The sequence below is a fragment of the Budorcas taxicolor genome, chromosome 11 (assembly GCF_023091745.1).
Source record: "Budorcas taxicolor isolate Tak-1 chromosome 11, Takin1.1, whole genome shotgun sequence".
Taxonomy (NCBI): Eukaryota; Metazoa; Chordata; class Mammalia; order Artiodactyla; family Bovidae; genus Budorcas; species Budorcas taxicolor.
Window position 1 is genome coordinate 79,058,992 of NC_068920.1, and position 121,896 is coordinate 79,180,887.

The window sequence follows — 121,896 nt, forward strand, 5'->3', positions numbered from 1 at the left end:
CAATACTTGGAAAGACTGAGGGCAAAAAGAGAAAAGGGGGACAAAAAGAGAAAATGAGATGGTTGGATGGCATCACTGACTCAATAGACATGAGCCTGAGCAAATTCCAGGAGATGGCGGAGGACAGGGAAACCTGGCATGCTACAGTCCATGCGGTCGCAGAGTTGGGCACGACTTAGCATCTGAACAACTGCCTTGATTCCCTGCTATAAGGTAAGAGTAGGTGGATGTCAGTATACAGTAACGTTTCTAACACGTTATATAAACCACAAGCTGCTTATTTTCTTAACACATGCTTATGCCTAACATTGAATTTTGCTTTCCATGAACGCATTTTTTTAAAATCAAAGTTCTTCAGTTTGGGAATTCTCATTTGTGAATGATGGGCTTCCCTACCATTACCCTTAATCTGATGGTGCTATTATATGAGGTAATTAAAAAATATCTTTGGTCTGAGATTATAAATTGGAAACCCGATACACCCCCTGGATCTTATGAGGGCATGAAAAACTTTGGCACATGAATTAACAATACTAACTCTAGTACTCTAAGTGCTATTTAACAGATATTTTGCTGACTGTGTGTGTGTGAGAGAGCTGCTCAGTCATGTCTGATTCTTTGCGACCCCATGGACTATAGCCCATCAGATTCCTCTGTCCATGGAATTCTGGAGTGGGTTGCCATTCCCTTCTCCAGGGCATCTTCCCTCCCTGGGGATCAAACCTAGATTGCCAGCATTGCAGGCAGATTCTTCACCGTCTGAGCCACCAGGCTAGCCCACTGGATTAATTACCTCTTTAAAGAGGCACAAGGAAAAGTCTACATTAAGTAAGCATCTAGACCAGTCTTCCTGTAAGGTGACTGGCTAAAATACCAGGGACAAGAGAATTTTCTATGAAATATACCCTTCTGATGGGAAAGATATTGCAGATTTTATTCCTCCAAGTCTGACCAAAACCACCATTACCTTTAATATAGTATCAACTAAGGAATAAGAAAAGGCTTAGGGTTCTGTAAGATCTTAGTGAAACTTAAAGTAAGTAATTTTCTATTAGGCAGGTTTTGGATTATGTTTTGTTTTGAAAAGTACACAAAATAAACTGAAGTTTGTGTTTCAGAAAATATGGAATCTAATTTTAAGAGTTGCATGCCAGTGCTTCTCCATAGAACTAAAGCGTCCCCATCATCATAAGCAATAGTTGTAACTGAGAAGTAACAAGTGAAGTGATGCACTGTGGTTATAGTGTTTGAGGTAAAGCTACTACCAGACTTACAGGTGTTCCTGGGGGAATACTCTGGTGCCAGGACAACCTAGGATCCCTTAAAATCTTAGTGGTGCCTTTGGAAAACCCAACGGAGGTTAAAATACCACTGTGAACCTGGGCTGACCCCAGTGGGTCCATCAATCCATGAAACACTTCTGGCGCCATCTTGACCTTCTGAGCTAGATTACAATAACTCCAGCAAATCATGGCTCAATTCTCATTACAAGGGATAAAAGAGACATTTCTGATAATACTGAAGCATGTGTACATACCAAAGCATAGAACACTACAGCAGCATACGAAACATCACAGAAGAGTGGATAGTTTCAAGGACACCAGAAGAGGTACTTTTTAGATTCTGTATAGTATTGTGACTCCAGATTGGAACAAAGAGACTGTCAAGCTCTCAGCAGGGGAAGCCCTTGAAAAATACTGTTGATTTGAAGGAGCAAGGGGCAGAAGGCTTATGCTTGTTAAGTAACCAAACAAAAAAATAAGTAAAAGCACATTAGATTTATATGTGTATGTGTGTATAGGGTTTTTAAAGTTATGTAACTGAATACTTTAGGAAAAATATATGCGTCCCTAAAAATATCATGATCCAATCGTATGGGGCATTTTAATTTTACTGGCTTTCCAAAAGTCCAAAGTTTCTATAACAATAAATTTCTCCACCTTCCTTACAATCAATAATTAAGATTGGTTTATCTCTGTGGATTCACATCTACTTTACCTAATATACTTTTATTTTGCTGCACCCTTTTACTACCTCCCCGCCAAACAAAATCAAGTTGTATTGAAGTATTTTAACTGCAAATCCACTAGATTCCATTCTGACAAATATTTCAATTCATGAGACACCTTATCTATATTTGTACACTTTATTTAAAAACAAATAATACACTTAGAGTCACCAAAAAAGGATATCTTAATTAGCTTATCCATATCCTGAATTTACAAGAGAAACTTCTTGCACCACAAAAATTAGCATTTGGATTAATTTACATTAATTGATATACTTAAAATTTAAAATACCTGAAGATCAAACCATCTGGCTCAGGGCTCACCAGTTAGAGGGGTGAAGGGGTGTGGAGAAAAGGAGCTCTTTAGGAATCTGAACTGATGCCCTGAGGTCAGCTCTAGTAAACTGAACTTGAGAAGCATAAAACAAGCAGTGGATTACAGGATTACAAAGAAGTGGTTCTTCCTAAAAACAAAAAACAGCTATTAGATTATATAGTTGGGATAGGTATAAAGGATATCTCTTAATCTGGATTGGAAAAAAGTTATGAGAAGGGGGTTGCATTTATTTCTCACAAGAGGTAAATTTCAGCCAAACAATGAGAAGAAAGTAGGGAGGGTGGAATGTGGTAGACTGAAGGCTTTCTGATTGCTGATAATACCAAATCTAGCAGCTTTCTACAAGCCAACTAAAATACCATCCTCTGAGAAATTTTCAGAGAGGAGCTAACACACAACCAGGGGAAAATCATTCTACATTAACAAGGCACTCACTGGTTCACGGCCTGCTAAAAACCCAGGCAGACATTAGAGTTAATCTGAAATAAAATGAACTTTCTAATTTGCATCAGAGGGATGACAGGCATGTGGTCCCAGTTAAATCAAATCTAAATCTTGACTAGCAAAGATCCAGAAAATTCTGACGCTTAAGCACCACTTCAGGAATACTGCTAGAATAAGTAAATGGGATCTAGAGATCTCTGTTTGGCTTTGTATTTTTTTTTTTTTTTGGATTAAAAAAAAAAAGATGCAGTCTGTTTGTGAACAGACTTTGTGAACCTGGTGTCCCTAGGAATGACACTAAGATCCAGCTGGATGATGGATATATGGCCAATTAAAAACTTTCAGGAACAAAAGTCAAATGATTCAAATCATCTACAAAGGACCTGACCTTTGTTTTTAAACACAGATATGTTAGTTTTCTGGACCTTCCTCTAAAATGAATTTAAGGAATTGAGATATTTCAGAAAAATATACATACAATTTCTGTCAGCTACTATTTTTGTACAACCTGAATCCCAGTGTTAAAACAAAATACTGCAATTATATAAATGACTAAACAAGGAACACAGTAACAGAGACAACTTCTGAGCAAATAAATGAATGATTATGTACTGAATAGCCTTGAAACAGCTTTCAAAGGATAAAGTAAGCTTAAGGAAATCAGAGCTCCTTTCCCATGTAAATCAGTAACAACTCGGCTCTTGGTTGAAAACATTACATAGACATATACTAACCAGAGATTATCTCCAGCTCACTATCAACATGGATGACAAATTTTAAGCAGTTCTTGCAAAAGAAAATCAAAATTAATTCAAAGCCTTTCGATCTAATTTGTGAACACCTTTGTTCAATATAACTTAAATGACATAGCCTGAGAAAAGCACCAACACAGATTTTTTAAACTGCATCCAACCACTATTTTCGATGTCATAAAGATTTGCTTGAGTCAAAAATGGCAGCAATGACAAAGAGGTAGATATGAAAGATGCCATTTAAATACTCTTCTTAGGTGGAATTTTAACTAGTTCAGGTGTTTAATTTAAAAACAATTTTTACTAGTTAAATCTTCATCATATAAGAATTGCATGACATGCTCTTGTGTAAAGGGGAACTACATGAAGTACTAAAAAAAAAATGAGCCTTTAAAAATTACATTTACTTAGCTAACATTAATGAGATCCTGTAATTTTGATGAATCAGTAATTTTTCCTTTTACCTGAACTTGATTTATAATGAAATAATAGTTATTTTCTTCTCTACTGAAATTTCTAGGAATTCACATTCAGAATTCTTGGAAAGTATTTATGATGCTCAGAAGAGCACGAAGACAGCGCATGAAATGTCCCCTGAAGTCCTAGAAGTTTTACAGACACATTAAAAAGACACTGATGGTCACAAATCAGGACCTTCACAGATGGGCAAACACTCAAACACCACCACACACACACACACACACACACACACACACACATACACACACACACACTCTCACTCACTCACACACTCTCTCACACCTCTTCCCCACAAAACAACTCAATTCTCATCCTCACTGTAAGGCTGAATTTGTATTTTTTTTTTTTAAAGGCACCTCTCTTTCTCTAGCTATTGCCTTCTTGATGATATCAGTTTTGTCAAAAATCCTGAATGCTCAATGGAAATAGTTCAGTACTGAGAATGGAACATTTTTCAATTCACATTTGAATAGCCAGGTTTTCTTACATTCAGATTTTAATAAACTAGAATGACAGTCTTTAAAACAAGCATGCTAGCCTATAATGAATATCATATATACAGTAAACATTTAGAACTATATATTATACTGCAAAAGCAAACAGCACAACACTCATCATACTCGTCATTACCTGCTGTGGACACTATCTCCAAAAATGAAAATACAAAACAGTAAAATGCACCTATGGTTTTATATATATATATATATATATAATATATATAGTCTATATATATTATATATATCAATATAATATATATAATATATATTTATAAAATATACATACATTTTAGACATTTTCAAATAAATCTTCATTATCTCCAAAAGAAACTTATAGCAAGAACACTGAAGGAATGAAACTCAGATAAACAATTTCTCACAAAGTTCATTATCAGTGATACAGCTCAATTTCCCCCTTTAGTCATAACTAAAATGATTATAAAAGCTAAATACTTTGCATAACTAATTAATCTGTTTAATGGCAAAAATTGCTAAACGTGTTCAATAGAAAAATACTGAAGGTCATTATATTACTTATGTTAAACATCTGTCTATGGTTTGAGTAGCAAATGAGCTCCATATGACAGCTGAGTTTCGAGAAGGGTGCTGCAAGCTCCCAGGGATGTACCCATAGCATATGAAAATAAGGCAGGGACCCACCTCATCTGCTGATTTTCATACTCTTCCAATACATTTCATTCAAAATATTTACAAATAAAGCACTATGAAAACATTTCAATCATTGTTCAAATCTGGGATTTGTTCATTTTGTCAATTTTCATTTAAGTTTTGATAGGCTGAGGGAAAAGTCAGACAAACACACACACATATACATGCTTCTATCTGGTTGGAAGACAGCTTTGGCTCATTTCTAGGCTGAGATCGTTAACAGTGCTAGTGGAGAAGAAATCCCTGTTTCTGGGTACAACCTCCAAGAGCACAGCATTGGCTTTCTAAGGAACTTTCAACAGTTCCATCATTTGCACTACAGTCTACATATCTCATGGTTATTTTCCACTTACTAACAGAAAAATTTCAACCATGAGACCTAAAACGCAGGTAAAGAGAGTGTCTTAGTTTTGAGAATTCCAGTTGACAGAAGTAAAGCAGGCACTGAACACCCTGGAAGGTAATTAAAGCAATAATTGGTAGAACAATAGCTTGTAGTCATCCATCACAAATATGCCAATTAAGAGCACCTTACTGAAATTTTCCAGTATCCTTCTACAAATGTTAGGTCAGTCACATCATTTATTTACTTTGTGAAGAAGCCAAAAAGGAATTCACCAAACACAACGTGGAATTCTATACCCGCACAGGAATATAAACATTTACCTGGTAGCTCATGTCCAGGTCAATTCATTTGAATATACAAAGCAGTCCCTTGAGCCCATTGTTAAGCACATAAAAAATGACAAGGTAGCCGTGTCAAAATAAAGCGTATCTGTGTATCAACCAGGAAATTTTAACAAAGATCCTTAAAGAAAACCTGCCTGTATACTGCAGAATTCTCGAGGCAGATAAGCAGACATTTTAAAGAAAAACTGTCAATTAATATCCACACTATCATGTTAATACTTCTTCAGGGAGTAGATGTACGTATTAGAAGTGCCATTGCTATGATAATGGAATATGTGGGCATAGGAATGTAGAAATTACATCTGAGAGCCTATTAATTTGGGAATTAGTAACATTTCTGATTTCCAGATTGGTCTCTGCCATATTGGGCAAATAAGAAAGTGCATGAGGAAGAGGGGAGACAGCTGCAGGGATAAGGTCTACATAGCATGTCCAGACAGTGGGGTCACGTAAATCCCAAGAGCTAACCATATGTGTGGGTCATTGGTAAGTTGAGCTTGGAGAACCACGGGCCTTCAAGACATGGTTTTCCGCAGAAACAATATTGACCACTGCCCACTAAAACATGCTATGTATTCCAATGAAACACTGGAGGTGGGGTAGGGCAAGGGAAAGAAAGAGATAACCCTCTAGCCAATATTATACACCAAACTATTCCATCCAGATTTCCAAGAGGTTTTACTTCTTGGAGATATTAATAACAGAACTTCTGGGGCACAAACATTTGCTTTATTTAGTAATTCTGCAAAGGCAGCTGCCTGAGGTTAACCATACCCTTTGGACTATTAAAACATAATAATTATGAACTATTTTTGGTAGGTGTCAGATAATTTTAATATCAGAGACAAAGAAGACAGAGATCATGTGAAGCATGGTTATGTGGGTTCTGGTGAGTACTTGCAAGGAACTTCCAGCTTTTCAATCACTAAAAGGTATGATTTCATCAATATGAAATAATCACTCTGATACTATAAATATCACACGAATAAAGTGAAATTTAAAGTTAACAGAAATCATTATAAAGATATGCCCTGCTTGCCATTAAAAATAAACAGAATCTTAAACCTGAATAAGTTAAATTCTTTAGTAAAAGCAGACTCATATCAACTATTCTTCATAATGGTGAGTATTTTTGATAGCTAAACTTTAGAATGGTACCAAATCTATTTTCAAAAATGTTAATACAATATAGAAATCTGCTTACAAACTAAATATTTGTTTAGCATTTCTGAATAATAATATATTTAACATATTATTGCATTTTCTTCCCTCTAATAAGTAAAATGTTTTGCCAGGTGCTTTATGAGAACAGTTGAAAGGAGTGCTAAATTAAAAACTCATTTTAACACTGTTTGGTCATTGTGCACATAGGGGTTGGTACAGTAGATGTGATAAAGATTACTGTTTTAACTATCTAATATGTTTAACAAGATTTCTCAGGGGAGAACTAGGTCTAAATTGCCATTCTTCCTTTATTCATTCCCAGTAATCAAGCTTTTTAATTATTCCTTACAATATGCCCTATTTACTCAATAGGGACAAGCTAAACCCATGTTTGTTCTTCGCTCAGGCCTGCCTAGCGAATTAGAACAACCTCAGAAATAAAAGCTCCTGTTTGGGGAAAAATTTTAAAGTTTTCAGGCTCACAGATTCAGCTGAGCTTGCAGCAACCTGAACAAACCTTAGTTTTAGAAAACAGTGTACGAATTGCAAAACTATACTTTAACAAATGTTCTCTGTGCTCCTTCAGCAGAACAAAAGGGCTGGATGGGTTGACTCCTGCCCTGGTCTTCTGTACCTCCTTTGTGCAGTTGATTACTTATAAAGAGCTAGAAGGTGAAGATGATGCATTGTGTCATACAAAGACTTTAGCCAGTGCATCCGCCCCAGCACTGGCTATATAGCATTTGGATGGGTGGAAAGCTACATCATGAATTGATTCTTCAAACTTTTTCCGATGAGCTGTGAACTCCTGGATACACGTCTTACTTTCTAGGTTCCATAAACGTATTGAACAGTCATGACCTATATTAAAAGAAAAGAAATTAAGAGAAAAATTACATTAAATGTGAAAACTGTAAGAATAAATAAATAATTCAAAGCTGTACTTACTGCCAGACATTAAGTACAGGCCATTTGGATCAACTGCTAAACTTGTAACGGCTTCTAGGTGGGCTACCATCGAGTGGATCAGTTTGCCTTTGGAAAAAGAGATTGTTACTCTTTAGTAATAGTTTTTCTCATCCTGAATACCAGCCAGCTATCACACTGTACTGGCTCTACCAGCTACCCCTCTCTGTGTAGTCTCTGCATCAAAGACTTTCCCAACTGCTAAAACAATGCATGTCTCCCTCCTTGCTCTAGCCATGGTGATGATGAGAAACAGAACGTCAACTTTCAGATTATATTTTTGGCTTTCACAATATGGAAGTCAGTAATTTGTACACAAATATTCCTTGAGGCCACGTTCATTAACTAAAACTCAGACACTATTAATCACTAACTTTGCATCCTTTAGCTACAAGCAAATTATAGGTGTGGAAAGAGAAGCAGAGACTGCGACAGCGACAAAGGGACAGAAAATCTGGCCACAATTTTGGTGGGAAGAGTATATGGAAAGATATTAAAACCAGTAACTTATTCATCAGTCACAGCTAAACAAAGTGAACAACAGTCGACAGCAGATTCTCAAGTAAATATGGCTACTACACAGTGCGTTCTTCTCCCAGTCAGCTCTTCGTGTTTCCTTTAGACTAGTGAAAAATAACCTAATAAAAACTGGGAAAGCTTCCATACCCTCATGCAAATCCATCAGGACCAAATAATCAGTATTATAAAATTAAAAAAAAAATTGGTCCATGGAGAAACAAATCAAATGACTCAGGGGTTTTCCATCTGTAACACTAAGAATCTTAAAAAATTAAACAATTTTAAACAAAACATAATGATCATATATATGCCCGTACTTCCAACATGCTTCTACTTTTCCACAATATGTTAACATTTTATTGGTATCCGAATGAATTTTTCATTATGTTCTGAGTAATAACCTTGGTCTAGGGCCAAAATATAGCACCTATTTACTATTAAATAAACCAAGATGATCCCATATGCTATCATGAACACTGATTCTTTGCAGAGTTAGATGAAGTAAAAACAAATGATCTGGGAGAGAATCTGTGTTTCAGTGCCTACTCCCGAACCATAAAGCCACCAACAGACACCAAAATCACAGTTGTGATTTTTTTTTTCAATAATAATCAATTTAAATACATTCTTACCTGTATTGTTATCATAGAATTTGATGTGCCTGTCTTCATGGGCAGTGATGCTGATGGGAAGAGTGGGGTGACTGATGACTCTATTTATTTGGCAGGAAGAGTTGGCTGTTAAAAAGAAAACATTAAAGAGGAACACAAATTTGTCAAAGCTACCACTTCTTCACACAAAAGAGAACTGAACATTCACATAAGAGCCTGGAAAAGTAGACGATGGACTTTTAATTTGACTTTAGTTCATTCATTCTGCAACTGTGTTCGTAACTGATGTTAGGAAATGAGACTCGTCTGAGAAACACTCTACTGACAAATCTAGAAATACTTGGGAATTAGAATTTCCTTTCCACCACCTGGTCTGTAGGGATGCCACGGAGAAATGAGCCCAGAGCCATGGGCATCTCTCATTTGACAGTGGTCTATGATACTTTTGCCACTTTCAGAAAATTCCATCATTATTTCATACAGATCATTTCCAAATTTAAATCTCAGCTTTGTCTAAACACAGAGCTCTTTATCATATGGTCATTATCTAAAGATAAACATGACAAAGGGAGCTTCTTAACGTTTTAGTCTTCTCCTTCTCATCAAAATAGAAATGGTCATCAATAGATAATCTACCACGTATGGAATCTGAAAACAGCATCCTAACAGTACTTTTTTGTACACTATTTAATAATTTTCAAAGAGATCTTAATTATACATGCACACTGAGACGGGCGGGCCAATCGTCATTAGGTCCTTAACCTAGTGAATGAACTGAGGTCCAGAAAACAGCTGTTATAGCCCCCAAAATCATGGTAACAAGGCAATATCTATTCCAGTGCCTACTCTACCCAAACTAGATGCCTCATGCAAATCAGGCAACTGTCAAAACAGGTACCTAAACTATCACAAGTTCCTCCTGAAAGTCTTTATTCAAATGGAAATCAATTATGAAGAACTTATGTTTAGTGATTTTTGTTATCATACTTTTGATAAGGAATAATCTACATAAAGATAACACTAATTTAAGATATATCAAAGTTAAAATAATTATTATATTAATATCAGGGTCTTGGAAGAAGAAGGGATGTTTACAGAGTATAATTGGGGCAACCAGTAAATTTGAGTGTAAACAATAACTTATACAATAACATTGTGTCATTGTAAATTCCTTGATTTTGATAATGTAATATGCTGTCAGAGAATGCCCTTGTTCTTAGGAATTAGATACTAAAGGACCTAGGGGTATAGGGATATAGTGTCTCTTAAGTGGCTCAGAATTTTAAAGTACACACACATACAGATAATGACAAAGTAAATGTAACTAATATGGCAAAAGGTTAAAAACTAGTGAATTTGGGTGAAATGTAGCCAGAAGTTCTTATACTATTTTTGAAACTTTTCTTTAAACTTAAAACTTCAAAAATAAAGTGTTCTTAAAATTTTTTAAATCTCAGAATAAGTATCATGAAGTTATACTCACAACAGAAAATACAACTATGTTCAGTTAAAAATAGCTCCAATATTAGTCTACTCTACTGGATTTTCATATGGTACCTAGAAACATGACCTCTTAAAAGCTGAAAACAGTCTTTTTTCCAATGCTGACAGCAGGTGGCCACCCAGTCTGTTATCTATGTGCACAATAAAAGTCACCTGACCATGTGGAATGAACTCTGGGTTGGTTACACTCATTTTAAATGGTCCTAGACAAAGAATTTAGATTTAAAATTCATTCTATGGATGCTTTTTCCACCAGAAATAACAAATCATTGAGCAATATCCTCTGTAAGGTCTATCAGAATAACAACAACAACAACAAAAGTACTTTAAGTAAAACATTCCATATATTTTGAGAGAGAGGTTTCTGAGAAGACCTTCAATTACTTTGAGATCTAGAAAATGAGTATGATAGAAATCAGGCAAAGAAAGTTCTTATTTAGTAATACTTTTTAAGGAAGTTTCTCCACTTGATGGTAAGTCAGATAAGTAAAAGTCAGCAAATACAAAGAACACTAGAAATAAAGACCTACCAGCCATTATTCTAACAATGAACCTAAAACAATCCTCCAAATATTTATTTATATTCAGCTTGTGACTGAGAAATGGATTCACAAATACTCAGTTACCTCTTTCAACTACCTTCTACTTAATTAAGCCCAATCACCACTGGCAAGAAGGCAGGTAATTTATTCCGATTCTAAGAACAAACATCTTTCATCCTTCTAAATTATACAAAATTCACTTTTAGCTTACAACATGTTTGGTCTGAACTTTAATTTAAAAAACACCTACTAAATTCCGTAATACAATAATACAGTCAAACATAAACAGCTAAGGGACTACAGTAGTCACAGTAGACAGCAATAAGTTTGTTTCGTATAACTCTAAAGTAATCAAATTGTTAATTTAGGAAATGTCAGGACGTATCATCATAATCTAAAAGAGTTATCACTTATTCCATTAATGCTGCCTTTTTTCAAAACATTCTTGGGAGTCTTCTTCTGAAAATGCTTCTAGTTTCATTCCAATTCCAAAGAACTGCTAACTGCTAAGTCGCTTCAGTCGTGTCCGACTCTATGCGACTCCATGGACGGCAGCCCACCAGGCTCCCCCATCCCTGGGATTCTCCAGGCAAGAACACTGGAGTGGGCTGCCATTTCCTTCTCCAAGGCAATGCCAAAGAATGTTCAAACTATCACATAATTGCACTCATCTTACATGCTAGCAAAGTAATGCTCAAAATTCTCCAATCTAGGCTTCAAATGTACATGAACCAAGAACTTCCAGATGTTCAAGCTGGATTTAGAAAAGCCAGAGGAACCAGAGATCAAACTGACAATATCTGCTGGATCATAGAAAAAGCAAGAGAATTCCAGAAAAACATCTGCTTTATTAACTACACTAAAGGCTTTGACTGTGTGAATCACAACAAAGTGTAGAAAATTTTTAAAGAGATGGGAATACCAGTCCACCACCTTGATGGACATACAGGAAAGAAATCTGTATGCAGGTCAAGAAGCAACAGTTAGAACTGGACATGGAACAATGAACTGGTTGGAAATTGGGAAAGGAGTATGTCAAGGCTGTATATTATCACCCTGCTTATTTAACTTATATGCAGAGTACGTCATGCCAAATGCTGGGCTGGATGAAGCACAAGCTGGAATCAAGACTGCCGGGAGAAATATCAATAACCCCAGATATGCAGATGACACCACCCTTATGGCAGGAAGTGAAGAGGAAGTAAATAGCCCCTCAATGAAAGTGAAAGAGGAGAGTGAAAAAGCTGGCTTAAAACTCAACATTTAGAAAACTAAGATCATGGCATCCAATCCCATCACTTCACGGCAAATAGATGGGAAAACAATGCAAACAGTAAGCAACTTTATTTTCTTGGGCTCCAAAATCACTGGAGATGGTGACTGCAGCCATGAAATTAAAAGACGCTTGCTCCTTGGAAGCAAAGCTATGACGAACCTAGGCAGCATATTAAAAAGCAGAGACATTACTTTGCCAACAAAGGTCCATCTTGTCAAAGCTATGGTTTTTCCAGTAATCATGCATGGGTGTGAGAGTTGGACCATAAAGAAAGCTGCGTGCTGAAGAACTGAAGCTTTTGAATTGTGGTGTTGGAGAAGGCTCCTGTGAGTCCCTTGGACTGCAAGGAGATCAAACCAGTCAATCCTAAAGGAAATCAGTCCTGAATCTTCACTGGAAGGACTGATACTGAAGCTGAAGCTCCAATACTTTGGCCACCTGATGGGAAGAACTGATTCACTGGAGAAGACCCTGATGCTGGGAAAGACTGAGGGAGGAGGAGAAGGGGACAACAGAGGATGAGATGGTTGGATGGCATCATTGACTTGATGGACATTAATTTGAGCAAGTAGTGATGGACAGGGAGGCCTGGCGTGCTGCAGTCCATGGGCTTTAATTTCATACTGGTTTTTCATCTTACTATAGGAGCTCTAGGTCATATATCTAAGCACTATTTTAAATTTACTGAAAGTCTAAAATGTATTTATTGGAAAAAGAAAAAATTCATTTTCCTATTCCATAATCTAAATTTTTACTTTTTTGTCTCTTTTACATCCAAATAGTTCAAAGGTCCATTCAAACCTACCTCCCTAAATAATTCTTACAGGATAGCAAGAGAAAAAAGGAACAACAGATTGGAAAGAGAAAATGAAGAAAGCCAAAATGGAACGAAGGAATTTTTTGAGAGAAAAAGATAAAAGGGACAGGAGACAAAGTCACACATATTCACACACATGAGCACTCACCATGGTAATCATTTTTAAAGCTAGTTCTCAGATTAAAACACTGTACATGTATGTAGCTTTCTTTATCAACTGCAGCCTAAACTTACTGTTTGTTTGAAGCCTAAAGGCAGAAAGTAATGGTTATAAAAGGCAAAACTCCAAAGGATTCTGTATTATCTTCTTCACAATCTGAGTCATTATTTCCTGGTTTCCTGTATCCAATAAGAAGATTCAGATTTGGGATTCTGAGAAGCACAACTTGATCTATTTTCTAATCAGTACTGAACTGCGTCATTTATGAAAAGAAGCTCATTTTAAAGATAAAATTATGAGGGGGAAGGGCAATATAGGGGTAGGGAAGTACAAGGTACAAACTATTAGGTATAAAATAAGCTACAAGGATATACTATACAGCACAAGGAATACAACCAATATTTTAGAATAATTATAAATGGAGAATTACTTTTCAAAATTGTGAATCACTATATTGTATACCTGTAACATATAATATTGTATAGAAACTATAATTTAAAAATATAACATTATGAAAAATAGATTTATTTTTTACAGGCACTGTATAAAATATTTTGTTGTGCTTTGCAAATATCATGTTTTTTTTTACAAATTGAAAGTCTGAGGCAACTCTGTACTTAGCAAGTCTATTGGTTCCATTTTTTCAATAGAAATTTGTTCACTTTGTGTCTATGTCACATTTTGGTAATTCTTGCAATATTTCAAACTTTTATATCTATTATTATTAACAAATTTTTATTATTTGTTATAGTGATCTGTGGTTTCTAATCCTTGATGTTACTAATATAATTGTTTTGGGGTGCTATGAACTGCACCCATATAAGATGGTAAACTTGATAAACACTGGTCGGTTGCTCCACTGACCAGCTGTAAAACCCCATCTCTCTCCCTCTCAGGGGAGCCTTCCTAAGTCTCTGAAGCACGAAAATATTGAAATTAGACCAATCAATAACCCTACAATGACCAAGTGTTCAAATGAAGGAAGACTTATACACACTTCTCACTTTAAATCAAAAGCCAGAAATGGTTAAGCTTAGTGAGGAAGACATGTCAAAAAGGCTGAAAGCTAGGTCTCTTGCTCCAAACAGTTAACCAGGTTTTGACTGCAAAGGAAAAAGTTCTTGAAGAAAACTGAAAATGATACTCCAGTAAAAATATAGATGATAAGAATGCAAAACAATGTGGAGAAAGTTTTAGTGGTCTGGATAAAAGATCAAACCAGCCACAACATTCCCTTAAGCCAAAACCTAATCTAGAGCAAGGTCCTAACTCTCTTTAATTCTACAAAGGCTGAAAGAGGTGAGAAAGCTGCAGAAGAAAAGTTTGAAGCTAGCAGAAGTGGGTTCATGAAGTTTAAGGAAAGAAGCTGTCTCTATCACATAAAAGTGCAAAGTGAAGTAGCAAGTGCTGATGTGGAAGCTGCAGCAATTTATCCAGATCTAGCTGAGATAATGAATAAAGGAGGCTACACTAAATAACATCAATGTAAACAAAACAGCCTTCTATTGGAAGAAATTGCTACCTAGGACTTTCATAGCTAGAGGGAAGTCAATACCTGGCTTCAAAGCCTCAACAGGCTAACTCTCTTATTAGGGGTTAATGTAGCTGGTGACTTAATGGTGAAGACAATGCTCATTTAACATTCTGAAAATTCTATGATCCTTAAGAATTATAATAATCTCTAGTCAAGGCTATGGTTTTTCCAGTGGTCATGTATGGATGTGAGAGTTGGACTGTGAAGAAAGCTGAGAGCCAAAGAATTGATGCTTTTGAACTGTGCTGTTGGAGAAGACTCTTGAGAGTCCCTTGGACTGCAAGGAGATCCAACCAGTCCATTCTAAAGAAGATCAGCCCTGGGATTTCTTTGGAAGGAATGATGCTAAAGCTGAAACTCCAGTACTTTGGCCACCTCATGAGAAGATGCTGGGAGGGATTGTGGGCAGGAGAAGGGGACGACAGAGGATGAGATGGCTGGATGGCATCACTGACTCAATGGACATGAGTCTGAGTGAACTCTGGGAGTTGGTGATGGACAGGGAGGCCTGGAGTGCTACGATTCATGGGGTTGCAAAGAGTTGGACACGACTGAGCGACTGAACTGAACTGAACTCTGCCTTTGCTTTATAAAGGGAATAACAAAGCCTGGATGACAGCATATATGCTTACAACAGGGTTTACTGAATATTTTAAGCCTACTCTTGAGAACTACTGCTCAGAAAAGAAGAATCCTTTCAAACTATTATTGTTCATGGACAATGTCACCCAAGGGCTCTGATAGAGACATACAAGATTCATGCTTTTTCATGCCTCCTAACAAAACCTTCATTCTACAGCCCATGGATCAAGGAGTGATTTGACCTTCAAGTCTTATTATTTAAGGAATACATTTCTTGAGGATACAGCTGCCATAGATAGTGATTTCTCTGATGGATCCAAGCAAAGTCAATTGAAAACCTTCTGGATAGGATTTACCATTCTAGATGCCATTAAAAGTATTTGTGATTCATGAGAAGCAGTCAAAATGTCAAGACGAACAGGAGTCTGAAAAATGTTAATTCCAACCCTCATGGATGACTATGAAGGGTTAAGACTTCAGTGAAGGAAGTTTTGGGTATGGTGGAAACAGCAAGAGAACTAGAATTAGAAGTGAAGCCTGATGATGTGACTGAATTGCTGCAATCTCATGAGAATACCCATGACGGATGAGGAAATGCTTCTTATGGATGATCAAAGAAAGTGGTTTCTTTGGAAGGAATGTATTCTTGGGAGGATGCGGTGAAGATTGTTGAATGACAACAAAGGTTACACAATTATATAAATCTTTTTGATCAAGCAGTGGCAGGGTTTGAAAAGACTTACTCCCATTTTGAAAGGAGTTCTACTATGAGTAGAATGCTATCAAACATCCTTGTATGCTATAGAGAAGTTGTTCATGAAAGCAAGAGTCAACTGATGCAGCAAACTTCACTGCTGTCTTATTTAAGAAACTGCCACAGTGACACCAACCTTCAGCAACCACCACTCTGATCAGTCAGCCATGAGCATTGTGGTGAGAGCCCCCCCAGGCAAAAAGATTGTGACTCACTGAAGGCTCAGATGATAGCATTTTTCAGCAACAAAATGTTTCTAAATTAAGGTATGTGCACACTTTGTCTCTAGTACAGTGTAAACATAAACTTTAATATGCACTGGAAAAACAAAAGCTTCGTGTGACTAACTCTATTGTGATATGTATGTACTTTATTTCACAGGTCTGAAACTGAACCTGCAATAACTCCAAGATATGCCTGTATTTAGAATAAATGTTATTTTCTTTAAATTGAATTGAAAAGTAAACATTTGGTATAAAATTAAACTTGACTTCAAATGCTACTTCAACAAGTAAAGTTATAAATGTGAGTAAACTTAACCTAAAGACTTAAAATCAACTGTAAATCATTATACCCTTCACATGTAACTGTGTTATATGATCTTGAGGCAGAACACTTTATAATGACACTGTTATAGAATGTATAGAACACTGTATAGAGTCACTGTTGACTCTAGTAATTCTAATTTTGTTAACAGTAAAAAATTGATCCAAACACATACTACTTAAAATTGGTATACATACTTGAATCTAGATTGGATTCTAGAGTGAGAATGCGTTGTTGTGTTTCCATGTTAAAGATGCTTGTGTATCCTTTGCTGAATGATGCAACCATATGGCTTGGGTCACTGCTCACCAGATCCACAGAGGCAGGGACTCCCAATTCTATGAGTCAAAACATATTAGAAGAGAATGTCAGTTAGGGTATACTTTACAATATGTTTCAAATACAGCAAAACAAGCAGCAGTGTAAGAAGAAAACAAAGCTCAATGTTAGAGTAAGAATCAGCTCTTTTAGTCCTAGTTTGTTTTACTGTCCTTACCTGTTTACCACATCTTCCACCAGTCACTCAGCTACTGTATTTACTGAATCCAAGCCTTTAGGAATAAATGGAAAACATATGGACTACAAGTTTACCTCCATCTCAAATCAACCTGAGGTTTAGAGTGGCATCACGGGAATTCATTTTAAAGCCCATCTAACTTTAGTGAGTTACTAGGAATTCGAATTCACTAAAAATATGAAATTCAAGCAGTAAAATTTCAAATTGCTATTTATTGGTAGAGTCATACAAATATCAAATTGCAGGCAACTCATCAAAACCTAGGCACAAGTTATGGCAGCTCATGAATAAAGAAGACAATTTTATTTATCATTTAGAATAGGGTAAAACTTGGTTAAAATCTGGAACTTATTTATAAATATTAAAAGTGAAATTCTATGTATATGTGATCATAATCTGATTTTTAAAATCTGGTTCAAAATCTAAGTTAAATAAACTAACAGTTCAAAAATGTGTATCTTCCAGAAGAAGATACATTAATGGACAATGAGTATACCAAAAAAGTGCTCAAAATAGCCACCAAAGAAATACAACTTAAAAAGACAATGAAATACTATTGCACACACCCATCAAAATGGCTAAAATTAATTACACTATCAACAACAAATGTTTGTAATTAAGGATGTAGGGCGCCTGGAATTCTCACACATTGCAATCAGTGGTACAACATGGCACAACCGCTTTCAAAGAAAGTTTGGCAATGTCACATAATGTTAAATAGTTAAATACATAAATCTACTTCTAAAGCCCCAAAATTCTATTTACAGATCTTTACCTGCCTGTGATTAAAAAAAAATACAAATGTTCATAGGAGTTTTGTTCATAATAGGAAAAATCTAGAAACAAGCCAAATGTTCATCAAGAGGTAAATTATAAACACAGCAGTTTAAAGAACTACTACAAACAATAAGATTAAATTATTAACATTTATTACCACATGGATAAGCAACAAGAACACTACAGTAAGAGTAGATGTCAGATATCAAAAGAGTATATATTGTACAATTTCATTTATATGAAGTTTTAGAATAGACAAAACTAATTTATAACAAAAGAAACCACAACAGTGGGTACCTCTGGTTGGGAATGAGGGGAAGAGATGACTGTGAATAACACAGAGCCACTTTTGGGCACTGAAGGAAATGTTCTCTATCTTGATAGAAGAAAAAGTTTCATGCATTTGTCAAACTCATGAAAATGTATCCTTTAATACCTGTTTCTGACTATATATAAATTATTTCAATTTTTAAAAATTCAACACAAATACCTGCTACTTCACCAAATAATATGCTTTTTAAAATTATACATACTAAGTTGGAAATTCAAACAAATATATTTTCATCGCTTAAAAAAAAACCCTTCAAATTAAATTTAGAAAAGTAGGAGTCTGTAGAATCATCTATTTGTTTCTTTTAGAATAAGACACTTTACAAAAGACTCTGTAAGAAAAAGGAGAAAAAGGTATGTACCTTGATTATCATTAAACACACTCAGGGCTGGAGCAACCTCAGTTGTATTCCACAACCGGAGAGTGCCATCTGCTGAACAGGACAACAAACGCTGGTGTGCTGCACTGTAGGCCAAGCCCCAGACTGCATCCGTGTGGCCCAAGAGAGGGCCTCTTAAGACAGAAGGATCTGCGACAACAGCAAGAATGCAGGGGAAAAGCACAAATCATAAAGGTACTGAGAGTGTCTAATGGAAAGTAGAAGATACAAACAGAAAGTATAAAATATACTTCCTGGTTTCTATCATTCTTTTGAAATGTACCAAGAACAGGCCTGGAAACAATGCAAATACAGGGTTTAAAATGTCTAAATTAAAATTTTAAAGTACATATTTTTCTCCTTAGAAAATCAGCCATTTCTCTCTTCCTCCCTTTTTTTCTTCCCATTTGTCTTTTTTTTTTTTTTAAAGCATGTTAACACAAACCATTAGGATTTAATCTGCTTGCAAAGAAACCAAAACTCACATTCCCTGAGGAAGTGATGTCCTTCAGCACCAGGCACACACCCTTCAGGACACTTGTGCTATGATGGTATGACTACCTTCATAGCTCTTGGGAGCAACAGGCCTCTGACGTTCTTAATGGACATAAACTGAGACCTACAGAAATCTCCAAATTCTCAAACGAGACATATGGATGATATGCATGTGGCGAGGGAGAGGGGGAGGAGCCAGGAAGGAGCGTTTCATGATAAAAGCCAAATTGGAATTTTACTTATTAACCCTCCCAATGACTCTAGAAGGTGTACTTTCAAGATAGTTCAGAGATGTTAAGTTTAAAATGTCACTGGTGTTATTCGTTCTATATCCTCTTTAGTTACACCATAAAATATTTATTGAAGATACACTGTGTATTTGGCACTATGCTAGATGCAGGGGTCATGCAGATGATTAGACACAATACCAGCCCGGTCTTCAAAAAGTAATGTGGTTTAAGTACAATAACAATGGCAAGTACCAGTTACGAAAGAGAGTGACTGGATGTTTCTTGGAAAGAATGACACCTACAGTGTATAGATGTTGGCCTTTCAAGGGCAGAGGGAAGGCATTCCTGGCAAAGGAGGCAGCTCCTACAAACTAACAGAAGGAAAAATACAATGCTATGTCAGGACATTTATAAGAAATTCAGTATTACTGGACTGTGAAATTTGAGGCAAGAAGTGGATGAGATGAGAGCGGTCAGTTTATGGTGGGATGCCTATGACATCAGTTAGGTTCAGTCGCTCAGTCGTGTCTAACTCTTTGCAACCCCATGAATCGCAGCACGCCAGGGCTCCCTGTTCATTACCATCTCCCAGAGTTCAGTCAGACTCACGTCCAACGAGTCCTTGATGCCATCCAGCCATCTCATTCTCTGTCGTCCCTTTCTCCTCCTGCCCCCAATCCCTCTCAGCATCAGAGTCTTTTCCAATGAGTCAACTCTTTGCATGAGGTGGCCAAAGTACTGGAGTTTCAGCTTTAGCATCAGTCCTTCCAAAGAAATCCCAGGGCTGATCTCCTTTAGAATGGACTGGTTGGATCTCCTTGCAGTCCAAGGGACTCTCAAGAGTCTGCTCCAAAAGCATCAATTCTTCGGCACTCAGCCTTCTTCACAGTCCAACTCTCACATCTAAACATGACTACTGGAAAAACCACAGCCTGGACTAGACGGACCTTAGTCAGCAAAGTAATGTCTCTGCTTTTGAATATGCTATCTAGGTTGCTCATAACTTTTCTTCCAAGGAGTAAGCTTCTTTTAATTTCATGGCTGCAGTCACCATCTGCAGTGATTCTGGAGCCCAAAAAAATAAAGTCTGACATTGTTTCCACTGTTTCCCCATCTATTTCCCATGAAGTGATCGGACCGGATGCCATGATCTTCATTTTCTGAATGTTGAGCTTTAGGCCAACGTTTTTGCTCTCCTCGTTCACTTTCATCAAGAGGCTTTTTAGCTCCTCTTCACTTTCTGCCATAAGGGTGGTGTCATCTGCATATCTGAGGTTATTGATATTTCTCCCGGCAATCTTGATTCCAGCCTGTGTTTCTTCCAATCCAGCATTTCTCATGATGTACTCTGCATAGAAATTAAATAAGCAGGGTGACAATATACAGCCTTGACGGACTCCTTTTCCTGTTTGGAACCAGTCTGTTGTTCCATGTCCAGTTCTAACTGTTGCTTCCTGACCTGCATACAGATTTCTCAAGAGGCAGGTTAGGTGGTCTGGTATTTCCATCTCTTTCAGAATTCTCCACAGTTCATTGTGATCCACACAGTCGAAGGCTTTGGCACAGTCAATAAACCAGAAATAGATGTTTTCCTGGAACTCTCTTGCTTTTTCAATGATCCAGCAGATGTTGGCAATTTGATCTCTGGTTCCTCTGCCTTTTCTAAAACCAGCTTGAACATCAGGGAGTTCACGGTTCACGTATTGCTGAAGCCTGGCTTGGAGAATTTGAGCATTACTTTACTAGCGTGTGAGATGAGTGCAATTGCGCAGTAGTTTGAGCATTCTTTGGCATTGCCTTTCTTTGGAATTGGAATGAAAACTGACTTTTTCCAGTCCTGTGGCCTCTGCTGAGTTTTCTAAATTTGCTGGCATATTGAGTGCAGCACTTTCACAGCATCATCTTTCAGGATTTGAAACAGCTTAATTGGAATTCCATCACCTCCACTAGCTTTGTTCGTAGTGATGCTTTCTAAGGCCCACTTGACTTCACATTCCAAGATGTCTGGCTCTAGATTAGTGCTCACATCATCATGACTATCTGGGTCGTGAAGAACTTTTTTGTACAGTTCTTCCGTGTATTCTTGCCACCTCTTCTTAATATCTTCTGCTTCTGTTAGGTCCAGACCATTTCTGTCCTTTATTGAGCCCAGCTTTGCATGAAATGTTCCCTTGGTGTCTCTAATTTTCTTGAAGAGATCTCTAGTCTTTCCCAATCTGTTGTTTTCCTCTATTTCTTTGCATTGATCGCTAAAGAAGGCTTTCTTATCTCTTCTTGCTATTCTTTGGAACTCTGCATTTAGATGCCTATATCTTTCCTTTTCTCCTTTGCTTTTCGCCTCTCTTCTTTTCACAGCTATTTGTAAGGCTTCCTTAGACAGCCATTTTGCTTTCTTGCATTTCTTTTCCATGGGGATGGTCTTGATCCCTGTCTCCTGTACAATGTCACGAACCTCATTCCATAGTTCATCAGGCACTCTATCTATCAGATCTAGGCCCTTAAATCTATTTCTCACTTCCACTGTATAATCATAAGGGATTTGATTTAGGTCATACCTGAATGGTCTAGTGGTTTTCCCTACTTTCTTCAATTTAAGTCTGAATTTGGTAATAAGGAGTTCATGATCTGAGCCACAGTCAGCTCCTAGTCTTGTTTTTGTTGACTGTATAGAGCTTCTCCATCTTTGGCTGCATAGAATATAATCAGTCTGATTTCGGTGTTGACCCTCTGGTGATGTCCATGTGTGGAGTCTTCTCTTGCGTTGTTGGATGAGGGTGTTTGCTATGACCAGTGCATTTTCTTGGCAAAACTCTTGTTAGTCTTTGCCTTGCTTCACTCCGCATTCCAAGGCCAAATTTGCCTGTTACTCCAGGTGTTTCTTGACTTCCTACTTTTGCATTCTAGCCCCCTATAATGCAAAGGATATCTTTTTTGGGTGTTAGTTCTAAAAGGTCTTGTAGGTCTTCATAAAACTGTTCAACTTCAGCTTCTTCAGCATTACTGGTTGGGGCATAGACTTAGATTACTGTGATATCGAATGGTTTGCCCTGGAGACGAACAGAGATCACTCAGTCATTTTTGAGATTGCATCCAAGTACTGCATTTCGGACTCTTTTGTTGACCATGATGGCTACTCCATTTCTTCTGAGGGATTCCTGCCCACCAAAAGAGAACTCCCCAGGTCATTAGGTGCCCAATATGCTACTGGAGATCAGTGGAGAAGTAACTCCAGAAAGAACGAAGGGATGGAGCCAAAGCAAAAACAATACCCAGCTGTGGATGTGACTGGTGATAGAAGCAAGATCCAATGCTGTAAAGAGCAATATTGCATAGGAACCTGGAATGTCAGGTCCATGAATCAAGGCAAACTGGAAGTGGTCAAACAAGAGATGGCAAGGGTGAACGTTGACATTCTAGGAATCAGTGAACTAAAATGGACTGGAATGGGTGAATTTAACTTAGATGGCCTATGACATACTCAGGAAATTACCCTAAAAGCAACAGAGAAACACTGAAAGGTTTCCCAGAAGCAGCAGTGTGAAGCAAGTATTTAATATGGTAACTCTGATTAGAGTTACCATTAGAGTGTAGAAGAGATTGGAAAGAAAGAAGACGAAGGCAAATGGACTGTTTCAGAAGACTGGGAGAGTGAAGATGAAAATCAAAGCAAGGACAGTGATAAAAGGGGCAGAAAAGGAGTGAATTCAAGAAATATTTAGGGGGTATTAACAAAAAGGTATAGTAATTAATTAATGATAGATAGTAAAATAGTATAAAGAATCAAGGATAACTCTCGGATTTTTAGTTTAGATAAGTCTGGTAGTGCTGCCACCTGATAAAGAATATACAAAGAATATTTGAAAACGGACTTCCCTAATGTCTAGTGGTTAGGACTTGGTGCTCTCACTGCTGGGGCATGGGTTCAATCCCTGGTTGGGGAACTAAGATTCCCCCAAGCTGCATGCTGTGACCAAAAAAAATTAACAATATATGGAAGAAGAAAAAGTGCTTGTAGGGATTTATGGACAATAAGACAGCCATTTTGAAATGCTGTGTAGGTAGCCTCAGGCTTAAAAAAGAGATTGATGAGTCAACAATATATAAAACCACAAAGTGGATTCAGTCTACCAAAGAATATGTGTACAATGCAAAAAATGAGTTAGCGTCTACTGCTCCTGCTAAGTCACTTCAGTCGTGTCCGACTCTGTGTGACCCCACAGACAGCAGCCCACCAGGCTCCCCCGTCCCTGGGATTCTCCAGGCAAGAACACTGGAGTGGGTTGCCATTTCCTTCTCCAATGCATGAAAGTGAAAAGTGAAGTGAAGTCGCTCAGTCGTGTCCGACTCTTCGCGACCCGATGGACCGCAGCCTACCAAGCTCCTCTGTCCATGGGATGTTCCAGGCAAGAGTACTGGAGTGGGGTGCCATCGCCTTCTCTGGAGTTAGGGTCTAGCCTCAAAAAATGTCAGTATTTTTAGGTGAGAAAATAAAAGGAGTTTATGATGGATAGGGAATAGAAACTGTCATAGAGTTGTGTCAAAAAAGCCTATAGTGAAAAGATTTCAGAAAGGATAGAGTGGTCCACAGTTTCAGATAGCCAGTATATCAAGTAAAATAAGAATTGTAAAATATCCCTTGGATCAGCCAGTTAGATAGCTATTGATACTTTTTTGTATTTAAGTGGCATAGCCACAAGACAGAATGAAGAGGAATGATGTACAGTGAAAGACATGGAATCAGTAACTAATAATTGTGTTTTCTAGAGCAAAGAGCGGAGAATGCAATGGCACCCCACTCCAGTACTCTTGCCTGGAACATCCCATGGATGGAGAAGCCTGGTAGGCTGCAGTCCATGGGGTCACTGAGAGTCAGACACGACTGAGCGACTTCACTTTCACTTTTCACTTTCATGCCTTGGAGAAGGAAATGGCACCCCACTCCAGTGTTCTTGCCTGGAGAATCCCAGGGACGGGGGAGCCTGGTGGGCTGCTGTCTATGGTGTCGCACAGAATCGGACACGACTGAAGCGACTTAGAAGCAGCAGCAGCAGACCAAAGAGACATGGGAAGGAAGAGAGGCTAGAAAGATGGTAATAATGACCCTATATGAGAGACAGCAAAAAAGACACAGATGTATAGAATAGACTTTTGGACTCTGTGGGAGAAGGCGAGGGTGGGATGATTTGAGAGAACAGCATTGAAACATGTATATTATCATATGTGAAACAGATCACCAGTCCAGGTTCGATGCATGACACAGGGTGCTCAGGGCTGGTGCACTGGGATGACCCTGAGGGGTGGGATGGGGAGGGAGGTGGGTTCAGGATGGGGGACACATGTACAACCATGGCTGATTCATATCAATGTATGGCAAAACCTACCACAGTATTATAAAGTAATTAGCCTCCAATTTAAATAAATTAAAAAAAAAAAAAAGAACCAGAGAGGGAAATGTAGTCACAAAAGGCTTCTTCTTGCCCAGGATGGGAGAAACTTGAATTTACTATATGCTCAGGGGATAGAAAGAGAGCAAAAAGGGTAAGGCTTCAGATGAGTGCAAAAGAGAGAGGCAGCAAAAAAGAAAGAGTGCAGTCTCAAAGGAAACAAGAGAAGGAGGTCAACAGCAAAAGGGAAAGAGTTGGCTTGGGACAGAATGAGGTCAACTAATCTCTGAAAGACGGATAAAGGGAGTGACAAAAAGTATGAAACAGAGAAATCCAGAAAAGAACTGCAGCAGGAGAGAGGGTGTTATCTTTCACAAAATATATGTTAAATGATTACTAAATAAATGTTGGGAGAATATTTTAGTTACTGAATTTCTTATCTTAGGTTTAGTGATGAAATTAATCTAAAATGGTAATAAAAATAAACTATGGTTTTATGACAAATATGACACTTCATACCATTCTAGAATTTATGGAGAATTTAAAGAGAAAATCAAAATAATTGAAAGAGAATTTATGATAATATCTAGTGATAGATCATACAGTTTTTTGATTCATGGTGCTGTTTCCAAATCTAAAGGGTACTTTTTAATTTTTAAAAGTCTTTTAAATATATTGGAGTTATACACTTTGAAAATCATTAGCCTCTACACTCTGTAATAATTGATCAAGACAATGATGCCAACATTCATTTTCCTTCAAAATTATTTGTCAAGAGTAGTGACAAAGTATGATTACAGATTAATAATAATGTGTCAAGTACCGTATACATGCCTACAAAGGAAGAAAACAACTGTCAATCAAGCCAAAATTTTCAATCAGTAAGACTTGGGGGTGGGAACTCTTTTTGCAGGAAAAATACATTATTTTCCCTCTTTTTTTTAAGCATTATATATATATATATATATATATATCAAATTGATTCTGAAATATAGAAACCCTTTTTAACAAAATAAATTTATTTTTAAAACTATCTCATTTTATCCATAGATAGGCAATATAAACTGCATAAAAAGAAACTATGTGATTCCTTCATATTTTGGGGGAGTCACATACCATAGGAGTCATAGGGATCGATGTTGGGGTTAGTGGTGTTCCAGCTCTGGATCAATCCATCAGTACCACCACTGTAGCACTGCTCACCATTGCTGCTCATCACCACACAAAGCACTGGACCTCTGGGAGAAAAAACCAATTTCCATCCTCAAAAAATCTATTTGGTATTAGAATGAGTTAGAAATAAGAATGCTTGGTTTTTCAAATGGCTTTCTCTTTTTCTATTTTGTACAACAAATAAAAAATTTACCAAAGCACTATTCATTTTTCTTCCTCTGCTAAACTAGTGGTTAGTGGTCTACGGCCTGTGGATCAAATCCAACCAGTGAACTGGTTTTGTACAATCCTAAAGCACTTACAGTTTTTACCTTTTTAAAATGTTATAATACAAAACTAAACTAAAAGCAAGAATATACAACATTAAATATGCAGCCTGAAAAGCATTTACTATCTAACCCTTTTTAAATATAAAACGTATGCCAACCTCTGTGCTAAACTGAGTGAACAGGTACATTTCTTAAACTTAAATGGAAACAGGAAAAGCATGAAATGCGGCCACAATTTTTTAAATGTCTCAGGTATTTTTACCAGGTTATCTTTAAGGAAAAAAAGATCAGGATTTCTAATAGTTAAACTTAACTGCGTCAACTTCATTTTAAGAGAGAGATATATACATCATCTAAACATCATGCAAATAATACCTAATTTCAGCAAGGATCCCTATTTGGTAGTGATATACTTGTCACTAACATTACATTATCTGCCACTTTCTTTCACATTTACAAAAAAAATGCTACCAAATACAATAAAAATACCACATATGACAAATACATACATGAAAGAAGATATACTAATCAGGCTGATTTACAATGATATTGATTTAACACAAAGAAAAAGCACACACTTACTTATGAGCTCTGAATGTATAGATAGGCTCCACATCAAGAGACGTGCTCCTAAATCAGAGAGAAAGGAGGATGTTTTTATCATTCTAAAAGTCAGTAGTAAACAGTATGACTGAATGTATGTCATAAAAACGCCCCTAGAAATATCAACACTATGGTAATATACAATTCTCAACCCCAGGACACAATAAAGCTTACTTAATATCAATCACATATTTCTGTGGCTTCAAGAAACAAAATTCTTTAGTAACTGTTACAGCACTTTTAGCACTGTCCTAATCTATTTGATTAAAGGGAGAAAGAGCCTCACTCGGAGAGAAAACACAAGGGTTTTGAAGAGATAAATTTCTGGATTTAATTTCCAGTTCTGTATCTAATTGGCTAACTTTAGGCAAATTATTTAATCTTTTGAAACTTTAGGTTCCTCTATGTTTAATATAAAATAGAAAAATAGGGATAACAGCAAATATTTACAAGATTAAATGAGATTCTTCAAGGTAAAACAGCATAGGACAGAATCATACAGAACAGAATTTCAATCAAAGGTACTTTAATTTCCTCGCGTTTCCATAAAGATTAACATGTCTGTCCTGACTACCTGCAGAAACTGTCCACATTAGATTTGAACATCAGAACAGATTATTCACTACTCAGAACACTGAGTGTATGAGTACTCTACATGGCTAATACTGGCCATACTGAGAACAGAAACTGGATTTAAAACTGGATTGTATTACAGATTTTTTTTTAATAGGCATATGATAGCTCTCCTCATTTCCAAAGTTTTAAGTTCAAAGGTAAACAAAGACTATTGTTACTTGCTTGTGAAGGTGTTATTACTAAGCAAGAAATTTCAATATATTTCAAAGTTATAGTCAAGAATATATGATGAGATACTCACATTCTCTCATCTAATATGATGCCCACTGTGAACTAAAGAACTTGAAGAACAAAAGGCACAGTTTGTAACCAGGAAATACCTTTTCTCTGTTAAAGACACCTGATCTACATGAAGATTCACTTGGTTTTAGCAAGATCCAGTTGAGCTGTCTGATGAACGTCTAGGTGTGACAGCTGGAATGTCACTGATTGTTTTCAAATTGGGCAGGAGATATTCTGTCAGTAGTAACACTTCTGTCCTCTCCTCCACTTGATGTTCATTTCCACTCTTTAATAAAAAGAGGTATCTATCACTGTAGAAGGGCCCTTGCTGGTAGATGCTGGGTTCTGGACCACGTAATCCAAGGAAGAAAGAGAAAAGTACCAAGTGGGATCAGGACTAGCTTGGTGGCTGATAAAAGGGGTTTATACCAACTCATGTCTGTCCGTGCTTACAGAGGAACCAAGGGGCCAAGGGAAGTTTAGCAGATAAGTGAGAGCAGCAACAGTGCCCCTTCAGTCTAGACATTTTGGTCAAGATCAAAAGAAAGGATCAAAGAGAGGTCTCTTGCCCCCACCGGCTCCAGCATAAGGCCAAACCTAGTAAACAATGGGGAAGGACTGGGGTTGGGGTTTGACGGTTTTAAACATGACTATGCCTGCTTACAACAACAGAAACCTCCAGCGCAGACAAAGGGCTCCCGAAATGTAAGTTATTTAAAACACCAAATAAAGATTATAATCAGCATTCACAAACCATTTCTCCCTAAGGGTCAGTTTTTCAACCTAAATTACCTTATGAGAATGAAGGCAAAAACACCCTAAATTACATGACATGGTAAGGAAAAAAATTAGAAGAGATATTTGAGGAATTTAACAGCAAATAATAAAGTAAGGCTTTCTCTGCTGAAAAAATATTAATTAAATTATTCAAATACAGTTAAAGTAGAATATTCTCACTTTTTGGCTGGGGCTGTTTTCTGCAAATTCCACATTTTTAACGTGTGATCCTCTGATGCTGTTATCAAAACAGGCTCAGTGGGGTGGAAAGCGAGGGCTCTAATGCCATCAAAGTGACTTCTTAATGTAAACTTGGGGTTCCATGTCTTCCTCAATGCATCTTTATTATTTGCTATCTATTAAAGAAAAAAAAGATACCAATATACTTAGTTCAGAATGGGGGAAAAACCTGTATTTCATCATTAATTCTTACTGTTTCATCATTAAACTACCATTATTGTGCAACTTTCAAAACAATATAATTTTTAAGCAGATAACCAAATCAATAGGCAAAATTAGCAATATGTCAACAATGGTTTTCTTTGAAGAAATATGAATGCTATAATAAGAAAATACATAATTCAGTATAGGAGGATCAAATAACTTAGTAACAAAAACCAAAATTTCACTAGGATGCTTTTTAAAAAGACAAGTGATTTAAACCTGAATTATAGAATATAAAGCAATTCTGGTTAAGAGTTGAAAAACTAAATTATCTTTAAGCACGTTAACATTACAGAATATGATGATACTTTCAAAATTTTCAATGGTTTCAGACAAAAGCTAAATTTTCTTCAAATTGGTAATGAAGTTTATATACTGACAACAAAATGTTAAAATTGGAAGAGACAATCAGATATTACGAACATAATTATATATTTATTATGTTCCTTTTCTCCACAGAGGGCTTCCCTGGTAGCTCAGATGGTACAGAATCTGCCTGCAACACGGGAGATCTGGGTTCGATCCCTGGGTTGGGAAGATTCCCTGGAGAAGGGAACAGCAACTTATTCCAGTATTCTTCCCTGGAAAATCCCCATGGACAGAGGAGCCTGGTAGATTACAGTCCATGGGGTCACAAAGAGTCGGACTCAACTGAGTGACTTTCACTTTCTCCACAGAATCTCAATCTCAATAACTGAAAAAATAATGCACTGTTTTTTCATTCCAACTAATAGAAAAGCTAAAGAGGATAGTGTTTGACTTTACACAAGCACCATGGATGAACTTCACACTCCAAGGCTAACAATCACGGTAGATTTAAGCAAGTATTTGTAATATATTACAGAAATGTTACCATACTCACAGTTACAAAAATTATCAATGATACAACAACTGATATTCTATGCAGCATTCATTATTTTCTACATTATTCCAAAGACTTAAAAAGCATTAACTCACTTAATCCTCACAACTCTATGACGTAGGAATTAACAGTATCCTCACTTTACAGACTAGCCACTTTAGGGAAAGAGAAGTTAAGTGACTTGCCATCTAGTAAATGGGGGAGTCAGGATTCAAAATCAAGAAATCTGGTTTCAGAGGCTATACTATTAAACTGTAATTTAGAACCCAGACATTTAAAAATCTGCAGAGAAATCTGGACAGGACATGTCACAACTGGGGCAATGCATGCGTGCTAAGTTGTTCCAGTTGTGTCTGACTATTTGCAACCCAATGAACCATAGCCCACTAGGTTCTCTGTCCATGGGGCTCTCCAGGCAAGAATATTTGAGTGGGTTGCCACGCCCTCCTCCAGGGGATCTTCCGGACCCAGGGATCAAACCCAGGTCTCTTTTGTCTCCTGCACTGGCAGGCAGGTTCTTTACCACTAGCGCCACCTGGGAAGCAATGAGTGAAAACAAAACACATTCTGCAAGGAACTACTCTTAAGAATGGGGCTGATTATTTTGAGGGCAGGCAGGGCTGGCAGGAAGGTTAGGACGACAAGGGCAACCGAGCTGACCTCTTTTATTCTTATAAAAGAGCTAAAAGGTTTTCATGTGGAAGAATACTTAAATTCCTTTGATTATCTTGATGTGGTAGGCAGCCACTAAGTTCCCAGTCAGCCCCACCTATTTTTACCTTTGGGTAGTCCCCCTCCCTGATGGCTCCGATGGTAAAGAACCTCCCTGGAATGTGGGAGACGCAGGTTCATTCCCTGGAGAAGGAAATGGCTACCCAATCCAGTATACTTGCCCAGAGCATCCCATGGACAGAGAAGCCTGGCAGGCTATAGTCCATGGAGTCATAAAGGGTTGGACACAACTGAGCAACTAACACTTTCACGCTTCCACATTATAGGGATGCTCTGTGATCAACAGCATACAGCAGAAGTTGGAATAAACTACTTCCAAAATTAGGTTATAAAACCTTTCATCTTGAGTGTTTCTGCTCCCTATCTTTTTAGGTGCACTCACATTGGGAAAAGCCAGCTGCTCTGCTGAGGAGCCCACAGAGAGGTCCATGTGGTGAGGAACTGGTTCCCAGACAACAGTCAGCAAGAAACCAAGGCCTTCAAACAACTACATGAGTGAGCCTGGAAGCAGATTTTCCCCAAGTCAAGTCTAGGTAAGACTGCAGCCCTTGTCAATGTCTTGATTACAACCATACAAACAGCCAGAGTCACATAATTAAGCTGTCCCCAGACTGCTGACCCATGGAAGCTGTGAGATATAAACGTTTGTTCTTCTAAGCTGTTAAATGTGGTACAAGTTGTTAGGCAGCAATAGATTGCTAATATGCTTAATAAAACTAGGAACTACTTTTAGAAACTGAGACAGACTAACACTAAGTTTTCTAACAATTAAGTTATGAAAAAAGAATGAGCTTTCTCCAGAGAGAGGATTGAATTCCTTTATGTATTAGACAAACTCTTTGCAGGAACAAAAGCATCTAATGGGAATTTCTGCTTCTGGTCATGATGGACCAGATCATTAGGACCAACTGTGTACTGAGGACAAGTTAGAATAGCAAACCTAAGAATAAAAAAATCTAGAACTAACAAAATCGTGGGAAGAAACCTAGGATCCAGGCGAAGACAGAGGCCTACGGAAGTAAGCCTGGTATCTGGAACTGTTTTCCCCAGTGAGTGTTTACTGACTGCAGAAGAGATGGCTGAGAGGTTGAGCTGTGTTTCTGATGACTTTGCAATACAGAGAGCTATAGATTGATGTCCAGGGCCTACCAAGAAAGTAGGGCTTAGTAGACTATCTGGCTTTAGGTTTTGATTTCAGAAAGCTGTATCCCACACATAAGAGTGAACTAAAAGAACAAAAGCCCTTAAAAGATTGTAGATCAGCTTTAGATCATCTCAAAAACTAAAAATGAAGCAGGTAATCCAGATTTCTAGTGGTTGCAGACATCTGAGAGAAGAAAATGAAAATATACTCTTTGTGGAAAGATATAAACTTAGGCCTGAAATTATTTCTAGAGACAATTTTTCAAATATAGCTATTTGGACATAGTACAAAATAACCATACCCATATGAAATACAACAGCATAAATGAAAACAAACAGAAATAACACATAATTAGTAACAGAACTGCTACTGTAACCAAAAACCTTTGGTTACGACTGTAACCAAAAACAGAAATGACCGCTGATTTTAAGAGAAAACAACAAAAAAATGAAATATATTTAAAGCACTAAAAAAAAGTATGACAGAAACCAATACAATTTTTGTAAATATCCTTCAATTAAAAATAAATAAAGGAAACAAAAAGCACTAAAAATTTTTTGCAAAGTGAAATTCAAAATCAGAGATAATAGCCTACTCAGGCCAAAAAAAAAAGACAAGTAAAGACAATTCAAGAAAATCAGAAACTAAGAAAGCTAGGCACCAATAGATCTTCATTAAACAGATATATTGTATTCTTAGAGTAAAAGAAAAATGAATCCCCAGATGGGCAGTCAGATATGCAGGGGAGAATGGAAAAAGACAAGACAGTTAATGTAAAACAGATAATTCTGACTACTGAGTGTACAAAACAGAAGCTAGTAGAAGATTAATGTACACAGAAATAAAATATATAACAAGAATGACATACACTGGGTGGGAGTTTTTTAAATAAAGTGTTCTAAAGATCCTTGTATATAAAATTTGATAAGAATGTTTTTCTGTTTTTGGTTTTCAGTAGTAGACAGTTTTTCCTGTGACTGATACTTCTCTATGCCTTGTCATAAAAGATTTAGTTTTTTTTTTTAATTTAACCTTCATGAATTAATCTGTAATTTAAAAAGTAATGAAAGAATGCATAAGCTTCAAATAATGGAGAGGGGTGAATGATAAAAAATAATCCCAATTTAGGCAAAAATAGAAAAACACAGAAAAGGCGGCACAAAAGATGACAGGATTAAGTACAAATTTATTAATTATTTTAAAAAGAAATGGACTAAAAGCTTTCCAATTTTAAAAGGCTGTCAAAGGTTAAAAAATAAAAATCAGCTAAATTGTGCTTTTAAAAGACATAAATTATAAAGATATAAAAACAATGAAAACAGAATTTTTTTTTTTCCCCAAAATCTGTATCACATATGTGGAGAATGAGATTAGGTTATTGTGGTAGATCCAGGTGAAGAAAAATGGACCAGGAGGGGAAGAAAAAAGATGTACTATATAGGTTTCAGTTGTTGGAGGTAGAACCCAAAAGACTTACTAAAGGGCTTAGCATAGAGGGAGAGAGTTTTTGATCTAAGGGAAGAGGAGTGAGTGGTGAGGTTCCTCTTCAAAATACTTCCAAGGTTCACTTAGGGATCCATCCTATATCCTCTATGTGGCTGCAGCTACACTGTATTCCCCTACGAAGACGATGAAGTATAAAACTGAAAGGATTTTAATGAAGAGATAAGATAGGCTGTAAATACTTCATGAAATAAGCAACTGTTTTTCTGATACTTGATGACAATGAACAATTATAAAAGAACTGTGTTTGAAATTAACTAAATGGATGTGTGCATAAAGGTATAAAGATGCCAGTTTTGGTCCAAATCACTGAGGTCAACCTTAGCATCTGGAAAGTATCTTGCACACACCTTGTCTAACAACAGCTAAAACTAGTTCTCAGCTGTTGTCTTATTGACAATGTATTAAATAAGCAAGACAAATGTTGCCATTAGGCAGGCATGAATTTCAACTAATCACTGGTACCTTAAAACATAAGACAAACCCAATCTTGGTGATAGAAAAAGGAATTCTTTCCCTTATCTAAAACCAATGAATAAGCTCTACTGACTTACAGATTTAGGTAAAACCTACAATTTTAATCTGTATGATGTAAAAAGTATTGTTTATTTTTATAATATGCTCATATTTTCAAAGTTTGCAATTAAAACTGAAACAAATTCCACACTTGTGAAGAAGTCTCACTATTGTCATCTTTTTCTATAAAATGAACTTTCTATTTTTAAAAAAATAAAACAACAAAAACAAAACTACCGCTCACATCATAAGTTAATGAATCTGCTTCATTGGCCACTGTAAGGCCTGCCAATTCTCCCAGTCCCAGTTCACTTTCGAGTGCTTCATCTGCTCCCATGATGAATGACTTCCCAGAAGAAGGAGGAAACGTCAGTGCTTCCACTGAAGGGAGAAGACAAAAGAAACATTAAAAAAAACACTTCTAAATAGTCAACAATTAACTTCATAAGGGCATATCTACATTTGATTATTTATAAATGCTTTCAAACACAGTAAAATTCACTATGCAGAAAATCCTGAAGTGCTTGCTCTTTTCCATATTTTAACCATTTAAAGGCATCATCTAATTAGAAAAGTACAACATGAAACAAACCCTTTCTTTTTCACTATAGAAAAAAAATTTATAAATATATAAAAGATTTTCCTCATTTGATATTTCATGCTAATTACCCAAGTGATTTCTATCAATTATTAAAATATGTATAGTAAGTGACTTAATTTTTTAATTAATTTATTTTAATTGGAGGATAATTACTTAACAATATTGTGATGATTTTTGCCATACATCGACATGAATCAGGCATGGGTAAACATGTGTTCCCCCATCCTGAACCCCCCTTCCAACTCCTTCCCCACCCTAGGTTGTCCCGGAGCACTGGTTTTGGGTGCTCTGCTTCATGCTTTGAACTTGCACTGGTCATCTATTTAACATGAGGTAATGTACATTAAAACATGTACAGTGATTTTGAACATTGCTGGCTGCATTCAAAATAAAATTGGTTAATTCCATAACCTAAATAATATGGAGAAATCTCAAATGAAAATAGGTCATAACTGTATTAGTAAAAAGCGCCTATATAAGGCAAAGCTAATTGTGTTGTCAGAACTCAAGACTACCTCTGGAGAAGAGGGAAGGGGCAGTGTTTGAAGGCAGCACCATCAGGACTTCTAGGCCCTGGTGACTTTTTCTGCTTCCTGACCTAGGCAGTGGTGACATGACTGGTTTTGCTTTGAGATAACTCACTGAGCTCATCCCTATGACTAAGTAGTTTACTGTAGGTATATTATATTTCATTTAAAAATACTCATTTCAAAGAAGTTTTTTATTAAAGTGTCTACTGGAACACTTTTTATAAATGCAAATCATTCTGACAAGCCATCAGAGATCATTCTTTAAGTAGTTTTCTCAAGGCAGTGACTTTATTGATGACAAACATTTATGAGTTGATTAGATGAATTTAGTAGTTTAACTTTGGCTGCTAAAGAAGTTAGTTAACTTTTTTTTTAAGAAACAAATCAACTGTACTAATCAATGTATGCAGAGAATAGATTTATGAGATGTTTTTCAGTTTCACATTCAATAATATAATTTTAGATTCAATCATAAATATTGAAGAAATGAAAAGAACAGCTATGAACTTTTAAAAATACTAGTGGCAGGAACTCTACTCAAAATCATTACAAGAACAAAATAGAGTATAAATTGATAATACATTTTCAAACCACCATACAATAAAGCTGCAATAATAAAAATGGGTTTTACACAAACATACCATATATCTTATAAGGGGTTTGAACAACTCTAAACATTTACTAATAAAGAACAGGAATTGTTTCATTTAGAACAGCAATTTTCATGCCAAAATTTCAACCAAATGATTCACATGAGACTAGGAGGTTAGAGCTTCAGCCAGGTGTTCTTTTGTTTGTTTTCACGTCTAATATTGCCAGAAAACTCAGTTCAGATATGAAGTAAAAATGGCTCTCCCCCATGCCCCCCCAAAAACTAAGATTTGTGATTTGGTCACTCACATTGCGGGGGCTAATTTAACTAACTGTTCTAGGAATGGCCAAGTAAAATCTGAAAACAAAGGAAGGCAACCAACCACTGCTTCCACACATACCAGTGGCTAAGCCAGCAGACCTAAGGGCCAAAGAGAGAGCTCCAATGGGCACACCAGTAACTGACTGCTCTCTAAGAGTCCTCAGAACTTTTGATTAGAGGCCACATTTCTATCAGTAACTAAATATTACAGGCTCTAATCAGCTTTTACAAAATAATTTAAATATGCCTCAAGTGCAGCACTCACTGCCTTCTGAATAATTATAATAAAAATATAGTAATGAACTTACACAGCACACACAAGCTATGGAAACTTCTTCTGAAACTGGACTGGAGACTGAAAAGCATCAGTCACAGGCAATTAAATCTACAACATATTTCTTAAGTGCCTTTTCTACTTGTGAAAATTCTGTGCTGTGGGAGCAGACGGAGGACCAATACTACAGATCAGAAGTTAGACATTCAACACTTCCGTTCTAAAGGTACTTAATATTTTTTTTAATTAGGGGCATTTTCTGTGGTTTATACATTCTTTTCTGCATATATGTCATTTAGAACATATTCTGCCTCTATTATTGTAATTGGGTTACATGGCAGAAACCAACATAACACTATAAACCAATTATCTTTCAATTAAGAAAAAAAATTCTATAAGATGAAATTTCTGATAAAAGTCTTTTGAGATTATTAGAATAACAGAAAAACTAACTTTCCTTCTTATCCAGACCTGATCTTAGAATAAAGGAAGTTGATTAAAATTCTCACATCTATAGTATTAGCTGAATGAATCTCCTAGTGAGTAACAAACATACCTGTTGAGGCCCCATGATTCACATCTTAATTTAAAAGATACATACCCACATCAAATAAATTGTTCATCTAGAATGTAAAGGTATTATTTAATATATGGAAAATGAATTACCAGTATACTATAATTAATACTAATAAATTATCCATGCAATGATCAAACAATTTATTGAAAAAGTATTCCAAACACAAAAATCTATCCATCAAGGGCTTGTCAATTTACGTTTCTCTAAAACACAACCAAATTTAAACCCAAGAAAGACTAATAATACATGTTTCCTCTGTGACTTTGGTGGTTTTATTCAATAAATAATAATTTGAAGAGACATATCCACCGTAAATAATTATAATATTTAAATTCAAGGTAATTTTTAAAAATTTCAAAATATATTCATTAATCATGAAGATTAATTTCATGTCACTCATGACTTTCAGCTAATATAAATATGTATTTTAAAATCAATTTCCACATATAAGCATTTTATACATTTATAAATAGGAATATCAGAACTTCTATCTAAGAGATGGAAAACTGCATTTATATAACACAAGATTATACTATAAAAAACTGGGAATAATCTAAATATCCAAAAGGGGAATGGTTAAGTATCAAGTCTAAAATAGAATATTTAATTTAAAATTTTAAATCTTAAAATTATGATCATGAATTTGTGATTTTATATATATAAATACAACTGAATTCTTCTACATGGTGACTATAACCTTGTAAAAAGTATATGCACATAGACAAGGACTGAAAGAGAACAAGGAAATATGACTAGACTTTCAGGTGCCTTTTTTTCTCTTTTTGTCAATGATAAATTGCTTAAACATATGAAAACATTTATGTGAGTCTCAAAGTAAACATTTACCAACTATGTATATACTCAGTTTTCCCATTGTTGGGATGGTATTAGAACTACGTGTACGCACATCAACTACATGGCTTCCGTGAAGCTGTTGGGGGATGTTCTAAACTACAATTTAGACTTGATTTTAAGTTTATGCATCCTTTTTCAAGTCTTAAAGACTATAGTTATAATCAAACCCCCTTGAACATAAGAAAGCCTGCAATGTGAGAACTACATATATAGTTTAAACGTCTGTAAAATAAAATTCTTCTCTTAGAGAGCCCTCTCTACTAACTGAATGTAGGTAAGTACATCCAAGTGGTTTTTGTGCTCTAGTGTGTCACAAGTACTTGCCTTCATCTGCCCTATTTATTTCATGTTCAGGAAGCCTGGAGCTGCTGGGTCTGGAGGGTGAACCCACAGATGGCTGCAAGGAGGGAAGTTCATCAACATCTCTCAAATTAGCAAGCATGTCTTGTAGTTTTGACCTATTGGGCCCTAGCCCCAAAAAGGGAGGGAGAGAACAAAAAAGAGAAAACAGAATTATCCAACTGCATCAAAATAGTGCCATAAACCTTATTCACATCTGCCAATATTCACCTTTAAAACTATACTATACCATACTATATTATATTAAAGAGTAATTTATTTTCTAAGTTCTCAAGACTTTTAAAAAGGTGTATTACTCTTGAAAAATTATATTTTACATATATTTTTTAAATTAAGCTAATGGAATAAAATGTCATTATTTGCATGAAAAAATGTTCTTGTGCAATTTGGATCATTAAAAATAGTATTATTCTAGAATCCTTGTATACAACTCTAAACACAGATACCACAGACTGTGAAGCTACTGTGTACTAAATTAAACAAGCACATTCTTTTCTGTTTGTTTAAATTAAGCTGCATTCACTGCTTTACATCCTGAAAATATGGTACCCAAGGTTAAGTCTCACACCCTACCAATTGCTTACCTGTACTTCGATGCTTCATTCTCCCATATCCCTGTTTTGACTGTTTTATATAGGATAGAGGCTGAAACAGATCTTCGGTTGTTTTTCCTGTTATAAGTTTAATTAAGAATGGGAAAATCTTACCCATAGTCCATTATGGCTTTTTCCTATTTTTAAGCAACTTTAACTACTGCCTAGAAATATATTCTAAGATAGTGTGATTAGAGAACACAATTTGACTGAAAATATCTCTACTAGCCCATATTATAAAGATACAACCTCTTCCAATGAAAAACAGCTAAATTTAAAAACATACCTATGATGCTTTATAAATTAATGCCTCATATGTCAATTCAAAGCTTTCCTTCAGTTCTATTTTCATTTTATGTCTTTCAGTTCTGTTTTTATCATGTCTTCTTTTGTTCCCAGATTATCATTTTATCAAGATAACCTAAACTGATGATGATAAAATGTGCTTAACCTCAGTCTTCAGTCCTTCTCTCTTCAGTGAAAAACATTAGCCTTTCTCCTCCTAAAGAATCATTTTTTCTCACCATACTAAAAAGCTATGTACCATATGCCTGAAACAGTGATCACAATCTTCAGGCTCAGGAAATCCACTAGCTTCTTTTAGCAGGAATACTATTTCAGTCAAATAGTGCAGCTTGAGACCTTAAATGCTAAACTCCAACTATAGCGAAGCCTTGATATTTGATAAGAACCAAATAATAAATAATAGATAAATTATACATAAGTCCTTGATACCTTTTCAATTAAAAGGTCTTTTACATTTTAAGACATTTATTATTGTAGCATAATGACAAATATATTAACTTTAAGTCAATCTGATAAACATTCTCCTTGTTTCTTGCATATGACAAATATTCCTTCAAATCTCAGCTTAAATGGTTTTATCATGGCTATGAAAAGTCATAACAAACCATGTCTCACTACTGCTTGTTAAAATTAAATTGCATCAGTATTTTTAATAAAAAGTAGAAAATGTTCTTATGTTTTAATATTAACCTTTCTCATTGTGATTAATAAATACTGAGAAGGAATTAAATGACGTTCTCTCTCTGTTACATAATAGTTGGTGCAATACTAATATCAATAAAGGCCACTGACTTTCTATCCATTAAAGTGAAATACTTGCAAGTTCTAAGCTATTTTAAACAAAGATTTAAATATTAATGAGTAACTACTAGGTTATAAATGAACAACTGATTTTTGATAATCCTTAGCATCACTACAAAAAAAGAGAAAAAGCATATCCCTCCAGTCTTTTGCAATTTTAAATACATGCCTCACTCAAGTTGGATTTTAATCCCACTGTATGCTAATATCCCAAAGGATGAAATTCCTATTGCCGTGAAAGGGAGACCCATGTCCATACTGTCAATGACAGTGGAGGCACAAGGAGATAATTTAACCTTGCTCTCCTAGAAAGGTGATTAAGATGGCTTCAGGGATGTGTGAAAGCTTTTGTATTTCTATTTTATATACCTAACTAGATCTATTGTTAAACCTTACTAATAACTTGAATAAGATAATATATATATATTGATGAACAGGGCTAGAAATTTCATTTTAGTTTCCATTTTTGATGTGGAACACATCTTGTTGGGAAAAGAAAAAACCTAATTGGTAATATTATAAAGGACATTGGCCAAAATTTTAAATTAGAAAAATAAGTACTTTAAAAAAGCTGTGTCTGACTCTGTGACCTGTATAACATATAGTGATGAGATCAAATGAACTGTGTGTTATGAACACATAGGATTTTCAGGGATAGAAATTAACCTTCTTTCTGTGACCAAGACCTAAAATTGTAAGCAATTATTTTGGTGGCTTGCCAGAGGGTCACACTAGATGAGATTTAAATTATCAATCGTAAAAAATCATTACTGTAATTAAGCACATATAATTTGAAAAATCAAATTATTGCTATGTTTGAAAACACAGTCCCATACAATCATCATGCTCTACATTTATTATTGGGATACATTATGGTTCCATAATTATATTCACAGGCTTTTTCTTTTTCAAAGTTCATAATCAAACATCTAACCATTTAATTTCCACCCCTGAAGAGCAAGTGAAAAGGAAAGAGGTCAGGAGAAGGCAAAAAAAAGAGTAAGTAAGTTTTAGGAAAACATTGGAAACAAAAATTGGGGGATATGAAAGAGGTAAGATTTATGATTTACAGATACAATGTTTTCCACTTACTCTTCACCCCCTTTTTCCCCTTTCTCTCCTTTTTGTATTGTTCCTTGAGTTTGGTAATTACTCCCTGGTCCACATTCCAAGCTTCAGGGATGAGACATTGGTCTTCCTTTTCTAAACAGAGTGAAACAAATGAAACAGCCTTTTTCAATAAGATACTGAACATTCAAAGTCAATTCACTGTTATGTCAATGAATGACATAACAACCATCTTCTTCATATTACTACCAATTCTAAAGTTATTATTTAGTCATCAGATACATGTCACAAGAAATATAATATCCAAGAAACAGTAGTCAATTCTATTTCTTTGGTAATAATATTAAATTTCCCTTGAAACAGACATAGAAAAAAATTGCAACATTTGAGTGACTTTTAGTAAATTAAGCCTCAAAAGTCTACATTCAAGAAACTCTCATTTTCAGACTGTGATTAGGACTAACTTACAAAAAAAATTTCTTACTAATTTATGTAATGAAAGAAGATTATTAAGCATTTGTACAAAATAGGCTTCAATGATCTTTTCATTTCAAAAATGCATTTCTGGCATGCGTTTATCAGCAAATGACCACTTTTATTTTACAGGCTTTAAAAATAGCACTTTGCAAACTTATTAATCAACCTGGCATTCAATACTTAAAATGATTTAAGTGACCTGTTAATTTATAAATATTTAAAGCTGGAAACTGAGCTTCTAGGAAAAAAGAAATGCCACCATTAATTTTCACCTTTCAGGAGTAGAAAATTTTAAAAGCAAATATGTTACGTGTTTTATACTTACTATAAAATAAATTACTATATACATATAACATTATGTAAGTGTTAGAACTCTCACCTGAACTCAAGACATACATCCACTTGCTTACTCTGTATTTCCATTAGGAACTCTAATCAAAACCAAACACACAAAACCAAACTCCCAATCTTTCCCATCCAATCTCTTCCATCTACAGGGTTCCCCATCTTATTGGAAAGCACTATCAATAACCTCAGGTATGCAGATGACACCACCCTTATGGCAGAAAGTGAAGAAGAACTAAAGAGCCTCTTGATGAAAGTGAAAGAGGAGAGTGAAAATGTTGGCTTAAAGCTCAACATTCAGAAAACTAAGATCATGACATCCGGTCCCATCACATCATGGCAAACAGATGTGGAAACAGCGACTGACTTTATTTCTGGGGGCTCCAAAATCACTGCAGATGGTGATTGCAGCCACGAAATTAAAAGACTCTTACTCCTTGGAAGGAAAGTTATGACCAACCTAGATAGCGTATTAAAAAGCAGAGACATTGCTTTGTCAACAAAGGTCCATCTAGTCATGGCTATGGTTTTTCCAGTGGTCATGTTTGGATATGAGAGTTGGACTATAAAGAAAGCTAAGCGCTAAAGAATTGACGCTTTTGAACTGCGGTGCTGGAGAAGACTCCTGAGAGTCCCTTGGACTGCAAGGAGATCCAACTAGTCCATCCTAAAGGAAATCAGTCCTGGGTGTTCTTTGGAAGGACTGATGTTGAAGCTGAAACTCCAATACTTGGCCACCTGATGCAAAGAGCTGACTCATTTGAAAAGACCCTAATGTTGGGAAAGATTGAAGGCAGGAGGAAAAGGGGATGACAGAGGATGAGATAGTTAGATGGCATCACCGACTCAATGGACATGAGTTTGGGTAAACTTCAGGAGTTGGTGATGGACAGGGAGGCCTGGCATGCTGCGGTTCATGGGGTCGCAATGAATCGGACACGACTGAGCAACTGAACCAAACTATACTTTCATTTGATCAGACCAAAAACCTCCTTTTTTTCCAAACCCCACAACAAGTATTTCAGGAAATATTGTTTCTCTGCCTTTAAAACACATCCAGAATCTGACCACTCCTCAGCATAGCCACTACTTCTCTGACCTGTTTCTTGCTAGAATTACAGCAAATGTTTTCCCTCTGTACTTCATGTCTACTGCCAACACTAATTGCCCTGGGTAGTCTATTCTCAACACAGCAGCCAAAGTGATGCTTTCAAACAAAAGTTGGATCATGTCACTCACCCTTCTGGCTCAACCATCCCATGGTTCTCCATCTCACCAGTGGTCTACACATCTCCACTTGATTCGGTCACTTCCTACTACATTCCCCTCATCATTCTGCTCCAGTCACCCTAGCTTCCTTGAATTTCTCAAACATACCTGGATTACAACTATCTTAGGGCATATATTCTAGTTTTCTTCTTCTTGAACACTCTTTCCCTGGATACCATGTGGCTAACTCTCTCATCCATGCTGTCTCTCATTCAAATGTTACCCTCTCAATGCACCTTCCATGATCAATCTATCTTATATTGTAACCTATCCACTCCACCCTACCCAGTCCCCAGCACTCTCCATCCTACTTACTCTGTTCTACTTTTTCTATTTGCCATTGCATTGATCACATTCTGACTTACATGATAAACATCACTTATCATGTTTATCTCTTACTGCCTACATCCTCTTAGAAGAATGTAGGCCCACAGGGGTAGGGATCTTCATCTAAAAGACTTGGCACAAAGAAGGCACATAATCAGTATTTGTTAAATGACTGAAATAAGCCAAAAAGAACCAGAATAATCAGAAATCTATTTTTAACAAGTTTCAGTCCACAGTTTAAAAAACAGATCACTGGGTCTCTGAACATAAAAACTCAACACTTTTATTCTACTATCAATAGTAGAAAGTCTCCTTTTTTCAGAAAAATCTAACAATCAAAAATGTAGATTTTCATCAATTACATCTTAATAATAAATTAAACTGAGTTAGATTTTAGATCCTAGAATGCCTTCAGCTTTTTAAAGTAAAAATTTAGCTATATCACACTCTTAACACCATACTGATAACAACAGTAACAGAAGATCACAGGAGAACTGTGGTAAACCAGAAGATGCCGGAGATGAGATTTCTAAGTCCTTTACAAGGACTTCCCTGGCAGGCCAGTGTTAAGACTTTGCACTTCTACTGCAAGGAACACAGGTTTGATACCTGGCCAGGGAACTAAGATCCCACATGCCATGCGGCACGGCTAAAAAAAACTAAGAAAGAAAAGAAAAAATAATGAGATCTTCTACTATGTTCTCATACTCAATTTCCACAAAATCTAGAGTTGCAAGTTCTACTGTTTAGGCAGAAACATTCTATAAATTCAAATTATTTTCATGCTATACCACTTATGTTAAAAAAAAAAAAGAAAGATGAGGAAGGTAAATAGCTGTACAACCTTCTTTAAACACATAAACACACATCCTGGAAAAAAGGTCATGATAGTAAAAAGTCCATAGAATGTCCAAGATTTCAATACTTCAAGTGTTCAAGATTTCAAGTGTTCTTCAAGATGCTGCTTTCCTAGTAAAATATTAGTTTTGTTCATTTACATAACATCTCTGGTTGGATACAGCATTTCTCCTTACCCCAGTCTGTCCCATCGCCTGCACTTCTGGAGTCATTGTCTCCTTCTTCTGATGTAACCAAGAAGTCAAACTCCTTTAGAGCTTCTTTTGTATCTCGATCTTCACTGCTATCGGGCAATACTTTCTTCCTAACAATCTAATGAGAAAAAGCATGCTCAATTAAAATATTGGAATATATTATGGAGTTAATTTAAATAAAGAAGACAATATCCCTTTACCCCTGAATGAGAAAACCCAATTATTATTTTCTTCAGAAAATACATCTTTGCTGTGTCAAATAACTGCGATACCTATAAATTCAGTAGAAAACAGACATCATTTTAAGATTTTTATATATTAAACATTTTAAAGCAGTAATTTAAACTTTGTTCAATGATGGCTTCTTTTAAATAAACAAATGGAATCACATATTGAAAACACTGGAATATAACACATGAATTTATATTGCAACAGATGAAAAATGTCCTTGACATACTGTATTATGAGAACCACAATCAAATCTTACATTTCTGGGATGCAATCTGTACAACGTGCAGATATTCTAATCAAAGAAAGAAACACTTCATAAAACACTGCAAGAATTTTTCAGAATACAACCATGATAAATTTTAAGTCTAGTACATCACTCCCTCACAAAATCTAAAATCAAAAAAACCACAAACTCAGAAATGCATGCCACAACATTGAGAAGGTATTCCATTGGAGGGAGTGGGGGAGGGAGAACTCTTCCCATTATTATTTCCACCACCCCAGGCTTCCATCAATTTCCTCTAATAACTGTCTATATATTCAATTTTTTCTTAAAATATTGATCTTTCAGAGATATACATAACTTAGATTTAATAACAAATCTAACAAGGACCATTATGTCTCATATTTATATATTTAGAAATATATCTGGAATCACAAGGTGAAAAAGTTAATCATGAGAAAAGAGAAGGAGATAGAAAGGAGGAAAATTATCCAGACTGTAATGCAAAGAACAATCAAACTTCAATATAGGACAAAGAGCCAGAAAGGAAAATGAACATATGTGTCTTTTCTAACAAAATGCACTATTAATAGCCTGAATACAACCTTCAGCTATTAAGAGCTTTGTGCTTCTGTTATTTTCTTAGTTGAATCTATTTAACTATTTTTAATTAAGGGAATAAAGTGACATTTAAAAAACCTGTTTGTTCTACTAAACATTTTAATAGGATACTTTTCAGCCATTCTCTCTCTATATATATAGCACTGCAATCAATCTTTTAAGTCCTGCTTACACATTGCTACATAGATTTTTTAAGTCTTTTGGCATAGAGTTATTAAACTGCAGCTGTGAAAATTAATGCATCGTAAAAATTAGCAAAACTAATACAAAACTATTATAAAGAAACCAATTATTTATTCAGAAAAATTTTTCTAAAAGAGAACTAGAAGAATCTTTGGGTCCAGCATTTAAATAGAATTAAATATGTTTACATTAGCTGTGCCTTCATGGCTTGGTCACACAATTGCCATAATCAGCACTAACTGGAAGTCAGGATATTTATGAAATTGATTATTTAAAAAGAAATCAGTTTACAGTGAGGAATTTCTATTAAGACCATACTTGATAGGAATAATAAACAGCTTATAGATTTTTTAATATTTAACACAATAACTAATAACAAAACTTAAAGCATTATGTTATTATTTAACCACTGAGCTACAAGTAAAGTACTTTGACAGAAAAATAATATCTCAGTGCAATCATCCCATAGAAATCACAACTCAGCATAAAATTTCCAAATGATTAGGACAGAGAAAAGTTATCATACAAGTTTTGGCATTTTATTTTACTACAGTCAGTTTAAACACATGTATTACTACTTGTTTGAATAATAAAAAGAGGGAGTAACTTCTTCAAGTTCAAATAACATCCATGGCAAGGCTGTATTAGCAAGCACAACACTACCAAATAGTGGCCCGGGGAAACATTAATCTGGAAATAGTAAGTTGAGAGTCTCTGATGGAAGCAGAGGACTTAAATAGAAAAGAGAAGTTACACTTAGAAAGAAAGCACTTTATAGTTAAACATATCATTTTCCAATGTAGTGTCTCATTTATTCCTCACAAAATTATCTGGGGATAAGATGGGTACTTGTTTTAAGCCCAATTTTACAAACTAAAAAACTAAGCCTGAAGGATTAAAAAGCACAGATAATTAGTGACAGAACTGAGCCTTTAGCTCCAGTCCTAGAGTCTAGGTCCAGTCTGCTTTATTTATCCTTCCTTCCTTTCCTCCTCCCTCTTCTTAAATAAACGTGAAGGAGGAAATGTGAACATTCTCCTAAAAGCAAAGCATGCCCTCGTCTCCTACTTTAAATAAAGCAGAAGGAGGAGGAGGAAGAAGAAAGAGAAGGAGGAGAGGGAAAGAGAGAGAAGAGAGGAGAGAGGTTAAAAGCGGGGAGAGAGACTGGCATGAAAACAGAAATATAGACCAATGGAAGAAGACAGAAAGCCCAGAAATAAACCCATGCACCTATGGGTACCTTATTTTTGACAAAGGAGGCAAGAATATACAATGGGATAAAGACAGCCTCTTCAATAAATGGTGCTGGGAAAACTGGACAGTTACATGTAAAAGAATGAAATTAGAACATTCCTAACACTGTACACAAAGATAGACTTGAAATGGATTAAAGACCTAAATGTGAGACCAGAAACTATAAAACTCTTAGAGGAAAACATAGGGAGAACACTCAATGACATAAATCAAAGCAAGATCCTGTATGACCCACCTCCTAGAGTAACGGAAATAAAAACAAAAGTAAACAAGTGGGACCTGATTAAACTTAAGAGCTTTCTCACAGCAAAGGAAACTATAAGCAAGGTGAAAAGACAACCCTCAGAATGGAAGAAAATAATAGCAAATGAAACAACTGACAAAGGATTAATTTCCAAAATATACAAGCAGCTTGTATAACTCAATGCCAGAAAAACAAATAACCCAATCAAAAAGTGGGAAAAAGATGTAAACAGACATTTCTCCAAAGAAGACATAGAGATGGCTAACAAACACATGAAAAGATGCTCAACATCGCTCATTATTAGAGAAATGCAAATCAAAACTACAATGAGATAACATCTCATTCCAGTCAGAATGGCCATCATCAAAAAGTCTACAAACAATAAATGCTGGAAAGGGTGTGGAGAAAAGGGAACACTCTTGCACTGTTGGTGGGAATGTAAATCAATACAGCCACTATGGAAAATGGTATGGAGATTCCTTAAAACACTAGAAATAAAACCACCATATGACCCCAGCAATCCCACTCCTAGGCATATACCCTGAGGAAACCAAAATTGAAAGAGACACATGTATCCCATTGTTAACTGCAGCACTACATACAACAGCTAGAACATGGAAGCAACCTAGATGTCCATCGACAGATGAATGGATAAAGAAGCTGTGGTACATATACACAATGGAATATCACTCATCCATAAAAAGGAACGCATTTAAGTCAGTTCTAATGAGGTGGATGAACCTAGAACCTATCATACAGAGTGAAGTGTGTCAGAAAGAGAAAGATGAATACCGTATTCTAATGCATATATATGGAATCTAAAAAAATGGTACTGAAGAATTTATTTACAGGTCAACAATGGAGAAACAGACAGAGAGACTAGACTCATGGACATGGGGAGAGGGGAGGAGAGGGTGAGATGTATGGAAAGAATAACATGGAAACTTACATTACCATATGTAAAACAGATAGCCAAAAGGAATTTGCTGTATGGCTCAGGAAACTCAAACAGGGGCTCTGTATCAACCTAGAGGGGTGGGATGGGGAAGGAGATTGGAGGGAGTTTCAAAAGGGAGGGGATATATGTATAACTATGGCTGATTCATGTTGAGGTTTGACAGAAAACAGCAAAATTCTGTAAAGCAATTATCCTTCAATAAAATAATTTTTTTTAAAAACGGGGGAGGAGAGATGTTAATAAGAAGGGGACAGAATAAAGAAGGGATGAAAAGGGAGAAGCAACAATTTATATGTACATCTTATTCCAGGACTCTACCATGGGAAAGTCAATAAACTTACAAAAATCTGAACAAAACCACAGAAGAACCATAAACATGTTTGGAGAAATCTAATGGGAGAGTTCTGAAAATGTGGAGTCCTTGCCTACCAAAGCAACCCTGACATGACCGTTTAGAGCTGCAAACAAAAACTGCACCGTTTAGAGCTGATGCCAGTCACCATCAGGCACCATAATGGGTCTGTCAGTTCTATTGTCTTATAGCACCAAGAACAATGCATTGTTATAACACACATTTACCATATTCACTCACCCTATAAAAATGTTGAAATCTTTAATGAATTAACAAAAAGCTAAAGAATGAAGGCCTTGAGGAGAAAACTGCTATACTAAAAATATTCTTAAAGTCAAAACAAAAACTTTCAGATTAAATTTCCCCAAATTTAAGGAAAAATAAAAGTTAAGGGTTTAAGTTGAAGGATATGGATTTTTAAAGTATGTATAACAGCCCCTAAAAATATTTATATCTGAGTTATTCAACTCACTGTTGAAGTATCAATGATGCTTTTCTCTCTTCCATCAATGTCATCATCTTCATCTTCATCACTGAAATCTGCAGCTGCACTTTCAAGGAATTTAAAATTATCCAGCACGGAGGCAGAATCTGTTAACTCGGATTTTCTGGTTTAAAACATATACATTTTGCTCAGTTAATTTTTTAAACTCAGCATAAGAATTAATCCATGATACACTGCACTGACTTCTGTTTATACTGAATTATAACCACCACCCCCCAATCACACTAGGATCTGCACTGATTCTTATCTATTACATTACCAGGGATTTTAACTGGAAAAGCAATATAGGAAGAAACTGGTTACTCTTTTAAAAGTGCTTTTCTATCATAACTACTACTAGAACTACTTAGATTAATGGCAATCTAATACAAAGAACTCCTCCTTCTGATTTAGTATTACTTTGATTCTTAAGCCAAACAATGCATTTCTTTTTGAAATATTTTTATTATCTCTGCCTCTGTTTTTCTCTATCGTTTTTTCTTTCTTCAACTCCTCCTGTTCCATAACTAAGAAAATAACTAGTAAATACAGAATTTTCTCTGATGCAATCTCATATTTCTAAACAGCTAAAAAGTTGAAAAAAGCAAATGTGTATATGAAGCTTACTAAAAACAGTATTTTAGTTAAACTAATATACTACTACAAAACGTTCCTATTGATGAATAAACCCTTAATCTTCGGAAATGATTAACTTTTCAAATATGTGAGATTTTAATTTAGCTCTCTCTAAAAAAATTCATCAATTTCCTAACGAGCAGAATAGAATGACTGCTCTCCAGTTCATTAGGAAATGTTTTAGATAACAAGACATTTTCCTGAAAAGCGTTTAGCCAGAACTATGAACAAAATTCTCAAAACAGATAAATCTTAAATTTCAAATCTGCTGAGAGCTATGTTCTTGTTCTTTTCTAACCTACTCTCCATCCCTACAGAAGTAAGATTCAGAATAATGCCTTTATCAGTTTCAAAAGACAGGTCAAGGCCAAAACACTAGAGTGGCCTTTCTTAAGCATCGTTATACTAATTTAAACTAATTTAATAGGTGAAAATATAACCAGGATTAATGCCCACACTATCTATGTCTACAAAGAGAAAGAATCTACATCTTACATTTATGAAAACAAGTTATGTAATCTTAACTATTAAAGAGCATATTTAAGAATGCTCCAATGACATTTGTTTACAAGACATATGTTTAAACCTTTACCTAAACCCCATAATTTTAGTTTATGCCCCAAATAACAGAAACTATGTTCTTACTAGAAAATGTACAGAGCTCAACTAAAACCATTCTTCCAGCCTAAACATGAGTTAAAATAAAGTACCATTTAAATTTCAAAGAATCTTTGACTTTTTAAGAATTATGCCAAATGTTTTTTCAATAAAGAAGAATCTCCTTATTAAACTGCTTGCCTTCATTTTAAGCAGAATTCAATATAATTGTACAGTATATGGGCTTCCCTGGTGTCTCAGACAGTAAAAAATCTGCCTGCAATGCAGAAGAGCCGGGTTTAATCCCTGGATTGAGAAGATCCTGATCCAAAAAGCAAAATGAAATGTTCCTGCTACTGAATTTTTCACTTATTCTATCAAGTAGAATATATATATATACTTGAAATAGATAATTTTCAAAATGAAGAGGAGTTACAGCATTATTAGATAAATGAAAATGGCTAAGAAAAGGTTTACATCAAAAGAATTAAGTATTTATATGATTTCTGGGTCACCAAGAATGCAAGTTCACTCTTACAGACTTGAAGTGAATTTCCAAATAAGATCTCTTATGAAGTTATAATAGTAAGAGGTGACTGAGCTTCAATGTATTAAAGTTTATATTGAATCCATAAATTTCAAGCAAATAAAAATACCTTAAATAAAAATATTCTTAAAAGTCATAAATGATAACTCTAATCCCTGTATCTTTTACCAAATAAAATTTTAACCTTTTTATTAAACTTTATCATTAAATTATTTTTGCAGCAGTACCTAGAAGTGCAAGTATCACACGTGTCACCCATAAGCCAAAAATATTAGTAAGAACTAAAACTACAGCCAAGCCACTTTCCAGACAAAATACTTACCCAATCATTGCTGTCTCTTTAACTTCGGCTTCTGTGCCATTTATAACTGAGTCCTGATTTTTGTCATCTTCCCTGTCAGTGACATCACTTGAAAAGCCCAACAAAGCTCGCACTCGTTTGGATTTCACATCTAGAATAGTATCTGTGTAACCCACCTCCTGTAGATACCTGCGTGTGAAGAGGATCTTTACAATTCAGACATACTGGAATCAGTACTCTACTACTGGATATCTAAATAAAAACATTTCTTTAAATTTACTGTCTGTATAAGACTGGACAGCACAGTACTATGCTAGTAAGACTCGCTAATAAATAATCTTCCAGCTGCAGATGGAGCTGTCTCTTGCAGTACCAGCCTCTATGGTCACTGAGAAAAACCAAAGAACTATACAATACACCATTCATTTATCTTAAGAAGAAGCTATTCCTTAATATATCTAATAGCACATTCTTTATTCTAGGCAGGGCTGGAGTAAGCTCACTCTCAGATGCTACTGAATTACTATTTTATAACAGTAATGAGAATAACCAGTAGTGTTTTTACACTTTTGATGTTACAGTATCACTGGATCAACTGAGACCTAAAGAGAATGTTTCTAGCATATATAGCTTCCTACATGACATACAAAACCACAGGATATTCCAAACAAGTCACTTCTACAGAAGGGAAGCTCTTATCCTGAGACAACTCTGCAATAAAAATAAACCACAGTTCAATTGTAGGATGTGGGATGAGTGGGTGTACAGAGGTGTGTGTGCTGCAGAAAGGAGCAGCACAGAAAAGAAAGAATAGGTTTTGTATGGAGAGTTAAACATGGGTTCAAAGCCCATTTCTTCCACTTTTTTCCTGTGTAGCATTAATTCTTCTCAACTTTAGCTTTCTCTTAAAAAAAAGAATGCAGTGCCTGGCATACAAAAGGTGCTCAGTATCCATTAACAACAAAAGATGACCAAAAACGATCAAAAGTAGCAGGGGTAGGAACATGAAAAAGGCAAATGTTAATAATAAAGTCATTAATAAATGTCAGAGACAATATCAGACATTAAATTATATGTAAATATCAAGTCTATGAAAGATAAAGATCAAAAAGATAAGCAGTCTAAGATCAGTTTAAGATCTGGTGTTAAGAGTTATTATTGCTCAAAGAGATATCTCACAAAAAGACATGTGACCAAAATGGAGTAAGTTATCCTATCAAGTCAGGGTATTCATTTTCAATCCTATCCAGTATCTATAGAAAGGCTTTGATTAAAATTAGTAATCAGTTGATTCTTACAAACAAATACAAAAGAATTATGCTTTCTATTTTTAACAAGTAATATTTGATATATAACTCACTTTAGGAACAAAATCACATCACAAATACTGTTTCAAAAACTCTCATTCCATAAATAAACTGGTTTTACTAAATAGCTACTTCCTTATTCATTAATGTTTCAGTTCAGTTCAGTTGCTCAGTCGTGTCCGACTCTTTGCAACCCCATGAATCGCAGCACGCCAGGCTTCCCTGTGCATCACCAACTCCTAGAGTTCACTAAAACACGTCCATCAAGTTGGTGATGCCATCCAGCCATCTCATCCTCTGTCGTCCCCTTCTCCTCCTGCCCCCAATCCCTCCCAGCATCACAGTCTTTTCCAGTGAGTCAACTCTTCACATGAGGTGGCCAAAGTACTGGAGTTTCAGCTTTAGCATCATTCCTTCCAAAGAACACCCAAGACTGATCTCCTTCAGAATGGACTCGTTGGATCTCCCTGCAGTCCAAGGGACTCTCAAGAGTCTTCTCCAACACACAGTTCAAAAGCATCAATTCTTCGGCACTCAGCTTTCTTCACAGTCCAACTCTCACATCCATACATGACTACTGGAAAAACCATAGCCTTGACTAGACAGACCTTTGTTGGCAAAGTAATGTCTCTGCTTTTTAATATGCTATCTAGGTTGCTCATAACTTTCCTTCCAAGGAGTAAGCGTCTTTTAATTTCATAGCTGCAGTCACTATCTGCAGTGATTCTGGAGCCCAAAAAAATAAGTTTGACACTGTTTCCACTGTTCGCCCATCTATTTCCCATGAAGTGATGGGACTGGATGCCATGATCTTCGTTTTCTGAATGTTGAGCTTTAAGCCAACTTTTTCACTCTTCGCTTTTACTTTCATCAAGAGGCTTTGAGTTCCTCTTCACTTTCTGCCATAAGGGTGGTGTCATCTGCATATCTGAGGTTATTGATATTTCTCCCGGCAATCTTGATTCCAGCTTGTGCTTCTTCCAGCCCAGCATTTCTCATGATGTACTCTGCATTTAAGTTAAATAAGCAGGATGACAATATACAGCCTTGATGAACTCCTTTTCCTATTTGGAACCAGTGTTGTTCCATGTCCAGTTCTAACTGTTGCTTCCTGACCTGCATATAGGTTTCTCAAGAGGCAGGTCAGGTGGTCTGGTATTCCCATCTCTTTCAGAATTTTCCACTAATATTTAGGTTGGTGCAAAAGTAATTGTGGTTTTGCATTGTTGAACTTTGCCATCTGATACAGGAATACATTCTTAAGTAAATGTGGCTATGTTATACATCGTTTTAATGTGCATTTCACACTTTATGTTTTTTTGCTTTAATGACTTGGTACTTGCTGCTTATTTTATATGTATTTTAGACTATGGAAATGATGTTAGACAAAAAGCAAATTCAACCGATTTTTTTAAGTTCAAAATGGGTTGTAAAGCAGCAGAGACAAATCACAACATCAACAATGCATTTGGCCCAGGAAACTGCTAACAAATGTACAGTGCAATGGTGGTTCAAGAAGTTTTGCAAAGGAGAGGAGAGCTTTGAAGATAAGGAGCATAGTGGCCGGCCATCAGAAGTTAACAACAACCAACTGAGACCAACCATCAAAGCTGATCCTCTTAGAACGACAGGAGAAGTTGCCAAAGAACTCAGCATCAACCATTCTATGGTCATTCGGCATTTGAAGCAAATTGGAAAGGTGAAAAAGCTTGATAAATGGGTGCCTCAGAACAAAAAAGAAAAAAAAAATTGTCATTTTGAAGTGTCATCATCTCTTATTCTATGAAACAACAACAAACCACTGCTTGATCGGATTGTGATATGCAAGGAAAAGTGGATTTTATAGGACAACTGGCCTCTCGCCAACCAACTACCACTTCTTCAAGCAACTCAACAACTTTTTGTAGGGGAAATGCTTCCTCAACCAGCGAGAGACAGAAAATGTTTTCCAAGAGTTCATCAAATCTCGAGGCATGGATTTTTATGCTACAAGAATAAACAATCTTGTTTTTCATTGGTAAAAATGTGTTGATTTTAATGGTTCCTATTTTTATTAATAAAGATACGTTTGAGTCTAGTTATAATGATTTAAAATTCATGATCTGAGACCACAATTAGGCCTGCATGAACCTAATAAAATGTCACCTCTGAGAGGCAGGTGAGTCTTCTAAAAATACTTCTTGGATTGCTATCATAACCATTGTCATTAAAAACAAAAGAAGAAGAACAAAATAAGCACTTTAAGAACACTTATTTATTTATAAAAGGAAAATGCACAAACCACTATTAAGACCAAAGTGAAAGCCTACTTATTAAATACTAATGAAGTCTCATTTTCTTCTAACTTTGAGGAGATAAAAAAATAGAGGTAAGGAGAAACTTTAATATCCTCTCACCATTATCAAAAGAAATGACTGGCATGCAATCCACTTTGGAAACAACAGGTTTAGACTATTCACAAGCAAACCCAAAAGAATAAACCAGGTAGCAAATCTCATTTTACTGAGACACAAATCAAAATATCAATTTCAAATATAACATTCAAGGGTTAGGCACTGAGCTGATGAGCAGGTCTAGCCCCACTGCTTGACATCTGAATTTCAACCCAGCTTTGGTCCCTCTTTATACTCTCAAATTCACATTTTATAGGAGAGACTATATATTAGCATAATATATACAAATTTGGGAAATCCAGTAAGTTCTTCCATCTACTTAAAATAAAGTTTAAAAACATAACAGAAAGATATCATGAGTAGACTCATATTAAAGCATATGTATATTCATGTATAAAAAGTGGAAAGAAAATAGTAACTTTAAGGGTACAGAATTCTTCAGACTATACATTTAAGCATATAATAAATTAGAAGCTCTTAACTGTACTTTTTGATAAAGCTAATCTATGGATAGATAAAGCTAATCTATGGATTATTTGCTATGGAAAGCAAATCTATTCTTGATAATCCTAGTTAACAATTATTAAAAATAAATTCCTCCATAGGGGAAAACGTGTTTGAATATGAAAAAGGAATAGTAATTCAATGAAGTTTTTTCATAGCAGATACTTTCACGAGATACTTACTGTCTGAGTAGTTGCCGACCTTGCTTCCACATTAACTGGCTGTTTTGTTGTGGCTGTACCTCTGTTTCATTACCTTCATCTGGAAAACATTAAAACATAAAAAAACTGATGTAATATACATTAGAGGACATCTTAATTCATTAGAAATATCCAATAAAAATTTATAAGATTAAGAACACTGCACTGTAAAGTATGTTTTGAGTGCATGCTGTGCTCAGTCATCCCAACTCTTTCCAATCCCATGAACCGTAGCCTGCCAGACTTCTCTGTCCATGCAATTTTCCAGGTACGTTTTAGGACAATTTAAGTTTTAAGTTTAATTTCTATGTGCATGTGTGCTAAGTTGCTTCAGTCATGTCTGACTCTACACCGCAGACTGCCAGGCTCCTCTGTCCATGAGATTCTCCAGGCAAGAATACTGGAGTGAATTGCCATGCCCTCCTCCAGGGATCTTCCCAACCCAGGGATTGAACCTGTGTCTCTTATGCCTCCTGCACTGGGAGGTGGGGTGTTTTTGTTTGTTTGTTTTTGTTTTTTACCACTGGTGCCACCTGGGAAACCCCTTAATTTCTATAAGGAAACTCTAAAATAAATTCACTATTGCTACTAGATTTCCCTGAGAGTTTCAGAACTAAAAATAAAGACCTTTTCCCCAATTTTTAGGTAACCTGAGGATTTTCCTCTAGGACAAATGAAGTCACACAAGAATTACATAAAAGTATTATGAAGCACCACATCAGAATGACAACTAAATGCCCTGGAATGACTGTTTAGAAGGAAGGGGGAAAAAAGCTTGTCTGGTGAAGAACAGATAGATAAAAAATATTCCCAAACCAAACCTATTTCCTTCACTAGTTATTAAATGAAAACCTCAAGCATTCTTTTCTTAAGACATTCTTTAGATGGAAACTTCCTAGGTCCCATAGAGCTTAAAATTCATCATATGGTAGAAGCCAAATCTTTCAAGTAGAAGACAAAATAAAAAGAGCCTTCTCCTTGATAAGTCTGGACTAAAGAATTTCCAAACTACAGGATAGCTCAACTTTAAAAACATAAAAAAAAGCTCACACTCTCCATTAGCCCGTGATCAAACTGTAAGAAACTGTGGTCTTCATAAGATTTTTATTCAAGTGGAGCTATGACAGAGATTGGGAAATTTTCTTTTATGATATTTGATATAAAACATTTAATGTGTTCCAGATGCTGTGCTAAAAACATATACACTATTCTTTTAATCTTTACAACCTCCAAAGACAGGTATTATTACCATCCCCATTTTAAAGATGAGAGAGATGTTTTGCAGATTAATTGTAAGGTTTCTAAGTTAGAAATACAGCTGTGAGTGTTGAAATCATGACTGTGTGACTCCAGAGCTCACATGTTTTTCTCCACATGCTATCATTACAATGGTAAGAAATCAGAGAAACATATAAATTAAAATAAGAATTAGATCTTGCATTTTCATTATTCTCTTAAAATAACCAGACCAAGTTCTGTGACATACGAGAGAGAGAGCAGAAAGGCGAGGGGAGAGGGGGTGTTGGGTGGAGATTAACTCACAAAGGAAGATTACTTTGGGATGACTTCAAAGAGCATTTACTTGAAAAAGAAAAAAGGAAAGAAAAACAATGTCTAAATAGTAAGGAAAAATAATACATCGTTTGCACTGACCCACACATTCAGAAACTGTGTATATAACATAATATGTTGTTCCACTTCTTAGGTCAAGTGAGTAGCCTGTACTTGCCAAGTAAGAATATCTATACTGGCATTTCAAAAGACCAAAAATTTCAGATGCGAAAGAACTTTGGAGATCATCTAATTTCCCATCAAAATATGCCTAAATCCTTTCTATACCATCTTCAGATACACTCAACTGCCTTTGTCTACTTTGGTAGCTGGAAAGGTGAATTTTACTGTAAATAAATTATACCTTAATAAAGCCAAATCAAATAAGAATGCATCCTTACCCTCTTTTAAAAACTGCATTCTTGTATTGCAATAAAATCTGATCTGAGTGGTCATTTTATAATATATTAAAATATCAAACCACTATGTTGTATACCTGAAACTAATATACTTTAAAGAAAAAAAGAAAGGACTATCTTGTTAACCCAGCTCTATGACAAAAACAGCAAGGTTATGAACTGCTCCTTATTATATCATTCCACACTGGATCATGACTAGGCTCCAGATGACTACAAGGGAATAAGTGAAACCTTATATATATAATCACCAGTATATAATATAACCAGTCACAACACTCAGTAGGAATGAAGAGTGTCAAAGACCTACAGAGCTTGAACAGTCCTTATCTCCTTGGCAATGGATTTGAGGAAACTGCTTACCTTAGTTCTTTTATTAGATTAATGTATGAATTAATGATCTAAGACCATGTCTGTGATCAAGACCTTAACCAAACAAACATAAGACAGGCTCTTTATTCAACAGTACCAAATCTATTTTCCACTGACGCAGAGAAATAATCAATGGTATAGCTGTCCATAGAGCAATAAGTTTCAATATAAAGACAGAAATATTGATTTTCAATAAATTTCTCAGAAGTGAATTTTCCTTTCTCTGTTTTAAAAAAAAACCTGACTGGGTCACATGTGGACTTGATTTTCCTGACACTTCCTTATCAAGGCTAAACATTTAGTTCTCTCAATGGTTAGTGAAGTACTCATCAACTATCAGATTCATTCTTACCTTATCAAGTTCAAAAAGTGACATTATATAAAAGTGAGGATTTTAAAGTGGGTAGGAATTCAATTTCTGGGTAATATTAAAAGTATCTGACTGACATTTCCAGTCAAGTTGGAGTAACAAGGACCCAAGTTACCCTCCTGCCTGAAGCAACTATAAAACAAAATAGAGCATACAGTGGTAAAGACACTGAACATCAGACAACAAAGGATAGCAATCCTGAGAAAAAGGAAGCAAACAGGTCAGCCCTATGATTGTTCCAGTTTATTGCCCTGACAGTTTTCTGATCGTAGCATAAGGGGGAGGAACCGAAAGAAAAATGAAGATATAATGGCTGAGAAGTTCCAAATCTCATGAAAACTATAAACCCATAGATCCAAGAAACCCAACAAATTCCAAGCACAAGAAACACTGGGGAGAGGAGAGAAGGTAACTATACCAAGGCACATCATGATAAAATCGCTTAAAACCAAGGAGAAAGAGACAAATCTTAAAAGCAGACAGAAAAAAAGGTCACATATACATAGGAGAGGGGGGCGGCAGAGAATGGATGGTTGGACGGCATCACCAACTCAACGGACATGGGTTTGAGCAAATTCTGGGTGACAGTGAAGGACAGGGAAGCCTGGCGTGCTGCAGTCCCTGGGGTCACAAAGAGTCAGACACAACTGAGGGACTGAACAACAATAAATACACAGAGAAATGTATGGATGACAGAAGATACCACATCAGAAACGATAAAAGCAACAACATAAAGACTTTCAGACGCACAAAAGCTGAAAGAAGGCATTATCAGCAGCACATGTGTCAAAAGTCCTCAAGACAGAAGGAAAACTGTACCGGAAGATATGGATGCACACGAAGGAAAGATGAGCACTGGATATCTAGGTTTTTTACGTTATTTAAATCTCTTTGAAAGAGAATTGCTGAAACAAAAATAATAATGTAGGGTCAACCTGGGTCAACCCAGGGATTGAACCCATATCTCCTGCATTGGCAAGTGGATTCTTTACACTGAGCCACCTGGGAAGCCAGTGAAAGGTCTGAACATCTCAGTTAGAAGGCAGAATTTGTTACTTTGGATAAAGACATTCTATTTTAAACAAGTGTCTGGCTTTTAATATTAAGCAGAAGAAACTGACATATGAAAAATAAACAGATTTTAACATAACGTAAGTTATGAAATAGAAACGTTAAGGGTTTGCAAGTGGAACAAAATAGAAAAAAGAGGAAACTAATTTTTTGTGAAGAATATTTCAGAAAACATCTGGATTATCAATTTTAGGAAAATACAATAAATGGATAAAATGATGAAGAAGGAAAAATCCCTGCTTCTTTTCTTTAATTTGGATACTCCACCTTCTATACCTTCTCCTAGTCACTGTTCTTATCACTTAATTTACAAACCCCTTGGTAATGCTTTAAGTCAGGTGCATTCCTCTGCAACTAAACTTTTACATCATCTTGACTGAAGTTAATATTCATGTGGGTGGTTCACTCCAGCTTCTGCACAACCACCACCCTCTCTTAGCTGTCATGCCTTAGACCTTGTCATTATGAAGAACTGTCACTGATGCAAACTCACTTTCTGAGCATATCCTTCAGGCTAAATACTTCCAATTCACTAGGCACTTGACTTGAGGTGGGACCTTAGATCAGGGGTCAGCAAACATTAGCCTGCAGATCAAACCCAGCCTGTTTGGGCTTCCCTGGTGGCTCAGACGGTAAAGCGTCTGTCTGCAGTGTGGGAGACCAGGGTTTGATCCCTGGGTTGGGAAGATCCCCTGGAGAAGGAAACGGCAACCCACTCCAATACTCTTGCCTGGAAAATCCCATGGACAGAGGAGCATGGTAAGTTACAGTCCATGGGGTCCCGAAGAGTTGGACACGACTGAGCTACTTCACTTTCACTTTTCAAACCCAGCCTGCCACACTTATTCATTTATGTGTTGTGGCTGCCTTCAAGTTACAACAGCCGCGTTGAGTAGTTGCAACAGGGAACAAATGGCCTACATATTACTATCTGGTCCTTTACAAAAGAGTTTGCTGATCTGCCCTAGATTGTAGCCTATCCACTTGCTTTGATCCATTAGCTTCCTTCTGTCTTCACTTTCTTTCCTCGCCAGTCTTAGCTCAGGGTCTATCAATTCAATCATTCGTTTGATAATGTCTCCAATTTTCTTGTCCCTTTATCCCTCCCTGAATCCAGCTGTTCACTATTTTCATTCTTATATTATCTTTTACCTAGGCTGCCAATTGTGCAGAGCAGCACTTCTATATAAACTCTGATGATACAACTCAATCGAATCCTTAGCTTTTCTCAATCCTACTATTTCTTAATAAGCTTGTCCTGTTGATTATTATTTTAAACCTTCTCCACTTTTCTTAAACCTCTGATGCATTTTTAGCAGGTAATCCTGTCTCATACATACAGCTATTATGTTAAATACCCACCACTAGACCAAAACCCAAACCTATGGACCCATCACCTGACTTCCTACATTCTCTCTTGGTAACAATAAAAGACATGCATGCTTCTCCTGCTATTCTCCAGCTATGATCAGAATTTCTATTATTTCTTCAGATACTTTCACATTTTAAGTATCACTATTCTCTCTCCCTTTTATTAGTTCCTCCTCTAAGCAACATATCACTCTCTCTCTCTCTCTCTCTCTCTCTCTCTCACACACACACACACACACACACACAGACACATAGATACAAACAAACACACACTCTGTCTCTTCATTGACCCCACTGGTCCCTTCGGCCATTTCTACTTATACCTCGCCTTCACCTCCACAACCTCAGCTTCCTAAAAGTTTAACACACTTAGTCTTTACTTTCCATATATGGTCTCCATTTCTGCTCTCAACTCTCTCCCAAGGCTGTTCACAATAAAGTTTCCAGTGATCTGTGTGTCACTAAATCCCAGAGACACTCTTCGGACCCCAAGGCATTAATCTGTAATACTGAAGGATCCCTCCTTCCGGAAATCCTCTCTTCTCTTGATTTCCGCTCTCCTGATTTTCCACATCCTAGTAAAATAATCCTCATCAGTTTCCTTTCCAAGTTTCTACTGTTCTACCAGTTTTCTAAATGCCACCATTCCTCAAGGCTCCATTTAGGTCCTCTTCTTACTCTGCATAAGATCCCTTCCATCCCACTGGTGTTGAGTGTCATCAGTACTGCTTATGCTCTGAAATCTACATATTAAACCCCTATATTTGGCTGGAGCTCCAGACTCACCTGCCCAACTGTATACCAGCTATTTTCATTTGATGGCCTAACAAATAAATCCAAAGGTGTACCCAGCATCTTCCAAACACAGTTTTGGTCTAGGTTTTTATACTAGAAGTGTGGGAGTCATCTTTGCATCTCCCTTTTTTAAAAAAACCCTCCATCTAAACAAGAACTAATATCCTGCAGATTTTACTTCCTAAGTATTTCCTGAACACACCCACTTCTCTTCAACTCCATTGTTGGTACGTTTGTCAAGGTAAACTTCCTCATTCGCCCAGGAGGTTGTAAAGTCCTCTAACCCATCTCCCCATCTCCATTTTTCTCCTCTCTACCCCATCTTTCCAGTAGTCATGTATGGATGTGAGAGTTGGACCATAAAGAAGGCTGAGCACTGAAGAATTGATGCCTTTGAACTGTTACTGGAGAAGACTCTTGAGAGTCCCTTAGACTGCAAGGAGATCCAACCAGTCCATCCTAAAGGAAATCAGTCCTGAATATTCACTGAAAGGACTGATGCTGAAGCTGAAACTCCAATACTTTGGCCACCTGATGCGAAGAACTGACTCACTGGAAAAGACCCTGATGCTGGGAAAGATTGAAGGCGGGAGAAGGGGACAACAGAGGATGAGATGGTTGGATGGCATCACCAACTCAATGGACATGAGTTTGAGTAAACTCTGGGAGTTGGTGATGGATAAGGAAGCCTGGGTCCATGGGATCGCAAAGAGTCGGACACGACTGAGCGGCTGAACTGAACGGAACCCATCTTTCCTTACTGCTGACAGCATGATCTGAGAGAAAATCTGATCACCCAAAAACAACAAAAAATGTCAGTGATCAATTGGTATTGCTCTAAATCTCAAGGATTCAATATTCAGCTGTGGGAACTTGTTAATAACATTACTACATTAAAGTGAACTACAAAATTGGCAGTGTATTAGGAATTATTCTGTTCTTTCAGACACTGTCAAACATAGAAATGGTGTGGTCAAATGGGGAGAATTTGAGTTTTGGTGTCAGAAGATTATATTCCCATTCAGATCTATATTCCCATTAATAGCCGTGTAACCCCTGGGGAAATTTCTCTACTTCTCTGAGTTTAAATTTCATACAAGTAAAATTAAAATAATATTACTTTTATTGAATAATTGCATTAAGTATTAAAGTTATTGTATAAAAAGCCCAGCATGTGATAGTTATATCAGACGTTTGATCCAGGAATTTAAGCTGACATCATGTCAAAAACATACTCATCTGAAACGTGGTGATGGCTTTTCAACAATTTTTCTAACTTTTCCCTAACACCTACTAATATATTAGTCAATTATATTCCTTAATATCTTTACAAGTACTACTGTTGTGTTGTTCGATGGGGTGATGAGGAAGACAGGAGAAAGAAAAAGGAAGAAATAACACAAAAAGATAATAAATGCTTCAGCTGTTAAAAACACTGTCCTGGTTACAGAACGTCCTGTGGATAAAAAAGTCCAAAACAATTTTGCACCTGAAACTGAGGGATTAGACTTAAAGGATGAGTAATTCTCTTGTACTGAAAGAAAAAATCTCTTACCTCCACGGCTTATACTCTTTCTCTCAGAATTTCAAGGGCATGATGTACTTTGTATTACACATCTCAAAGTTCCCATTAAAATTGTGGGGACCCAGCAAGACACAGTTATGTTGGTGCATGTTACCCCATGAATTCTGATCCTTCCAGTAAGTGCAGAACATAAGCAGAAAATGGGGGACTGCAAGAAAGGGGATGAGGGGAAAGGAAGGAAGGTGGTGGAAAATGATCTAAGTGACACTAAGAGATTAGTGCCCAAAGATAAGCAGGTCAGAAAAAATAACTAATATGCAAATAATTAGAAATTAACTTGCAGTTATAAATACTGTTGCTACAAAATACTGGATATTAATTTCTTTTTAATTACTTAAACTTCCTTTAAAATTAGCTTACCAGAATCATAGCTTGGAGGCTTCATATCTCCCTGATTCAATTCTGTCCCATATTTCAACTTGTGGTATTTGGCTCTAACAAAGAAATAAGAAAATACAAACCATCTTAAAACACAGTTAAATGAACCTTAAGATATGTAACAGGAGTAGTCATCAGTATGCAGCAGTCCTGACTAACTTTTAACTGTTCAAAGCCTTCCACAGTATCAAAGTCTTAATATAAAAGTGCTTCCCATTATCATTTTGCTGTTATACCATCAAGCTCCCTCTGTTAGAACAAAAAAGTAATAACACTGAGAATGATAGATCTTGTTTCTATAATTATGAATGAACCATGTAACATTCTAGTTTCTGCAGTATTCAGATTTTTCTTGAGGACCGCCAGAGTACAATTCTATCAAAAGCAATAGATAAGTCTGGATTGTGGAATAAACTTGAAAAAGACTAATCTTTCTCAAAATTGAGCTTTTGTTTCTTTAAGAAAAAAAGGTCACCCATAATAAGCTGCATTGTCAGGCAATTATGCTTTGCCAAGTACGCATTAGAGTGAATGATCCAAAAGAGGGAAGAGGAATCAGCTCGAATTATCAGTGTTGAATAAGACATTCTAGAAGAAATAAACATACTTTTTAACAGTAAAGGTATCTTTTGCCTTTTTCAGATGAAGTCAGGAAGAACTGTGAACAGGAATGTTTTCTTTTAAAAGTTAACTAGATGTTATCATCTCTGATTCATCTGATTTAACCATCTCAGATTGAACCATCTAAGATGAGAAAAATAATCCAAGTAAGGTACAAAATTAAAAGGTAAACTAAAAATGAACCATATTTAAGGTTGTATATTTTTACTTGCTTGCTTCCCCCAAATATTGAGGCTATTATAATATTCAATATAATAAGACTGGGATAAAAGCAACAATAATAATAATTTGAAAAACCAAATAATAAGGAAGGAATAAGGGCTTCCCATGTGTTGCCAATAGTAAAGAACATGACTGCCAGTGCAGGAGACATAACAGACTTGGGTTTGATCCCTGGGTCAAGAAGATCCCCTGAAGGAGGGCATGACAACCCACTTCTAGTATCCTTGCCTGGAGAGTCCTATGGACAGAGGAGACTGGTGGGCTACAGTCCATAAGGTCACAGACAGTTGGAAGAGACTTAAAACACACAATGGAACAGAGTTAGCATGCACTCATGCACGTAAGGGCAACTAAAGAGCCAAATTTGTAAGTTATTTTTTTCTTTATAAAAGACTAACTGAGCATTTACTTTAAAATTTTTATATTTCAAGAAAAAGATAAATAAAATTAAAATCATTTGCTCAAATGTGTAAAATATTGGAATTCTTCACCCTATTTTGAATTAATTATTTTTCAGTCATAGCAGAAAAAAAACTAAAATTTTATACAGAGGGGAATGTTAAGAAAATCTCTGAAAATTACAGATAACTGATGTTCTATTTCTTAAGGCAGGTGGTGGGTAATTAGTATATTTTATATTAATCTTTATATATTTTGCATACATATGAAAAGTTTTTTGATAATATACACCCACTAAAAAGAAAAAAGAACATCTTTGTGTTCAAGTATGGGATGGAGCTTTAGACTTAAGTTAAAAAAAAAAAGGCACAAAATACTGTGTGTGTCTATGTGCGTGCGTACATTTCTGTGTGTTTTATATGTGCGTGTTATGGTTTTTAAATGTAATGGTCAATCTTCAGATTTTTCAGAAATGTACTTCATCTACCATAAGATGAAGTAACAATAGCTCCTATAAGTCAACATAGCAATTAAAAGTAACTGGCCTGAAGACAGAATAAAAGCAGTAATGAAGTTTTATGGAGTTAACTTACATATTTTTGTTTTATATATGTATATACTTATATACACATAGATATATGAAAAAAAATTTCAAACCCCAAATGCTGCACTATAGTGCATCCTAGTGGTCTTGGGAAAAACTACAACAGAGCTTAAAGAAAAGGGAACAGAAAACATTCTATACAATGTATGTAACAAAACACTATGAATAACATTTCAAAAAAAATTAGATAAAGACAAAATAAAGAACTGCTGTGTTTGCTACAAGCCGTGTTCCCATTAATCAGGGTCTCCTTACTGAACTGTTAAATTCACTGAAAAACAATTTACTCACAGAACTTAACTTAGTAACATTTCTTTTGAAGTCAATATGCTAAAATACCTTTCCACTTATATTATTTCCCATTGTTTTCACCCTTCATCTCACTGTTAACAATTTTCTTGTTCTCTAATCTTTTTCTATCTATATCTGACTCCACGTTAAACAGTAAACCTCATGCCTATGAACTCTACATTTGATACACAGCTACACCTCCCAACTGCCTTTACTGGATAAAACTGCATGAAAATCATATAATTATAATATATTAAAGATATTAATGACATCCCATTACGGTTTTGTTTCAAAGTCAATTATTACATATGATATGCTTGGAATATAACACAGCATTCCAACCACACTTTAACGTTGACACTTAAAAATAATTTGATTAAATCCAACAAACTGTTATTAAATTATTATGACAGATACTGCACTTACTGGCTGCTGGGAATAATGTGCAGCTTATAGTTGCTTAAGGGAAGAGGTAAGGAGATGAAGAAGAGACAGAAATGTAAATAAATAACACTGTGGATAAGAACTATTAGTTATATCAAATGTTACACAAATTCAGATAAGGGATTATCTAATTCTGTCAAAGGTCCTGACAGTAGTCAAGGACAGCTACCAAAAAGAAACCTCAAAACCTGCAATCAGTTTTACAATCAGACAAATGGATTGATGAAGAATCTATTTTGGTCAGAAGAAACATCTTAAGAATAGGGGGTGGGGGTGTGGAAAACCACAGTGTGTGTGTGTGTGTGTGTGTGTGTGTGTGTGTGTACAGGACTAGAAAGAGGCCTGGATGTAAAAGGTTTTACTAAGAATTCTGAAATTACCTAGATATTTTTAAGCAAGGATATAACATTTGTGATTTAGAAAATGAATCCCATGGATGTGGAAAATAAAGATTAGAATGAGAAAATGTATTAGAAGCAAGGATGATAGCTGAGTATTTACACTGGAGCAGACACAAGAGATGCAAATGGAAGAAATGTTTCAGAATTATATTTTATATAGTGCTTGAGATTCTTCAGTATAGAACTTTCTGAAAAACCCTGAGGTTATACCTTATGTGTTCTTGGAAAATTATATGTAATTTTTTCATTTTGTAAATTTTATCACCCTTTAAGGAATGCTCTGTTAAACCCACACTAGGTGAGTAATCCTTCTGTAATGTTCAAGATTCAGTTTTACTTAACTGTGGACCTTTTTAAGTGGGACTAGTTAGAAAATCTATAACCAGCAACTCAAAACCACGGTCCTTAGTTGGGTTTTTACAGGTTAAATGACAAGATGCCTAGAATTTGCTCTAAAATAGATTGAGATAAGGCAAGACCGACAAAAATGTTAACTGTTGAGGCTTGGAGGTGTATATAAAAGATATTAGTCTCTGTATGTCTGTGTTTCAAATTTTCTGCAGTTAAAAAAAAAAAAAACTGGCTTAAGGCATTAGAAAAAATAATTTCAAAATGAAAAGAACTGAAATGCTTTATAGCTCCAATTTTTTAAAAAAATTACTAGGTAGTATAAAAATAATTTCACAGTGAAGAGAACTTAAATGTTTAAGAGCACTAATTCACAAAGAATTTTTTTAATTCCTTAATTTATTACACACTTCAGTGGTGCCATACATTAGGAGATTATTCCTGATGTAATGGCATGAAGTTCCATGAACTTCAAAAGATATGAAATCAGGGATACTTTTCCAGGAGAATCCCTTTAAAGTGAAAAACAAGGAACAATCTTCCCTAGACTCAGCCACCAGCTGTTTATCTTCTCTGTTCTCCAGAGTCAAACCACTTGAAAAAATAAACAGCTCTGTCTGTCTCCACACTATCCATCCTTCTCACCTCTCAATCCCCTGTGATCTGGTTTATGTTCCTGCTACCTCACTAAAGCTGTTCTGGCAAGGACACCAACAAGCACCTAACGGGCAAGTCCAGAACTATTTTCAGTATACAACTTGTGATTTGCTTGGCATCTGCAATTGCCAAACTCCCACCTTCTCTAGCTTGCTTCCCATTCACTGCTTTCTCCTTCCTTCCCCACTGCTCTTTGGTTAGTGCTTCTTTCTCTGTCTTTTCCTCAAACCACTCCTGCAACCGGCTCCTGCTACTTCCTGTTCCATGCTAGCTCTGTTCGTTTCAAAGTTCTTATAATTTTACCCACAATATTGATGATTCCCAAGTACACATCTCTATTCATGAATCCTCTTCTATATCTGCTTTACTGCCCTCTTTATTTCTAACTCACTTTATAATTTTCAAACTTCTCTCTCAAGCCAGAAACCTAGAAATCATTCTTGAATTATCTTTCTTCTTCATCCCCAATACCAAGTCACCTCCAAATTTTATGGATTTTTTCTAGTTAAAATGTTTCACAGGGAATTCCTTGGTGATTCAGTGGTTAGGCTTTGGGCTTTTACTGCCAGGGGCCCAGGTTCGACCCCTGATCAGGGAACTAAGATTCTGCAAACCACACAGTGCAGCCAAAAAATACAACATTAGAAGTAAAAAATAAAATGTTTCATAGTTGATGACTCCTCTATTCCAGCAGTTAATATACCATTTCTCATCCTAAACTATTACAATTTTCTGGCCTCTATTAACAGATCTTTTCAGTTCATCCCCCAAACTAAGGTCAGCGTGATTTTCTAAAATCTTTTTAACACTATTCTATGCTTAAACCTTTCAACTGTACAACAAATAAATGCAATATATATTCCTAGACTAGACCCTGGAGAAGGCAATGACACCCCACTCCAGTTAGGCTGCTGTCTATGGGGTCGCACAGAGTAGGACACGACTGAAGCGACTTAGCAGCAGCAGCAGCAGACTAGACCCTGGACCAGAAAAAAAAAATACTAGAAAGATTATTACCAGCACATTTGGTAGGAAAAAATGCTATAAAGATCATCACTGGATCGCTTCTGGGCCTTCTGACTAAGATCAAGTGCAGTAAGATCATCATTGGAACATATGAATACGGGCTATATTACATAACAGAACTATGTTAACATTAAATTTCCTTAATAATGAACTGTAGTTATTTAAGGGAAAGTCCTTGTTCTTAGAAGATACTCTCTTAAGTATTTAGTCTGCAAACAAGTAGCAAATAACTCTGCGGGAGGGGCGGGAGAGGGGGAAGACCATGAGTATACAGAGAGAACATGATCCAAGTAAATACAGCAAAATGTCAACTGGTGAAATCTGGGTAAAGAGTATATAGTTTGTTCAACTTCGATTAGTTTGAGATTATTTTAAAATGAAATGTTTTTTAAAAACTTCCAATGTAAGACAGGAGTTTGAACTCCTTAGTTAGGCTCTTCATGATCGGGCTTTTGCCCACCTCTACCATTACAGCCCCTACCTTCCATACACAGTAATCACAAATTTGTAAACATACCATACTGCTTTGTCCCATGTCAAACATACCATCTCCACGTCCTAAACCTCGGCAAACAGCTTATTTTTTATGATGCTGTTCCTGTCTCACCTCCTCTAATTACGCCCTCCTTTCTACTTCCACAGGCTGCAGATCCAAATAACCACTCCCTTCTTTGTACCCTGGGTACCACTGTACCCTGTGCTGACTTCTTCCCATAGCATCTCACTTACTACACTGCACTTTTGTGATTTATGACTCTGCTTCCTGCTACTCTAAGCCGTGAAGGACAAGAACTGTGACTTGCTTGTTTCCAATTCCAGCACAGTACTTAAATTGGATGGATAGATTAATGAATATGTTATTGAGAAGGGAAACACACACACACACGCACACATACACACCATAGCCATGTCCTTGGTTAGTTTAGTATTTGTATATTTTAATTTTTCTGACTTATAAGATCGTATAATGTACTGGCAGAGTACAGGCTTCAGAAGCAGACAAACCAGAGGGATCCAAATCATAGCTCTACTGTAACTCTGCAACTCTAAGTTATTTAGTTTTTTAGTCTCAAGGTCTAATACACAGTAGTTAATAAATAGTTATTATTACTGTTCTTATGCTCTCTTTGATTATGCCTATCATTTAGATTGCTTAAAATCTCAGATATTCCCAAATTACACACTTTTAAAAGTGTTCTCCCCCCCACCTTCCCAAAACAGCTTTCAATCAACCTCTCAAGGAATGAAAAGAACCACCAATTTTTCACTAAGAGGCAATCTGTTTTCAGTCTCTTGTGCCATTTAAAATCCCACATGAAGGTAAACACAACTAATAAAGCTTTATAGCTCTTGATATTCATAAATATCATCTGCTAAATGTTATTTTATGGTAGTTTTTCAAACAAGCCATTCATCAATTTCAAAAAAAATGAAAAGGCCATGTGATCACAAACAAAGCAAAATACAGAATTTTGATATCACCTTTCAAGTACTCAATAATCTAAAACAAAGAACTGTCTCATGTTGCTGACAAAAATTCTAAAGACCATCTGCTAAAGCAAATACTTAATTCATATGAAAACTTCCAAAATTCTCATCCATGACCTATTGTCCTTTACCTGCAAGCCAAGTTTAGTTCTTGAGTATTTTAGACACTTAGCAGAACAGAAAGGTAAGATTCACTTCTGGAGAGATATGAATAGGTGATAGCAAAGGCTAAAAATATCAAAAAGAAAGATTCTCAACATAGTCTGCCAGAGCAGGTCTTTTCCATGGAAAATACATCAAACTGAATAATACCAGATGATAGGAAAAGGGATTAAGTATTATAGAAATTTCCTTTACAATTCAAAAACTACTTTAATTCTATAAAGAATTGGATATTGACATTCAGGAAGTATACACATTTCTTCAGAAAGGACAGAGTAGGGAGAAAAGTTGTTAAAATTTTTAAAACCATATACATCAGTTTTTGGTCATTATTACTAAACATTCATTACCAAATTAACATATAGCAACCATTTTAAAATGTTTATTACAAATACTAGTTCCTAAATTCAAACAGAACACATTAAAATTTGAACCTGTTTTAGGAGTAACAGAAAAATTATTCCAGTAAGAGAACACTACCTTCCATTTTACTGAATTACCTTTCCTGTTTAAGAGCATATTCCAGCATTTTGATTCTTCTCACAAGATCCTTCTTTAAGTTTTCTTGACCTTTCCTTTCCCCCTGAAGAAAGGCAATCTGGGCCTGAGTAAGGAAAAGAAAGACAAAATGCAGTTTAGATGAAATAAACTTTTAAAAACTCAGTTGAAGAACCTTTGGAAGATAAAAATATTAAATATAAAAACATTTCTTTTTACATATCTGTCACAAAGTAAACAGAAAGGCACTGACTGCAAGGGGTGGAATGCTTAACTTTTTTTCTTTAAAGGACATCTATATGCATTTTACTTCAGACTACAGATGTTAAGACAACCAACACAAGTGCAGACATATGCAAAATACAGTACAGTCTGCTCAAGAGTTTGTCTTCTAAGGCACTGAGGGGAGTTCTCCTTTATAAAAAATGAAGACGGAGAACTACCACAACTTGTACTATTCTGCTTTTAGGTATCTATCCGAAGAAAATAAAAACACCAATTCAAAACACTAATAAGCATCCCCATGTTCACTGCAGCATTATTTATAACAAATAGCCAAGATATGGAAACTAAGTGTCCATTGACAGATGGCTACTGAAGATATGTATACGTACGTATATGTATGTATGTATAGGTATAACACACACAACTGAATACTACTCAGCCATAAAAAAATAAAATCCTGTCATATGCAATAATATAGATGAACCGCAAGGATATTATGCTAAGCAAAGTAAGTCAGGTAGAGAAAGACAAAAGCTGTATGATTTCACTCACATGTGGAATCTTACAAAAAATAAAGATGAACAAACAAAACAAAAGCAAATACATAAATACAAAGAAGAGATCTGTGGTTACCAGAAGCGAAAAGGGTTGGGGACAGGCAACATGAGTATAACAGGTCAACTGTATGGTGATGGATGGTAACTGGACTTGTGGCAGTGATCATTTTGCAGCATTTACAGATACTGAACTATAATGCTGTACACCTGAAACTTACACAATTTATTTTCAGAGTGAAGATGAGGCAAGTGGGTAAAGCAAAATCATGAGTTCTTATAATAAGCCTTGTAAAGTAAGAGTTCTCAGAGCTTCACCATCTACTTAAATTTTATGATGGATTCCTTGTCTCCAGAGACTTTATCCTGGACATCTACAAATAAGGAATAACTGCCTTTTCTCAATCCCCACCTTTAACCCCACCCCATTTAGATTCGATATGCGGGGGTAAAGAAACTGAAAGGTGGGAAAAGGAAAATCAGAGCCAGTGGCCCTCCCTAGTTTCCTGGCCCCTCCCAAGTATCACTAAAGAAAGAAAGAAAAACAAAAACAAAAACCCTACATTTTAACACAAATAAATTGTAATACCCTCATCTTCAGTCAGACAAAAGGGGATAGGAAAGAACAGTAGTTCAGAATAACTAAAAAATATATTTAGAACTGAAATAATACCTTCTACTTAAGGAATTAAAAACTGTGTTGCAAATACTAACCTGTTAAGGTAACTCATAACACCACTAGCAGTGTGGCAGGAGATCTATATACTTAAAGGCCCTCAAAGACAGCTATCAGTTTCACTATTCTCACATTCTTTCCCCTCTCATTTCTATTATATTAACTCAGATAATGTTATTTATATATCCACAGTGCTTTCCATTTAAGTAAGCAAGAAATTACATTTAATGATGGACCTTACAATATCCCTAAGAAATTGTGGATGATCCAACTAAAGGTTTGGTGAATGACCATCAAACTTCTTAGTTTAAACGACACCCATTTCTCTTTTTTCAGTACCATAATAAACATAAAATCCAACTCACTGAGTTTCTTATAACCTTGAGAATGTAGGTACTGTCATGTTTTTGTTGTCATTTGAACAAACTCTTAAAATTTACATTGCAGTTACTAGAAGGATTATTTTTATCCTATTGAAATATGTAAAAATAGGCTAAAGATGATTCAATTGTATACAAAGAGGAAAATGTATCAAATATCTGTAATATCTATACTAAACAATCATAAAACTTTTTGAAACTATTTGTTCTACAATGAGATTATTTTATATAAGCAGAGTAATAATACATGCATTAAAGTGGCAAAAATGAATGTCCTTCAAAAGGATATGACAGTCCAACTTATTTGGTCAAACAGTGCTTTGGCCTAGAAGACAGTCTTCAAAGTGGCTTTAATAAAAAAATAATAATAATTTAACCAGTATAATCTAATAACCAAAATAATTTTTTAAAATTACCAATTTCTTCCTTTCTATCCCATTTGACTAGTTCTGTATTTCTGGCACCATTCTGTATTTCTGTCCTGGGTGATTCTGACACTGCAGCCTCTAATACTCAAAATCTTTACTGTGACTCATTCCCCAGCCCACCAACTACTTCTTATATTTCCAGGACACTTGCTTCCCCATCCTCCTATCAATTCACATACTGGACTAATTAAATATTTAATACTAAAAGACTCAGAATTATTGAAAAGAAAGATTACAAAGAAGATGGAGGTGCCTGGAAAAGGCAAAACAAACAAGAATAATGGGAATACCTGTGATAGTTCCTAGTGATCAAAGAATATCTCTGTGACATTTCTGTCACAGATGCAAAACCTGAAATCAATCATATGGAAACATCAAGCAAACTCAAGTTGAGGGGCATTTTATGTTAACATTCTTATAATCTTCAAAAGCGTCAGGTCATAAAAGTCAAAGGAAAACTATTTCAGATTAAAGGAGATTAGAAAGACCTGAAAACCAAATGTAATACATGATTCTGTTCTAGATCTGGCTATAAAAGGACATTATTGGGAAAACTGTCAAAATATGAATGGGATCTGAGGATCAAATGGTAGTAATACATCAGTGTTAATTTCTACATTTTGATGGCTATGTGTGGTAGTTACACAGGATAGTACTTGTCTACAGAAAACAAACACTGAAGTATTTGGTGGATGGCAATAGGTCATCAGGTTGCCTGGCACCTTGCCCTCAAATGGTTCAGAAAAAAAACTTATTTGTACTGCCCTTCCAACTTTTCTGTCAACAGGAGATTTTTTGTTTTTGAAAGAAACACTATGCCAACTTCCTTAATATGATAAGACACAATTAAATTCAAAAGCCAGTACCAAGTGTAATAGAGAAACCTAAGAAGTAATGACCATCAGGAACAAAACAAGGATGTCCATTTCTTACCACAAATATTGAACATTGTTCTGGTGGTGGCCACTGTCATTAGTCCAGAAAGAAATAAGGTTTGGAAAAAAAGAAAATTAATTTAAAAAGATGCATGCACCCCAATGTTCATAACAACACTGCTCACAACAGTCAAGACACGGAAAGAATTCAGTGCCCATCAACAAATAAATGGATAAAGAAGATGTGGTGTGTATATATACATATATCTACAGACAGAGCAGTATTCCATATATGATACACTGGAATACTACCTTGCCATAGAATGACACTCTGCCATTTGCAGTAATAGGGATGAACCTGGAAAACACTATGCTTAGGAAAATAAGTCAGAGAATGACAAGTACTGTATGATATCACTTGTACGTGAAATTTAAAAAATAATACAAACGAATGTATATGCAAAACAGAAACAGACTCACAGATATAGAAAACAAACTTGTGGTTACCAAAGGGGAGAGAGAGGTAAGTGGGGAGGGACAAATTAGGAGAATGGGATTAACAAACTATGTATAAAATAGATAAATAAGACTATATTGTATAGTATAGGAATTACAGTCATTATCTTTTAATAACGTAAATGGAGTAAAATCTATAAAGATGCTGAACCACTATGTTGTACATCTAAATAGAATACTGTAAATCAATTATACTTCAATTAATAAAAAATAAGTTTACAAATTAAAAAAGGAAATAAAATCATATTATTTGCAAATGATCTGACTGGATATCTGGAAAATCCAAGAAAAAAATAGACTATATATTATTATAAAAATATGGGAATTTCAGTAATAACTACATATAAAAATAATAAATTGAAACCCATGGGCTTCTATAAAAACAACCAGTTAGATGATATAATGAATGTAAACAATTACATTTATAATAACAAAGTGATAAGATTAGAATAAACCTTACAAGAAAAAAAAAGAGGTATAGAAAGATTAAACGCTACTGAAGAGCGTAAAAAAATGACTTGAACAAATCAGAAGCAAAATGGTGTTCTTAAACAAGAAGCCTCTGTATTACAATTTTATTTTTCCCTAAATTAATTTTATAAAATTATGCAAGCCCAATCAAAATACAAATACAATGTTTTTAAAAACATCACACATGATGAGCCTAAAGTACATATGGAAAAATAAATAAGCAAGAATAAAAAAAATCCCAAAGCTCTGAAATATTTTAAAACATATCATCATTTACAGTCACTTATAAAGTGGTAATGATGCACAAAAACACATACCTATGGTACAAACAATCCAAAAACAAACCCAAATACATACAGGAATTTAATATAAATTAAAGGTAACACTGCACATCATTACGGAAAATGTAATTATTCAATAAATGTTGATGGCAGCCATCTGGAAATTATTTCTCGTATCAAAACAAATTGCCAAAAGGATCAAAAACTTAAAGGAACCCAAAAGTATTAAAAGAAAAGGCAGAGTTTGTTCTAATAATCTCATGGAATGTCTTTTTGAAAATAAGACAAAACCCAAACTCATAAGAAACTAATAAATTTCACCTCAAAGACAAAATTTATATATGGTAATTTAAAAGCTGCTAAAAAACTATAACAAATAAGACCATTTCTTTTTGACAAAATGTCAAAACAAAATCAGAGAAGTAGTAATGCCACATATCACAAGAGTTTGTTTTTCCTTATATATAAAGAGCACCTACAAATTAATAAGAAAAAGATCAAGAACAGGAAAAAACACAAAGAACATGTTGATAGAAAGGAAATACAAAAGCTCAAAAATATTAAAAAGATGTCCACTCTCACAAGAGAAATGCCAATTAAAATTATAATCACATTTCTCCTTTTCATCAGCTTAATAAAGCTCAATAATTAGGTAATATGTTGGGAAAAATGCAACTGTATGTTGACTGCGACAGTGTTAAATCAGTTTCACCACTACTGTGGACAATCTGAACAAGTAGATAAGGTATGAATATAGCTTTTAAGTGCTACAAATAAAGTATTTGTAGTACAAGTAAAACTAACAGTAATGGCACATATTTTTCAAAAGAAGATTTTGGAATTATCTGCAAGGAAAATAAATATCTAAAAATTCCATAAGCTTTTTATACTGTGTACCTAAAAACAGGCCTCTAATTTCCTAACCGTTAGAAACAACAAGAAACCAACAGTAACTAGGTATTTTACAACTTAAGTCTATGTGATAAACAGGAAACTTGTTTTTATTATTTTCAATTCTAATTTGTCAAAAGGATACATATAAGGAATATAAATCTGCTATACCTAAGCAGGTTTACCTGCACACATGAGAGTATCTAATAACTAAATTATTTTAAATAGTTTTTGAGACTTTTTAAACTATCTTGTACTCTAAAATTCTACAGGGTTAAAATTTAAAACTGAAATCACTGAAAAGTATATTCAAAAAGAAATGTACACAACATATTAGTTTGGGTTGGCTATTTTTCAATTGTTTTTCTGTCATACGCTATGGGAAAGAAAGAACATTCACTTTTACAAAAATCTAAAGTGCCAAGACAACTGATACAAGTTTCTGTCAACAGAGCACAAACTCACAAACAACAAGAGAAATACATGAAAAGTAGAAGTTAATAAAATAGTTTACTTGAGCGAAAGAAGCGCACACAGTGAAGTTTCAACAATCTGCTCTATACTGACATCTTAATGTCTTCTATAAATTATACCTATTTCCTCTGAGACGCTTTGGACTACATTATTCTCGTGCATCTAGGCTGTTAGTTGTTTTTCTCTAGGCATACAATCATCATCTCTAGCTGGCCCTCTCTCCTAGAAACAGTGTCATCACTTGGCAGCATCTAACTTCAGCATCAGAATCACCTAGAGGACGTGTTGAAACACACATTGCTTGGGCTGGCCCCTTCCTCATTTCTGATTCAACAGGTCTGGAGTGGGGCCTGAGAACATGCATTGTTATTAAGTATCACACATTACCAGGTGATGCTGCTATTCTGGGACAATACTTGGAGAACCACTGACCTACACCATCTGTGACATAGTTAGAAGGCCAAAAATAAAGCAAATAGGCTGCTAAAGAGCAAGTAACTGAGCTGTCCCAGAACCCCAGCTCTTTACAGAGAATGATCAAGTCTTATAAATGTCCTCAGGCTGACAAACAGGTACACACTAGCTTTTTGATTCTCTTCCAAATTCCTTGTGTATGACTGTATTTCTAGCAGTCTCCTTACAAGAAAATAAAATCAACCATTTTCATTCAGTTTAATAACATTTGTGGGGAATACCTACCACCCATCACAGTTCAAACTGCCATAAATGAGAATATAGGAAAGACAAATAAACCAAGCTGCTACTCATAGTGCACTTTCAATTCAGTTTGGGTACAATACCAGTGCACACATATATAAACAAACAAATATATATATACTATACACACACATATTCCATATATATTCATAAGATGAAACACTGGAGGCTACTAACAACTGGGGATTTGACTCAAATATTCACATTTATTCATTTGACAATATTAACTGAGCATTTATTATTGTTGTTGTTGTTCAGTTGCTAAGGCATCTCTGGCTCTTTGTGACCCCATAAACTGCAGCACACCAGGCTTCCATGTCCTTCACTATCTCCTGGAGTTTGCTCAGACTCATGTGCATTTAGTCAGTGATGCTATCTAACCATTTTCATTTGTACCAGGACAGTTACTGGCACTAGGGCTACGGTAGTGACAAAACAAGTAAAACCGAGCTCACAGTTCAGTGGCTGAAACATGTATGCTGAATAGCGTATGTTGTATGCAACTAGAATCAGAACCTCTCACAAGCAAAAGCAGCAAATATAAAAAATAAACACAAATAAAATACAGTGAGATGCCTATTAATTCTGGAGTCAAGTACAAAACTGATGTATAACTCAAAAACTGTATTTTAATCTGGTATTAACTCTACAGCTAGCTTTATCTTTTAACAAATTGTGAGTTCCTTAAAATTTTCCTCATAAAGTTTCTGTGCCATTATTTTTATTTACCTAACATTTCAAGAAAAATGGGGTGGATTTTTTGTTTTTCACCACTCTGCTAAACACAGTATGTAGCTAATCTCATTTAACTGGGACTATCACACAATTAAAATATTTTCTTTTATCATTAAATTTTTTAAGTGTTTATGATTTATCTCATTTCCAACCAAATTATAATCCCCTTGAAGACAGACACCCCCACTCATGCATTCAACAATTATTCACTTAATGCCTTCTATGTGCCTCCCACTTGACTTGTATTAGGATGTAAAGGCAGGATCTCTGCATTCTACTAAATTATAACTCTACTGAGTACAGTACCTACTAAACAAATAGAAAAAACTGTTCTGTCCCAAGGGATCTTAGTTATTCAATGTTATCTGATTAAAAAGATAAAATTTTAGTCATAGTAAATGATAAAGATAATAATAAACTAGAAGTATAAAAAATTACTCTAAGCCACAAATTGTTTTCCACATAGCTTTGAAAAAATTTTCAATTCTTAGTTCTTTCAAGTACCACACTGTCACTATGAAATGTGAACTGCAACTTCTATCATTAAAACAAAAGGTTTTGATATTAATATATGAAAATTATAAACATTAAATATTCAGGCAAAAGCAAAATGACCGAGGCAGACAGAAAATATAATAGAATCAATTTCTTAAAAAAACTTAGGATGCCAAATCCCTTGAATGAACACGTTTAAGCCTTTCTCTCGTCTTTCACATGCAGGCAAAATCTTCCTGTTTACTTATATTACTGTTTTACCTCTGAAAAGAATATAAGCAACCAGTTGTCCAAGATAGTTTTTTATCTTTTACTGTCTTCTGATAGTAAAAATAAGCTATCATTATTCTAGTAATAACAGAACCCAAGTTTATGGATTGGATTGCTTTTTTCCCCTCACCACAACAATAAATTATATATAATCTTTTTTTATAATGACAAATAGCACATAATTGCAAGAAAATTATGTGAGAATAAAGAAGAAATTCACAATCATGAAACACATATTTGGTGAAACATTAATAGTCACTAAGTGATTGACCTAGCAATTTGGCCTAACTATTAACAGAACCATCCCATAAATAATTAATATTACACACACAGATAAAATGCTTATACATATTGAATAGGACTTAGAAAACTATGCATTTGTGAGTGATTAATAAGCAATTTTCCAATATGCTGATGAAACCAGCATAAACAGATAACTATAAAAAATATATTTGAGAAAGTCTGGTGTCCTCTATTACCAGTTTTTACAGACTCATTGCTACCTTAACTCTTTTTCATACAGTCTTCCTTTATCTATTGCTTATCAAGTTTATTAACCTCCATGTCTGCTGATTCAAATTTAATTCCAGAAGATAATGCTGAATATCTATTAAATTTAATCTATTTTGTTCTTGCAGGAAACATTTAAACTAAAAAAATACTTCATTTTTCTAAAATAAAAAGAAAACAGCAAAATTTTTTTATTTTCTAAGTATACCAGAGCTGTTGCTGTCTTTTTTAAAATAATGTAAGTATCACACAGGAACACATTCCTTTTCTGTAGCCACTTAGGGACCTCCTGGTGCTTTTGTAGATCAAATACCTAACACATCATACCGCATACCTTATCCCTGATAAGCGAAGGAGAGGCAATGATAATATTCAGCTTTTCCACTATGGCTTACAAAGCACTTTCACGTACCTATCTTAGTATTATGTATCTTATTATAGTTCTTCACAGGTTTAATATGATCCAGGAATCAAAGATTCCAAAAAAAGCATTCAATATCTAGTGTTTCTAAAGTTCATTTGTCACTTAATAATGGCAAATCATTTGACCTAAGTTTTCATTTCCTCATTAGTAAAAATGCTGATAATATCCCCAAACTCAGGATGTTACTGTACAGTTTAAACTACGTAATGTTTACGAAAGGGTCTAGCACATTTTGGTAGCTTTCAAAGGGCCTATTTATTTCCTACCAAAACCAAGTCAAAAAAAGAGAGTAAAAAAGCAGTAAAGATGATTCAAGATGATCCCACCACCAATATCATTAATATAGTAATTTAAAAAAAAAACTGCTTGGACAAATGTGTATTTGAACTATTCAAGAAGAAAAAAAGAAATAATTAAAGGAAAGGAAAAAGTACTGGTTTTTCCCCCAAAGGGAATGATGTGTACCTAGAACACCCAAGGAAACTAGAAAAATTAAAAAATCACAGATGAATTTAGCTAAGTGGCAGTATATAAAATAAATCCATAAAACCAGCAGCACTCCATTATTTCCTTTTACAAATAAAGGGCAACAAATAGTTACCCTCCAAAGTAACAAAAATAAAATCAAAAGATAGTTCACCAGGCTTTTCCATATGAAGTTTTCTAGATGGACTCAAGCCTTTGCTTCCTTTGCTCCAATCCAAGCTCACCAGAAATAATTTTTTGAATACTAATTTGATTCCCCAGATTCTCTATAGCAGTGCCTGGATAGAGGTTATAAGTCTTCTGGTCACGAGAAGGGCAATAACCACTGAAATTTAAAACAGAATTTCATCTCTTGTGTACTTAGTTGCTGCTGCTGCTAAGTCGCTTCAGTCGTGTCCGACTCTGTGCTACCCCATAGACAGCAGCCCACCAGGCTCCCCCATCCCTGGGATTCTCTAGGCAAGAGTACTGGAGTGGGGTGCCATTGCCTTTCCAACGCATGAAAGTGAAAAGTGAAAGTGAAGTCGCTCAGTCATGTCTGACTCTTCGCAACCCCATGGACTGCAGCCTACCAGGCTCCTCCGTCCATGGGATTTTCCAGGCAAGAGTACTGGAGTGGGGTGCCATTGCCTTCTCCTAGTTACTTCTCTTAGTTACTAGGTCTCAATTTCCCAAGAATCTGAAGCACTTAGGATGCAATAATAAACGGTCTGAACTGTATAGAGCAGAAGACCAAACGTTGAGATAACGGGTAACCTTCTCCCATGCGCAGCCTGTCCATGTTGCTCTAGGGCATCTCCCTTTCATGTAACACTATGTATTAACAGTACACACTGAAAAGATAGTAACAGTAACAAATGAATAATATACAATGTATTCACTTAAATAAGGATAAATATATACTTACAGAAAAAAATATATATTTACAGAAAACTGTAAAACACTCAAGAACAGAGCTGTCCTCCTGGACTTTCTGAAGAGATGGAAATTTCTATCTCTGTCTGTCTGATACAATGAGACTCCAGAAAGATTAATAAATAAAAGCACTGCTCATGTTCCTGATTGGAGAAACAATTTAAGATAGCACTCATATCTAAGTAAATGTACAGATTTAAAGACACAGTAAAGTATTAAAAATCCCCTTGGGATAATTCACAGAACTTGATAGACATATGGCAAAATTCTTAGGAATGTGAAAATATGAATAATAAAGGAAATTAGAAGGTAAAAACCTCCATATACTTCAGCATAGTCATGAGGCAAACACACACTAAATTTTAGAACATAAGACAGAAAGAATAGCTCCTTTCCAAGGAGAATTAAATAATTTTTTTAAAGATATAAACCCACAAGATCAAAGAGAATATAAAGAGGCCACAGGCATCAAGGGGTGATAGAAAACAGATGAAGAAAGGGTACTTACTTAGCAGCTCAGAAACCTAAGTACCTACAGAGGGAGTTCAATGACAAGCTAGTAGATTTCCCCCAAAATACCTTGAACAGTTCCGAAATTAAGAGGTATGAGATACACAGATGAACAGGTGTGTTACAGGGCTTAAAAAAGGTGGAAGTTAAAAGTATATGAAATGCAGTCAAACCTATTGGAGTCCATCCCTACTCCATGCAAGAAAGCAACTATTTCTAGCCCACCACTGCAAGATACTAGACATTTAGTCTCTGAAGAAATGTAAACACAGAGGTCTTGACTCAGAATACGAGGTATAGGAGAGGGCAAGAATGGGGCAGTGACCAAAAAAAACCAAGATGACTAAGTGAAAGCTTTAAAGGTAAAACCTATAATCTACTTCCTACCCAGGTTCCTTCTACCTCTGCAGTTAGGCTCTCTATTCAAGGCAGGTAATTAGACTGCCATTTGCTAAAAAACAGAATACAACTCAGAGGAAAAAAGAAATTACTGTCATTTAAGTATGGCATTCAGGGGTCTTTCAACAACAATAAAAAAGCCATTTCACCTGAATCAGATTATCCTTCAGTGAAGGCCTGATCATACTGTACTGAAAGCTCCATGTAAGATTCCTAGTCTAGAAACAGAGGACTTCCCACCCATTTATGAGGGCTACATTCTTAAAAATGGTCCATCCTGACATTTAAAAAAAGTCTCTATCCAATAAAATATAGAGACAAAAACATAAGGATTAAAAGGAACACAAAGAAAACAAAACAATATAGACACAAAACAAGTTTTCAAAAGATCTCCAATGGTCTCAGAGAAATAACAGCTAACACTGACTGGGTACTTCAGTTTATAGGTAATTATTGTACTTAATTTTCGTAGACTCCCATGAAGTGTTATTATTATCCCTGTTTAACCGATAGAGAACAATACGACATATGGAGGTTAGTTTGTCCAGGGTTAATAAGCATAAACAGGATTCAGATCTGGTTCCAGAGCTAAAGTGAAGTGAAGTGAAGTGAAGTCACTCAGTCGTGTCCGACTCTTTGCGACCCCATGGACTGTAACCTATCAGGCTCCTCTGTCCATGGGATTTTCCAGGCAGTAGCACTGGAGTGGATTGCCATTTCCTTCTCCAGTGGATCTTCCCGACCCGGGGATCGAACCCAGGTCTCCTGCATTGTAGGCAGACACTTTACCGTCTGAGCCACCAGGGAAGCCAGAGCTAAACTTCTTAACAAATATACAATGCTTTGCTGAAGCAAGAGATGATATTGCCTCCACAAAATAACAGGATGCTATCAAAATGTTTAGAGATCAGAACTTTTTTTTTTTTGCAGTTAAGACTATTTTATTTGTGTAGTAAATTATATTTGGCCTCTAGTTAGATTTTTTGATAAATATTTTGGGGTTAGATGGATGAAAATTAGTAATCCTCAGTACCGCTATCTCATTGTATGGGCCCCAATCTTATCTAATAGATTACTTGAACAGTTTGGTTTTCTCCTTCCAGCTTTATTCAGATAAAATTGACACTGAGCACCGTATAAGTTTAAGGTGTGTGGCATAATGATTTGACTTATATACATCACAAAATGATTTCACAGTAAGTCTAGTGAATATCTATCATCTCCTACAGATATAAAATTAAAGAAGGAAATATTTTCCTTATAATGAGAACTCTTAAGATTTGCTCTCTTTTACATAACATATAACCATATAAATTATATTTAACATGTTGTACATTACATCCCTAGTGCTCATTTATCTTATAACTGGAAGTACCTTTTGGAAAACAAAACTCTTTGAAATGGAAAAGATGAAAGTCAAAATAGGAAAATAAAATATCAAGAGATACAGTGAAGGATTCTCTCACAAAACAAAAAAGGCAAAGAAATGGAAAACAGATAGACAAGGATAAGAAAGTAAAAAGATCAATCAAAAGGCCTAACACTCTAATAAAGAGAGAAACTAGAGAAAAGTCAGAAAAGGATATCAAGCAAATCATTCAAAAAAATTTTTTTTCTAGAAGTGAAGGACAGAAACAATCCTACCACCAACACAATGAATGCAAATTCACCACTTACACCTAAACCTATCATAAAACTTCAGACAACCAGGGATAATCTTCCAAGACAAAAAAAATAGGACAAATAGATAAGAATCAGAATAATATTGAGGCTACAATGAAATGAAACAATATATTCACATTCTTTCCAACCATCAGTCAATCATCTTCAGACATGTAAATTTTCTAAACAGTTCCTTCCCACATATCCTTCCTCAAGAGACTAACGATACCATTAAAATGAAAGGATAAACTAAAAAGACGAAAAAGACTACAGAAAACAGAGGAGTTCTAACAATGGAGGGAAGCAATGAGTTCCAGGATAAGAGTTGATTTACAGGCCCCTCAAGAGCAATAGCCCACATTAGAGCAAGACAGGAAACTCCAGGAATAAGGTCAAGAGTTTTGTTGTTGTTTTTTTTTTTAAAGGTGGGGACAGGAGGCTCCCCTGGTGGCTCAATGATAAAGAATCCAACTGTCAGTGCAGGAGACCAGGTTCGATCCTTGGTCTGGGAAGATCCCACACGCTGCAGGACAACTAAGCCCATGTCCACAACACAACTACTGAGCCTGTGCTCTAGAGCCTGAGAGCCACAACTACTGAGCCCACAGATCGCATCTGCTGAAGCCCGAGCACTCCAGAGCGTGGGCTCTGCAACGAGAAGGCGTGACGATGAGAAGCCTGTGCACCGCAACCAGAGAGTAGCTCCTGCTCCCCGTAGCTAGAGAAAAGCCTGTGCAGCAACGAAGACTCAGCCCAACCAAGAAACAAGTACTAAGAACGGGGGAAGTGGGCCAGAGAAATTATCTGGTAAGTGTGATCACATGTAAATTTGTCTCTAAAAGCTACTGAAGTATGTGAATAGAGCAACACTCAAAGAAAATTAAACCATGGGGGAAAACGAGTTAATCATTAACTCTAAGGAAGCCAAAAACCTTCATAGGAAAAGAAAAAATCACAGTACACAATCTGGCTGTTCAGAAGTAGATATTACATGTACATTCACATAATATAAACATTAACTATAAATACTGTGACATGCTGAAGAAAGTCGGTGAAACTGGAGTGGATAAGTGAAAGGGGATGATATAGCTAAGTTTTAATTTACTATACATGAAGTCTATAGATATTATTTAAAACAGATAAAGAGGGAGTAGTTTAAGAACGTTGTCTTAAAACATGAATAAATAACAAAAAGAATAGTTAAAGAGTTTTTTAAGATGGTTGATTCTGCAGAGTTATACTTGGAGGGAGAGAATGCTGTATCAGGGAACCTGGTTTTCCCATTAGTACTACAGACAGTCCCTGACTTATGAGGGTTCAGCTTTACAATGGTAGGAAAGCAATATTCTTTTAGCAGAAACCGTACTTCACATTTTGAATTCTGATCTTTCCCCAGGCTAGCAATACTCTCATGATACTGGACAGCAACAGCAGTCAAAGCTCTCAGTAAGTCATGCAATCACAAGGAGAAACAATGAATACACTTACAACCATTCGAAACTCAAGACAACCACTGTTTTTTCCTTTCAGTACTCAATAAATTACATGAAGTATTCAACACTTTATGATAAAATAGGCTTTGTGTTGGATGATTCTGCCCAACTTGCAGGATAATATAAGTGTTCTGAACACATTTAAGGTAGGCCAGGCTAAAGATATCATGTTCAGTAGGTTAGATGTATTAAATGTATTTTCAACATGGTACTTTCTTTTTTTTTAATTTATTTTAATTGGAGGATACTTACAATATCATGATGGTTTTTGCCATACATCAACATGAACCAGTCACAGGTACACATGTGTGCCCCCTCATCCTGAGACCCCCCACCAACTCCCTCCCTCTGTGTTATCCCAGAGCACTGGCTTTGGGTGCCCTCCTTCATGCATCGAAATTGCACTAGTCATCTATTTACAAATGGTACATTCCCAACCCACTTTTACCAACCCTGAAACTTCCCACTATAGAATCTGGAGAGCCAAATGCATTCCTGGTTAGATTCTCTTACAGTTACACATAACCAAGTAACCAATGAGACGTGCACTGAGGATGGAGAGAAGATACTTCTGGAGAAAGTTTATCATTCACTGGCAAAGGAGATTCACTTCTAAACAAACAGAAAACCTCAAACAAACTTTTTCGCTGCTTTTTACTGTGGTCCTGATGTCTCTAACCGTAGTAATCTTGGAATCACAATGTAACAAGAGGAAAGACAATAAGCCAGCACACTGGGGGTGAAAGATGGTAGAGGAGAATAGAAAGTTTCTTTATGTCCTCACTGAGCAACTGTACCAGCTATGTCAGGTAAAAAGACTACCCACCACCAGACTTATGAGAAATATAAACTTTATATGTTATGCCTCTGTTAATAGGGTTTACCTGCAGCCAAAAGCATTCCTAAATGACACTAGTTTCACTATAGTTTAACATTTATATTGTAATTTTTCACTAGTACAAAATAAACTGCCAATGATGATCTTCATGCATATACACTTTTAGCAATTTTATTTATTTCTCTGGGATAGACTATGACAAGTAGAATTACTAGGTCAAAGTATAACAGTTTCCTCATAGGTACTGACCAATTGACAATACAAACAGCAATGTATGAGAGTAACGTTTAATTATCTTCCCTAGCATTAAGTGTTCCCATTGATTTAAAAAATTCATAGACAGAAAAGGACACTTCAATGTGTTACTGTGCATTTCTTTGATGATAATTACTAATTTGAACTATTTTGCCATATGTTGACCATTGTCTTATAACAAAGCCATCCAAATGCTCATAAAGAGATCAGTTCAATAAGCTATATCTTGGCTGCTTCTTAAAAATATTCTTCTTCCTCACTAGAAATGCTGAAAAATGGGGGAAAATCCAAACTTTATATAAAGATATAAAGGAAGAACCAACGGATCCACTCCTTTACCTCCATTCCATTACTGAGAGGTTACCAATGTGAACAATTTGCTGAAGTCCCTTCTGAACTTTCCCATATGTAGAAACAGACAGGAAAAAAGCAAAACTAACATCTGCTTTGGTTACATAATTACTAAAAATAAGTGCAAGGACTTATATGTATAAGTCCTGGCTTTCCAGGTGGCACAGTGGTAAAGAATCTGCCTGCCAATGCCAGAGACACATGAAATTCAAGTTTGATCCCTGGGTCTGGAAGATCCCCTGGAGTAGGAAATGGCAACAGTATTCTTGCCTGGAAAAGGATATGGACAGAGGTGCCTGGCAGGCTACAGCCCATGGGGCCACAAAGAGTCAGACATGACTGGGCACACATGCACAATGAAAATATACAAAATTAATAAAGTTACCTTTTATTGAGCTCTTCCTATGTTTCACTGCTCTGAATAAGTATTTTATTAACTCATATCATTGTCACACAAACAAAAAGAAAAATAAAATAGTTAAAATAGCTATTTACAAACATATTTAAATCATAGATGTGTACACTAACAGAGATCTGAAGAAAACTAAGACACTACCGTCAGACTTTTATTAAGATAGGCTGCCTTATGTGTAAATAATATATAAAGGCAATAAGGATATAATGAAAAGAGCTTGTAAGGAGGGAGGGTAAGACTGAAATAGTAAGTTTATATGTAACTGATTTTACTATAAAGGTGGGCATTCCATCTACAAGGCAGGTAACACAAGGCTAGAGTTTTCAGACTAGAAATACATTTGGTAATCCTGGTTTTCATATACACACAAATCTCTAACATTTCTGAAACAATTAAAGTAGCTACGAGTGTGTGTGTGTATGCACGTGTATTTCTATTTTTTTTTCCCTTTAATTTTTAAAAATAAGATTCAGAAAATATGCCTTTTTAAAATTAAATCCATTACATAAAATGATATCTGTTATTTTAAGTGATGTTACTAATATAAATACAAATCCAATGACTTCATCTTAACCTACTTTACAAGTATTAGATTTTTTTAGCTTTAATAAATAAAAACTATCTTTCTGTTTCCTATTAAAACTGCAACACTAACCTGAAAAATTACCAAAAATAAATTATAGGAAAAAGAAAACTAATCCTACTTGTGAATATTGATAGAAGATGATCTCAATAAATTCAGAGACCAACACTCCTCCATGCTCTTACAAAGGATATAAACAAGCACATCAGAGTAGAAGAAACCCAAAAGGCTAACAAATTTAGGAAGAGATGCTTCATCTCAGTGATAACCAGAAAATTTTAAATTAATTTAAATAGATACAGCTTCACATTTATCAGACTAGTAAAAATCAGAACTCTAGAATATGCCAAGTGTAAACAGCAATGTGCAATCATGCACTGCTAGTGGAAATGAAGACAAGAGCAATCACTCAAGAAACCAATCAGCAAATTACTTAGGTTTACATATACCCTACAAACCAGCCACTTCTCTACTCACTAATATGTGAAAGACATTCACAAATAGCTAAAAGTAGTGGTCTTAATATTCAGAAAATATCACAGATGAGCCTTGTTAAAAAGAGAAAATTATACAATTTGGTTTTTGTAAATAAAAAAATACACACATAGGAAAAACAAAAATATTTTACAAAGATACATAAAAATCTGGAAGGAGAATATGAGAGGAATCGAGACAAAAACGGAAAAGTAAATTAGAGAAGAGAGGGGCTGTGTGCAGACCAACGATGATAATGTGCCACAGACTGAAAACCAGGAGATTTCAACTCTCTCACCTGACTTCAAAACAAGATTAACAAAGATAATGACTTGAAGAATACTGAAGGAAAAATCCTAAATCCTAAGTAAAATATAATCAAATCAAATATATCAGTGTATCAAAAGAAAATCACATTTATGCCATTAGTAAGATAAATGAGGGAAAAAAATAATGTATTATTTTAGGAGATCAAAAAAAATTAACAAAATTCATTATCTATTTCTGTTAATAACTCCTGGAAAGCTAAGAAGAAACTTCCTTAACATGCTAGATAGTAGTTTTTAGAAACCACTAACAAATATCACACTTAATAGTTACACAATTTCCATTTAACTTAAAAAAAAAAAGAACAAAAGGAGACCCTCCAGGAAGTATGATTATCATAATACTAAGTTCTGGGATTGATAGCCAATTCTAAACAAAGAAGGAATAAACACTGGAAATACCTACACTTGGCTTTCCTACCGAAAGTAACTAAACATTAGAAAGAATAAGTATTTCGGCAAGGTAACTAGATGACTTTGCACACAAAAAGCACAGCTTTCCCAAATATTGGAAATGACCAGTAGGAAAGTAATGTGGAAAAATCCCACTCACAAAAGTAATAAAACCTATAAATTCTTAAGTTTATTCCTAAGTATTTAAGTATAAGATGTCTCTACTTAAGGAAAGAGAGAAATCTTAACTGGAAAAACTTAAAATGTAAAGATGCAATTATTGTCAAGGCAAATCCAAGTTCAATTTTTTAAAAAAACTGTGTATGCTTATATGTGTATACACAAAAATTCGGGGAGGATACACACTAAATTGATAGCAGAATTTATGTCTAAACAGATTGCGACCAAGAACTGGGGAGAGCGAGTTATACAAAAAATACAAATCTATTTTTTGTATATATCTTGTGGTTTGTATATACACTTATTCTATATAAATCATTTCTTTTGACAAAGATTCTCTTCTTTGACAAAACTTTAGTCAGCCTTCTCTGAGCTCTCTACTTTAAGACCCAAACTTTGGATTTCCATGACCATCTTTGTATCATTCAATTTTAGCAATAATTTCACTAAGGCAGTTTAGCAAGAATCTTCTACCTCCAATATCTGAAAATTTGTGTGTGTGTGTGTGCTTAGTCACTTAGTCATCTCCAGCTCTTCGGGACCTCATGGACTGTAGCCCGCCGAGCTCCTCTGTCCATGGGACTTTCCAGGCAAGAATATTGAAGCAGGTTGCCATTTCCTTCTCCAGCCACCTTCAATATCTGATCATCCTCAGCATCGATCAAAATTCCTCATCCCCACTATCCCTCGGGTGATACCTGATCACCCTAGCCTGCCCTCAGCAAGAATCCTGTCAGGTCAGTTTAGTAAGAATCCCTTATCCTTGATGTTTGGGTCAAGAAGCAACAGAACCTTACACAGAACAACTGACTGGTTCAAAATTGGGAAAGGAGTACAACAAGGCTGTACACTGTCACCCTGTTTATTTAACGTTATGTAGAGTACATCATGCGAAATGCTGGGCTGGATGAATCAAGCTGGAATTAAGATTGCCAGGAGAAATATCAACAACCTCAAAAATGCAGATGATATCACCCTAATGGCAGAAAGTGAAGAGGAACTAAAGAGGAGAGTGAAAAAACTGGCTAAAACTCAACATTCAAAAAGTAAAGATCATGCCATCCGGTCCCATTACTTAATGGAAAATGGAAGGGGAAAAAATGGAAGCAGTGACAGATTTTATTTTCCTGGGCTTCAAAATCACTGAGGACAATGACTGTAGCAATGAAATTAAAAGACACTTGCTCCTTGGAAGAAAAGCTATGACAAACCTAGACAGCATACTAAAAAGCAGAGACATTACTTTGCTGACCAAAGTCTATCTAGTCAAAGCTACGGTTTTTCCAGTAGTCATGTATGGATGTTAGAGTTGGACCATAAAGAAGGTTAAGCACCAAAGAATTGATGCTTTCGAGTTGTGGTGCCGGAGAAGACTCTCGAGAATCCCCTGGACTGTAAGGAAATCCAACCAGTCAATCCTAAAGGAAATCAACCTTGAATATTCATTGGAAGGACGGATGCTGAAAATCCAATACTGTGGCCACCTGATGTGAAGAGCCAACTCATCGGAAAAGACCCTGATGCTGGGAAAGATTGAAGACAGGAGGAGAAGAGGGCGACACAGGATGAGATGGGTGGATGGCATCATCAACTCAATGGACATGAGTTTGAGCACACTCTGGGAGATAGTGAAGGACAGGGAAGTCTGGGGTGCTGCAGTCCATGGGGTCGTGGAGTTGGACACAAATTAGCAACTGAACAACATCCACCCCCTTATCCTTGACGCTTTGTCTCCACCAACCCCCTCCACTTGCCACACACACACATACCCTCCTCACTGGCTTTCTATTCCAACCTCACCTTGTTGTATTTGGGATTGAGCCCAGTTTCATATTAAAAGCTCTCTTTCCTTCTACTGTAATGGTTCCTGATTAAAATCTACTTTTACCCTTTTAACTACCATACAGCTCTGGTTTTCTTTAAAACTGATAAAAAAAGAAACTCTAAATTTAACTCTGAATTCTAAACAAGGACTAACGTTGTTTCTTTTTGTAGAAAAATTAGTGATTTCTAGTAATTTTATGCTCTAAATCTCTAATTCATGTTATAGCAAATTTACAAAAACATTGTCAAAAAAGTCAACATTAATAGATTCCTAAATTAGGAAAGTCAAGTTTTATTTTAAAAAGCTTTTATCAGTAACTACCTGACTTTCAATCATCATAACACATTCACTTCCTGATTTAAAAAAAAAAACTGATATTAAAAATTAGGTTAAAATGTCAAAAATAACAATCTTTACTCAATCTAAAAGGAAAACAAAGGGAATACAAAGTAGGAAAAACAGTAAAGATTCGTAAAACATATATAAAAAATAATTGATATAAATTGAACCATTTAAGCCTTGAAGTATATTGAATCAAAAAGATCCATGAATTCCTGCTTTCACTTTTCAAAAAAGTTAGTGAACATCACTTAATTTTTCCTGATAACTCAGAGCCATAACTATATACATCAGTTACTGAGCTATATTATACAAAAATTCAGTGTTCTTTCATGTCATTTGGGAAATTCCTACTCCTGGTTCTCTCACTAACCTGTGTGATCTTATTAAAGTTACTGAACTTCTCTGAGCCTCAGTACCCTCAACTATAAAATAAAGAGTTTAACATCCTGTGATTCTACAGAACCAAAGATGATGTGTATGAAAAACACAACTGAATAAGTACTGATCCCAAGACTAATATTTTTTAAAAAAAGATTTTCTTTTTGCTTGCATTCTACTTATTGTCTTCTTTTTCATTGGAGACTGATAGTATACAGTTGAGTTAATATCTTCCTAGGCAGTATTACTTTGGCTAATTTTTAAATTTATTACTGAATCCATGACAACAGCCACCTTCTAACAGACATCCTCATCCTACAGGTCAATCATCCTCTTCTCTGAAGATATCAGTGTATCTTGGTCAGCAGTAAGGTAGAGGTAGCAGGAAAGAAAGAGGGATCTGCATTATTAGGCCAGGCGCTCCTTCTTGTAAATTTGAACTCAATTTTAACATCATCATTATTAACATGTACTGTGAACAGGTGCTAGGGAAAAAAATTTTTTTAAATCGGGTACAGAGGCAGTTGCTGAAGCTCCAAGATGGAAAGGACTGGCTCCGCTATTGGTTTCTATATCCCCAAGGTCCAGAATGGTCACCTGCACATAGCAGATATCCAGTAAATACCTACTCAATTAAGTGAACGGGTTCATAAAAAGTAGAGTACAAGGTAACACAGCCTAAGTGCCAAATGACAAAGCAGCTACAGCTGACCCTGAAACAACAGGAGGTTAGGGGCATCTACCCTTTGGGCAGTCAAAACTCCTTGTACAGCTGGCCCTCCACACTGGTAGTTCCTGCATATCCATGGTTCCATAGCAGCGGATTCGGCGAGCCTTGGATGGTGAAGTACTGTAGTACTGACTACAGAAAAAAATCTGCGTTTAAGTAGACCTGCACAATTCAAACTCATGTTGTTCAAGGATTAGCTGTACTAAAAATATTCTCTAAACACTCTTCACATTGGAAATGGGGCTTAAGCTAAATCTGAATAAAGAACACATAAATCTGAAAGAGTAACACAAACCATGAGGTGGTGGAAAGAGACTCCAGAATGCAAACCTTTTTGAGTAATGATTTTTAAAAGAGAGAGACAAAGGAAAAAGAGATAATGGCTTATGTGCAAAGCAAGAGTACACTATTTTGGTTGAAAAAGATCAAATAGATAGGAAATATAAATAGCCTAATGAAGAGATCTGAAATCTACTACACACAAAAATGAAAAATAAAAGAGAATGTCTTGAACAAATCAGTATTTTTAGAAGCCAGAAGCAATACTATGTAGAATGCCTTGGTCAAAGGAGAGACCAGAGGTATAATATTTATTACGAAGAACCCTCACTGCAGTCACCCAGACATGAAGTGGTGAGGTGATGGAGGTCTGAACCAGGATAACAACAGTACAGTATCAGGAATTAAATGATTTTACATAGATTTAAAACATTACACAGGACTTATGAAATCAGATGTGTGCTAGGAAAGTGAAGACAAGAGTGAAACATTCAATGAAAGATGAATCTAGATTTTTAGACAAGGTAGAGGAGAGTTTGGATACAGAGAAGAAGGTTGACTAATAGTCTGGGAGGAGAATGATGACTGACTTTCAAGTGATAGGTCACCCAGGTAAAGAGATAAGCAAGAAATTAGACATGAAGAATTTTAACTGTGAAAAAGTACCAGGCCTAACTAGAGATATAACTAAATAAAAGGAATCAACTGGAGTGAGAGGACTTAATGTGTAACTACTGGGAAAAAAAAATGTATAATCTGGGCAACAACTATCTGAACAGAGAACAGTAGCAAGATCACAAGAGATTGAGAAAGGAATACTCAAAAAAGAGAAAGAGAACAAAGAAGCTGAGAGAGAGAGCGAGCGAGCTGAGATTAGTATAAAACTGAAGAGAGTAAAGGTGGCCTGTACAGAAACATGAAGGGATAGGATCACCATATTAATGGATAAGAGCTGAGAAAGGGGTTTCTTCTGTTACTACTGGTTGGTTGGTTTTTAATGGGAAAAACTGAAATGGCACTAGCAAGGTGACTATTACCATAGGCATAACGGACTTAGGTCTACCTGAAATTAAGAATCATTGCTTATAAGCTCCATGTGAGCTGCAATCAGTCCTGAATATTCAATGGAAGGACTGATGCTGAAGTTGAAACTCCAATACTTTGACCACCTGATGCAAAGAACTGACTCATATGAAAAGACCCTGATGCTGGGAAAGATGGAGGGCAGGAGGAGAAAGAGACGACAGAGGATGAGATGGCTGGATGGCATCACCAACTCAATGGACATGAGTTTGAGTGAACTCCGTGAGTTGGTGATGGACAGGGAGGCCAGGGGTGCTGCAGTTCATGGGGTTGCAGAATCAGACACGACTGAGCTGAACTCATATCTGCCTGTTCTCCACAGTGCCTAGAAGGAATGCCAGGTATTCAATAAGTACCTAAGGTTTCAACCCAAAGTCTTGAAAGCAAAAGCACACTTTTTTTTTTCAATTCACAACAACAAATTTTCTATGAGATATTGGCAACTTTGGTAATTTCATATTTCAGTCTTTTTGTGCTCATTCTCACTTAGCTAGCTAGCTATAAGAATCTAAGAAGTTTAATTTTTGAAGGAAAGAAACATGTTTAGCGATAAGGAAATCAAAACTTTTTGTGCTACATTCTAGATAACTGAAGCATTTCTATTTTATTAAAGAAGGAGAGTTCAAAAATGTCTGCAATCATAACATATTGGTAATGCAACTATAAATAAAAAGTAGAATGCAAAGTAAAAATGACTAGATATTTTACTTAAAATAAGATTTACCTTCACAGAAGAAATACTTGATTTGCTATCTACTTAGAAGGAATAAGAAGTGTACATAAATATGTTAAGGTATGGGCTTTAAAAAAAAATTGTTACATTACCCTGATGATTGTAAAGACTTCTTAGGACATGATGCCAAAGACACTTGGTATACGCCAGTCAGTGTTTAACACATAAACAGAGAAGAAAACAAACCTATAAGCAAAACAACCAAAACTCTAGCACCATTTGCTGCAGCTAACATCAGGCTGCTATTATGAGGCCAGTAACATCCCTGAAATAAGCTGTCAGAATTACATGGCAGGGCTCAGGCAATGCTCTGAATAGACCTGCTGCTGCTGCTGCTAAGTCACTTCAGTCATGTCCAACTCTGTGTGACCCCATAGACGGCAGCCCACCAGGCTCCTCCATCCCTGGGATTCTCCAGGCAAGAACTTGCTCTAAAAGGCTCTTTCCAGTGGAAGTCATAGCAAGAAGCAAGAGACAGTATGCCGTTCCTCTATATACCAACATAAAGATGCAGAACCAGTGGATACAGAGGGCTGACTATACTATGCCATATTACATGAGCATCTTCGGACTTTGGTATCATGGAGGGGGGAGGAGGCAGGGGGAATGGTCCTGAAACCCATGCTTTGCAGGCAGTAAAGGATAATCGTAGTACATTCCAATGACAAACACTGTGCATATCAAAGAAGTGTAGGACACAAGACTTGCCCTTAAGGACACAATTTAGTTGGGAGACAAGATATACATATATAGATACATTAATTTAATACATATTCAAATAACAATGTAACCTAATACATGAGTCTTTCATTTAAGAACCATATATTAAGCAACTGCTATGTGCAAATCATTCTGCTGAACTTAGGGAAATAAGAACACCCTTAAGGTGACTCACAATCTAGTGAGGAAACAAATATGCAAAGTATGAGATATGTGGTATAATCAAGATAGAGCAGGAGTTTTCACCACTAATCCTCTCTCAACCAACCCTATGGATTAAGCAGTATTATCCAGTAACTTTGTGAAACACTGCCCAGAGCCTAAGGTATACTAAACGTTCAAAGCTAAAGCTAAAGTCTGTAGTTTACTCATCCGTGTTGGTCAACCAAGAGTCAGCTAGACTTCCTCCCAAACCTGCTGATGTCGGTTCCACTTGGTACTTTGATCAGGTAATTCAATCAAGTATCATATAAACCAAAAAAATATAGGCATGAAGAGAAAGACTACACTGAATGCTTCAGAAACACAGACAAAGGAAACCTACTAAAGAACACTAGGTTTTGTCAAATTAGATTTGGATGAACTGTTAAAGACTGGGGAAAAAATCATTTAAAATCTATGGTTTTGCATTCAGTGTGCTTTACTCAAAGAAAACGAGGGAGTTCCCTGGCAGTCCAGTGATTAAGACTCTGCACTTTCCCTGCTGGGGGCACAGGTTCAATCCCTGGTCAGGGAACCAAGATCCCACATGCCAAATGGCCAAAAAAACCTAAAATCAGAAATCATTAATACATTATAATTGTAGCTTATTCAAGACGGACAACACAGCACTCCAATCAGCATTTTAAAACACAATAGTGAAGGGTCAGTGCGCTTGGCTACATTGACAAATGACCATATGTTTGTATTTCTTTCTACTTACCATGCCCAGGCTCGTCACTCAACCTTTCCTTATGGCAAAGTTATTCCTTATTTAACCTCTCTTCTCATCTATGAACTGTTGTTGTTTAGTCACTAGGTCATGTCTGACTCTCTCGCAATCCTACGGAATGTAGCCAGCCAGGCTCCCTCTGTCCATTGGATTTCCCAGGCAAGAATACTGGAGTGGGTTGCCATTTCCTTCTCCAAGGCATCTTCCCAACCCAGGGATCCAAACTGTGTGTCCTGGGTCTCCTGCACTGGCAGGCAGATTCTGTACCACTGAGCCACCAGGGTTATTAATTCACCATCTATGAATTATGGAATGATTATGAATATCTACACAGGTAGTTTTGCAAAGGTTAATAAAAATTATACATGTAAAGTGTTTAGCGCTGTACCTGGCAAGGGCAAGTGCTCAATAAACAAAACTATTCTTATTTTTGGAGAGTAAAGAAGAAAAGAGAGAGAGGAAAGAGCAGATACAGTGCTGAGTTCTATTACTGGGACCAGGGCACCTTCCTCCGACTGACCACTCTTTCCAGTTCAGTAAGGGAGCTGACCCAGGTCCCCAGGCTCCTTCTGCTCCCTCCGTTTAGCGTATGAATCCACATTCCTCAGGAGCAGGATTTAGTTGTGCCTGTAATTCAGGCTCCTTAGCTCACTGCTTAACTTTCTCATTTAGAAAGTATAAACAAAAAAATTGAGAACAAGCCCCAGACTGGGCTGTAATCTTCCATCAGGTGAAACTGGTATCATCCTTTAGGAATGTGACATCATGTTTATTTCTCCTAACTAGATATGCTAGTATTGGATCCAACTTCTGTCACATGTAAATGAGTGCTAATAAAACCTGTGTGTAAGGTAATGAAACACCCCCTAGCGCTTTCTTTGGATTCCCAATGGAGTCATGCCGAGAATCTATTCACCACACCCAAAATACCTATTCCACCCAACCTTATTCAATATTTCCCAAAGCTCACCTGAATTCTAGGGCTTCTACTCCCTTATTTTTCTCCCTATCTTTTCTCCAAAACAAAATACCTACTCATTTCTCCTTTTGCCATACTGCTGCTAACCAACACTATGACAAATTTTCCCTCGTACGTATCAGTATTTTCTAGTATTCCATCATCTTGTTCAGATAGGGTGTTTTTATAATAGACGTTAAGCAGCATTAAAGTTTGCCAAAGAAAGTGATTCTTATTTCCTCAAATACTTTACTGCATAAGAGCAAATACATGATTGACATATTATTCTGTTCAAATATAGCATATGTAAAGTAGAGCTAAGAATAACCTAATAAGTAAAGCACTACACAAAAAATGATATATGATCAATAAACACAAACCATATTAATAAATATATATACATAGAACTTAATTAGGCTATTCTCAGAGCAAGTTGCAAAATATCCAAATTTGCATTTTTTAAAGAGAAATAAAAACTGTATTTCAACATTCGCTACACAAAAATAAATAAAAATATTAAAAGAAAATACAGTGGTACATTATTAAACACATTTGAGGAACACAAATTGTTAAAAACTTTCCCTGAGCCCCTTACAATATAATTGTTTCATTACATTATACTACCTGAAGAAAAGATTGAAATAAATGATAATTTTCTTTAAATTATGACAGCTATTCAAAGCATACTGAATCAGGTAAATATTATAATTCATTTGTCTACTTCAGATCAGAAGCAGTTATTCAGGGAGAGAGATCAATAAAAGGAGACAATGAGTTATGGAGAACAATGGCTCAGCTTGAGTACTGGGACTCCCGAGTTCTAAACTAAATACACACCAACTCACAGACTGATCTAAGTTTACCTCCTCCCTCTGGCTCTATACGGCTTCCCTTATGGCTCAGCTAGTAAAGAATCCGCCTGCAATGTGAAGAGACCTGGGTTTGATCCCTGGGTTGGGAAGATCCCCTGGAGAAGGGAAAGGGTACCCACTCCAGTATTCTGGCCTGGAGAATTCCATGGACTGTACAGTCCACAGGGTTGCAGAGTTGGACACGACCAAGTGACTTTCAGTTTCACAGGCTCTAAAAGATGGAACAAAGTATGAGACTATACACATTCTAAGGTCCCTTGGAGGTTAAAATATTATTAGTTGTCTGTCCTTGTCAGCCTTAAAATTCTACAACAGTTAAGTACTAAAATGAAGACTACAGAAAATACATCCATTAGGAATTAAAAAGAGGTGAATGTGCGTGCTGAAGTCTGTGACTTCTATCTGCCTATACCCACCTCAACCCCTCTGCGCCTTTATCTATTCTTTTCTACCAGCTTCCCAACTTCTCCTTCCTGCCTCAGGTTTCTCTCCCAAACTACAATTTTCTGTTGTATCTCTAGTCTGCAATGCCTGTAAGTTATTACCACCTACTACTGCCATCTCTGGTCGCATCGTATTTCATCTATCATCAATTTATTGTCCCTAAATCACTTACTAACAGGGCAAAGAGAATGTAAGCAGTTACTATGTCAAATGGATCACTTAAACTAGTTCTTGGCTTCCAAAATATGATTTAAACAATACAATCAAATGCATTCTATCCACAGAAATTTCAACCAAGAAGGGGAAACCACTTAATGGACACCTATTGGTCATATACTATACATATTTTATCTTTTAAAATCACACAACTACTCTGCTTGGTGGGTATATTATCTATAATTTACAAATAAAAATGAGGTCCAACGAATTAAGACTCTGCACTTTCACTGCCGAGGGCCAGAGTTCAATCCCTGGATGGGTAATTGAGATCACAAAAGCCATGTGGCCAAAAAATAAATAAAAACTTTAAAAATAAAATTGAAAGAATAAAAACAAGATCTGGAAAAATCTAAATCAGAAGTTATGGAGCTGCTGACTAGAAGGCACACATTTCCCACTGCCAAATTATGATGGTCAATAGACTACTTCATGGAGAAGGCAACGGCACCCCACTCCAGTACTCTTGCCTGGAAAATCCCATGGGCGGAGGAGCCTGGTAGGCTGCAGTCCATGGGGTCGCCAAGAGTCGGACACGACTGGGCGACTTCACTTTGACTTTTCACTTTCATACATTGGAGAAGGAAATGGCAGCCCACTCCAGTGTTCTTGCCTGGAGAATCCCAGGGACAGGGGAGCCTGGTGGGCTGCCGTCTATGGGGTCGCACAGAGTCGGACACTACTGAAGTGACTTAGTAGTAGCAGACTACTTCATCAAAATGTTGACCAAATCAAGAAACTTCATCAAAAGTGTAAAAACAAAAAAGTGTAGCTGACATCAAGCACACAGTAGGCTGACAAAGGGAAACCAGTCCCAATTACATGGGTGTTCAAACATCTTTCAAAGACTGATTAGCAAAGGGGTTTGCTTTAAATTCTGCTTAAATTACCAAAGTTTGTGGAAGTAAGTACCCTCCACCCCAATACAAAGAGAAGTAGATTTAGTTAATAAGTAATATTTAGGGCTAAATGGGCACATCTCCTGATAAAGAAGTACTATCAGTGATATTTCTCTACAAATAATTATTAAGCCCATTTTTTATAGTTTTAGAAAGTAATGTATGAGAATTTAGTGCTAGTAATGATGTCATGGAACAGCTCTCCTACTGAGAAGAGCCAAAACATCTAGATAAAATATTTCTAGAATCATCATAAGCAAAGCTGGTAAGAAAGTAAGGAATTATTTGACCAAAACTGAAGGGAAAATGGGAACCCAGTGAGGTAAGGGAACAAAAGCCATTTTGCCCTCTGGGTGTTGACCCATCAGAACAAATTTGAGCTATAGTTTGGACAGCTCTGGTCGGACATGACTTCACTTTGACTTTTCTCTTCCATGCATTAGAGAAGGAAATGGCAACCCACTCCAGTGTTCTTGCCTGGAGAATACCAGGGACGGGGGAGCCTGGTGGGCTGCCGTCTATGGGGTCGCATACATTCAGACACGACTGAAGTGACTTAGCAGCAGCAGCAGCAGCAGCAGAATGCAAAAGACAAAATGTAAAGACCAGCACCATCTAGAGTATAGAGTCTTAATTGTAACAGAAGGGAAAGGGGCAGGGCACAACTTTTGAAACAATGACATAGCCCAGGGACACAAGATAAACCGAGCAGAATCAGATGGATCCAAGACAGGCAAACAAGTCAACTCTGAATAGACCTTGATCCTCAATCAGCAAGCTAAATGACACTTCCAAAGGCAACATGACAGTTCCAAGGCACTGTCAAAAGACCAAGGAGTGGGTGGTGGTCCAATTCCTGGAGATCTCCAGTTCAGTTCAGTTCAGTCACTCAGTCGTGTCCAACTCTTTGCGACCCCATGAATTGCAGCACGCCAGGCCTCCCTGTCCATGACCAGCTCCCGGAGTTCACTCAGACTCACGTCCATCGAGTCCTTGATGCCATCCAGCCATCTCATCCTCTGTCGTCCCCTTCTCCTCCTGCCCCCAATCCCTCCCAGCATCACAGTCTTTTCCAATGAGTCAACTCTTCACATGAGGTGGCCCAAGTACTGGGGTTTCAGCTTTAGCATCATTCCTTCCAAAGAAATCCCAGGGCTGATCTCCTTCAGAATGGACTGGTTGGATCTCCTCGCAGTCCAAGGGACTCTCAAGAGTCTTCTCCAACACCACAGTTCAAAAGCTTCAATTCTTCGGCACTCAGCCTTCTTCACAGTCCAACTCTCACATCCATACATGACCACAGGAAAAACCATAGCCTTGATTAGACGGACCTTAGTCAGCAAAGTAATCTCTCTGCTTTTGAATATACTTTCTAGGGTGGTCATAACTTTTCTTCCAAGGAGTAAGCGTCTTTTAATTTCACGGCTGCAGTCACCATCTGCAGTGATTTTGGAGCCCAAAAAAATAAAGTCTGACACTGTTTCTACTGTTTCCCCATCTATTTCCCATGAAGTGATGGGACCAGATGCCATGATCTTCGTTTTCTGAATGTTGAGCTTTAAGCCAACTTTTTCACTCTCCTCTTTCACTTTCATCAAGAGGCTTTTTAGTTCCTCTTCACTTTCTGCCATAAGGGTGGTGTCATCTGCATACCTGAGGGTTATTGATATTTCTCCTGGCAATCTTGATTCCAGCCTGTGTTTCTTCCAGTCCAGCGTTTCTCATGACGTACTCTGCATAAAAGTTAAAGAAGCAGGGTGACAATATACAGCCTTGATGTACTCCTTTTCCTATTTGGAACCAGTCTGTTGTTCCATGTCCAGTTCTAACTGTTGCTTCCTGACCTGCATACAGACTTCTCAAGAGGCAGGTTAGGTGGTCCAGTATTTCCATCTCTTTCAGAATTTTCCACAGTTTATTGTGATCCACACAGTCAAAGGCTTTGGCATAGTCAAGAAAGCAGAAATAGATGTTTTTCTGGAACTCTCTTGCTTTTTCCATGATCCAGTGGATTTTGGCAATTTGATCTCTGGTTCCTCTGCCTTTTCTAAAACCAGCTTGAACATCAGGGAGTTCACAGTTCACGTATTGCTGAAGCCTGGCTTGGAGAATTTGAGCATTATTTTACTAGCATGTGAGATGAGTGCAATTGTGCTGTAGGTTGAGCATTCTTTGGCATTGCCTTTCTTTGGAATTGGAATGAAAACTGACTTTTTCCAGTCCTGTAGCCACTGCTGACTTTTCCAAATGTGCTGGCATATTGAGTGCAGCACTTTCACAGCATCATCTTTCAGGATTTGAAATAGCTCAACTGGAATTCCATCACCTCCACTAGCTTTGTTCGTAGTGATGCTTTCTAAGGCCCACTTGACTTCACATTCCAAGATGTCTGGCTCTAGATTAGTGATCACATCATCATGATTATCTGGGTCGTGAAGATATTTTTTGCACAGTTCTTCCGTGTATTCTTGCCACCTCTTCTTAATATCTTCTGCTTCTGTTAGGTCCATACCATTTCTGTCCTTTATCGAGCCCATCTTTGCATGAAATGTTCCCTTGGTATCTCTAATTTTCTTGAAGAGATCTCTAGTCTTTCCCATTCTGTTCTTTTCCTCTATTTCCTTGTAATGATCGCTGAGGAAGGCTTTCTTATCTCTTCTTGCTATTCTTTGGAACTCTGCATTCAGATGCTTATATTTTTCCTTTTCTCCTTTGCTTTTCGCTTCTCTTCTTTTCACAGCTATTTGTAAGGCCTCCCCAGACAGCCATTTTGCTTTTCTGCATTTCTTTACCATAGGGATGGTCTTGATTCCTGTCTCCCATCTCCACCCCCTCCCAAAAGTAGCTGGAATAATCTCCCCACTCATTAGCATATGAAATTACCCAGTCTATAAAAACTAACCATGCCACATCTCACAGCCCCCCTCACCCTCTGCAAGGGCCCATACTCTGTCTGTGGAGTGTGCTTCTCTCTGAATCTGAATAAATCCACTTCTTACCTATCACTTTGTCTCTCACTGAATTCTTTCTGTGATAAGACATCAAAAACCTGAGCTTCATCAGGCCCTGAAACCAGGTACCGTGGTTTTGGCTGGGTTCAAGTCCCAGCCACGTGGATTCAAGTCCCAATGTGAGGTAAACAGTTTCATAATAGACACATACATTTACCTAAGACCCTAAAGGGTTTATACTCTCAAGGCAAAGGTGACACAGAAGTATGTGATGTGATACTTGGCTCAGTTGTGTCCAACTCTTTGCAACCCCATGGACCAGAGTCTGCCAGACTCCTCTGTCCACAGAATTCTCCAGGCAAGAATACTGGAGTGGGTTACCATTCCCTTCTCCAGGGGATATTCCCAACTCAGGGATCAAACCTGGGATCTCCTGCACTGCAGGCTGATCCTTTACCATCTGAGCCACCAGAGAAGCCTGAGGCAGAAGTATATTGGCACTCAAAACTTCACAGCCAAATTATGAGTCAACTACTTGGGTGGTCTAAAACTCCAAGCAAGGAATTTACTCCAAAGTGGGTCAGTCTATATAATGCCTGCAGAAACAAAGGCAAAAACTTTCTGTAGGAGATACCTTTATCTGAGACCTGATTATTCTTACACTTTCTCAAGGACAGTGAGCAGCACACAGATATCTAAGCATACAAAGAAACAAGTCATCATGAGCAGGAACTGGCAAAAGCAACTGACCATAGAAAGGGCCCTATCAGATCTCACATATACGGAGCAGAGAGACAACAACTTTGAAATAATCATACTTATTCGGTTTAAAGAATGAAAGGTAACCTCAAAAATATCTGCAGGGAACAGGAAGCTACTAAGAGATACAGCAGCTCTGTGTGCTAGTCACTCAGTCGCGTCCGACTCTTGCAAGTCCATGGACCACAGCCCACTAGAGGCTCCTCTATCCATGGAGTTCTCCAGCAAGAACACTGGAGTGGGTAGCCATTCCATTCTCCAGGGGATCTTCTTGACCCAGGGATCAAACCTGGGTCTCCTGAAATGCAGGAAGATTCTTGCAGAAGACGTATAAATGGAACCAAAACTAAACTTCCACAATAACCAAAATTACAAACCCACTGGATAACCTTAAGAGAGTAGCTTCAACTTTAGAGGGAGCCTCGTCTCCAGTACATAGGGTCACAAAGAGTCAGACACAACTGAAGTGACTTAGCATGTATGCACAATGGACTGGATGATAAATCAGAATAAACTACCCAGAATAATGCATGTAGTGATAAAAATATGGAAAATCTAAAGCAGATAAAGAAGGCTGAGAGACATGTAATCAGACCCAAATGGAAAAGAGGATAAGATAGAGGAGAAATCTAAAAAGATAATGACTGAGAATTTTGCAGAACTAATAAGATGTCAAATCAGAGACTCAAGCTTAAAGAAGTCCCAAATAAAATAAAATAAAAAGAAATCTATACTCTGATACAACATTATGAAACTTCAGAACACCAAAGTCAACAGGAAATCTTAAATGTAGCTAATAAAATAAGCTTGAAAACTGTATACAGAACACAGTAAAATCTCCATGTGTATTCAGCTCAGTTCAATCGCTCAGTCGTGTCTTGACTCTTTGTGACCCCATGGACCACAGCACGTCAGACCTCCCTGTCCATCACCAACTCCCAGAGTTTACTCAAACTCATGTCCATTGAGTCGGTGATGCCATCCAACCATCTCGTCCTCTGTTGTCCCCTTCTCCTCCCACCTTCAATCTTTCCCAACATCAGGGTCTTATTTGAAAAGAAGTCAGCTCTCCCCATCAGGTGGCCAAACCTATTGGAGTTTCAGCTTCAACATCAGTCCTTCCAATGAACACTCAGGACTGATCTCCTTTAGGATGGACTGGTTGGATCTCCTTGCAGTCCAAGGGACTCTCAAGAGTCCTCTACAACACCACAGTTCAAAAGCATCAATTCTTTGGTGCTCAGCTTTCTTTGTAGTGCAACTGTCACATCCATACTTGACTACTGGAAAAACCATAGCCTTGACTAGACGGGCCTTTGTTGGCAAAGTAATGTCTCTGCTTTTTAATATGCTGTCTAGGTTGGTCTTAACTTTCCTTCCAAGAAGTAAGCGTCTTTTAATTTCATGGCTTCAGTCACCATCTGCAGTGATTTTGGAGCCCCCCAAAATAAAGTCTGCCACTGTTTCCACTGTTTCCCCATCTATTTGCCATGTCTATTGCTTCAAAATAAAAAGGAAAATGGTAAGTCACATTAGTGTGACTCTACCTTCGAAGGTTGTTAAGGACCAAGAAAGATGTTTTTGAGAAGTTTTTTTAAAAAAAATAACCATTAAGGTACCTGGAGATTTAAGTGATAGAGCTTGTTTGAAATCTATTTCATTCCTGGTCATGTAACCCCTCTCTGGGCCTCACTTTACCTGTAAAAGATGGTTGCAGGTGATAGTTTCCAAAGTTCATGCCATTTCAAAGATTACTATATCATTGTAACCTGCCAGACTCCACTGTTCATGGGATTCTCCAGGCAAGAATACTGGAGTGGGCTGCCATTCCCTTCTCCAGAAGATCTTCCCGACCCAGGAATTGAACCCAGGTCTCCTGCATTGCAGTCACATTCTTTTTACCAACTGAGCTATGAAGGAAGTCCTATGCCAGCTACTATATCAGTTATTCAGAGAGGTGATTCAAACTATAATATTCTACTGCCTAAAAATAAAATGCTACATGTCATCAAAAAGAATAATAGAAACATAACAGAAATTACATCCTAAATTCTATAAAAAGCCATCTGTATCTGGAACATCAACACAAGTGTTGAAATCACCAAACTACATACATAATCACGAACTTGGGCAAACTCCAGGAGATAGTAAGGGACAGGGAGGCCCGGCATGCTGCGGTCCATGGAGTCTGAACAACTTAGTCACTGAACAAAAACAACATACATAAAAACAGAAAAGGCCAACTAAAGCAGTGGCTCTCAAACCCTGCTGCATATTCGAACTACTAGGAAACTCAAAAGAGTATAAATGCCATGGGCCCTGATTCCTAAGATTCTGATTTAAATGGTCTGGGGGGGTACATGTCAGGAAATGAGTATTTTTTAAAGTTTCTACGATTTCACCTAAAGTTGAAACACACTGAACTAAAGTGACAAATAGTAAGCTATGTTTTAAAGGAGTAAAACCTCTGTAATCTTTCCAAAATATAAAGATTATAAAGTTATCAATAATATAAGTAGAATGAAAAATGAACCTGTTTACAAAATTGTACCATAACCACAATGGGGTTCACCTGGGTCCAAGTTTAAAGGAAGTAGTTAAAGGGACAAACGATATCAAATATTAGTTTTATAGAGTGGTTGGTAAATGTATACAATTTGTTATCTAAGACGTCATGTAAGGTTAAGACAAACATATTCAGAAAAATTTAGGTAAGTTCCAAAACAACAGACACACAGTGGATTACTAAGAAAAGCAAGTACGTTTCAAGTATACAATCAGTATTTTGAGGCTGACACTGAAGGCAATAATTCACTCTTCCTTAAATGTCCAAGCACCATCATCAGACCCAAAGTACTAGACTGCACGGCCCCAGGATGGCACCTACTTGCTCTAGCCTTAGAAGAGTTATAACTGAAGATTCTGCTTTTCTCTGGGACAAGGAGATACATAAGAGTACAAACTTAACATCACACACTTGCTACCATTCATTTATTCGGCACTTTATGTTATGTACCAGACTTCTGCTAGATATTTTTAAATATCTCATTTAATTCTCATCAGGTAGTTTATCAGCCTCACCTTAACACATGAGGACACTAAGTTTCTGAGAGGTCAGAATTATGGCAAACATATATTTAGCATGAAAGAAAATAGAAAGTTTAAAGCAAAGATTTAAATCCAGGTTTGTGCCATGTTGTCTTTCATTGTAATTGTAAATAACAGTTATAATAACAAAAATAAAGTGTCGTTTTAAGAGTTTATTTTGTCCATTTAAATGCTCAGTAAACCTTCACAATAGTCTATGAAGCTGAGTCAAACTTTAATCCCCTTTTCCTCAGATCTCTTATCCTTTGACACATCTTGCTAGCCCTACCTTCAAAAATGTATTCTGAATCTATTATATTTTAAGTATGTATCACATGTGACTATGTTATCTGGTCACTATCACTCTAGTTCATCTCTGGCTCAGAGGATGAAAATAGTCTCTAACTAGACTTTCTGATCTGTCTGCCCTCCCAGTCTATCCTGGATCCTTGCAAAGGGTTCCACTGAAAGATGGTATCACTCTTCTGTTCAAACATTTCAACAGTTGCCCATCTTGCTGACACAGAAATATAGTCCTTACAATGAGAAAGGCCCAATACCTCTGACATCATTTCTTCCATTCTCCTCCTGCACTCCAGCCACACTTCACTAATTACTCTTTGAACATTCCGAGCATATTTACCCTTCCCCCTACTGTTTCCCTGATTAGAATATTCTTTCCTCAGATTTCACCCTTTCAGGTCTTTGCTTAAATAGCACCTTATCAGTAAAGCCTTTCTTCCCCACTCTACCCTCTCAAGCACTCCATATTCTCCTTACCCTACTTTATCATGGCACTTATTACCATCTTTTTATGAATGTATTCATTTATTTATTTGGCCACCTGATGGAAAGAACTGACTCACTGGAAAAGACCCTGATGGCTGGGAAAGATTGAAGGCAGGAGGAGAATGGAACGACAGAGGATGAGATGGTTGGATGGCATCACTGACTCAATGGACATGAGTCTGCGCAAGCTCCAGGAGTTGGTGATGGACAGGGAAGCCTGGCAGGCTACAGTCCATGGGGTTGCAAAGAATCAGATGTGACTGAGTGACTGAGGACACACACACAGAGCCTCTACACCACATGCCCTAATACGCAATCATATCACCTTTTCCATGCAATTCAGCATTTCCAGGTAGATAGCAGAACCTCCCTTACCACATGCAACATCAAAATCTAGACACAATGAATACTATTTTTTACTTACATGCTTCTTTCCCAGAAATCAGTAATTTTCAAATACTGAGTCTTAGATTCTTATTACCTCATTAGTTCCTTCTTCCTGCTCTTCTCCTCATTCACTGCTAGCTCTCCTCTCTTACGCTATTCTAAGAAAAGTTAAACCCCCAAAATGATAAATTCTGATTCTACTGCATTTTGTTTGTTCTATCACTCCAACTAGACTGCATGTGTCTTTGAGATCATCTAACACAATGTGTCATAAACAGAAAATTCTCTCAAATATTAAATGCATATTCTATCTCCAATTTCTTTCACAAATACAAAGCTCAGTAGTAATCTTGACAATTCTTTCCCCATGAATTACATACTTTATATGAATGGTGGTGGTGGTGAGGCAAGAGGGGGATTCCCACAAGTAAAAAAGATAATTTTATATTAATCAACATGGCCAAAGGGGCAAAAAATGACCAGTAAATTTCTAGAACAAGGGAGCACCAGTTCCTTACTCCCCAGATCTGAAGGAGGGAGGAAGTGATGCAGGCAGGCCATGAAGATGAGAACTTGGATTGCCTTTTACAACTCAGCCCTGGCAACTTGAAAGAGCAGGACTGACAGGTTCCTCAAGGGACAATTAGACCTAATCTTAAAGGTATTTCTGTTGAGTCTGGTATTAGTCTGACTTAGGCAAAGATATAAAAATAAAAGGATACCAACTAATCCAAATTTCATTATCATCATTCATTCAATTCTTATTTTCTACTGTTTTCCTAGACAAACTCCAACGGCAAAAGAAAAATAAAGGAATATAATCAAATTTAATGATTCTGATGTAAAGAAAGGATTTTTAAAATATATTTTCAATTACGCTAATAAGAGAATCAAAAAACAGATTCCTACAAATTCTCTCCTTCCAACAGAATATACTTGTTCTGTTTAAAAGTCACGGCACATTTTCGAAGTTTCTCCATGGATGCTTAATTTTAACTGGAGCTCAAACCAAGAGTCAGTGAACATGTAGTATTCTTAATATGATGAGCACCAATAGGAAATCTACCCGAAGTTTAACATTTGCCATAAATAACCCAGTTAAGTAGTGTGTGTATGTGTGTATATATTCTGGAGGGCAGGAGGAGAGAGGGCACAACTAAAGAGAAACTACAACTACAGGGAAATTAAAAGTTAAATATGGGGGTGGAGGGAGAGAAGTTAAGATAGGTGGGAAATTTTCAGACTTCCCAGGTAGAAAGGTAAGAACAGTTTTGTTTGTTTTTGAACAAATTAGTGTGACTTATCTTACATTCCCTAAACTGGATAAGAAGTTAAAATTTAAGCAGCTACATACAAAAATCATTATCCACAATTGTACAATGGTTAAAGTTAAAGCCTGCCTTTAATACTTCCTTGAAGTCTGAAATCCACAAACTCATTTATGGAATGCATTGCTGGTTCATTATGAGAAAAATCACAAATATCAACAGACTAGATACTGAAGTCACAAAACGTACCAATGAAAAAGTTGCCAAAGAATATAAACATGTAATTGTATAAATAAGCAGAATCTCAGAAACTATAGATCACACCCTCACTGCATTCAACTTCTCAGAGGCCTTCCCTGACCTCCATCTAAAACAGCTGCCCCATCATACTCTAAGGGGCTTTCCCAGGTGGCTAAGTGACAAAGCATCTCCCTGCCAACGCAGGAGACTCAGGAGACTGGGGTTTGATCCCTGGGTGGGGAAGATCCCCCGGAGGAGGAAATGGCAATCCACTTCAGTATTCCTGCCTGGAAAATCCCATGGACAGACAGGAGCCCGGTGGGCTACAGTCCATGGGGTCGCAAAGACTCATACACGACTGAGCATGATCACACCTTACTCTTGTATCCTAGTGTATTTTTCCCATAGCAGTTGCCACTATGGATCAGCATACTGTATAGCTGCATTTGCTGCCTCCCAACTAAAACATAAGCTCTATGAGGACAGAGGCTTTGTCAGTTTTGTTAACCCCCAAGCCTACAGGCACAGTGTTACCAATTAATAAAGACACTGAATATAGGATGAAACCGAAGTTCAGAGAGTTTGTTAAAGAATTTCCTCAAGGTCACAGAGCTGGCAGCAAACACAGCCTGTATCATAACCCTCTCTGCTTGCTCTTTCCACAACCACTTCCACTCCACCAAAGCAGTCTGGTCCAGCACATGATTCCATATAACACGATTCCATTTCTTTTCAAGTGCCAAAGAAAATACATGCTACCAAAAACAGTGGCACAGTGGGTAGTATTTTAACTTCAAGTATTTCAGCAACCAAAAATATACTCAGATTTCACAAGCATACAGGATTAGCCAGTAAACAGAAAGGCACAGCCACTCAGAGTTTTCTAAGTTCTTTGTGAAATTGGTGAATGCCTTGGAAGTTTTAAGAACAGCCACTGAAACCTACTTACCAATTCAGAACTGTCTGCAAAGTACCAGTCTCACTCAGCCTTCTAAGAGCCCAGAGTAGTTCCTCCCTGGATACACTTTATCTTGCAAATTATGCAAGGAAATGTAAGCAACTTTAAAGCTCTTTTTAGTTTCCCGTTAAAGTATAAGTCAATCTCACAAAACCCTGAACAGAAAATTAACCCGTGGGAAGTTTTAGATTCTGAGAAGGGGAAATCATCTCTGAACCATCATCTGGCAGTGCTCATCTAGGTCCTTCATTCAAAATCCAGGAATCTGAAATACCTAAGAGAAATGCCGGAGGGGGCGAAGGAGAAGGAAAAGAAGAAACATTTACATTTTTAAAAAGCGAGCTGATACTCCTAGTAACACTCTGGCCCAACAGCAGCTTCTTGCTTAAAGTCAAGGCCTCACGGACACAATTTCTGGTTGTCTTCTTTGATCACCTTCCTTACCGAGAGGCGCCAACTGTCAATACCTTTTACGGGGACCATCTCTAGACCCAGGATGGGACTCCCCAGGACAAGGGATGATTGCTTATTTCGCAAAACTACTGTAAGCCCAATTAGTAAACTGAAGGGACACCTCAGATGTGGAATGGCAACAGAGTTGAAATGAACCCGAGAGTTAAGAGTGGAAAGGAGCAGATGAAAAGGTGGGAGGAAGGTAAACAACGTATCAGGGGCGAGAGAGAGAACCCGGGTCGAGGAAGTGGGGTCTGCGACAGGCAAAGGCGAAGGAAGGAGGGGGACGAGGTTCGAGGTGGGATGGGCAGGAGCAAAGGGGGAGGGGACGAGCGACGGCTAAGCAGGGGAGGGGGAAGGGTCTGGGGCGGGGCGGAAGGGAGCGAAGAGGCGGGATGAAGAGGACCAGGCCGGGAGGGTCTTTACCTGCAGCTCCGCCCGCTCCACTTCCCACTGGGCTCTCTCGACCTCGAAGCGGGCCCACTCATGCTGCAGGAAGTGCAGGATCCCCGGGAGGCTGTACTGGGCTCGGGCCGCCCCCGCCGCAGCCGCCCCGTCGCCGGCCGCGGCAGCCTCCGCCAGAGGCCCGAGACCCTTGGCACCACCGGCTGCCGGGTGGTTGTTGCTGAAGAAGACGCCGGGACCCGCTTGCTCGTCCATGGCGGCCGCAGGAACCGGGGAAGCTGCCCAGGCACCCAGGAGCGGAGGCAACGGCGGCAGCCAGCAGCGCCTCCTCCTCCCTCCGCCGCTCCCCGCCCACACCCCAGTCAGCAGGGAGCAGCCGCCTGGGCGCGGGGGCCGGTCGAGCCCGGGACGGGCCGGGAAATGGGTCAACTGCGGCGCGCGGGCGGCCCGAGGCTTGCTGGGAAATGTAGTCGGGGGGCGGGGCGCCGACGAGGGCGGGGCGGGCGGGCCGTGGGGCCGCGTTCAGACGGGGCGCGAGCGCGGCCCCGCCTACAGCCCCGCCCCTTCCCGCGGCGGTGGGGGCCGCCCCCTGGCGGAATGCGCGGGTTTCCTCACTGAAGGGGCTGGGCAGCCGCGGGCGGTGCTTTGGTCTCCCTCGCACGCGGAAGTTCTTGGGTGGCGCTCGCTGTTGCACACACACGCACACTCACGGAAGTTAGCGCGTTGAAATGTTAGCCCGAGTTGCACATCTTTTGGAGCTTCCTGGTAGTTCTGATAAAAAAACAAGCTCAAAGCAAGCTTCGCCAGTCCAACCCCAGGACCGGGGTTCTCCAGCCACCACTCAGACCCCTTCTGCTCAGACTTCGGTAATTCTCTGACCCTAGACAAGCCTCAGTTTTGTCCACTTCCGTATGGCTGTCGTTCCTGCCTTTCTTTGTCGCTTAGGGTTCAGTCAAACCTGTTTCCTGATCAGTTCTCACGGAGAAGGATCTCTGATCATCTTTCTACAGAACTCTACACAGCAACTTCCTGCTTCTTCCAAATTCTGGTTTGTTGACACCTCATTTGAAACACTACTCTGCTGAAGTCCTTTTCCCTTTGTAGTTAATCTTGAAGTAAATACTGTAAAAAGTTTTGGATATCCAAGGCTCTGTCATTTCGATCTAGTTTTTCCTCATTCCCGAGCAGTTTATACTCATTTCAATGTTTGACTCTTTAGTGCTGTCACTGGGAATATAAAGATAAATGACACAATTCCCATGGTCAATTCCTGCCAGTCAAAGAGACTGGCAATGAGAGAAAAGAGAGAAATGTACATCAATTCTCACGGTGCCTGAAACTACCTGAAAGAACAAAGTCCCTTTCCACGCCCTAGAGCTCTCAGGTATCCAGACACTTCTCCCTTTTCACTTACTTGTCCGGTTCGCGGTTTCTTCCATGGTTCACTTGCAAACTGGCATTATTGTTACCCTACGAAAAACACACCAGAGTCGTTTCAAGTGTGTCTAATTGTTACCCTTCTCTCAAGTCCTTGAAATTATGTCACTATAAATTCACACTACAATGATAACGAAAGGAAGGCACCTGAAAAAAATATTAACAAATGAAGATTAAATTAAGCACTTATTTTGTCCCCTTAGCAAGTCATTTGTAGTTCCTTTGTGGGATGGAGTTCTGGGATAACAGACCTTATGGCCATGAGAAAATGTAAAGATACAGGCTGGTGAGTGACAAGTCTGGGAAGGACATCCTGTTCCTGTGCTCCCCTCCCCCTCTTCCCATTGCTACTTGTGGAAAGGACAGGAAACACATTGTATCTGCGCTGGTAGCAAATAGATCGCTAGCTCTCTGCTTCCAGTTACAGAATGTTTCTATTTTATGAATTCATCCTTTATTGGAATAAAAGTTTGATCCAAGCCTGGCCAAATTCCCTGGGTCATAAGTTGTTTTAGCTGTAAGTGTCTTTTGAGATACTGCACAATCCTTTCATTTTACAGTTTAGGAAACTGAAGTCCAAAGAAGTTGAACTTGTTCACAGTGAAGCTTTGAGTGAGTGGCACAGTCAGAACTAGAAACCAGAATTCTTGATTGCTAGTTCTTTAATCTTTCCATTAACAGGTCGCCTCCTCTCTTACTTATCAGATCTATCAGAGTTATCAAGGGGACAGTAACACAACAATGGCATATTTTTTCATCTGCAGGATTTAAGTAATCTTACAGGTTTTGAATGTTAAAAGCTTCCCCCCCCCAATAAAAGACATGTCTGACAATTCCTTTAAATAACTTTATAACATACTATAAAACATGATTACATTTAATGCTAGCTGTTTAAGAATCCATAAACCTTTAGCTAGATTCACCAAGAAGAAAACAGAAGACTCAATAAAACCAGAAATGAAACAATTATGTGTCAACAAGTTGTACAACCTAGAAGAAATGGACACTTTTCTAAAACATACAAGGTATTGACTGAATCAGGATGAAACAGAAAATTACTCTTAATAGTAAGGAAAATGAATCAGTGATCAAAAAACCTCCTAATAAAAGTCCAGGACAAGAGAGCTTCCCTGAAGTATTTTGTCTGGTTTTTGGTTTTTTTTCTTTTGCCAGGCCATACAACATGTGGGATCTTAGTTCTCCAACCAGGGATAGAACCTGTAGCCCCTGCACTGGAAGTCCCACTTCACTGGTGAATTCTACCAAATACTCCAAAAAGAATTAATACCAATCCTTCTCAAACTCTTCCAAAAAACTGAAGAGGCAGGAATTCTTCCAAACTCATTTTATGAGGCTAGCATTATTCTGATGCCAAACCCAGATAAGAAATGCCACACAAAAAAAGAAAATGATGGGCCAATATCCCTGATGAACATAGGTACAAATACTCAACAAATGTTAGCAAATCAAGGTCAGTAATACATTAAAAAGAATCATTTACAGTGATCAAGTGGGTACATCACATTAAAAAAATGAAGGATAAAAACTGTATGATCTCAATAGATGCAGAAAAAGCATTTGATAAAATATATGATCCATTTATGATAAAAAGCTCTCAACAAAGCAGACATTGAGGGAATTTACCACAACATAATAAAAGCCACTTATGACAAACCAACAGCTAACATCATACTAATGGTGAAAAGTTAAAAGCATTCCTCTAAGATCAGGAACAGACAAGGATGATCACTGTTGCTACTTTTATTTTACATAGTGTTGGAGGTGTTAGCCAGAGCACTTTGGTGAGAAAAAGAAATAAAATTCATCCAAGTTGTAAAGGAAGAAGGAAAACTGTCACTATTTGCAGATGCAAGTTTGTGTGCTTATTCGCTCACCATAATACTATATATAGAAAACCCTAAAGACTCCATCAAAAAAGTTAGTACAGTAACAATAAACAAATTCATTATGGCTGCAGGTTAAAAAATATATATACAAAAATTGGTTGTATTTCTATATGCCATCAATGAACTAGCAAAAAGAGAAATTAAGAAAGGAATCCCATTCACACTTGCATCAAAAAGAATAAGATACCTAGGAATAAATTTAACCAAGGAAGTGTAAGACCTGTACATTGAAAACTATAAGACATTAAGGAAAGACATTGAAGATCACACAAATAAATGGAAAGATATTCCATGCTCATGAATTGGAAGAACTAGTATTGTTAAAAAACTACCCAAAGCAATCTACAGACTCAATGCAATCCCTATCAAAATTCTAGTGTCATTTTTCATAAAAATAGAACAAATTTTCCTAAAATTTGTATGACACCACAAAGGACCTTAAATAGCCAAAGAAATCCCAAGAACAAAGCTAGAAGCATTATGCTCCCTGATTTCAAAATCTACTACAAAACTATAGTAATTATACTAGTATGGTACTGGCATAAATACACATATCAATCAGTAAAATAGAGAGCCTAGAAATTAACCCAAATATATATGATCAACTAACGTATAACAAAGGAGTCAAGAACATATAATGGGGGAAGTTTGTCTCTTTGATTAATAGAGAATACAGGGAAAACTGTACAGCCACATGCAGAAGAATGAAACTGGACCACTAACTGATATCATATATTATAAAAATTAGCTCAAGGTTGATTAAAGACTTGAACAGAAGACCTGAAAACACAGGTGATGAGTTCCTTGATATAATGGATGATGGTGATGGTTCCTTGATATAATGGATGATGGTGATGGTTCCTTGATAATTGGTAATGATTTTTTAAATCTGCCTGCAAAAGTAAAAGGAAGTAAAGCAAAATCAATAAGTTGGGACTGTATCAAAGGAAAAAGCTTCTGCACATTAAAGGAAATTATCAACAAAATTAAAAGTCTGGTACTAAATGGAAGGAAATATTTGCAACTTTTATATCTGATAAGGGCTTAGTATCCAAAATATACAAAGAACTTATACAACTCAACAGTAAAAAACAATCAGATTTGAAAATGAGAAGATGTGAATAACCATTTTCCCAAAGAAGACATATACATGGCCAACAGACACATGAAAAGATGCTCAATATCCTTACTCATCAGGTAAATGCAAATAAAAACCATGAGTGATCACCTCACACCTATGGCTATAGTCATAAGGGCAAGAAATAAGTATTGGGAAGGACATGAAGAAAAAGCAACTCCTGATGGGACTATAAATTGCTGCAGTCACTATGGAAAACAATATGGAGCTTCCTCAAAACATTAAAACTACTATATAATACAGCAATTCTACTTCTAGGTTTTTATCTGAAGGAAATGAAATCACTTTGTCAAAGAGATATCTGCATTCCCATGTTAATTACAGCATTACTTACAATGCCCACAGCATGGAAACAGCCTAAATTGTCCATCAGTGGATGAACAGATAAATAATAAGCAGTGCAATGGAGTATGATTCAGCCATAAAAAAGAGTGAAATCTTGCCATTTGCAACATGAATAGACCTCAAGGGCATAATACTAAGTGACATTAAGTCAGACAGAGAAAGATGATGATGTCATCTCTCATATATACATACACACATACATATATATATATGTAGTGGTTTAGTTGCTCAGTCATGTCCAACTGTTGCAACCTCATGGACTGTAGCCCACCAGGCTCCTCTTTCCATGAAATTTCCCAGGCAAGAATACTGGACTGGGTTGCCATTTCCTTCTCCAGGGAACCTATTTAAAACACACACACACACACACACACACCCCACACCACCCTCCGTAAAAAAAACAATCTCACAGATATAAAGAACAGATTCATGGCTGCTAGAAGTGAGTGGTAGGAGAAATGGATGAGAAGGGTCAAAAGGTGAAAAAGAAAGAATTTATAGATAACTTGAACTATCACATATATACAACAGCACTGATTTAATTCTTAGTTTAACCTTAGTGAAGTGAAAGTCGCTCAGTTGTGTCCAACTCTTTGCGACCCCATAGACTATACAGTCCATGGAATTCTCCAGGCCAGAATACTGGAGTGGGTAGCCTTTCCCTTCTGGAGGGGATCTTCCCAACCCAGGGATCGAACCCAGGTCTTCCACATTGCAGGTGGATTCTTTACCAGCTGAGCCACAAGAGAAGCCCAGTTTAATCTTATTATAATGCTTTTAAAGGACTTTATTTACACACAAAATAGTATTTATGATCTATAATGTTATATGATCAAAAATGTAACATCAAAATATGATGAGTGGTAACATTAAGGTGGAATTCTGAAGAAATTTACTTTTCTCTTTCCCCAAAAATATCTGGTAATATTTCTTTTCTAATTTAACAACAACAACAACAAAAACCACATTAATTTAAAAAGAACTTCCTTTAGAGTTTTTTGTTCTATGTTGCTTTAAGAAAATAAAGACCATGAATCTCATCACTTCTCATCCTTCACTGAATCAACTCCTGAAATTGTTAATTTTTTAGTGTGAACTTACCAGTGATTTGTTCTCCCCCGTATCTTTCACATTTTCAGTTCTCCATGAATTTTTTTAAGTGCATGTTTTATCACATAAAACATAAGTACAGAAAACCTCAAAAGTGCTAAGTGAATACCTAAAGGAACTTTCACAAAGTGAACAATTACATGTTTAGTAACTACCATGAACATCATGAAACTGAAAATGGCAGACATCCCAGAGTCCTCTCTTGTGTATTTCATACACAACAGCAAAAATGTTTTTCTTTCAAAAAAATATCCTGAGAACATTAATGAAAGAACAAGGTATTTGTAATGAATTAAATCTAAATTTTATTCCTCATTTTACAATTTTGTAAATCTTAAAATCTTAGACAAATGGTTTAGCTTTTTTTTAGCAGTTCTCTCATTTTTACTATAAGAATAGTATTTACCTTATAAGGTAATTGTGAAGATTAAATGAGAGAAAAAATGTAATTCCCTTACCATAATGCCTGACATATATATTGAATAATACTTTTTACTGTATTAGAGTTCATAAGCCTAACTGAAATAACACATGTAAAAATCATGATTATAGGGACTCAATAATTACCTATTCTCATCCCCTACTCAGAACTTTAATTCAAGAGTTAAAATAATCTTTTTTAAAAAGTAATGTCTGTTTTAAACCATGAAGTCTTCAGATCTCAAGTTGTTGCTGATGGTTTTCTGATCATTTCATTTTGTGATTAATAAAGCCTGTGACACAAAAAAATAGGGTTTCCCTTCCAAGCACAGAGAGCACATGCCGAGATGTTGATTTATATATTAGTATAATCAGTTTAAAGAGAGAAATTATGAAATACTAAAAGGTTATTTAGATAATTCGAGTGTTTATTTTTTGGTTTATGTGCTCACATGCTAAGTCACTTCAGCCATGTCCAACTTTTTGCAACCCTATTGACTGCAGCTATCCAGGCTCCTCTGTCCATTGGACTCTTCAGACAAGAATGCCGGAGTGGGCTGCCATGCTCTCCTTCAGGGGCTCTTCCAAACCCAGGGATCGAACCAATGTCTCTACGTCTCCTGTGTTGACAGGCAGGTTCTTTACCACTAGCACCACCTGGGTATATATGTGTGTGCTTTAGAGTTCAGTTCAGTTCAGCCGCTCAGTCGTGGCAACTCTTTGCGACCCCATGAATCGCAGAACGCCAGGCCTCCCTGTCCATCACCAACTCCCAGAGTTCACTCAGACTCACGTCCATCGAGTCCGTGATGCCATCCAGCCATCTCATCCTCTGTCGTCCCCTTCTCCTCCTGCCCCCAATCCCTCCCAGCATCACAGTCTTTTCCAATGAGTCAACTATTCACATGAGGTGGCCAAAGTACTGGAGTTTCAGCTTTAGCATCATTCCTTCCAAAGAAATCCCAGGACCGATCTCCTTCAGAACGGACTGGTTGGATCTCCTTGCAGTCCAAGGGACTCTCAAGAGTCTTCTCCAACTCCACAGTTCAAAAGTATCAATTCTTCAGCACTCAGCCTCCTTCACAGTCCAACTCTCACATCCATACATGACCACAGGAAAAACCATACCCTTGACTAGATGGACCTGTCGGCAAAGTAATGTCTCTGCTTTTCAATATGTTATCTAGGTTAGTCATAACTTTTCTTCCAAGGAGTAAGCGTCTCTTAATTTCACGGCTGCAGTCACCATCTGCAGTGATTTTGGAGCCCCCAAAAATAAACTCTGACACTGTTTCCACTGTTTCCCCCATCTATTTCCCATGAAGTGATGGGACCAGATGCCATGATCTTCGTTTTCTGAATGTTGAGCTTTAAGCCAACCTTCTCACTCTCCTCTTTCACTTTCATCAAGAGGCTTTTTAGTTCCTCTTCACCTTCTGCCATAAGGGTGGTGTCATCTGCATATCTGAGGTTATTGATATTTTTCCCTGCAATCGTGATTCCAGCTTGTGTTTCTTCCAGCCCAGCGTTTCTCATGATGTACACAGTGGGTAAGGATAATCAGAAGACTAACCAATCTAATTAAATGGACCACAGTCTTGTCTAACTCAATGAAACTAAGCTATGCCGTGTAGGGCCACTCAAGACAGACAGGTCATGGTGGAGAGTTCTGGCAAAATGTGGTCCACTGGAGAGGGGAATGGCAAACCACTTCAGTATTCTTGCCTTGAGAACCCCATGAACTGTATGAAAAGGCAAAAAGATAGGACACTGAAAGATGAATTCCCCAGGTTGGTAGGTGCCCAATATGCTACTGGAGATCAGTGGAGAAATAACTCCAGAAAGAATGAAGAGATGGAGCCAAAGCAAAAACAATACCCAGTTGTGGATGTGACTGGGGATAGAAGCAAGGTCCAATGCTGTAAAGAACAATATTGCACAGGAACCTGGAATGTTAGGTCCATGAATCAAGGCAAATTGGAAGTGGTCAAACATGAGATGGCAGGAGTGAACATTGACATTTTAGGAATCAGCGAACTAAAATGGACTGGAATGGGTGAATTTAACTCAGATGACCATTATCTCTACTACTGTGGACAAGAATCCCATAGAAGAAATGGATTAGCCATCATAGTCAATAAAAGAGTCTGAAATGCAGTACTTGGATGCAATCTCAAAAATGACAGGATGATCTCTGTTCATTTCCAAGGCAAACCATTCAATATCACGGTAATCCAAGTCTATGCCCTGACCAGTAATGCTGAAGAAGCTGAAGTCGAATGGTTCTATGAACATCTATAAGTCCGTTTAGAACTAACACCCCAAAAGGATGCCCTTTTCATTACATGGGACTGGAATGCAAAAGTCAAGAAACACCTGGAGTAACTGGCAAATTTGGCCTTGGAGTACAGAATAAAGCAGGGCAAAGGCTAAGAGTTTTGCCAAGAGAACACACTGGTCATAACAAACACCCTCCTCCAACAACACAAGAGAAGACTCTACACATGGACATCACCAGATGGCCAACACCGAAATCAGATTGATTATACTCTTTGCAGCCAAAGATGGAGAAGCTCATTCCAGGCAGCAAAAACAAGACCGGGAGCTGACTGTGGCTCAGATCATGAACTCCTTATTGCCAAATTCAGACTTAAATTGAAGAAAGTATGGAAAACCACTAGAGCATTCAGGTATGACTTAAATTAAATCCCTTATGCTTACACGGTGGAAGTGAGAAATAGATTTAAGGGACTAGATCTGATAGAGTGCCTGATGAACTATGGATGGAGGTTCGTGACATTATACAGGAGACAGGGATCAACACCATCCCCAAGAAAAAGAGATGCAAAAGAGCAAAACGGCTGTCTGAGTAGGCCTTACAAATAGCTGTGAAAAGAAGAGAAGTGAAAAGCAAAGGAGAAAAGGAAAGATATACCTATTTGAATGCAGAGTTCCAAAGAATAGCAAGGAGAGATAAGAAAGCCTTCCTCAGTGATCAATGTAAGGAAATAGAGGGAAACAACAGAATGGGAAAAACTAGAGACTTCTTCAAGAAAATTAGAGACACCAAGGGAACATTTCATGCAAAGATGGGCTCAATAAGGGACAGAAAGGGTATGGACCTAACAGAAGCAGAAGATATTAAGAAGAGGTGGCAAAAATTAACAGAAGACTGTACAAAAAAGATCTTCATGACCCAGATAATCACGATGGTTTGATCACTCTCCTAGAGCCAGACAACCTGGAATGTGAAGTCAAGTGGGCCTTAGGGAAGCATCACTACGAACAAAGCTAGTGGAGGTGATGGAATTCCAGGTGAGCTATTTCAAATCCTAAAAGATGATGCTGTGAAAGTGTTGCACTCAATATGCCAGCAAATTTGGAAAACTCAGCAGTGGCCACAGGACTGGCAAAAGTTTCATTCCAATCCCAAAGAAAGGCAATGCCAAAGAATGCTCAAACTACCGCTCATCGCACACACTAGTAAAGGAATTCTCAAAACTCTCCAAGCCAGGCTTCAGCGATATGTGAACTGTGAACTTCCAGATGTTCAAGCTGGTTTTAGAAAAGGCAGAGGAACCAGAGCTCAAATTGCCAACATCTGCCTGATCATTGAAAAAGCAACAGAGTTCCAGAAACACATCTATTTCTGCTTTATTGACTATGCCAAAGCCTTTGACTGTGTAGATCAGAACAGGCTGTGGAAAATTCTGAAGGAGATGGGAATACCAGATCACCTAACCTGCCTCTTGAGAAATCTGTATGCAGGTCAGGAAGGAACAGTTAGAACTGGACATGGCACAATGGACTGGTTACAAATAGGAAAAGGAATACGTCAGGGCTGTATATTGTCACCCTGCTTATTTAACTTACATGCAGAGTACATCATGAGAAACATGGGCTGGATAAGCACAAGCTGGAATCAAGATTGCTGGGAGAAATATCAATAACCTCAGATACGCAGATGACACCACTCTTATGGCAGTAGGTTAAGAAGAACTAAAGAGCCTCTTGATGAAACTGAAAAGAGGAGAGTGAAAAAGTTTGCTTAAAGCTCAACATCCAGAAAACGAAGATCATGGCATCTGGTCCCATCACTTCATGGCAAATAGATCGGGAAACACTGGAAACAGTGGCTGACTTTAGTTTTTGGGGGCTCCAAAATCACTGTGGATGGTGATTGCAGCCGTGAAATTAAAAGACGCTTACTCCTTGGAAGGAAAGTTATGACCAACCTAGACAACATATTAAAAAGCAGAGACATAACTTCGTCAATAAAGGTCCGTCTAGTCCAGGCTATGGTTTTTCAAGTCATCATGTAGGGATGTGAGAGTTAGACTATAAAGAAAGCTGAGCGCCGAAGAATTGAAGCTTTTTAACTGTGGAGTTGGAGAAGACTGTTGAGAGTCCCTTGGACTGCAAGGACATCCAACCAGTCCACCCTAAAGAAAATCAGTCCTGAGTGTTCACTGGAAGGACTCATGTTGAAGCTGAAACTCGAATATTTTGGCCACCTGATGCAAAGAGCTGACTCATTTGAAAAGACCTTCATGCTAGGAAGGATTGAAGGCAGAAGGGGACGACAGAGGATGAGATGGCTGGATGGCATCACTGACTCGATGGATGTGAGTCTGAGTGAACTCTGGGACTTGATGATGGACAGGGAGGCCTGGTGCGCTGCATTCCATGCGATCGCAAAGTGATGGACATGTCTGAGTGTCTGTATTGAATTGAAGGATTATGATTCCCTAAAATGACAAATAATTCATCTGTTTAAAAAAAAAGTTATTTAAATGAGTGGCTATTAAAAAAAAAAAAACTATCCAAAATGACCAGTTATTCGGATCTCTTTTTAACTGCTCAAACAAGTTTTCAAACTGAACTTGGTGACTCTTTCTGAATTCTGGTCAGAAAAAAAAAGAGTAGACCACTTGACTGCTGAGGGCTCTGCTAGGATGGAGAGTACTTTGGGGAAGAGGAGCATGCATAGTCCACTGTACTTCAGCTTCTCCTAAGATCTGCCTGCTCTAATTTCTCTCACTTCTTTTTCCTGTCTGGTTCATGGGGCCCATCCCTCCTTCCACTTTTCCTGAGACTGCAAACTTTACTGCCTAGATTTAAAGTCTAGTCAAGACAGGGTTGGGGAAACAGCCAGTTGCACAAGTTGGGTCATAAGAAATTTCATTATCTGAAATTTTTCTTGGACTCCAGAAGTTAAATCTAAAACCCAGTCTTCTGATAGGAGGGGTAATAGCTCCTATTATTTACTATTATTATTATTATCACTATTATTTTCTTTTGGCTGAAAATAGTTGTTAAATTTCAAGTTTAA

At 36.9% G+C, this 121,896-nt stretch overlaps 1 protein-coding gene across 1 annotated transcript; it reads right to left on the reverse strand.

Annotated features, from left to right (window-relative positions):
* Positions 1-7,732: 7,732 nt before the first annotated feature.
* Positions 7,733-110,462, reverse strand: STRN (striatin). The gene is made up of 20 exons (XM_052648730.1): positions 110,229-110,462; positions 70,301-70,404; positions 63,120-63,193; positions 55,211-55,289; positions 50,846-51,013; positions 48,732-48,867; positions 44,176-44,311; positions 40,748-40,858; positions 38,540-38,626; positions 37,920-38,063; positions 34,090-34,226; positions 28,825-29,000; positions 26,989-27,036; positions 26,081-26,202; positions 18,838-19,005; positions 17,049-17,189; positions 14,300-14,302; positions 9,159-9,263; positions 7,990-8,076; positions 7,733-7,902 (listed from the first exon to the last, which is right to left on the reverse strand). The coding sequence occupies exons 1-20, from the start codon at positions 110,460-110,462 to the stop codon at positions 7,733-7,735; spliced, it is 2,430 nt and encodes an 809-aa protein (XP_052504690.1).
* Positions 110,463-121,896: the final 11,434 nt, after the last annotated feature.

Excerpts from the sequence above, each read along its gene's own strand:
- STRN (XM_052648730.1), bottom strand. The coding sequence starts at position 110,462 with ATGGACGAGCAAGCGGGTCCCGGCGTCTTCTTCAGCAACAACCACCCG. Across the intron at positions 17,190-18,837 it reads TGTGTTTAATGATAATCAAG|AATTGGGAGTCCCTGCCTCT; the intron begins GTACATACCTTT and ends TTTGACTCATAG. Across the intron at positions 7,903-7,989 it reads CCTGTACTTAATGTCTGGCA|GTCATGACTGTTCAATACGT; the intron begins GTAAGTACAGCT and ends CTTTTAATATAG.